The sequence below is a fragment of the Vulpes vulpes genome, chromosome X, assembly GCF_048418805.1.
Source record: "Vulpes vulpes isolate BD-2025 chromosome X, VulVul3, whole genome shotgun sequence".
NCBI classification, from domain to species: Eukaryota; Metazoa; Chordata; class Mammalia; order Carnivora; family Canidae; genus Vulpes; species Vulpes vulpes.
The window spans coordinates 88053545-88168457 of NC_132796.1; the positions used below are offsets into that span (position 1 = coordinate 88053545).

At 45.6% G+C, this 114913-nt stretch overlaps 1 protein-coding gene across 5 annotated transcripts; it reads right to left on the reverse strand.

The window, feature by feature from the left end:
• Window positions 1–5640: 5640 nt before the first annotated feature.
• Window positions 5641–63990, reverse strand: KIAA1210 (KIAA1210 ortholog). Of its 5 annotated transcripts, none has more exons than XM_072745027.1 (12): window positions 63805–63990; window positions 42759–42829; window positions 37048–37216; window positions 33361–33487; window positions 29231–29386; window positions 20482–20685; window positions 17726–17834; window positions 15243–16732; window positions 11813–15146; window positions 10739–10797; window positions 9315–9423; window positions 5641–7619 (listed from the first exon to the last, which is right to left on the reverse strand). In XM_072745027.1, the coding sequence occupies exons 1-12, from the start codon at window positions 63837–63839 to the stop codon at window positions 7447–7449; spliced, it is 6036 nt and encodes a 2011-aa protein (XP_072601128.1). In that variant the 5' UTR covers window positions 63840–63990; the 3' UTR covers window positions 5641–7446. The 5 variants fall into 5 exon arrangements, with proteins under 5 accessions (XP_072601128.1, XP_072601125.1, XP_072601129.1 ...); XM_072745024.1 differs by having other exon boundaries at window positions 10607–10797; XM_072745028.1 differs by lacking the exon at window positions 63805–63990 and adding an exon at window positions 45067–45130.
• Window positions 63991–114913: the final 50923 nt, after the last annotated feature.

Genomic DNA, 114913 nt, shown 5'->3' on the forward strand with positions numbered 1-114913 from the left:
AAATTTAACAATAAACAAGATGGACCTAACTAGAAGGGATCCGGCCCAACAGAGAACAGGGCCAGCAAATCCAGGTATGGGTATAGCTTTGCACATCACCAGACCATTCCCGGCATTTACCTGTTACTGACAGTCTTATTCTTTTTCAATTCTCCTAGTAAATTAAGAAGTTTGTTTAAGATCAGTTTAAAAATTCAGTTTTAGCTGCTCAGAACATTAATAGAATACTAATGTATCTAGTAACAGAAATCACAGTATATTCTGAAATATATTTCCATGGCTGCTCATTCGTTCTCGTGAGGTCTTTTGTCCTCTACCTGTGAGACTACTAACGAGCGGTAGATGTATCAGTAGCTGAGACCAGTATTTGTTTAGAGAACAGTTACTGGAAGCAGCAGCGCAAGTGGCTGGGCTGTGCACTAATTGGACATTCGTTACTTGGCCATGGAAATGTACTGCCTTGTGCTAACTAGGAGACGATGCCTTTGCCAATGTGATTACATACAAATAGCAAAAAGTCGAGAATTTCAAAGTAGGACCACATTTAATGATTAATACCTGATATTCAGGTGTAGATTTTTGTATTTTATGTGAAAGTCTAAAGCAAGTTAGTCATAGTATGGTGATTACTTATCACGGAATTGATAACGAAGTCTTGAGGTGTATCTTGTCTTTGAATTTATTTAAATGATTAACTTTTTTTTTTTTTTTTGCATTTCCACAGCTGTGTATTTCATTATCACAGCTTCTTTTTCATATGGTAGATATGGAAACCGAGGGTCTGGGAGAATAAGGGAGTAGCATTTGTGGAATGAGCATAGGCTTTTAAGGTGAAGAGATTTCCTTAAATCTCCGAATGGCCTCTCAAGGGTGGAGGGAAGCATTTATGGTGTTAGGCAAGAGGGAGACAAGGTTGGTAGGCTCACAAAATTGAAGCCATGGGTTGCACGAGCACCCTATACACAAGGGTACAGGTTACAAGAGGAAAATGTGTGGTACTCAACTTGAGATACAGCACACAAATGCAGCATGTACATAGGGCTATTTTCATAGGTTTAGAAAGTCACTGGTGCTGGTCAATGCTGTGGAACTGCTAATTTTCTCTCATTTCACCCTGCAGTTGGAAGAAATAGAAAGAAAATGAAGAAGCAAGAACCTGCTGTTCATTATTTTTAAGATTTTCTTTTCTTTTTTTTAGAAGCCCATGGGAATTTTATTAACACCAATTCGGCGTTCCAAACTGCATGAAAAGTGCTCTCTGATGAAATCTGACTCCTCTCTTACTTGTGACTGGTATATTTGACAGCATTTGTTCTGGTTAAAAATAAATTTGTTTTAAATTAATAAGATGGAACATAAGCAGATTTTATTTAGATAAATTATCCTGACTCAAATCTTTTTCCTCTGTGTTTTGATCCACTTCACCTTCACTGACACGTATCGCCCTCCACCATGCGGTGCGCCTACTTTAAATGATTTTATTACAGTCCAAAATAAATTAAAATGTTAAGTGTAAAACAATTTTTGTAAGGAGAGAGATGTAAGTCAAGCCTTTAGAGCTACACTGTCTACTACGTTAGTGATTAGCCATACGTGGCTACTGAAATATGGCTAGTCTAATTTGAAGTGTGCTGTTAAGTATAAAATATTACATTAAGTCACTGATGATTTTATACTGATTACATGTTAAAACAATAGTATAGGGCAGCCCCGGTGGCGCAGCGGTTTAGCACCACCTGCAGCCCAGGGTGTGATCCTGGAGACCCTGGGTCGAGTCCCACGTCAGGCTCTCTGCATGGAGCCTGCTTCTCCCTCTGCCTGTGTCTCTGCCTCTCTCTCTGTGTGTGTGTCTCTATGAATAAATAGATAAAATCTTTAAAAAAATAAAACAAGAGTATATTGAGTTAAAATATACTATTCAAATTCATTTTGCTGGGCAGCCCCCGTGGCGCAGCAGTTTAGCGCCGCCTGCAGCCTGGGGTCTGATCCTGGAGACCCGGGATCGAGTCCCACATCGGGCTCCCTGCATGGAGCCTGCTTCTCCTTCTGCCTGTGTCTCTGACTCTCATGAATGAATGAATAAAATAAATAAAATCTTAAAAAATTTCATTTTTCCTGTTTCTTCTTACTTTTGAATGTGGCCATTAGAAAATTTTAAATTACACATGTGACTTGCATTATATGTCTGTTAGACAGCACTGCTCTAGAGCAGGGTTTTGAAGGAAACCTCATGGATGGCTGAGCCAGCCCAGAGGCCAGATGGGGCGGCTGCACCTGGGCCCAGATGCTGATTAGAGCAGTGGTTCTGTAAGTTCAGTTCCCACAGCAGCAGCAGCAGCAGCAGCACCCAGGAATTCTTAGGCTCTACCCAAGACTTACTGAATCAGAAACTCAGAGGGGAGGCCCAGCACTGTGTTTTAACCAGCCCTTCAGGGGATTCAGATGCAGCTAAGGGTCTCAGAAGCACTGGTTAAGAGCCACAGGGAAAGAAGCCAAGACTCACCAATGGTAGAACCAGCCTCGATTTACTAGCTTGGGGGTCGCAGGTAAAGTGAAGAGGATGGCAAAGCCTGGGCTGGGGTGGGGGTGGGGAGAGGCCCAAGGGCTGAGACACAGAAGGGGCTCAGATCAGCAGAAAGCTGCACAAGGGGAAAAGCTGGTGCCACATGATCACCATGTGTTGATTGTGGATACAGATGTCTGGAGTAAAAAGCACGCATAGGAGAGACGCTTACACATGTAGCATGTGTGACAGTATGCGTGGAAAAGGTAAATAACTCCTTTAGGATGGTGGTTACTTCTTGGGGAAGCGAAGGGAGGGGAATCCTCTTGGAGAAGACTCCACAGTGGCTCAACTATATTTGTAATGTTACATTTCTTAAGCTGAGTGGTGGGTACGTAGATGTTGATAGGGTATTCTAATTCTGTGTAGATCTGAAATATTTCCTGATAAAAAAATGAAAAAAAATAGAGGAAAGAGAGAGAATGGGCTTAATTTCTAGACTCTAAGGGGGAAAGAAGGTACAGTTGTACCTGAGCAGTGGATCAGAGAAGAGGAAGGGCCAGAGGGGAAGGGGCTTGAGAAGAGAGGGTCTCATTTCTGCATTTAGTTAAGGCTCCCCTGGGGGTCCCCCTGGCACTGTCTTCTCTCATACTCTGTGCTAGCACATTTCAGATGCTCACTCACATTAGCATTATTGTTGAATTGATGTGAAATTCACTTAAAACCAACCACTTAAGGGCACCTGGGTGGCTCAGTGGTTGAGAGGCTGCCTTCAGCTCAGGTCGTGATCCCCAATCCTGGGATCGAGTCCCCGCATTGGGCTCCCCACAGGGAGCCTGCTTCTCCCTCTGCCATGTCTCTGCCTCTCTCTCTGAGTCTCTCATGAATAAATAAATAAAATCTTCTAAAAAAAAACAACCATTTAAGAGTGAGCGATTCACTGACATCACAATGTTGTGCAACCACCACCTCTTTAATTCCAAAACGTTTTCATCAGCCCCAAACTCTGTACCCATTAAGCAGCCACTCCCCATTTCCCCCTCTTCCAGCCCCTGGAAACCAGCAGTTTGTTTTCCAACTCTATGAATTTCCCTATTCGAAGGGAATCTGGATGGCTCAGTAGGTTAAGCCTCTGCCTTCAGCTCAGGTCATGATCCGGGGTCCTAGGATTGGTCCTAGGATCGAGCCCTGCATCAGGCTCACAACTTAGCAGGGAGCCTGCTTCTCCCTCTCCCACTGCTGCTCCCCCTGCTTGTGCTCTCTCATGCTCTCTCTCACTGTCAAGTAAGTAAAATCTTTTAAAAAAAAAAAAGTTTCCCTATTCTGGACATTTCATAGAAGTGAAATCATACAAATGTGAACTTTTGAGTCTGGCTTCTTTCACTTGGCATCATGTTTTTGAGATGCATCCATGTTGTAGCAGGTATCGGTACTTCATTCCTTTTTATGACTGAATAATATCTTAGTGTGTGTATGCACCACAATTTGTTTATCCTTCTGTTCGTAGACATTTACTTTGTCTCCGCCATCTGGCTGTGGTGAATAGTCTCGCTATGAACATGCCTGTTTGAGGATTTGTGCATTATTTATACATGTGTGTGGATCCCTCCTCCCCTCTTCCCTCACCCCCCAGGACGGTGAACTTCTGAATGATTGGGACTGTAAAACGTGTGATCTTTTTTCCCCCCAAACCTTAGGCACTGAGTTTTTCAGTTAGTAGATACTCCACACTCAGGCCTCTTAAAGTGAAGTAAACCAAACACTTTGACGATCCTTCTTTTTCTTTATCACTAGTGTTGATGTTTTACAATGTATTATGTGCTCCTTAAGGCTCCACCCATGTGGTGACACAGAGGCACAGACACCTGGTTATCATCACCTAAACCAGGCCAGGTCAACAGAGAGTTTTCCATACAGTGCGATTTGAGGGCCTTCAAACTGGTTCTGGTTGGTGTGTGTTGATGCTGTGCTCGTTGTACTATACTAGTGTTTTCAGACCCAAGCAAGAGGGACCCGCGTCCTGAGCTCCATGCTACAGAGGCCCCGCTTTGGTCCTCTTCCAGCCACCCCCTCCCTACAGGACCAGGATTCCAGCCCAGGGGAAGGAGGGGTGTGCCCCTGCTAGCCTGTGCTCCTGGTACGTGGCGTCCCAGAATAGTCCCAAGCCCCTGGCCAGGGCCTGCGTGCTCCTCTTGGTGCTGTCCTCGGCAGGGCTGGCTGCACTGTGGGGGGGGGGGGGGGGTGTGCACTCCCAGGCCTAAGGGGGAGGGGGTTTTGTGCCTGAAACAGGGAACAGGGCTGGTCTAGGACACGGGGTGAGGGGGCAGCTCTTCCTACGCCATCGGAGCAGGACATAGAAAAGTCTGAGAATTCTAAATCCTTTCAGGTCATTATGAACATACATACACTTGTCGTAGAAGGAGATAAACCATTTAATAAAACATGCTGATCTAGACATTTCAAAAATATACATATATGGTATGTGGATCCCCAAATGAACTCTTTTTCTGACCCCTCCAATTTTTATAAATGTTACGGCCAGTTCAGGTTAAGTATCTGGTCTATTAGCCCTTGCCCCTCTTCACTCCATGTTACACTTTATTACCTGGGCATAGTGAGGCCCCTGGCTTCTGAAAATATTTGTTCTTTTTAAATTTTTTTTTATTTATTCATGAGAGACACAGAGAGAGAGAGAGGCAGAGACATAGGCAGAGGGAGAAGCAGGCTCCATGCAGGGAGCCCAATGTGGGACTCCATCCCAGGTCTCCAGGATCAGGCCCTGAGCTTAAGGTGGCACTAAACTGCTGAGCCATCCGGGCTGCCCAAAAATACTCGTTCTAACAGCCAATCTTGCTTCTAGTCCCTAGTCCAGGCTGGAGGACAGCCATCAACCATTCAGCCCCCTCTACTCCCCACTGGTTCCTTTCTTTGCTCTCCAGGTGTTTATACAAAAAACCTCTCTTTAATACCACTTCCCTCTACAAATATCCACCTGGGGGGCCATCAGCATGGTCAGGGGCACCTTTGTCCTCTGCACAGTCTCATAGGAACATCTTGCTTCTCTGACAACCCTCAGGTCTGAGTTATCAATATCTTAGTCAACTTCCCTCCCCACATGACAAAGGCAGACTACGGAACAAGCTTTATTGACTTTATTTGCTTTGCAGATACATACTAAAAATCAAGAACGCTGAAGGAGGGTGAAAACTTGTTAGAATGCGCATCTAGGCATTAAAAACTTAACTTCTTAACTTAAAAACAGTTGTGTTAGCTGTGGAAAAGAAATTATTAATGAAGAGCTCTCAAAGTGAGAAAAAGCTAATGGGGGTTTGCTCTGAGGGAAGGGGGTAGGGGAGGTGTTACAACTAATTATGGGGATCACCTGGGTAAAGGGCATCTACCTAAATCAACTGTTCACTGTGGAAGTACAAAGGAAATCAAATCCAATCAATCAAAAACCCAGCATTATCAGAACGGCAAAGATACAGTATCAGGAAAAAAAATAGATGCTTTATAAAGAAAATGCAAAATCCAGCATATGATCGTACAATGTCACGTTAAAGCATCCCCAGCAAAACCAAGCACCACGGGTTCAAATTAGCTCTGGCACCTCACTGCCTCAGTGAATTTGTTTGCAGGAGGCAGCACCCCATTCAGAATTTAAAGGCACAGTTAGTTGTCTCGGCTTACATTTCTGTTTTAGCAAAGTGGCCCTGTAGTGACAGAAGCAGACACAGTGAAAGGTAGAGCAAGAAGACGCTTCTGGGTCTCCTAAGGAAATGAGCTAGGTATGTCCGGGCACCCAAAGGAAGCTCTCCGTTGGTGTTTGGTGTGTTTGCAGGATGAATTAGAAGGAGAGGACTTGCGAGAGTGGTTCATGGGGGACGGGATAGCCGGGGAGGTGGGGTGGGGACCTGTCTAGCCTAGTAACTTTCGTGAGGTGTGTAGCTCCAGGAATGAGGGCAGGGAGAAGCTAGGCTGATTTGAGCACCTAAGGCTTCTAGTTTGCAGAAAGTTAATTGTTCTCTGGTTTTGGGGTTGTGGTCTTGCTTTGGGTTGAAATCTTTTGAAACAGAGGCTGCTGAGGGAAAGAGACAAGAAACTGGGCATGTGGAGGTTCCCTGTTAAAGCTGCTAAAAAGGTTAAAGCTTGTTAAAAAAAAACAAGATATATATGGCATTCCAGTACATTTCTCAGCACCTAGAGAGTCACAGTGGCATTGGGGCAAGAGATCAAGCACTGATGAATTAGCCATCTAGGGGAGCCCTATAATCCCCAGGAAATGTTCAGCCTCATAGGGAGGTGCTTACTGCTGCCAGGCTGGTGGTGCAGGGCATGCTCAGAGAGGGCTTTCTGTAAGAGGCATTGGGGGGCTCTAGGGATACCAAGGTGGTGTCTCAAAAGGCAATGGCTAATCAGGGGACTAGCTGTGTGAAACTTTTCTTGAAGACCCAGAATTTTTACTTCCACCACCTCTTCTCAGGGCCTTCTGTGAAGCTTGAAGCAGCAACCAAAGAACTGAAGCATTTAACCAGGCTCATAAAACCTAAAAGCCAATCCTTGGGCCAAATCATCTGGCCATTTCCATTCAAATTAATTTATTTGATCAAGGGAAATGACCAACCCCTCTTAGTTACTCCCACAAAACGTTCTTGCTTTCTCTCTTCTAAAATTTATTCATTGTCCAAAGTTAAAGATTTCCCAGTTCTATGGCTGTGCATTTTCCAGTTTTTATAGAGTAGATGCTAGGTTGTCAGATGTTGGCAGTGACTGTACTAAAAGTTAGGCATTCATGGCATTTGTTACATTCAAATAATTGTTAGCTTTAGTTGAAGGGTCTTTTGGTTAATAAAAAGTGGTTATGGTAAATAAATCACTACATGGCATTAATGCAGCTATTGGCAATGATCATTTGAAATGCTGAAGCTCCGCCCAGGAGCTATTTATTGCATGATTTCTGCTATATGGCTCCAAGCTTTGGCTTTCTTCTTGGCCAGGGAGAACCAAACTGGCTCATCTGGCTGTGCTGGCTCTTGGAGCACAGCTGGGAGAGTTGAAGATCGCCTGGTTTCTTTTTCCACTGCAGGCCCTTGAACTATCTTCGGATCTTCAAATCCTATGAGAACCACAGAAGTAAGAAGCTCCAGAGACACTCGGGTATGTTAATGGGATATAGTAGAATTTTTCCTCCTTTCCGGTTTCCTCTGGCTTCCAAAAGTTAGTGCATGTGCACTGCTATGGGTGGTGTGTCGAAGGGATAAAATCGACATGGCTGTGGCCATGAGGGCCTGGGCATGGGAAGGCCTGAGAGAAAATACCTAGAGCTGGAACGGCCAAACTTTGGGTGGTTATTATTAGATTATCTTACATTTTTGAATTGAAACCATAGGGGAAACAGACAATATGTTATCTATTCAGTTTTTTACATTTCAAATCAGGTAATGTTATTTTTGTTTGGCTGATCCATGTCACAGGAAATGACTAATGACTTGGTAGATCTACCCAGTAAAAATCTGTGCTAAAGAACACCATACCACCTACTCTGACCAAGCAGACAACCGCCCCATCCCCCAGTTCTACTCCTTACTTCATGCTGCTTTATGGCTGACTGACTCAGTGGCTTAGACTCAACCAGTGTGCAGGCTACACATTAGAATCACCTAGGGCTCTCTCTCTCTTTCTTTTAAGCAACCAGACTTTTATTTGGTCAATTAGAATTGCAATTTTGGAGACACAGATTTGGGTACAAGCCTGACTGGTGTTATACAGCTAGAGCTTTTTAAAAAAATACCAATGACTAGGTGCACCTGGGTGGCTCATTTGGTTGAGCATCTGACTCTTAATTTCAGCTCAGGTCCTGATCTCAGGGTTGTGGGATCGAGCCCTGAATCAGACTCCATGAGCCTCCTTAAGATTCTCCCTCTCTCCCTCTTCCCCTCCCCTCCATCTCTAAAATAAATGAACAAATCTTTAAAAAATATATAAATGAACAAAAGTGCCAATGCCCACACTATTTCCTGAACTACTGGAATTAGTTAGCAATGGAGCTAACTAAAAAGCTCACCAGGCAATTCTAGCACACAGTTAAGAACCACTTGACAGGAGTACAGTGCCCATGAGATTATTAATAACTATCAGCAGGTCAGGTGCTACTATTTCATGGCCAGAAAATGGCTTCCTAAATTCCTAGTCTAATTTCTTCACGAAGGGGACTAAGGGAGAGGACAAAGATGATTCAATACATATCCATTCTCCCCTCCCCCTGCTCCAGTGGAAAAGAAAATCCCTCTGGGACACAACTCTACTATTGAGACCATGTTCTATCCCAGTCCAGTGTTTGCTGGACTTGGAGAAACAAGCCTTTTAAATAGTTAAAGGAAACAGTTGGACACCACTGGGCCTTTACAGTGGATTACTTTAAAGTGTCACTGGGGCTGTAGCAGGTAAGAAAGTACTGCTTTGCTGTAAACTGGAAAGTAGCTTGGTGCTTTCCTCTTGAATCTCAGCCACAGGACCATTCTACTGAGTGATCACAGCTCTGTGCCTATATCAGCTTCCTCCATGCAGCAGAAGACTAGGAGACCCTCTGAAAGTTACATACCGGACCCAGAGTAGTCCTAACAATTAGATTTTCCTGAAACAAGCTAATATCTGTACCTAATGGAAGAGCCACGGGAATCATGAGGCCGATTTGAGGTGTGGGAGGGGTAGGGAAAGACATGTTGTCTGAGATTGAAATTACTAAAGTTGCCCAATATGCTGCTAGGGCTCCTTCTCTGGGGGCGGGGGGTGGCGGGGGAGGTATTTTTACCTGCTTTGATGGACTTAATGGACAGCTTCTTCTGTGCCATCTTCTCCTGTTTATTGATAACAGAAGTAAAAATCTTTCTGGGTTGGTTTTCATTTGCAAGGCCAGCTCCCTTTAATACAAAAATGAAAACAAAAAGTTTGTTAAGTCCCAAGGTGGAAAAGAGCGAATTACTTATTCAGATTACCACATAGTGCAAGCGCTGTTCCCTGGCTATTATGAATTCAACATTAGTCAAAAGGAAAGAAAGAGAAAGACAAGGAAGGAAATAGCACTGTGAGGACCTTGGCTTAGAATTTAGGTTCACAAAACCTTAGCTAGGTCCAAGTTTACCACCTTTGAGATCTGGAAGGAAAGGTTGTCTAATCACACAAATAGCATACATAAATGGGCTAACAATTATTTAACTTGAGAACAATCCTTTCCCTAGCATGTTGCCAACACTTAACAACGAGCCAACATGTACTCCTTGCACTAGAAAGGGATGTAGCTACAAGTCTCTTCAGAATTGTATAGTGTTTAAGCTTTTCAAATGAACCTCTCCACAACTGGTATAAATTAATGAGTTTATATACACTAGTGCATATCTCTTCATATGTACATGTGATGTTTTCTTAGGTCAGTGTTCTGTCATTTTGACAAGAAGGGTTCTCATCCCAGTACCTCCAAAGACATCACAAATGGGACAATGAAAGCAAAACACCATCCCGTCATCTTTGGTACACATGTGGGAACATTTGTCTAGATCATCACGTAACTTTGCTTCTAACCTGCAGGGAGGTGCCACACCAAACCAAACCAATATGTAAAGCCCCAAATATCAAACATTACCTTTATAAGGTCAATCATTATGTATGACATAGAAAGGTGCCCAGAAATTAAATGTCAAATGAAAAATAGTACATATATTTTGATTCCATTTATACTGTCTTGAATGCATACATATATTCACAGGCATAAAATGCCTGTAAGGATAGTTACTCAATTCTCACCTCAGTGGTAACCTTGGGGGTTTTTCCCCCGTAACTTATTCCTCACTGCTCAATCAATTTCATGGAATCCTGCTCTAGAATATTTAGGACAGGATTTTATTTACAGAACCTTCTCATACTCATTACATTTCACAAACTCTTTCAGAGCAAAAGTAGGGCACATTATTGTATGTGTACCAGGCAAGACTCTTCCCCTGAAGGGCACCCCCCGCTCCACCGCCTTGATTAATGTACCCAAAGAGGTGGGACACTGCACACTTGACAAAATTCCAGGTACAAGCTTAGTCAACCAACTCTAGTAACCTTTTGGAGTGTTTTGTAGGCAGGTTCTACCCCTCTAGGCTCTTTGGCCTCAGCCCTGGCTCCAGCTTTGTTCTTGGTTTTTGCTTCTTTCTTAGGAACGTAAACCTGGGAACTCTTCTGCCTCTGCTTTACCATGGTTATCCAAGCTGGCTCCAAGGTGCCATAATCTGCCTGTCGACCAGGAGCCTTTCCTGAGAAAGGAAAGACAGGAGTTAGTACTGAAGTGGGGCAGACAGGGTCTTGAGCCAGGTGGGGGCCTAACCCACAATCATGTACCAGATGGGGTCCTTGTTAATTGCCAGATGAAATGAAATAGAGATCACATAGAAAAGGGGCCCCTTCTTTAATGCCATCCTCATAACCTGGCTAGGCAGGAGCTACTTGTGTAGATAAGAGGCTGTACCTCAAAGTTTGCATACTGTCCTCTTACTGGTCCCATTCCCTCCCTTGTCCATCCCTCTTCCTATCCCCAAATCAGGGTAGGACCATGGTTTCCAGGTGGCCTGGGGAAACTCTCAGGAGGCCAGAAGCTCAGGCTGTTGATGTCATCTCCAAGGAACATCCTATAGTATTTGGTATTTCATGGTCGCTCATGTGAGTGTGGGGCTACAGGGGCATGGCTGTAGGCATGAAGGCCAGGTGATGGTCAGCGTGAAGGCACAAAGGCTTTGAGGGAGATTAGTCCCCAAAAGATCACCTCACTCTGGATTCATAGACATTTTAGGTGCGTGAAGAAGCTATGGAAGTATAAACATTTATAGTAAAGTAAGATTTCAAGCTGAGAGGCTGAACATAGTGCTCTACTAATGAGTTGGCTTTTAAAAACCACATGCTGGTGTGGGGGGAGCATACTATGTATAAAGGTGTTTTGAGAAAAGTATAAAATTCCATCTAAATGCAAGGTGCAAAGAGGGTTGGGGGAGAAGGAATAGGGAGATAGTAATGTGTCCATCACAGAATGTGGATGGATGTCCATGGCGGATCTCCTTGGGAGAGGGAAGACTCAAAATTTAACCATCTCCAAATCCATTACTTGAGAATGGGGCACCATCCTGTTCATAATATCCACAATCCAGCCCTGTCAAAGCAACAACTAGCAGGCAAGGCTAGAAGAGACTCCACTCCCACCCACGCATTCAAGACTTTGATTTCTAGTTCTTTCCTCCACTTGGTACCTATGTGCCCTCTGGCAAGAGAAAGTCTCACCTGGGACCTTGTAAGCAGGTTGTTTCTTGATGAAGCATTCAGATTTTGGCCTGCTCTGTTGCTTCTCTGCAACTTCAAATGGGTAGGTGAGGTACTCTGCGGTGCCTAGGAGCCCCTGGGAAGCACTTCTGATTCGCTGTTCTTTACCTGCCGAAGATGAAACTGGGCCCAAGAAGAATGAAGAAAGCTTGGTAAGATCATCTGGTTTCTCCCTCTTGTACTTCTTCAAGGAAGGGACCTTTCTCAGACGAACTCCAAAAAGGTTTTCCACACTAGCCCTAGTGGTGGACACATTTGGATGGCTGTTATTTTGATTGCGGCCCTCAAGACCCTCCTCCTTAGAGACAGTGCCCCCCAAAGTGGGCGCCTGCTTGGCAGGAGCAGTAGTGAACTTCACTGGTTTGGTAGCAAAGGTCAGGATATTCTTGATGGGGTCTTCAGAGCCTTGTTTATGTTTCTTGGCTTTGTTTGGAGAAGCTGGGCCTTTTGGTTGTGACCAGCTGTCAGAACCGCCCTGAGAGATGGTTCCCTCAGTGGAGGCGGCCCACACTGGACCTGAACGACCCTGTGGCTGATATTCAGGGCCTGCAAAAGCCTGACGAGGGTGTCTGGGAGGCTGAGGCTCCTCAGACCTGCTCCGCTTTACAGGTACACTCACTGGACCTGTTGAGAAAAGCTGTGGCTGTAATTTGGCCCCCTCTTTGGCTTGGGGAGGGCCCCTGAAAGGCAGCTGCCCTTGAGAACTCTTCCGTTCTTCATGAGAGCTCTGAGAGATAGAGAAGGAGATCCCTTGCTGGTACTCCAGCTTTCCCAGTGCCTGGGAAAGGTGTCCGGGGGGCAGCTGATTCTTGGAATGGCCCCACTTCAAGGGGGCACTCTCTGGATGTGAGAGAACTTCTTTTGGGCCTTCAGGCTTCCCGGAGGGCTGTATAGGGCGTGGTGGCATAGGCAGTAGCTTCGAAGAAGTGCCTCCCTTGGTACTGGCATTCTCCAGCTCTGAGAAAGCTTGGTACTGGATTTTTGACCTCAGCAGAGGTTTGGAAGGTTGATTTGCAGGTGGAGGATTCCTAGGGCTTCTCCCCTCAGCAGTGGGCCTCTCTGAAAAGACCTGTTCTGCCATAAACTTCACAAATGACTGGGAAGGCTGCCTGGACACTGGAGCTTTCTTAGACTTGCCTCCTTCAGCAGCAGTGATCTCTAGACGTGAGGACAGCTCCTGAACCTTAGACCTCCCCAAGGGCTGGGGAGCTTGTTTGGAAGGCACTGACTTCCCTGAAATGGCTACCTGGGCAGCATTCTCAAAAGTTGATGACATTTGCTGGACTTTGTATCTGGTGGGAGGCTGGGAAGGCTGCCTGGAAGGCCCTCTCTCTGTAGAAGCAACCCCCTCAGTGGCAGCGCTTTTCAGAGCTGCAGGAGCCAGCTGCTTGCCCAGCGGTTTGGTCAGGGGCTGAGAAGACATTCTGAGAGGGGGTTGCTCAGTAGAACTGCTCCTCTGGGCCATGTAGCCCTCTGGAGCTGCCGAGGCTGGTTGCTTGCCCACTGGTTTGGTCGGGGGCTGAGAAGACATTCTGGGAGGGGGCTGCTCAGTAGAACTGCTCCTCTGGGCCACGGAGCCCTCTGGAGCTGCCGAGGCTGGTTGCTTGGCCACTGGTTTGGTCGCAGGCTGAGAAGACATTCTGGGAGGGGGCTGCTCAGTAGAACCACTCCTCTGGGCCATGGAGCCTTCTGGAGCTGCCCAGGACGGCTGCTGATTGCTCACTGATTTGGTCAGAGACTGAGAAGACATTCTGGAAGAGAGCTGCTCCATAGAACCGACCTTCTGGGCCACAGAGCTCTCTGGAACTGCCCAGGACACCTGCTGCTTGCTCACTGATTTGGTCAGGGTCTGAGAAGACATTCTGGAAGAGAGCTGCTCCATAGAACCCTCTGGAATTGCCCAGGACATCTGCTGCTTGCTCACTGATTTGATCAGGGTCTGAGAAGATATTCTTGGAGGCAGCTGCTCCATAGAACTGCCCTTCTGGGCCACAGAGCTCTCTGGAACTGTCCAGGACACCTGCTGCTTGCTCACTGATTTGGTCAGGGTCTGAGAAGATATTCTTGGAGGCAGCTGCTCCATAGAACTGCCCTTCTGGGCCACAGAGCTCTCTGGAACTGTCCAGGACACCTGCTGCTTGCTCACTGATTTGGTCAGGGTCTGAGAAGACATTCTGGAAGGGAGCTGCTCCATAGAACTGCCCTTCTGGGCCGTGGAGCCCTCTGGAACTGCCCAGGACGGCTGCTTGACTTTTGCGCTCCCTGGGGTCAGGGAAGCGCCTCTGGGAGGCTTTGGCTCCGCCGGAGAGCTCCGCTCTCGGGCAGCAAGGCTCCTCGATTCCCGGGAGGCGGCTCGGGCCGCCGCCCGCCTCTTCCGGGTCTGAGAAGGCCTCCTGGGAGGCAGTGGCTCCAGAGAAATGCCCCACTCCAGAGCGGCGCTCTCCAGACTCGCAGAGCTCTGCTGCTCCAATGGGGAGCTCTGCCAGGACTGCAAGACGCTCCTGGGAGACGCCGGCCCCGCGGGTTGGCTGCACGCGGCCGAAGCGCCTACTGTGTCCAGAGGAGGGAGCTGTGGCTGGAGTTTTGACCTCACCGAGGGCTGGGCCGGGAACCCGGACGGCAGCTCCACAGACGCGCCCTCCTCGGCGGCGTTGTCTGACTCTTGCTGGCCTTCAGGATTTGGCAAGGAGGGAGGAGCAGAATATTCCGGGAGCGGTGGCTCCATTGCAATGACCTTCTCGGTGGCGGCACCCTCCAGGCCGGAGAACACGTCCGGTTCCACCTTGGGGTGCACCAAGTGCTGCACAAGCACTTGCAGAGGCGGGGGCTCAGCAAAGGGCACGGCGCTTTCCGCGCTCGCGGGGACCTGCCCCTGGACTAGAAGCGGCGCCGGGTGCTGAGAAGCATGTCTGGGCAGCGGCAGCGGCTCCACCGCGACGTTCTCTTCGACCGGGGCGCTTTGCACGCTCAAGAACACTTGTTCCTCGACGGCTGGTCTCGGCAAGGCCCGGAACGGACCTCTGGGGGGCACCACCTCCACGGAAACGCTCCCCTCCACGACTGGGCGCTCTGGCCTCTTGGGGACGGCTTGCTCGGGTTTCAGCGGGGGCTGAGAAGGCTGTTTCGGGGGCAGCAGCTCCGCGGCCCTGCCCCCTACGGCAGTCGCCATTTCTGGACCTTTGGCGACTGGTTGCTCGATCCTAGGCTGCCCCATGGGCCTAGAGGAGACTCTGGGGGGCAGCGGCTCCAGAGAAATGCTGCAGTCCTCAGCCGGGCTCTCGCGGCCCCCGGGGGCCTGATGCTCGGCCTGGGGGCGCAGCCAGGACGGGACAACCTTCCCGGCCGGCGCCAGCTCCACCAGGCTGCTCCCGGGGGCCGGGGGGGCCCTGGCCGCCGCCGCCGCCGTCTCCGACGACACTTGCTGCTGAAGCTTGGGCCTCGAAAAGGACTGAGCGAGCCCCTCCACGGAAACGCCCCAGTCCTCGGGGGCGCTCTTTGAACCCGAGGGCATCTCCAGTACGTCTGTGGGCTTCCCGGAGGCCTGGGCAGGGGGCCTGGGGCGCATATCTTCCTCCGAGGTGCTCCAGTCGTCAGCGCTGTTGTACTTCGCGACGTAGCTGTTGGATTCGGCGGAGGAGGCCCAGTCTTCCGTCCGCCCCAAGGCCCGGGACACGCATCTGGGAGTCAGCTCCTCTGAAGCCCTCGAGTCCCCGGAGCTTTTGGAGACTGAGAAGACTTGTAGGTAATCTTCAGGCATCCCCAAGGACTGCAAGGGGTGCCTGAGAGCCAGGCGCCGCTCGGAGTCGCTCTCGCCCTCTGAGGGACTGTCCGAATCCGAGGATGCTTCTTGAACTTTGGGCATTGTCAGGATCAGGGAAGAATATCGCGGAGCCAGCGGCTGCTCCGGCCTGCTCAGTTCCACAGCCGAACTTTCTGACTCCGTGAAGAATTTCTGGTCATCATCTCTGGGCTTCGCCAAGGACTGGAATGAACGCCCGGGAAGCAGCTGCAGCTCAGACCCGCTGGCCTCCTCTGAGGAGCTCTCTGAACCCGAGGACGGCTCCTCAGCCTCGAGATCCGCCAAGACCCAGGAGAGGCTTCTGGGAGGCAGCCTCTCTGCAGACACGACCCCCTCGGCCTGAGTGCTCGTGGGACCCGAGATGCTGGCTGTAACGGCCCGCAGAATGCTTCCGGGAGACTTTTCTCTGCAGACCGCTGGAATATCTTGAACTGACTCCATTTTCAATTTGATGGCTTGCAAATCAAAGCTGAAAGCTTCCTCCCTTTCTGACTGGATATGAGAAGGATCCATAAACACTTGAGCCTCCATTGCAACTGAGAAGATGACATCTTCTTGGGTTGTGGAAAGAGAAGCTCTGGCCGCTGGCTTCTCGCCTTCAGGGCATGGCGATGGATCGCTGACCGTGGACTCTGCCGAGTCTTCCGGGGTGGCTGGTGAGGCCAAGCCTTTTCTGACTTTCAAATCGACACCGGCACCTCTCTTTCTGGTGGCATCTTTACCTGAAAGAAGCTCCTGAGGAGTAGGACTTTCTGCCTGTGGAGTCATGGGCTGCTCCAGAACTTGCTGCTCCAAAGACAGGTTCCAGAGAAGATGATCTCTGGCACTCTGATCGGCAGGTGGGGATCCCGCCCTATCACCGCTGCGGAGCCCTCGACTGGATTGTTTGAAGTTTCTTCCTCTGGGCACACACTCACTAGTTCCTGAAGCACTCAAACCTTTCTTTGCACCTCGTCTTCCATGTGCCGCCGAAAATGGGTAGCTCTGACTCCCAGCAGCATCTGCACTTGCGGCCTGATCTACTGTCTTCTTATCGTAAGTTTCAGTTTTCTTGCTCTGTTCCAGGCCTGAGACACCTGTACCTAAGAAAAATAAGGAAAGGAAAAATATACATGCCTTTCACTTCCTAAAATTCAAACATTCTGCCCTGGCCCAGCGGGTACCTATTCACTATTGAATTCCTCCTTACTGAGAAGTAGCCATTCAGAAGAAAGTGAGTGACCTGGTCACTATTAGCCTCTGCAGTTGGAAATTATTTTTGAAGATTTTTTTAAGATTTTATTTATTTATTCATGACAGACACACACACAGAGAGAGAGAGAGAGAGAGAGAGGCAGAGACACAGGCAGGTGTGTGAGCAGGCTCCATGCAGGGAGCCTGATGTGGGACTGGATCCCAAATCTCCAGGATCACGCCCTGGGCCGAAGGCAGACGCTAAACCGCTGAGCCACCTGGAAATTTTTAAATCAAAGTGAAATCTCAGTTTTATGAACTGATTACAAGGTCAGCTCATCAACAGCAAATCAGTAGTCAGATCCACCTTTACCTGTGAGACACATTGCAACTCAATTCCCCATCATCCAGTGATTATATGGAAAACCAAAGTAACTGCCCCCACAAACACAGAATTGGTCCTATCCTCTGTGTGTAAAAGGGACAACTATTAAAAATAAGTAAGAGAAAAATATTTAAAAGAAAGAAAATTTAATTTTCATTTCATTTTCTTCTCTCTCTGTGTGTGTTCAAGACAGTTTTGTGGTTTTGTTAGTTTTCATGGATTAGACAAGCTTATAAATAAGCAAGCTCAGAATACCTCTCTGGTTGGAAATTCACTTAGATAGGATAGAGATCCAGGTAGAATGTTTTACCTTAATCCCATGCAAGTGGTAATGGTATTAGGCAGGCAGTATAGATGGAGAAACCTGGACCACTTTGATATGCATCTTAAACTGAAAGCTCTTTGAGGACCAGGGGCAGACAGAAGCCTGGGTAAATCTCATATAGCTCCTCTCAAAAAGCACTGTGCAATTAAATTCATAAAACACATTTCTGAATGAGTGTGAGGCTGTGCCAACCTGGATTGTCTTTTTTCGGCTTCTTTCGGTCAGCTTCTTTTGGTTTGGTTGTACTCTTCTCTTCTTCAGAAACCAGTAGAAGCATTGACTCCTCTTGCTTTGGTTTTGCCTGAAAGAGGGAAAGAAAGAGCTTCAGACTGAAGTGCTTCCCACTCACCCCTCCATGGTTGCCAAAGAAAATAACATTAGGAAAAAAGTTCTTGATATCCAAATAGCTCTGCTGGGAACATAACAATAACCATAGAAATTATTTCCAATGGCATTAATTCCCTGGTGATCATTTCACCTACTAGATGTGATCATTTTACCTATTGGAAGTGATTCACCTAGATTGGAAGTTTCTGGTCTCTAAGTGATATGCTGCAGAGAACCCTCTGTGACACCCCGGAAACTGCTGAACCACACTACAAGGCCATCAATCCAAAAGTGGGGTTGTTGGGCCTGACGGCGATCATATTCTTAGCAACATTGGAATTCCCAAATTTGTTTCAGCAGATTTGGGAGCCAAACTCAAATCCCATTTGGCTTCTTTTCAGGGAATTTAATGAAAGCATGAATTAAGCCTTTCCAGCTCAAAAGAAGAAAGAGAATCAGGGTTTTGCTGGGAAAGTAGAGGGAAAATAATGAAGGGTTCAACCTTATGCTGAAAGAGTTGAAATTGATTTCATATAAACAAGGCTTGCATATGATTACAGTGCAGCTTTGGAAATGTCAGAGTAGCATTGCACTGAACGGCTACCAGAATTTGCCTCATGTGAGCCTTTCTGCCATGCATCTAAAAAGCAAATGTCCTCCTCTTTACGCTACTACTCAGGGTGCCTGTGCAAACATACTCAACTCAAAGTAGTTTACTTTTGCATGAATGAGGTTGAGATAGGCCTGGGTTCGAATTTCGGCTCCAGTATTTACTCACTGTGTGAGCCTCGCCAGGTTGTTCTCTAAATCTCTATGCCCACATCTATGTCTAAATCTCTATGCCCACCTCTATAAATTAGGGGTGAGGGGGAACCTAAGAAACTCCAAAGCAAGGAGCAAGTGGCAGCAGCCTCTGTGTCCAACATGATCCTGGACCCTTTCATATTCATCCATGTGTCAGGGAGAGTCACATGGAAGAAGACGTCCTGACCTTCTTAGAAAGTGATGCCCAGGCCTTTTCTTAATTAGGCTATGCTGAAGGAAGAGAGTCAGAGGCCCATACATCCTTTCCCTGAGCCAACATTCCCCATCTCCCAGGTTTGTGGTGAGACGTCCAGGTGATAATGCATATATAGTGTTTAGTGCATAGTAATTGGTCACCTTCTGCTTGACAGCCAACCAAGGAGATACTCTCAGGGCCACCAGAGGGCCCCCCAGACCTGCTGTCCCTGACTGTTCTTTCAATTCGTATTTTGTTCTCTTTCTTTTTTTAAAAAAAAAAATTATTTATTTTTAGAGAGAGAGCATACAAGTTGGGGGAGGGACTGAGGGAGAGGGAGAGAATCCCAAACAGACTTCCTGCTGAACTGGGAGCGTGACGCGGGGCTCAATCCCATGACCCCAAGATCTGACTTGAGCTGAAATCAAGAGTCAGATGCTTAATGAACTAAGCCATCTAATTTCTAAAGTTAAATTGAGGTGTCTAAGCTTGATGCACTGTGGGGTGAAAAGAGTACGGGGCTGGAGGTCAACACTGCGTTCTGGCCCTAGCTCTACTACCATCTGGGTGTGTGACCTTAGGCAACTATTTGTACTTTAATGTCCTCCCCTGTAAAATGCTTATAACTACAAAATCTTTGAGTGTCTTCCAGTTCTAATTTACAACCCTTTACTTATAGCCCAGAGTCACTGAAGAATTGAGTGTTTGACCAAAGTGAATCTTCCAGCTAACTGACACATGTTTTTAAACACCAACATCTTTTAGCAAATTAAAATTTACAACACCAATATCTTTTACCTTTTAGTAAAAATCTTTTCCAAAGGCACTATTTCCCTATCTTCTTAAACAGATATAAAACACAGATAAACTTTTCTTGATGACTTGGATAAATAAGGAACATGATCGATTACACTGGACTATGATATAGTGTGGCCCTGAGAGATTTAGATTTACTGAGGTGGGCATGGTTCTTGATCCCTCTACTAAATGGCCCCAGATCATTTCTGCCATCTTTCAGCTATCAACTGTCACTTCTCCTTGTTGTCAGATCTCTGAGTCTCGTGGCCATGTTTTTAACATAATTGGCTTGCCTAAATGTAGTTTTGCCTGCTAGAAAATCATGTGACACAACTTTGGGACATCTATGTGACAATGAGATTTCTAGGGGCATTAATAGCTGAATTCTGAATGCTTGGAGTTGCTGGAAGCCTTGCCTCCAAATGAGTTGAATGGGGCTGCAATTTGTAACTCATGGGTCTTACCTGATTAATAATTTCCTGATCTGGGCCATGGTTGAATGTCCTCTACAAAGAGGGCTGAATGAATTCCCAGACACTAAGCCAATAAGCAATTCCTGGGGTTTAAGCCACTGTTTCTGCTTTCTTCAGTCCATTTTATGTAAATACCACATGGATAGTACATCCTACCCACTAGATACAAGTTTGCTCACCTCTGGCGGGGTGAGGGGGTGTCAAACTTGGGATAGTGCCCTTGACTTTACCATCCTTACTTAGGGCATGGATCCCCTAAACCATACCACTCCCCAAGAAGCAGTTTGTGAAGGTTGGAACTCCTCTTTTACTATATGGGAGTTTGTTCTTAGGCCTCTTGAAGTACTTACACTGGTTTGAGGGTTCTTCTTTTTCTTTTGTTTCCGGGGGTTTAAAGCCATCTTGTGTCGAGCAGCTGAAGAATCCAAACAGCCCTTGGTGGTGGCTGGGGTGTTGAAACTCATGGGCAGGTGAGTGCTGCCAGGAGAGGCAATCATGGCAAACGTGGTCAAAGATTGTGAGCGGATCGGGCCAGGTAAGGGCTCAAAGGAGCTCTGGAGAGAGGGGGAGAAAAGGAATGAGTCATCTCCCTATGCTGCCACTGGTCTCAAAAGCTGGAAACTTGTCTGGCTGAAGAATTCCTAAAGAAAAAAATCCTTCTGGTCAATAGACTCCTTAGAGGCAAGGTGCACACTTCTGCTGGGTCCCTTGTAGGTGAAAACAAGAAAAGGGAAATGAATTCAGGTTGTGCCCCTGCTTAGAGAGGATTCAGGAGCTCCCCCTTTGCCCTTAGGACAGGAACTCAACCATTTAATGGAGTTCACAAGGTCAAAGGATTTGTGTTTTCCCTTGTCCTATACCCCTTTAATTAACAAGAGGGGCTGATTGGGGTGAGAGGCACAGTCTGTGTCAGGAAAACCAATCAGGGCTGTGGGGTTTCTCCATAGGAGGGCTGGGTAGAGGGGAGAAAATCAGGTTCAAAGAGGGCTTGTCTGTAAGCTGCATTTGCAGAAACAGCACACTACCTTTATTTACATTTACTGTTCAAGGGTGCCAGGCTGATGGGAGGACCTGAATACCCCCACCCCCAATGAGGTGGGGATGGAGCCTGTCACCTTGTCCTCATTATGGCTGGCTTCTACCTCTCTGAACTATCTGGTCCCTGGGGCTCCCAGCTGAGTTCCTCCTAGGAGCCTCAAACTACTCTCCTCTAGGCTTCTTGACATAGCATTTTCTACACCTCAAAAAGACACCCCAGAGCACCTCCTACTCCTGAGAAGCTCCCAATATTTGCGTCAGGAGAGCCCCTTGGAAGGCCAGGTGATAAGCCATCGCTCTCCTGCACACCAATGGAAAGTGAAACAATTGAGCAGGTGGACACAATCTTCATTTCTGTTTACTCACTAGCTCTTTCCAAACTAGCTTTACATAGCACTAGAGTCCCCTTTGGTATTTGCAGCTCTCACATCTCTTCATATTCCACCCACCCCCCACTACTTTATGTTGGTTCAGTGATAACCTTAGCTACTATCTTGGTTCCAAATATGGTTCTTTTATGGCCAGTGATTCCAATGCCTGGGGCACAACACAGTGCTAATGGGTCAGGCCAATGATAGATCCAGGTCACTGTTCTGTTTTTTATTCTAGGAAAAGGGGAAGGAATGGAATGCTAGTTATCTTTTGTGGGGTCAGTCACACAGAATTAAGAGTGGTTCTGGAAGCCTTTTCTAACTTGTTCATGCAACTCTCATCCATGAATTTATAGAACACCTCTTCTGGGTACTATATATTTGCTTGTGTGATCTGGTGGAGTTGTTAATTTAACATTCAGTGTACAGAGTAAGGTCTCTTGTTGTTCTGAAATGTGTTCATACTTCAGGGCAATCTTATAGTTCCGGTATTTGGGGACTACATGATAAGGTCCATACTCCCACTAACCTCACATGATCTATCTCCCTGTTACCTCTGTGACTATGCCTCCCATCACTTTCTGTTCCAGACATACTGCTGGTTTGCTGAACTTCAGACGTTCCATGTGTGCTCCTCCCTAAGGGCATGCTCTTCCTTCTGCTGGGCATGCTCTTCCCCCATGTACATGTGGCTGCCTCTCTCACTTCCTTCAAGTCCCAATACAAAAGCCACCTTCTCGGTGACATCCTCCCTGGCTAACCTATTTAAAATTGTATCCCTCCACCGTGACACTTCATCATCCCCTTCCTTTTTTTTTTTTTTTTTTTTAGATTTATTTATTTATTTATTCAGAGAGAGCGAAAGAGAGGCAGAGACACAGGCAGAGAGAGAAGCAGGCTCCATGCAGGGAGCCCAACGTGGAACTCGATCCTGGGTCTCCAAGATCACACCCCAGGCTGCAGGCGGCGCTAAACCGCTGCGCCACCGGGGCTGCCCCATCATCCCCTTCCTATGTTGTTTTTCTTTTCTCCTTGGCACTTTTATCACTAACATACTGTATATTTTGCTTATGTATCTTATTTATTGTCCACATCTCCCACTACACATATAAACTCCATGACGAAGAGTTTTCATTTGTTTTATTCACGACAGTATCCCTAACCCCTAGTACCGTGCTTGGTACATAGTAGTTGCTCAATAAACGTTTGCTGAACTGGCAAATTGATTATGCTAAATGTTTCCGCCAGATGTTTCCTTTCTGAGAAATTGCTTGGAGAAAGCCCCTCTGTTCTCTGTATCATTTCTTTCTGAGACCTCACTAGCTCCACCTGAAGGTAAATGGAAAAAGTCAAGGAGGTCTATGGATCCAGAAGCCCTAAAGGAACACCATGTAACTGGCTTCTCATGAAAACTAACTTATGATGCCTAGACAGCAAGTAAATGTACATTTAATTTAAATTTTTTTTCAATTTCTTTGGCATCCTAAACCTTATGGTGTAAGCACTATAGACAAAAGCACTGTTTAGTGAGACTCTATAGCATAACAACGAAATCAGGCTCAGCAAAATTCTGGCAACTTGTAGATTGAGTGTGTGCAGGTGAGAGCTTAGCCGTTCCCAGCAATAGCTTAAACCAAGAGTCCATCAAACTTAAAAATAGCCACTAGTCTTGCCATGCCTGATTGGCTCTCATTAAGAAATCTCTGGGTATTAGACCTAAACACAGACCCATAGCTATCTTCGAAACTGGGCTAAAAATAAGAGAGCAGAGCCATCAAGCATTATCCTCACCTGACTATGGCACTCAAGTTCAAGCATGTGATTCAAAATAGCCCTAAGGGAATCTCCGTTGTTGAGTTTAGAGTATGTCATCTGGCTATAGAGTATGTGTATATTTTACAACTTCCCTTAAACTCATAAGTGAATTAAATAAACAGTTAATAAAATCAATTATTCAAATAGACCCTCTGGAACTCGGGGCAGTGAAAATATGGTCTAGGATCTCCCAACTCCCAGCATCAGAGTCACCTGTAGTGAATACTGAAAAAAATACATTTCAAAAGACATAGCAAGACCTGTTGAATAAGACTATCATGGGAGGGGCCTTATAATAGGCTTAACAGGCTCTCCAAGTGAGTTTTCCGAGTTGTGAATCACTCCTAACTCTGGTGTGACAAAAGGCTCTCATTTTCAAACAGAAGCACAGCAAAATCAGGGGCGTCTGAGTGGTTCAGTGGTTGAGCATCTGCCTTTGGCTCAAGTCATGATCCCAGGGTCCTGGGATCGAGTCCTGCATTGGGCTCCCCACAGGGAGCCTGCTTCACCCTCTGTCTATGCTTCTGCCTCTCTCTGTGTGTCTCTCATGAATCAATAAATAAAATCTTTTAAAAAAAGAAACTAGAAATCAATAACAGAGGGAAAGCTGGGAAATTCGCAAATAGGTGGAAATTAAACAACACAGCCTTAAGCAACCAATAAATCAAAGAAGAAACCAAAAGGAAAGTTACAAAATACTTTGTCGTGAATAAAACCTAAACCACAACACGAAACAATTTATGTGATACAGTAACAGCAGTCCCTGGAAATTCACAGATATACATGCCTATGTTAACAAAAAAGAAAGATCACAAATCAATAACCTAACTCCCCACTGTGAGGAACTAGAAGAAGAGAAGACTAAACCCAAAGCTAGCAAAAGGAAGGAAATGGTAAAGATTAAGGTGGAGATAACAAAAAAGAGAATAGAGAAACCATAGAGGAAATCAATGAAACCAAAAATGGGTTCTTTGAAAAGTAAAACAAAATGGACAAATCTTTAGCGAGATTTACTAAGGCAAAAGGAAGGAAGATACAAATTACTAAAATCAGAAGTGAAAGAGGACAATCACTACTGACTTTAAAAAAAAAAACAAAAAGAACGATAAGATAATACTCTACATAAATGTATGTCAACAAATTAGATGACCTAGATGAAAGGGATATATTCCTAGACACACCCAAATTACCAAAATTGACCCAAGAAGAAAAAGAAAATCTGAATTGACTTGTAACAAGTAGAGATTGAATCAGTAATCAAAATTTCCCAACGACAACAAAGACCAGGACCAGATGGCCTCACAGATGAATTCTACCACACTTTTAAGGAATAATTAATACCAATCCTTACATATTTCAAAGACAAAGAAGAGGGAACACTTCCTTATTCTGCAAGGCCAGCATTGTCATGATTCCAAAGCCAGATAAAGGTATCATGAGAAAAGAACACTAGAGACCAATATCCCTCATAAAAACACATGCAAAAGTGCTAGCAAACCAAATCCAACAGCATATTAAGGCTATTGTATAGCATGACCAGTTGGGATTTACCCCAGGATTGCAAGGAGGTTTGCATATGAAAATCATCCGATGTAATACACTGTATTAATAAAATGAAGAAAAGGTAGCACGATCACCCCAACTGATGCAGAAAAGCATATGACAAAATCCAAGACCAATACCTTTTCATGCTAAAAACACCTAACAAAATATGGGTGGAAAGTATATATGAAAAAATCTATAGCTAACATCATAATCAATGGTGAAGGACTTAAATCCTTCCCCCTAAGATCAGGAATAAGACAAGGATGTTCACTCTTGCCACTTTTATTCAACATTCTACTGGACGTTCTAGGCAATTAAGCAAGGAAAAGAAACAAAAACACGCAAATTGGAAAGGAAGAGGTGAAACCAAATCTATTTACAAATGACTTGATCTTATATATAGGAAATTATATACTAATAGGAAATTATATACTATATTATATATATTATAGATAGATAGATTAGATAGATAGATAGATAGATGTAGTCAGTATAATTATAATGAATAGTCAGGTGAGGGGTTTCAAAGAGAAATGCAAACTTTAAAAAAGCAACCAAACAGAAATTCCTAAAATTGAAAACTACAGTGTTTGGGGAAAAAAATTCCCAGATAGATTTTACGTTCTTCATAAAAGCAGAAGAAAATACCAAGTGAATTTATACAGAGAAGTCAATAAAAAAGGTATAATATGAAAAAAGAAATTAAAAAATTAACAAAAAATAAATTCTAAAGAATCTCCATAAATCTACGAGAGCTAATAAATGAATTAATCAAAATTAAAAGATACAGGATCGACACACAGAAATTAGTTGAACTTTTATACATTGGGCATGAATAACCTAAAAAGGTAATTAAGAAAACACTTCCATTCACAATGGCATCAAAAAGAAATAAAAAGTTAGAAATAAGCTTAGCCAAAGAAATGCAAGATTTGTACACTATAAACTATAAAACATCCTGAAAGAAATTAAAGACCTAAATAAATGGACAGACATCCCATTCATGAATTGGAAGACTTAATGTTAAGATGGTGATCAACTCCCCAAAGTGATCTAAAAATTCAAAGCAATCCCTATCACAATCCCAATGTGCTTTTTAAAAAATATTTTTAAAGATTTTATTTACTTATTTGACAGAGTGAGAGAGTACACAAGCTGAGGGACGGACAGAAAAAGGAGAGGGAGAAGCAGACTCCCTACTGAGCTCCCCACGGAGCCTGACGTGGGGCTTGATCCCAGAACCCTGAGGTCAGGACCCTGAGATCAGGTGCCCTTCCCAATGTGCTTTTTAGAAGATATGGAAAAACTTATTGTAAAATTGATATGGAATTGCAAGGGACCCCAAAAAGCCTAAATGATCTTAAAGGGAAAAAAAGGAACAAAATAGGAAGATTCCCACTTCCTGATTTTGAACCTTACTACAAAACTAGATAAATCAAGACAGTGTAGTACTAGCATAAGGACAGACATAGAGATCAATGGAATAGAATTGAAAGTCCAGAAATAAATCCATTCATCTGTGGTTAACTGATTTGCAGCAAGCATGCCAAGAACATTAAATGAAAGAAATAAGTCTTTTCAACAAATGGTGCTGTGACAACTGGATAGCCACATGCAAAAAATGAAGTTAGATCCTATTTCATACCATATATAGAAAAGAACTCAAAATGGATCAAAGACCTAAATATAAGAGCTAAAACTCTTAGAAGAAAACACAGGGGTAAATCTTCATGATCTAAGATGGACAGTGGTTTCTTTGACATGACAGCAAAAGTACAAGTACTAAAAGAAAAAAATATCAATAAACTGGACTTCATCAAAATTAAATTAAAATTTTTTTAATGTTATTCTTTTGAGAGAGTTAAAAAAGACAACTCACAGAATGGGGGAAGTGTTTGCAAATCATATACCTGAAAAGGGTCTAGTATCCACAATATATAAAGAACTCTTAACAAGAGAAAAACCAAACACAATTTAAAAATGGGCAAAGGACTTGAATAGACATTTCTCCAAAGGAGATGTATAAATGGTCAATAAACACATTAAAAGATGCTTAACTAACATCATTAGCCACTAGGGAAATGCAAATCAAAACCACAATGAGATACCACTTCACAGCCACGAGAATAATTTTTTTTTTAAATAGGAAAATAACAAGTGTTGGTCAGCATTTGGAGATATCAGAAGACTTATACATCAGCAGGAGGGAATGTAAAGTGGTGTAGCTGCTGGGGAAAACAGTTTGGTGGTTCCTCAAAAGGTTAAATGTAGAATTACCATACGATCCAACAGTTCCACTCCTAGGTAAGCACACAAAAGATTTGAAAACAAGGGCAGCCCAGCTGGCTCAGCGGTTTAGCACCTGCCTTTGTCCCAGGGTGTGATCCTGGAGTCCCGGGATCGAGTCCCACATTGGGCTCCCTGCATGGAACCTGCTTCTCCCTCTGCCTGTGTCTCTGCCTCTCTCTCTGTCTTTCAAGAATAAATGAATAAAATCTTAGGGGAAAAAAAAGATTTGAAAACAAGTGTTCCAACAAAAACTTGTATTTGATTGTTCATAGCAGTACTATTCACAATAGTCGATAGGTAGATAGGACCCAAATGTCTATCAGTGGATGAATAGCTAAACATGGTAGATCCATACAGTGGAGTGTAATTCAGCCACAAAAAGGATTGAAATACTACAACATGGATGAACCTCAGAAACATTGTACTCAGTGAAAAAAGCATTTGCAAAAGGCCATATACTGTATGATTACATATATATAAAGTGTCCAGAATAGGCAAATCCAGAGACAGAAAGCAGATTGGTGTGGTTGCCAGGGGCTGAGAGGAGGGAGGAATGATGAGTGACTGCCTAATAAGTATGGGGCTTCTGTTTGGGGGAACCAAACCTATTCGGGAACTAGACAGCGGGGATGGTTGCATAGCATTGTGAAAGTATTTAATGCCACTGAATTGTATACTTTAACATGATAAATTTTGTTATGTATATTTTATCACAGTAGAAATGTTATGTAATTCAGTCTTCCTACCAATTCAGACTAATTTGTCTGATTTAGCATATTCTGCAGAAAATACATACAGTCTAGATCCATAAATCAGTGAACATCCTTACCCACCTAACACCTGCCTGTGCTTTAACTTTGTTCCTAACTTGACCGCTTTTTTTGTTGTTGTTGACACATCTAACTGAAGTCTGCTTCCCTCCATAGGATCTTCTAACATCAAAACAGTTTTGTGCTGACTGGCATATTATCATCATTATCAATTACCTTTCTGTTTACTTTTTAAGTCCCCAAGGTTAATTATTCTAAACTCCATTTCACTTTAAAAGTCCTTTTAAGAGCAGCCCCTGTGGCGCAGCGGTTTGGCGCAGCCTGGGGTGTGATCCTGGAGACCTGGGATCGAGTCCCACATCAGGCTCCCTGCATGGAGCCTGCTTCTCCCTCTGTCTGTGTCTCTGCCTCTCTCTCTCTCTGTGTCTATGAATAAATAAATAAAATCTTTAAAAAAATAAATAAATATCTCCTAATTATTAAAAAAAAAAAAGTCCTTTTAAGTTTGGGTTGCCTGGGTGGCTCAGGTGGTTGAGCATCTGACTCTTGGTTTCAGCTCAGGTCATGATCTCAGGGTTGTGGGATCAAGCCCAAGGTTGGGTCAGCACAAAGTTGGCTTGTCCCTCTTCCTCCCCTTCTGCCCCTCTGCTCTCTCTCCCAAATACATACATACATACATACATACATACATATATACATACATATATACATACATAAAATCTCTAAAATTCCTTTCAAGTTCAATAACAACCAATTAAATTAACCATACATTAATTTGAGAATGGAGGTACTGATATAGGCACAATCTACTAATTTTCCAATTGTATTGGATATTATTGGTTGACAAACCTACCTGTATAAAATGCACATACATGCCCTCTCATGTGTCAAATGATTTTTCATATAGGTGTGTATCTACTAAACAATACTACATGCCCTAACCTTTGAGATTTTGGCATTCACAAACATAGAGGCTTTACTTCCATAAAAATCTCCCTTGTTTTCTTCCTAAAATAACTGAAAATATCTTCAAACTATTATTGTTTTCTAAAATACCGTCTTCCATTGCTGACAAACAAAAGTGCTGATTTTTCGGTTTGTAGAATTGGACAGAAAATGTAAACCACCATGCAAATCAAAAGTCAAAAATGGCCGTGGCTTCCCCAGATGCCCCCCTAGTGCTAAGCCACAGTAGAAGGAGTGCAAGAGATTATGCCTCTGACCTGTGCTCCCCAACAAAACCTACCAATTAGGATGGGGCTAACACTCACCTTCTTCAATGTCAAGATATTGTGTGGTAAAGCTTTCCTCCGTGAGCTCTTAGGTGACTCTTCATCAACAGAGCTTACTTCAAAGTCATTAGAATTTGTGTCAGATTGGATTAGAGGTGGGCTGATGCTGGGTTGGCATGGGCGCCGTGTTGGGATCTGTCAAGGAGAGTATAAGGAAAAATTTAAAACTTGTGTGCTTTCCTCCAAATTATTGGTGTTTTCTTGTTGCTTAATGGATGGAGAGACTAAGTACCCAAAGTGAGAAAACAAGCCAAGAAAAGAATCTCCTACCTCCATGACTTCACTTCTTGTACCTATGCAAACCAGACCAATAGCCTTGGGTCATGCCCTGGATTGCTGCACACTTTTGCCAATCCCCAAACAGAAACAGAAATTTTGAATTGCTTAATTGATCAAAATCAGAATTCTGGTGTTATATCTCAACTAATGCTTACTATAAATCTTATTTCGGTCTGATCTTTGTTTTGGTTTTGGCCCTGTCTTTGGAAGTCTGGTTCTTGTGGAGGTTAAGTTTTAGGGTTAAGATCTAAGCTTTGCATCCAAACTATAACCCTTGCTCCTGTCATTCCAGGAATTGTCTGGATCATATCTTGACTCTATTGGTTGTTTATCTTAGTCCTGTCAAGATTGGTCTTCCATAATTATTAGAAAATCTACAGAACTAGCCCTGATCAGAACTGCTTTACTAGTTTTCCTAAGGGGATAAAAATTGATCATTTGGATTCTCCTTGGGCTTCAGCAGACTAATTTAGTTCATTCCAACTTGAACTTCATAGTACACTTGAATCTGAGGCACTGGTCTCTGCCATGGTCATTTCGATGTGGATCAGAATCTCTGATTTTATCTTTAACAAATGCCAGCTAAGCATCTACAGTGTGCCACAGCCCACTGTAAGCATTGGGCCTATAGCAATGACCCAAACAAAATCTTTGCTGTCATGGAACTGACATGCTTTCTTCTGTCATAGTCTCTGCTCCTGTTCAGGACAGATGGTCCTCAAATTCTCAAAGCCAAAGGAGCCCCAGTGAGGATTTTTCCAAGGTTCTGCCCCTGGAGCACTCCTGGCTAGAATCTAAGGTGCCCTCTTATTACTACCAGGCCCGCTAGGGGCTCTTGAGAAGAAGTCTCAAAGATTCACCAACCCCAAGTCCAATCCTAATAACAATAATGGCAATCATGACAACTAACTTTTACTGAGGGCTTTACTCTGCCTTAATCTGTATTCTTTCCTTCCTCTCACTAGCTTTGGGGTTAGTTTGCTCTCCTCTTTTAAGTTCCTTCAGGTGAAGAGGTAGGCAGTTACATTATTGATTTGATCTTTCTCCCTGTCAGGCAGGGAGCACTCTCGGTAGATGTATTTCATTTGAACTTTACAACAGTTCTTTGAAGCATCTGATCTTGTGATCCTCATCTTCCAGGTGGGGAAAACTGGGTCTGAATGAGGACGTGACTGGCCCTAATTCTCATGGTGGCAGAACAAGCATTTGAAAGGTCTGCTTGCCTTTATGGTCCATGTTCTTAACTATTGTGCACTCCTATCTCCTAACTATAAGGGCTCGGAAGGGGTGTCCCATGCTCAAGTTCAGGAAGTTTAAGGGCAAGAACCAGAAGAGATGATGTGCCTCCTTCCTTAAGAAGGGCCTCAGAGAGGGGCACCTGGGTGGTTCAGTGGTTGAGCATCTGCCTTTGGCTCAGGTCATGATCCTGTGATCCTGGGATCAAGTCCCACATCAGGTTCTCTGTGAGGAGCCTGCTTCTCCCTCTGCCTATGTCTCCGCCTCTTTCTGTGTGTCTCATGAATAAGTAAATAAAATCTTAAAAAGAGGGGGCCTCAGAGGGAGACCCAGGTCTGTGACTACGCAGCCTCAGTTCCTAAATTACTGAATTCAGTTTGATTCCACAAGAAGATGCTAACAATCTGCTAGTAAATCTTCTCATCTATTTTCCTCAAATAAAAGGAACATGAAATGTCTTGGAGAATAATCAAGGCACGCACATTCCTAACACTTCAGATAAGACGTCAGGTGAAAATCTGTCAAGGGATAAAATGCTGGTTCAGTCTCCGTATTTCTGACAGAACTGTACACTGGGAGTTCGTCTCCCACAATCTCCCAGTTGCTCTGAATGTCACAGAATCCATTATGACTCCTGCCCCTTCAAGGGACCCAGCCATTGGTCACTTCCATACTTTCTCAGCTTCTATGCAGCATGGGGTATCAGGACCCTCAACTTAATGCTCTCAATGACCCTGTCATGGAGGGTTGTCACCTTGGCACCAAAAGGAAGCTTCCCATGCAAAGGTGGATCTGGTGGTTGATGGCTCAGGTTCTGTTAACACCATACCCTGTCTTCAGCTCTGTTTCTCAGAAGAGGGACTGAGGGAACAGGCCAAAGATGTGAGGAGTGAGCCCAAACCAATCGTTTGAGAAAAATTGCCTTGGGACTATTGTTTGGCTTTTCCTAACCCCTTCATTATGAGAGGAAATGCCCCTAGAATTTTTACCTTGAATTTTCACACCTCCCCCTCTACCCCCAACAAATCACCTTTTTAGAGAAACAGCATGTCTCTGCTATGAGAGTCTCTCTGTCTGTTGCTGGGACTAAGAGAAGGAGAGAGGGAGGCATCCAGGAAGCAGAATTCCCCTTTCTGAATGTGAGAAACAACCGTGTAGCACTCAGTCATGCACATCTGGATTTGTGCCCCTGAGTGGTGAGGGAGTGCAGCCGTGGAGACAAGTAAAAGCTCGTGTTGAGGTTCAAGACTGAGGACAGGAAAGTTTGCAGAAGTGACCTTTGCTGCTGTGGTGCAAGAGGGCAACAGTCTGCTGACCCAGGGTCTGCTATACAACCATAAGATGGGCACCATTGGCGACCATCTTGGTGTTTGCTTCTCTACCTTCCACGGTTAATGTAGCCAGCAGAGCTGCCACATACAGTACAGAAACCAGAACGGGAGATATAGAGTCTTGAGCAGACATGTCAGAAATAAGCCCCAGTCACCTTTTGCCAAATGCGAAAGTAGAAAACGGGCTCCTCCTGGTATGGCCTTCTCAGTCACACAGGGATATTTGGGTATCATCCTACCCCCAAGTTGAGAGAAGGATAAAGGTAGCTGCTGAGGGTTATGTCCCTGGCAATATTTCCAGCTCCCCCTGGAACATCTCTAGATCAGAGCCCCAGAAGAGTCTAACTGAGCAATGGTTAGGATTATCAGGAGGTAAGAGGCTGTTCTATGCATAGGCTACATCTGATGAAGACTAAAGGTATATCCTTCTCCCTGTTGAGGCAGATACAAAGAAACTGAATATCTTAAAGCCTGGGGTACTAGAAAAACTGGGATACTAGAAAGACCATGGGTTTTGAGGTCAACGCATCTGGGTCAGATTACCACTTACTACCTGGGTGAGATTGAGCAATTTCTTTAACCTCTCTGAGTCTTTTATTCTATCCTCACAAACAACCGTTTGAGGTAGATATTAATATTAATATTAATATTATACAGTGGGTATAATATTAATATACACTGGAAAGGAAGGCTCAGAGAGGTTAAGCAATCAGCCCAAGATCACACAGCCAGCAAGTAGCACGAGAATTCAAGCATAGGTCTATCTGTTTGACTCAGCTGCCAAACTTTGCACAATTCCACTCTATTACCTCAGGGACCTTGGAGCCTCCAACCCAGATTCCACTTTTGGGCACATATTGGGGCATAGCCTCAAACATAAGTCCAGAAACAGCTCCATGCACATTACTAGTTCCAGTTCTAGGCAGAGTTCGGGAAACCTGAGATTGCTGTTGAAGAAAGAAAAAACACGGCAGTTGGAATGCCTGCACATTGACAGTGGGATGTCACCGTCTTAATACTTAAAGCATTCTTGAGGTGCGTCAAGAAAAGTGAATATGGTTATGCCAGACAACACTGTGTGCTGGGCACTAGGTAAGCACACCATATATTTATACACTCTCCATTCTTTGCAATAACTCCGTGGGGTAGAATCAGCTGAGAAACAAGGCCAAATTCCTCACTCCTTGCTTTTTTGGCAGATTAGGACTAGGGAATGGAAGAGGAGTAGTCAAATTAGGCACTGATGCTTGAGTTCACTATTACCTGTAGAGGTCTGCCTCTCTTGGGCTCTGGAGAGGGGCAGAGTTGATGGGTTGATCTTTCAGGCTCAGGTTCCAACATGAAGATGCTGTCATGGGACAGGGATTTGCTACCCATGTTGCTCTTGATCCTGAACAGGAAGGAAAAGGTCTGTAAAAGCAGCCCAAGGGCCATAGGAACTGAAGACACGTGTATATGCATAGTATGACATATCACAGTTACCTCAGAAAGAGGGCAAGGATGTGCATGTGTGGACATAGAAAGTTTTCCATAAGATATTGAGTCAAAAAATAAAGAATAGTATGGTCTCATTTAATATATACACCTACGGGCGCCTGGGTGGCTCAGTCCATTAAGCATCTGCCTTTGGTTCAGGTCATGATCCCGGGATCCTGGGATCGAGGCCTGTGTCAGGGGGGTCCCCACTCAGCAGGGAGCCTGCCTCTGCCCTTCCCCTCTTCCCACTCATGCTCTCTCTTTCTCAAATAAATAAATAAATAAATAACGCTTATTACACACATACATAGTTTATGTTCATAGAAAAAAAATCCAGAAGGATATCCACCAAATAATTAGTGGTAGATCCCCCTGAGGAATGGCACTGGGGGCAGGAGTAGGAAATACTTTAATTTCCTACTTTATGTACTTCTGTATGATTTTGATTTTTAAATTATCAACACATATCTTTGTTATATGATAGTTTTGAGATACAGTTTACATACCATCCAATTCACCCATTTATTTTTTAAAGATTTTATTTATTTATTCATGAGACACACAGAGAGAGAGAGAGAGAGAGAGAGAGAGAGGCAGAGACACAGGCAGAGGGAGAAGCAGGCTCCACGCAGGGAGCCTGATGTGGGACTCGATCCCGGGACTCCAGGATCACGCCTGGAGCCAAAGGCAGACGCTAAACCACTGAGCCACCCAGGGATTCCCTAATTCACCCATTAAAAGTCTACAATTCAATAGTGACAACCCCGTGGAATGAGAGGGAAGACCCTGAGTCTTTCTGTTATTAAGGTAAGAGTTGTCAAAGATCTTTCACACTCAAATTTCTCTCTAGTGTTTTTGTTTTGATTTAAAATATCAAACATCTGCCCAGATCCTGGAGGCTCTCATTCACTAGATCGTTTCTTCTTTCACATGAGGGTTCCGTGATACATCTGTCTGATTTTCAAATCCATCTTATGCACCTACTCTACCTCACCCCCACCCTCATCTTGCTAAACCCAGATGGAAATACCCTCTGATTGGGAATGAAGACAGGTTGATGACAAGTGCTAAGATAAATCAGGGTAAAGTTAGAAACAAATAAAAGGCTAAAGGCAAAAAGACTCCTTTTGGAATGTGGGAAGATATTTTACCTTTTAAAAATTTCACCCAAAGACATCAGAAAAAAACTAAAAACTAATACCTCTTATGAAATGGATGTAAAAATCTTCAATAAAATACTAGTCATCTGAATCCAGCAACATAAGGAATTATACACTATTACCAGGTAGAACTTGCAAGAAATGTAAGGTTTTCTAATATATGAAAATCAATTAATGTAGTACACCATATCAGCAAAATAAAAGCAAAAACCATGTAGTTATTTCAACAGATACAGAAAAAGCATTTGTAAAGTCCTAATACATAATAAATACACTCAACCTTGGCAGAGGACATCTGTGAGAAACTCTCAGCTAATGTCATATTTAATGATGGAAGACTGAATGTTTTCTCCCTCATCAGGAACAAGACAAGGATGTCTGCTCTTGCCACTTCTATTTAACATTGTCCTGGGGGTTGCAGCCAGAGCAATTAGGTAAGAAAATTAAATAAAAGACATCCGTATTGGACAAGAAGTGAAATTATCTCTAATCACAGATGACACAACCTCATGTATAAAACTCCTAAGGAATCCAATAAAAACTACTGGAACCAATAAGTGAGTTCAGCAAGGTTGCAGGATAAAAGACCAATATACGACAATCAATTGTATTTCTGTATCCTTGCAATGAGCAATCCTAAAATGAAATGACAACCACTTCCAATTTTCATTTACAATAACATCAGTAAGAATAAAACACTTAGGAATACATTTAATGAAAAGTGTGTAAAAATTATACTCTGGTCACTCTAAAACCCTAATGAAATAAATTAAAGAAGGAAACCTAAGGAAATGAAAAAGCAACCTATGCTCATGGTTTGGGACACCTAATCTTGTCAAGAGGGCAATAAAGTCTGCAAACTGATCTACAGATTTCAGGTGATCACTATTGAAATTCTGGCTGCCTTTTTGTTATTCTTTTGCAGAAGTGGACAAGATTATCTTTAAACTCATAGAGAGGGATCCCTGGGTGGCGCAGCGGTTTGGCGCCTGCCTTTGGCCCAGGGCGCGATCCTGGAGACCCGGGATCGAATCCCACGTCGGGCTCCCGGTGCATGGAGCCTGCTTCTCCCTCTGCCTGTGTCTCTGCCTCTCTCTCTCTCTCTCTCTCTCTCTCTCTCTCTGTATGACTATCATAAATAAATAATAATAAAAAAAATTTAAACTCATAGAGAAATGTAAGGGGTTACATACTGATAAACTTGAAAAGGAAGAACAACATTGGAGAACTCACACTTGCCAATTTCAAAACTTACTGCAAAGCCACCTTCATCAAGATAGTGAGTACTGGCATGAGGATAAACATATAGATTTGTCGCTATTTGTAGAGATGACACAGAGTAGACCCAAAATCCCCTCTCCTTGCCCCCCCCCCAAGTTTATAGCAGGGCTAGTCTTAGCCTCACTTAGAGCTATAAGGTTGTGGTCTATACAATGGCATCATTTGTAACGTGTGAAACAAGCCCCTGTGTCCATAACCATCTCCTGCTGAGATTCCTCACGTTCAATGCACTAATTAAGGTCCTTAAGGAAACCTAGGTGTTAGCAGTCAGGGAGTAGTATAACAAGTATAACACGTTTACTAAGCGTCCCCTTTCCAGCAAGCAAAGCCTTGAGGGAACAGGTAACAGCACGGGTGAGCTCTATGGGCAGCCCAAATAAGTCTGGCAAGTTGGGCCCAAGTGGAACTCTGTAGGCGGGGATCTGATGGATACAGGAACAGCTGGGGGTACTGGACGTTCAGAGACGGAAGGGGGGCATCACAGATGAAAATCTGAATAGGGGTGGCTGAGAAAGAGGCTCCCCCATTCTGGCACCAGTTCCAGCATTTTCCATACCCCCTCTGTCTCCTGTGATGGAGGGAGAAATGGATTTGGGGTTCTTGGTTTGTTTGCTTGTTTCTTTGTCTTTACATTAACACAAGTGATTTAAAGCTTTGGCCTCCACCCAGCTAGAGGCTTCTGTCTCTGAGATTTTAATCACGCATTAAGAGATGTAGCTCCCTGCCCCACCCCCACCAACCCCGCTGGGGAAATCACAGACCTATAGTCTGAGGGCCAGGCAGGCAAACCAGGCCCAGTTTCCCAAATGAGGTAGGCTGTCTTTACTTGAAACAGAGGCCTCCAGCTCCTCACTAGTGGTAGGCCCCATGTGGCTGTGATGGGAAACGCTGCCCTCATCTACTGGTACCCAGTGCTCTGGGGGTCAGGGGTGTGCAGCTGCCCAACCTACTGAGCTATGCACCCCAGACCACAAGCATACGTGTGAGCACAGAAAAGGCCCCCTGGCAGTGGCTGTAGCCCCCCTGAGCTTACCTGGGTTCAGTTCGCTGACCCTCTCGAACTGGCTCCAGAGAAGAGATGTTAATACTGCTGCTGGACAAGCTTGGTTTTAGCCTCCTCCCTCCCTGGGCATCTTCAGACTCTTTTTTCTTCTTCTTGCCAAAAAAGTTCTTGAAGGCTTTAAATTTGGATTTCTTCTTTCCTGGAAGTCAGGGAACAAAAGCAAAGCAGAGTATGACAGCGGAAGGGAAGGTGGAGAGGAAACGGGGCCTTTGTGACAGGAACAAGGACTGTGATCCCCGATGCCCTGCAGGCTTGGCCCTCGCCGCCACCCCCCAAGCCCACAACACCATCCATTTGGCCTGTTCCCTTCTTCACAACTCATTATGACAAAGTGTCTGAGTTTCTGGGGTGAGCAGAAGCTCAGGCCCAGCTCGTGGTCTTCGGAGGGGCCTCTCTTCATGCCCAACCCACCAGGCATCCACCTGCCTCTCCACTCCAACGCACACCTCTTTCCTGACCTAAGAAGTTCATTCATGTGCAGCAATTACTGAACCCCACAGAATCACTGGAGACTACCCCCTGACTTCCCTCTGGTGGCTGGGATCACTGTTGTCCAGTTGGGGAGCCAAGCTTCCACAGGGGAAAAAAAACCCTGGGGACCCCAGAGTTCTAGGTGGGAGCTGGTACCACCCACCTTGGGTGCTGAAAGGACACACACCTGAGGGGTGAGTGCTGTCAGGGCAGTGCGGTGAGGGAAGCCATCCTCGAGGAGGGAACTTAGGAGCAAGGGAGAGGGCTGGGAAGAAAGGGCCACCAGGTAAAGAAGCTGCCTGTGCAAAAGTCATGACAGAATCAGATACCACAGGGTTTTGCAAGGAGTGCATGCGTGCATGCGTGCGTGTGTGTGCTATGTGCGCTGTATGTGTTCTTCAATTATTGCCGGCTGGTTTGGATTATCTACAGGGCTACTGCCCTCTGCACATGCAAATAATTGAAAGTTTGTTCTATCTACATTAACTACCGGGGCAGCAGTGAGGAATGGGACCTTGAGATGCTCCTAAGGCTCTATTTGGCTTTTGTGAATTTCCTAACAAGCACACATATCTTTACTGGGGCTCAGCAGAAGATGGGCAAGGGGAGGGGAGTCGGTGCTGCATTCCTCAAAGAGAAGGAATCAGCTCTTACTGCTTTTACATGCAGTAATTCACCAGCGTAGGTGTCTCATCCAAATTCTCAACAGTCTGGTCTCTGGAAGGCCTCCTGCCAGCAAAACAGGGCTGCACAGGCAAGGTAGTTGCCAATGAGGCTGCCACTAGAAAAGTTTAGTGGGATAATGGAAAGTACCACCCAAGAGTCAGAACACTCTGGAATCCTTGGCTTGCCTCTGCTATCAATTAGCTTTGTGACTCTGGGTACATCACTCAACCTCTCTGGAACTCAGCAGGGAAGTAAAGGGATCCCAATAATCAGCATCTTCCAAAGTGTGTTCAGAGGGTGGTCATAGGTCTATTGCATGGATCTGCAGGCCAGTCATTCTGAGAAATGCTGAGTTAGACAAAGTTTAGGACTCTGCTTTCCAACAAGACTTTTCTGGAACTTCAACATGCCTATATGTATGGTGAAGCCCTAAGATACTGGGCACAATAACTGTCTCCCAAATGCATGCAAGCAGAATGTCTGGCAAAACACACTTTGAGAAATGCTACAGTAGGGTTCTTCTAGCTCTGAAATCCTATGGCCTGTTTGTATACTGATTCCTAAAAAGCCTACCTATTAGAAAGGTTTCTAACGTTCAAGGCCTGCCTTCAGTCCAGTGTCCCACCAACCTCAATAATCAATCCTTTTCTCTCTACACACCTGAAACTTGACTGTTGGCCCTTCAAGTTTTACATCTGAATGCTCTCTAGTCTGTTCATCCATCCATCCATCCATCCATCCATCCATCCAACAAATGTTTAAGACCAAGCACTTACTATGTTTTGGGCATCAATGAGAAAGGAATAAGATACAGTTCTGTGTCTTAGCTACCCACCCCTACATCAAGGCTGTAGGCAGGCCCTCTTTAGCATTCTCATTAGCAACCAGCACAGTGAAAGGCATGCGATAGCACCCCAGAAACCACTGAGCCCATTGAGGAGTGCAGAATACCAACACGACTGTCAATTCCCTTAAATTGAGGTCACTGAGCAGTCATCACTAAGCATCGTATAATTTAAACACTAGCCCTTGTCAGGATTGACATAAATTGTAAAAAATGTAAGTAAAGAGTTTAGCATAGGATCTGGTGTGGTGCAAGTGCTAATAAATGTGAGCTAGTACTAGGGAATCAATAATTATTTCTTTAAAAAAAAGTTTTTTACATAAGCTCTACACCCAGCGTGGGGCTTGAACTCACAACCCTGAGATCAAGAGTTGCATGCTCTACTGACTGGGTCAGCCAGGTATCCCAATAATTACTTGTTTATTATGCCAGATTCAATTCTACCTGTAGAATCGATCTATCACTTCTATCTATAGATAAGGGGAAGCAGCCCCACATCTACCATTCAATAGTAAATTGCATGCATGTGCAATATGCATGATTAGAAGCAGAAGCCGGCATGGGGTGGGACAATGCAAGACCAGAGGACTGTTTGCTTGATAATCACCACTTAACTCATTGCAGTTGGGATGGCTTGGGCAATTTCTCATCTACTAGGATGTATCTAAATAGGGTCACAATTGGGACCAACTTACCAGTCCTACCTACCAGTAGAAAGAATAAAACATGAAGATACAGCAGGAAACCGAGTTTCCTTCTGTAATTTTTTTTCAGGAAAAAATTCAACTAATTTCTATAATAATAAATCATTTAGAATGATGCTTGGGATGCTCGAAAATGACTGTGCATTCCTCTACTATACTAACTACTGAAATAAGTTCTTTGCTGGAAAAAGATTTACCATCTGGACCCCTGGGGAGAAATGCCCTTCTCTGTGGTATCTGCCTATTTCTCTGGTGTAAAAGGCCCCCCATTTTCACCCACAAGGAGTAAGAGTTACAGATTCTCGACGGGTGGTCTCCTCCTGGCCTTCTGAAAGAGGAACAACTTTATGCTCAGTGTGTTTAGAAACACAGTGATTGTTGCCCCTCTTTGCTTCAAAATCCCAGACTAGAAGGGAGGAGGGCAAACCTGCTTCTCATAAACTGGCAAAGGCAGAGAGGTGAGAATCAGCAGCTGGTAGCTGCACTTGTGACACAATCTAGAAACACTTAATAATTGAATAAAAACACTTTTAGGGATGCCTGGGTGGCTCAGTGGTTGAGCATCTGCCTTCGGCTCAGGGCGTGATCCTGGGATCTGGGATCGAGTCCCACATTGGGCACCTTGCAGGGGGCCTGCTTCTCCCTCTGCCGGTGTCTCTGCCTCTCTCTGTGTGTCTCTCATGAATAAATAAATAAAATCTTTAAAAAGAAAACACTTTTAAAACTCTCCAGGCTGTAAAACTGAACGTAGCAAATGTAATCATTGTACAGGCAGACAAAAATTATTATGCACTGACACTCTTTCACGTTCCTAGGTTAGCAAAATGATTAGTGACTTCAGAACTGTAACAGGTGCTAAAATTTACTTACGTGTGTATTTCAATCCCACCCTGACTCCCGCGAATTTCCATTTTGCTGGGCAAAAACCACAACATATTTTCCTACAAGCATCAAAAATACCTTCAGTAATATGAGTCTCTTTCAACCATGGGCACTAGAAAGAAAACAATGTTTCCATTCAGTCCTGCGGGGGGGCTCTGAGGATGGGGGTGCGAGCGCTTTGTTGGCAGAGCTGGGGGTACGCCGAGAGCCAGTGACCACCACACTCGGAAGGTTGGTGGCTCACTGACCTAGGACGGTGACTTGGAAGCTGGACACTGCCTTACCGAATAACCCATTACCACACATCCAATCTCAGCTGCAAGGGTCCAAGTCTTTGGCGTCTTTTGGCTTGGGAGACCCCTCCAGCACCAACCACATCGGACCCCACGTGTGGAGACCAGCCCTAGGAAATAGATACAAATCCAGGAACTGTCCACACACTATGTCTTTTGAAACCATAATGAAATCTGGGATGGCTGCCATATATTCAAGTGTATGAATTAATCTCTCAAGCTTTCTTTTGTAAAGGGGTGCCTGGCAGCTGAGACCCCTGCACAGGCTGGTTTTCAAAGCTGCTGAAGTGCCAAAGGGTAGATAGACCTAGGTAGCAGGTGAGTGTTGAAACGTCTGTATCCAGCAATGTTCATGTAGGGTTGCCTCTACACAGGGTAACTCATGCCCTGTCAGGTACAGCAGTGGAGGTCAGTGAGCTGCCAGCTGTCTGAACTTCTCCTACAATAAAGCCATTGGTTGCACTATGGATTCCAAAACAGGCAGTAGCTTTCTACATCCTCATCCAACGAGGGCTGTGTGTCACATTCCAGAAAATAGCTCCCAGAAGGCAGGTTTTTACCCCCCAGAGAAGAAAACACCATTAACTCCAATGAAGAAATCATTGCTTCTGGGTTATATATGTGCTTATCCACCAAGCATACAGGCAGCCCACCTGGGTTGACCTTAGTGGGCTTTAAAAGTGCATCACATAATGGTACCTTGTTGCCTCATATCGCTGCTTGGGAAGAAAACATTTCTACCTTAGCCTTTCTTTCCATCTACCTCTGAACAGCCATGTTATTCTCTGGCTAGCAATGACTAGTTCTCAAAACACACCCAAATGTCTGGTCTTTTAAAAAACAAAACCTTGGGAACAGAGAAAAGGCATTTCCTTATCTCCACTCTTTATCAAGATGCACCGCATTGCCACCTTCTTTTGTAGGCATCTGTCTAGCTCATATCCAAAAAGATAGGTCAGTTGGTAATTGGGACTGTCTTGGTGTAGAGGCCTATCATTCATTTATTTATTCGTTCATTGATTAAATATTTGGGGGTACCGAAGGACTCTCTCTGAGACCCAATTAATCAATGGTGACGCAGACATGAAGACCCAAGCCCTGCCCTCAACCTGATCTATGCATCAGGTTCGGCATCTCCTGCCCCACATCATCAGTGAAATCAGGCCTCTAGGAAACCATAGGAAGGTTCCATTCTGTTCTTCCAGACCACGTCCTCCACATCACACACTACATCCACAAAAATTGAAGAACAAGCCAGTGAACTGTTACATTTCATTCTGTCTTTAATCAATGTCTTATTTTATGTCCAATGGTTCCTTTGGCAGGGGTGTGGTGTCAGTGAAGCTTATCATTGTCTAGTGACTTTTACCTCCCTCATGGTCGCGTATCCCTCATAGGTGGTTCCTCAAATGAAGGAATGGACACACATCTGAGTAAGTTTTACAGAAGAAGTTTTGTAAATTGAGTCCTACTTAGCCAAAGCCTGTGGAGGCATCTTTTGTTTGTATTCTCCCTTTATTCCTCAAATTACAAATTTAGCTGTTGGTTAAATCTGGATCACTAGCTACAGTATGACCTCAGTTGAATCTCTCAGACATGGTCTACTCTCATTTTTTTTCCGGATTAAGCAGAAATATTTCTCATACCTTAGTATGCAGAACCTGGTAACCATCCCAAAAGAAGATTGCAAGGCCTCAGATAAACCTCTTCTGATATCAGAGTTGGACCCAAAAAGTTTGCTTGTGACTTGGTTTTTTCTTAGGAGTTAAATATAGTAAACAAATCTAGTTCTAGTTTACAAGATATTACTGGGCTACTTACCATCCTCACTGGCCTCCAGAACCTCCAGACTTCCAGAAACTTCACTTAGTGATTCAGCCATACTAGTATCACTAAAAGATTGAGTGAAAAAGCAAAAGATCATTATTTGATATCCAGGGCACAACACACTAGTTTTACCCTACCCCTTATTCTTCCATTAGATTCTTAAACCATTCAAGGAAAACCAGACAAAGAGAATTGCCATTAGGGAAAATTACCCTTCCTTAAAAGATCATAATTTGAAATTATGATCAGGCAAATACATAGACACAGCAAGTGTCTTGCTTGGGGTTGGGGAAATGGGTTTGTTTGTGAATAATACATCTAGAAATACTACTTGCAACAAATATAGATATAAGGACCAACCTTCTTAATTTGTCAAGAGCACGTATAAATCAACAAGAGACAAATGACTCCGTGTAAAAGAGGATAAAGGATACAATTGGCAGTGTATGGAAAAAGAAATACCAATAGTTAATAACCACATGAAGAGAGACCCTGTCCCACTCCTAATGAAGGAAATGTAAATCAAAAGATCAGGTTAATATTTCCACCTATCAGATTGTCAAAAAAGTTTGACATTCTAATTCTAATGATGTTCCATTGCCGACAAGGATAAGAAACATAAACACTCCCATACACTATGGAGTGTAAACTGCTCTGTGAAGAACAGTTTCGCAGAATCAAGAGTCCTTAAAATGCACATACCTTTTGATCCAGTATCATTGCTGCTAGAACTTTACACTATAGATATATTCACACTTGTACACAGAAACATACATGCAAAAATTTTTATCACCGCATTGTTTTAAAATAACCAAAAATGGGAAACAATCCAAATAGCCATCAAAAGGCTAATTCTCCTATGACTCTTATCCTATGTCATGGGAGAATCATCTGTCCTTGTGCTTTTCTCCATCAGTACAGATCATCGATTGAGCATCAACTGTAAATTTTCCATTTAATCTAGCCTTCTAGCAAAAGCTAGGGTCAACAGGCCTAGGGAAACGTGTCTGTGGATAATCCAATATTTATAAATCAATGCTGACATTTTTATGGGAGTTTGTGTGGGGCCAGGAGGAGGACCTGATCAGTACCCTAACCCAGAGAAAGCCTGCTCTATATTCATACACAGCTTGGAAGCTGTAGAAAGGCGGGCAGAGATGGGCCTCATAAGAGCTCCCCCTAGGGTCTTGATCTGACTGAAGTACCATCATGCAGCAGGGTTAAGTAGGTTCTGGAGCCTCCCTCCCCACCCCAGATCTGCTCTGCTCCCAGACATAGTTAAACTGCCATTGCTATTTCGTGGATGGACTCCAGGCCCGTGTGGTCCAGCCCTCCAGCCATAAGCCCCTGATACATCTCCAGAGGTAAAGAGGGATGCCTGTAGGCTCTAAGGTGGCTTCAGACCCTCTTAGCAAGAAGTCCTATGATTTCCTACAGTGTGTGTTCTTTCTTACCGTGATGAGTAATAAACACAACTCGTTTGACGACGGGTGTGATCCTGGTGGACTTTGGCTGAAAGGTATTGACATTTCGTTCAAGTCACTCAAGTTCTATGAGCTAGCATCACAATTCTGCGTGAAAATTACTTAATCCCAAGCCCACACAATCCTCACTAATGGTCACACGCATGCACACACACAAAAGTTCTACCTGGAGATTTGGGAGGAGCAAAGGGATAGTAAAGTTCAGAGGCCCCTCAGAAATTCCAAGGGAGGATAGGAGAATTCCTTGGGCCAGGAGCAATTCACATCACGGGTGAGATCCTGGGCCACCTTCATAAACATGGCAGCACTCCCACCCCCAATACTAAGGAAGGCTTTTTCGACACTGGGGAAATAAACTGTCTCTGAGCTTTGGAGAAGTCCGTAGAAAGGGAGTCTGCCTTCCAAAATACCGGGCCACAGTAGGCTAATATTGTCTTTAACCCATCCAACACTGTCAGGGCTAGAAGAAAGGTAAGCAACAGTCAAAGAGAAAAATACAGAAGCCAACAGGGAGAACAAAGAGGACATCTTGGCAGCATCTGAATCCCTTAGGGCACTTACTAGAATCACTCAAGTTGACTAATTCTTGAGTGTAGACTGTCTCCGATTCTGCAAGGCACACCTGCCTCATCCTCCCAAGCAAATCCAAAATGCCTTGAAGACGGCCCCACCATCAGCTGCGCTGTCTCCCTGTCTCCATCAACCAACCGAAAACCACAGGGAAATACACACACCTCCTCTTGATTTGAAATTCTCTTACCACTCCACGTCTCCGCATCTCTTTCAAGCAGAGCTTACAAGAGGCATGTCATCCATACCTACTATCCTTCTGTCTTCGCTTATTCTCCTGGGCTCGCTCTCTTCGGGCTCCAGACCCAAAGTGCCTACAAAGCCCTCGACCAAACTGACTCTTGTTAAATGAGGCCACGGGTGCTTTGATTTCCCTGTGACATCAGCCACTCCCTCCTTATTTGAATAACTTCATTGCTCTGACTTTTTGAACATTGCACTCCCCTCATTTTCTTCCGACCTCATTGGCTGTTCCTCCTCAAACTCCTTCGCTTGGATCTTTCACCTCTCCCTGGATCCGAAATATTGTTGCTCCTAAAGGCACTGTCCTTGGCCCTCTGTATCTATCCCTGCTTCCTCAGCCGGGGCCCTTCAGTAGATACATGACCATAAGCCACAACAGCAAGCCATTGTGTAGCTTGCTTCTAGTAGCCCCATTTAAAAAAGCAAAAAGAAATCAGTGAGGTTGGGTAGAGCCGAAACATTATCCTATTTTATTTAACTCAACAGGACCAAAACAGGAGCCTTTCAATGTGTAATCATTACAAAACGAATATCAAGGGGACATTTGACATTTTTTCACGTTAAGTCTTTGACACCGGGTTTGCATTTCACACATACAGCACATCTCAATTAGAGCTGGCCAATTTCAAGGGCTCAGGGTCACGTGTGGCTAGTGGCTACCACGTCCTAAGTGATCTCATTCAGACTGGAAGTACCATCTATATACTGGACTCCATGGCATCTCTCTCTAGCCTGGATGTCTCCTCTGTACTCCAGAGCCCTATAACCAACTGCCTGGTCAACACCTCCAACTAACTGTGCATGGAACTCTTGCTTTGCCTCATACCCATCCTCCGCAGTTTTCCCTAGCTCTGAAAAATTTCAGATTGAAATTTAGGAGCTCTTGATTCCTCTCTTTCCATTGTATGTATGCCACATCTAATCTGACAGTAAATCCTATGAGTCCTCTTTGCACATATTTCTATAATTCGACCATCTCTGTCCTCGTCTGAGCTGTCATTGTCTTGTTGCTGCATCACAGCAATGATCTAGCTTGTGTCCCGGCTTCCATTTTTGCCTCCCTATTCTCCACACGGTGGCCAAATCAGTCACATGTACCCCCTGCTCAAAACCCCCTAGTGGCTTGCCACCATGCTCAGAGCAAAGTCCCAGCTCCTTACACCTGGGACCTTATGTGATCTGACCCTAAGCCTCCTGACTGCCAATTCTGCTCCCTCCCCCCACCCTTTCTCCCTCTGCTACAGCCTCATTGACCTTCTCACCAATCCCCAACACCAGGCCCTTTCAATCTCAGGATCTTTGCACTTGCTGCTCCCTTTGCCCAGAGGGCTCTTCCCCAGCTAGCTACATGGTTGACTCTTTTGTAGCTTTAAGGTCAGCTCAGTTGTTTGCTCCCAGAGAAGACCTCCATGACCACCCTAGTTAGAGCTCCCAGTCTCTTTCCATCACATGACCCTTTCTGAACATCTTTATAGCCCTCAGTGCTACTTGAAATTATATTTTATATTAATTTACTTGTTTTTCATCTGTCTTCTCTGCTGGAGTGTAAATTCCATAAGGTCGAGGGCCTTGTGTATTTTGTACATCACTGGATCTCCCAGCCCCTAAAATGGTACCTAGCACACAGCAGGCACTCAATAAATGATTGCTGCCCGAATGCCTAAATTCAATAAAAGAAGGGGAGGGAATGTAAGAGCCACCGTTATGGTCAGAAATTTCTTAGAAGTAGAGGCATGCTGTTGGAGGCAGAGGAACATTTGGCCTGGGGGAGGGACCCCCTGATTCCCACCTTTTTGAGGCCTCACTTCACTCCTAGCCAGGTGGGCCCCACTCGTAGGTTATTCGCCATCCAGAACCAAGCACATTTGGGTCCCCCCTGTCCTCGGTGTAGAGAATCCACTCCTAGGTGTCCCAGCCACCAGCACCCTAGTAGAGAGCCCCACTACACTAGGCTGGACCCAGAACCTCACGGAGGAGGCTTCAGGAATGGGCACCTTGCCTCCTCCTACTCTCCCACTGGCAAAACTTCTTTTCGGTTGCCCCCCCCCCGCCCCGGACTAACTTTATTGACCAGAACTTGGCTTCTCATAGGGACGACATTGTATTTCTTTCACATGTCTCATTGTAGCTAATAGAAATCTAAAGTGACCTTGTTCCTTTGTTACAGCAGGGCTCTCTCAGAGTGGCCTTTCGACCACCTCATCTGGCCTCTACTTTTGTGTATATTTAGCAAAAACTCTTTGTCAGCTCACTGATATCTCAAAAAAGTCACAATGTTTGGTCTCAAATACCAGCTTGAGTCGGACCCTCCCCTGCTTAAACTAGTTTATCAACTTCCCACTTCTGGCAGGATGGGAGGCAAGTTCTTGACATCCAAGGCCCTCTGCAACCTGGTCTCCCCTGCTCCCCTCCAGTGAACCAGAAGTCCACCCCCACTCATACCCTCATGGCCAGAATTACCAGTCATTCCTCAAACACACCATGTTCTCTTACGTTTAGTGCTCTGTGTGGGCTGTCCACTTGGCCTAGAACATCAACCCCCTGATCCCCACATCCTTAAAATCCTACATGTTCCTCAAGATCCAGCTCAAAGGTCACCACCCATGCCCCACGCCCTCGGACCTTTGCACATGCCTCTGTCATAGCTGATATCACCTTGAAGATAGGGACCACATCTTGCCTATCTGGATGTCACCAGCACCTAGCACAGTACCAGGCACACAGAAGGTGCTTGCTGCAATTTTTTATGGTTGGATGAACGCAGGAGTGGGGAGTAGGGGAGGAACTGCAGTGACAAATAGGAAATCGGTGGGAAACATGGTCCCCTTTTTTAAACACATGGAGACAATATGAGACAGGCTTTCAGTAAAAATCCCCTCCGCACAAAATCCATGAAAAAGCTGGCAAGCTGAGTAGGGAAAGAGGAGGTAATGTATGTTTTTATCCTGTAAATAAGAGGCATTCAGAAGCACTTCCAGAGAGCATAAAGTCATGTAATAATGGTCATCAGGAAGCCTGGCCCAGCAGAGGCATAAAGTTCCATTATGGGTCAGCATTTCAAGGCTTGCTTGCTCTCTCTCGGCCAACCCTAGACACATAGGCCTCACAGCTGCCTTCTGCTTTTCAAAATATCTGACTTGAGGGCTGAACAAGGGGGCAAAAGACAAACAACACGAGAATAAGGTCTGTCTTCTGAGGCTGTTGAAATGTCTTAACCACAGCCAGGTTCAGGTTCAAGGATTCAGAAGATTTTGCTTGACAGCTTAGCTGCCTTCCCAAAGTGGGGAATGCTAATGGAAAGCAGCTGGCCTCCGTTTTTAGAAAATAATCTGATAGGCCAAGGTGCTTTTTCATAGAGTCTGTAGTGGGAAGAATTCTAAGCGTGCCTATCCTGCAAATCCCCTCCCCTTGAGTATGGGTGGGCCTAGCCTAATCAGGTAAGCTCTCTTTAAAAGCATGTCCAGAGGTTGGATACAGAAGTCAGAGAGATTTGAAGCCACGGCAGATAATCTCTTGTTGGGCTTGAAGGAACCACCTGCTGTGTCGTGGTGAGTAAGGACCACATGTCAGGGAATGGCAGGTGGCCTCCAGTATAGGCAAACAAGCCTTAGTTGACAGCCAGCCAGAAAGTGGGGACCTCAGTCCACCTTCACAATCTCAGAAACCTGAATGCAGCCTCCAACCAGTCCATTTGGAAGAAAACCTTGAGCCTCAGATGAGCCCCCAGCCACAGCTGATCCGCTGAGTGCAGCCTTGCGAGAGCCCAAGCTCCTGCCTCATGGACACTGAGAGGGAGGAAATCTATACTGTGTGAGACACCGAAATGTTACTGGCTACAGAGCAATAGAAAATGAACACGAGCCCAAGGGGCGCCAGTTCTAGTTGAGGAAGAAGGCAGAAATGGGATAGGGTTTGGAGTCATGTCAGCTGAAACCCAGAACTTGGTAAATAGCCCTTGAGGGGATTATTGTTCCCTTTCCCCAGCCAGGGTAGTTCTAGAACTTCTGGCTTATGCTCTCAGGAGCAGAGTTGAGCCCCCTCGTGGCATCCTGGGTGGAGGAAAACAATCTTGGCAGTCATTCATCCTGGTCTGAGAGTCCTTGGGTAGACAGCTGCCCAAAGCAGAAAGTGCCGCATGGCTTGGGGGCCACCTTATGTGAAGTGACATCTTCAGTGACTTCCGCAAAGCCACGCCCCTGAATGCCCATGGGTGTCAGGAGGAAGGCATGCAAGAGGGATAGACGGTCACTTCTCTACACTCCACAGCCTCACCTGTGGGTGTCTGACCGCCAGAACCATCCAGCAGATGCCTCAGCACACTCTAGGGAAAGCAAAGAACCTGGCCTAAAAGCTGCTTTCTGCCATTTCTCCAGTGGCCTCGAAGCCTAGCTGATGAGGAGTCCCATTCTGTCTTGTCAGCCCACATATACTATGATAAAGTCTCTGTTCTTGCTGTCAAGGGCGATTAATATTACTCAATTAAGAGGCACCTGGGTGGCTCAGTGGTTGAGCATCTGCCTTTGGCTCATGTCGTGATCTCAGGGTCTTAGGATCAAGTCCCACATCAGGCTCCCCACGGGGAGCCTGCTTCTCGCTCTGCCTATGTCTCTGCTTCTCTGTGTGTGTGTGTCTCATGAATACATAAATAAAATCTTAAAAAATATTACCCAATTAATACAATAACAAAACTGCAGAGCCCCTACTCTGTGCCAGGCAAGCACTGTGAAAACTGATTTAAGGGGTGTCGGGGTGACTCAATCGATTGGGCATCTACCTTTGGCTCAGGTCATGATCCCAGGGTCCTGGGATTGAGCCCCATGTCGGACTCCCTGCTCAGTGGGGAGTCTGCTTCTCCCTCTGCCTCTGACACTCCTCCTGCTCCATCTCTCTCACCCTCTCTCTCAAATAAATAAATAAAATCTAAAAGCAAAAGAAAAACCCCTGGTTTTACATGCATTCTTCACTGAACCCTCACAAAAGCCCTATGAGGTGGGCATTATTGTTTTCATCCCCATTTCCCAGCTGAGGAAACTGAGTCTCACTGAAATGAGGTAAGCTGCATAAGGTTGCACACGTAGTATATAACAGACCTAGAACTCACATCCAGTTCTGGAGGATTTCAGAGCCAATGATTCTACAACTACAGTCTACAGTCAGCAAAATCTGGTGAGCATTAAATGCCCATCCTCTCCTGCCCCCAAAGAATCTCACATACTGGCCTATGACAGGATGGGCAAAATAGGACAACTAGCCAGGTCACTCTCAGCCCCTACCATCTTTGACAAGATTCATTGGCCATTTTAACAATGAAGAATCTTGCCCCAAATGGCTCACTAGACACACATATTGCAATGAGCCATCACATGGTATTAAAGGGGACAGGTCATCACATGGGCCCCTGGGGCGGCCAGGCTGAGGTAGGGTACCAGCTGGGGAAGCAAGAAGCATGTGGACCCTGGGGGGCTCAAGGTAGAGCCAGAATTGAGTCAAGGGGCCCTGAGGATGGAATTCATACCTTTGGGTGTGTGTCGGGTGCCAAGAGCTCTGGTCCCCAGCTCTCTGCCTGAGCTCAAGTGTACCCCAAGCAGAGTGTGTCTGTGGCTTTTGATTGTATGAGATATTTGTTGAGGTTGCTGTTATTATAGCTCCTAGCAGTCAATAATCCATCAGTTTGGAGGTGGAGGGTTGTGTGAAAAATCTCCAAGGCGGGAGGAAGGGCAAAAGGAGAAAGAGGGTGGTGGTGCTGGTGAGGACATGAGTTCTATATGGCTGGTTGGACTCTGTGGGCCACAACATGGATGCTTCCTGACCTTTGAATTTGAAACACCCTTAGAAGAGGAGACATGGGGATTCATCTTCTGGCAGAGGAGGTAGAAGAGATAAAGGAGGGAGAAAATCCAGCCACTGGAATGTTGCCCCCATGCCAAGCCACACTATCCTGTCTTTTACAAAGGCAACTTGTAGCTTTTTAGTTTCATCTTAAGCCCGCGGGGTGGGGGTTGAGGCAGGCAATCTCAGTTTTACCTCCTGGTTATGATAAATAGCCCTCAGCCTCCCAGTTCCCAGAACAGAGGTCCCAGAGTGCACTGTGCCTTAACATGGAGGGGATGGATGGGCAAGGCAGGAGGTGGGGGGACGCTGCCTGCAAAGGGCACGTGCCCCTTAAAATAATGCATACAAATCTGAGAGCCCTGGCCATTCTTGGTCAAGGTGATATTGAGAGCCTAAGGCCCCAGATTTCCTTAACTCTTAACCCCACAGACATCCCTGCAGGCAGGCAGAGACCCAAAGGTTCCCTGATCCACAAATCTCTCCCCTTCCCCTATCCATGGCACTGTTCCTCTCTTTCCATGTGGCCTTGGATACCCATCATTGGAATCACTCCCTCTGAATCAGGCAACAAAGTCAGAACAGTCTTTCCCAAGGCCTCTCCTAGTCAGAGAGCTAAGATCCCTCTTGGCTACCCCAAGGTCTTTATGCAGACCTACTACAGGCTCAGACCTGCAATGACAAAATATGGCAGTTAACACTTGCTGGACAGCTAATGTGGGCATGCATCATCTCATTTGATCCTCGGAACAATCCTATGAGGTTGGTACCATTTATTCTTGGTCCTCCCCATTCTGTAGATGAGGGAGCCCAAAAGGCTAAGTAACAGCCTAGGGTCACACACAAGTCCACAGGCAAGGTGAGAGAGTCTGATTCCAGGGCCCATAGGTGCTACATAAAATGACCCGTGCTGGCAAGAAATAAGCCCACGTGAAGAGCTCGAGGGCAGTATTTGATTAGGAATCAGAAGGCTTGGGTCCTAATTTTGCCCTTCCAACAGATTATTTTTGGGGCCTGGCCACAAAGTCATACCTCTTCCATACTGGGCCTCAGTTCCCACATTTGTCACATCAGGAGGTGAGACTAAATTATCCTGTGTTCTCTTATGGCATTTTATGACAAGGACCCAAAAGCTAAACTCTAGGGTATTGACTGCATATAGAAGGGGTCTGTAGGCCCCAGGAGTCTTGGAACAGGAAGCCAGAATGTGCGTGGCTTGTACGTGCAATACGGGGGAGGGGGGGGGCAAAGGGCGGAAAGGATGCCAGGGGCCAAGATTAGGCCAGAGAAGTGTGTCCAAAATACATCACCAAGCCAAGCCAGAGAGCTAAGATCTCCAAGTAAAAGAACAAGGAAAGGGGAGAGTGATGGGGAAGAGCAGGTGGAAGAATCGGGGAATGGGAGGCGTGTGACCACAGAAAGTTCTAGAGGGTGATTTTGTGGGCAGCTCCATTTAAAGCAGTACAAGGGACAAAGAGGGACCTAGCCGCACAGGCTGGAGTAATCATGAAAGGCCTGATAGATGAGGCCCACGTCAAAATCGGCCATCTGCTGGGCAGAAACATTTACTGACAGCTTAAGCACTGAGGCACTTACTTAAAAGTCAGCGTAGGTGAGTCAGGGTGGGGGTGGGGACAGAGAAGGCAGATGATAGCCACAGACCCTGGGTGATGGGGAAGAGCCCAAGAACTCTGGCCCCCAAGGATATGCTGGGGGGCAATGGGGCACGGGTGGGGCTGGCCTCCCTTCCATCCCTCTTCTCTTGGCTCTGGTCTGGTCTCACACCTGACTCTCATACCTCTTTGGTGGTCCAGGGCCTGGAAAAGAAGCCAGAAGCTCCTGGAACAATCCTGACAGGCCACAGGAAGGAGGCTGTAGGCCCAGGGGACACAGGACAACTGATTTGGAAAAATGGAGCGCTAGACCAGAGAAAGAGGGACCTCCAGAAGGAGGGCCTGGAGCCAGGCCAGGCTAGAAGGCAACTAGCCTAGGGAGAAGAGAAAGATGGCCAAGGGCAGAACGAAGATTCCCGGTACCCTTCTCCTATGTTCGCTGCTGACCACAGAAGCAGAAAGGATCCCCAAGCGCAGTCTCTGTCAAGCATTCTCACCCCCACTCACACTCTCACTCAGCCCAGGCCACTCTCTGGCAGAGAAAGGAGTTGGATTGCCACTTGGAAGAAGTAAGTGGTGGGTGCCGAGCTCTTCCCAGTGGGATCACCAGCTCAGAGGAAAAGAAGAGTGGCAGGGAGAACTTACAGAGTAGAAGTCTACCAGGCTTCCTTAAACTTTAGTCAGAATGGCCTGGGAGAAGAAGAAAAGGACACACTGGGAGGAGTGCTTCAGTGAGGGTGGGAGGTACCGACACTTTCCCCCCACATCCTCCCCCCATGGATACTTGAGAGTGACAGGGAAGTATACAGCTGGCGTCCAAGGAATAAAGGAGATAGTGTATGAAAAAGAGCCCAGTACAAAGAAAGGGCTCACTGACTAGTGGGATTTTTGAAACAACTACGGCAGACAGGGACGAGGGCATGAGAAATGGGTTGGAGGTGGAAGTCTACATCTTGTCTACCAAACACGGACTCATGGGTGAGGGGACTCTGATTCCTCAATGGTGGCAGGCCCAGAGATCTGCTTGTTTGAGAGGCTCCCGGGCAATCCTGAGGTAGAGGGGCCAGGCACCCCACTTGGAAGAAATCCTGCTATGAATCTTGTTGGACAGTGGGCATGGCCAGGACAGAAAAGCTGGAGTGGGAAGCCATAAGAAGTAGATGGCAGGGCCCGATGGCATAGAAAAAACAACCCAAGTGATATCTAGAGAGAACTGTGACTGTGAAGGAAGGTATTTTGTTTTTCTAATAAACATCTCAAAAATTTGAGCCTCCGATGAGGCCCACAGCAACTTTTGGAGAGTTGACCTCCCAGTTCTGCTATTAATTAGCCGTGAGGCCTGATCACGCCAAATGCCTTCTCTGGGCCTGTTTCCTCACCTAAGAACTAAGGAATCCAATTAGACTTGGAGTCTAGGATTCCTTTTAGCCTGGGCATTCTAGGATTTTATGATTCACTGAGACAATCTACCCAGATTCCCAGTTCATCCCCAGAAAGGCCAGAGAGGCCCACCACAAGCCCTGCTTGCATTGGCCAAGAGGGGACCATCCTTCAGAGCAGACCCTTCAGAAGCCTGTCGATATTTTCAGCAAACTCTCCTACTTGCAGATTGTTTAGAAACCTAAGCTGGGTTTTTTTTCCATTTTAAAAATGCAGAGGCTGTGGAAAACAGTATGAAGTTTCCTTAAAAAAATAACAATAGGATTACCATATGATCTAGTAGTTCCATTACTGGAATATTACTGGTATTTACCCACATAAAACAAAAACGCTAATTTGTAAAGCTGTATGCACCCCTATGTTTATTGCAGCATTATTTATAATAGCCAAGATATGGGGACAGCCCAAGTGTCCATCAATAGATGAATGGATAAACATGTGATATATCGATCGATCGATATATAATGGAATATTAGCCATCAAAAAAATGAAATCTTGCCATATGCAATAGCATGGATGGACCTAAAAGATATAATGCCGAGTGAAATAAGTCAGTCAGAGAAAGACAAATACCACATGACTTCACTCATATGTAGGATTTAAGGAACAAAGCAAACAAATAAACAAAGAAAAAAACGAAACCAAGAAAATCAGGCTATTAAATACAGAGAACAAACTGGTGGTTGCCAGAGGGGAGGTGGTGGGGAAGTAGATAAAGGGGATTCAGAGTACACTTGTCATGATAATCCCTGAGTAATATACAGAATTGTGCAATCACTATATTATACCCCTGAAATTGACAAAACACTGTATGTTAATTATACTTTGACTTAAAAAAATAACAAAATAATTGCACAGGGTTGCAGGAGATTTGACTTAAGCTTCCCCACTTATTCTTTCTTCCCCTTTAAAAAATATTTTTAAGACCTTTCAAATCATGAATCCATCACTATTAGGGAGCTAACTACCTCATCCCAAAGAGCTTCCTGCTTCCTCCAAGTCTGAAAGAGTGAACACAGGCCTTCTCAGCATGAAATAAGGTCTTGGATCTTTGACATTTGGCTTCTGGAGCCATAGGCACAGAAGAAACCAACACTCCTCACACATCAAAGAAAAATTAGTTTCTTCAAAAACAGGTGATGGAGGTTTAGTGGGAATCTCCCCTCACTTCATTCCTTTAGAGGGCTTCTAGAGAGTTTAGTGGGAATCTCCCCTCACTTCATTCCTTTAGAGGGCTTCTAGAGACCCCCTCTAAGTATCACACATGAATAGTGAACTAACACAGAAACCTCTGTCCATGTGCTTTATGCAAACTCAGGGGGATCAGACTTCCTCTGCCTTCTCTTCTGAGCTCTGCTGAACATGTGGAGAGGCAGATGTGCCTGGACTCCCAACCCCATGGACATCAGATGAGTCCCCCTTTGACTTACTTTTCTCCCCATTTTTCCAGAACACTTGGGCCTAGGGAAAGGAGAGATCAAAGCAGCAAGATCTGAAGCAGGGTGGGGAAGTAACATGACCCACAGCTTATAGGATGGGCTGGTCTTTGGCCTTTGAGGTCCACGGGACAGAAAATAAGAGAAATGACCTTGTTGGTATAAAAATGCAACATGGCTTCAGCAATCCTTAGTAGCAGTCTTCTGTGAGATACAGTGCCTACCAGTTGTTGCTCTTTCCTTATCCATATCTAGATGTTCTCATGCCCTGTATCTCTTCTTTTTCTCCCCTCTTGTTTCCATTCCTTGTTTTGAACATCTCCCTTATATGCTATAGCGGACAAATGAATTAAATTGTTATAATCTTGCTGTGTTTGTAACAACGGATACAGCTTCAAGTGTTCAAATTAGATGAATAAAATGTTTTATGTTTCTACTTTCAGAAAAAATTTCAAGTCAGCTGCTTTAACAATATGGAACCCTTTGTTAATTTTTTCCCCCGTTTAGCCTTGGCCCTAATAGATGAAACTCTTCCTCTCCTTTTCAGCCTCTGTGTCTTTTAAGGATAGAAACTCAAACTAATGAAGAGCTACATCCTATGTGACCCAGGACAAGTCATATAATTTACTCGTGCCTCAGTTTCTTTATCCATGAAACGAATCTGCCTGCAGACAGAATGTGGTACATGGAGGCAGGAGGTAGGATGGAGGTATGGAGGTCACAATATCATGTCTTTCTGTGGTGCTCTTGATTCTGTGACCCAGTAGTGTCTGAGCTGACATTCCTTTATTGCTGAAAGAGAAATCTGGCACCTTGTTTTTCTGGAGAGGAAGCATAACATGGTTGCAAAAGGGTTAAGCTATGGAGCTGGACAAATCCAGGTTTGGATCTTGGCTCTTGCTTAAGATCAGAAAAGAAAAAGGGTCCTGGTGTTGCAGGCAGTTGATGAAATAGCTCATAGAATGCTCTGGGCGTGTGGCATAACACATAGTAAGCCCTCAGGACGTGTTGGCTATTCTCATCATCATTCTCACCCCATGGTGTTGAGGACCTAGGTCCCCTGTTCTTCCTTTCTGCTCTCCCAAAAGTAAGGAATAAAACTTTCTGCCATTAGCCATACTGTCTCCGGTGGCCCCCTGGTGGCCTGCTGCGTAAAATGTCCATCTGCATTGAGGGCTGGGGCCCATGGCTACATGAGCGAAAGCCAGCAGGATCCAACCTGTGCCCTTTGCTCATTAGGATCCTCCAGCCACAGATATGGCTTGAGTTTAAATTCCTGATGACTGGGAAACCCACTGTCCCCAGAAAGCCTCTCTCTGGGCACACGGAGCATGATGACTTCTTTCAGGGTGCTCCCCAGTTCAGGCAAGGCTGCCCAGGCTCCTCATGAACACTGTAGTTGTAACTAACTCAGAGGCCTTTGCTTTATCCTTTGTCCTCCTCTGTCCCTAAATGGTTTGGACTGCTCTTCTGGGCTTGGCAAGGCTCCTGGCTCCTGGCAAAGAGACTCCTGTCCCCCTTTCCTCCTCTCAAGAAAGACCTAAACAGCTTTCCCACACCAACAGCCAATACCTTCATTGCCATTTCCATCCCAGAGGAAGAGAAGTGGGATTCTGACTAATTAAGTGGCTAAAAGTTGCTCGTCAGGTGGTGAGGGAACTCATGTTTACTGAGGGCTTAGCCACGTGCCCATCTTACCTGACTTACTGCTGGTGATAACCCTTGGAGGTAGGAATCGTTATACCCATTTTATAGAGGAGACAAGTAAGGGTCAGGCGGGCTTAAGGCCTTCATTCACCCAGGCCATACAGCTAGTAAGTAACACCGGGAGGATTCAAACCCATGTCTGACCCCAAGGCGTCATGCACCTTCCACTATATGGTGCCCATGATTTTCAGCATGTGTGCCTCTCAGGCCAGACACTGTGCTGGGTGGCCGAGCCCTTGGAAGACATGGCCTTGATGGCATACCGTGAGCTGCTGTGAGGCCCTCCCGGGCCCCTCGGGCCAGATGCCTTGCTCCTTCATTAGCAGCCTGGGAGCCAGCCTGCCCCTACACTGCTCTGATTCCCCAACTCCAAATGCAGAGCTTCCATACATCCTTCAAGTGGTCCTGGATTCTCCCGGCACACGTTTGGCTGGGCGACAGAGGGAGAAGGACCTGACATTGTGAAGAGCTCCTGGTTTCCCGCTGTTCTCCAATACAACTGTCCCGGTTCGGGAACTCTCATCTCGAATGTACGATAGTTCCACCAAAGCAGAACTTCTGTGCCGAATCTAAACAAAAGCACCCCTGCGTGCAAACTCAACATAAGCCTTGAGCTTATGGAGGGCTTTGTCGTCTTCAAACCACTCTCAGAGCCATTTGGCCCTCCCAGCAATTCTGTGGTATTGACAGCAAAGGAAGTAGCATTGCTGTGCTTATTATTTTTATTATTCCCATTTTACAGATGAGGAAAGCAAAGCCCAAAGAGGCACGCCTGTGGCCGTGCAGTGAGGACCAAGAGTCAGGGCTCTGCCTGGGAGGTGGCCTTTCAAAAATATTGCAGAGGAGGTCTTGTTTAGAAGCCCTGCAGAAGCCCCACTTACATGACGATAATTACTATACTGACCACAGATCCCTGGCAATAATAATAATAATAATAATAATAATAATAATAATAATCTTTTGAATGCTTACTGCTCTAGGCAACGCATTACATACTTTATAGCTCATGAATTATTGGATTGGATATTCATAATTTTCCAAGGAGGAGGTCCCGTTATTACCATCATTTTACAGATGAGGATACTGAGGCTCAGAAGGCTTAGGTGACTCAAGACTGTCAAGCTAGACAGTGGTGGTCCAAGAACACAGACCTAAGACTCTCTGGTCCCAGAGCCACACTCCACTAGGGCCGCCGTGCTGCTAAAGTTGAGTCTAGTATGGAAACCACTCAGCACATGTGGCTATTTCAGTCTAAATTTATTTTAGTGAAATAAAATAAAAATTCAGTTACCCGGTCATGCTAGCCACACGGCAAATGCTCATTAGCTACACATGGCTGGTGGTTCTCATTACTGGACAGAACAGATAGAGAACACCCCAGAAACTTCCATCACCACAGAAGCTTCTATTGGATAATGCTGGTCTAAACACTTAGGGTGCTCCTCTTCGGACATCTACTTTGGTAAAATGTTATTAGTTTCAGGCAGGGCTTCTCAATCTTGACACTACTGACATTTGGGACTGAAAAATTCTTTGTTGCGGGTTGGGGGGGGTGGGGGGTGGAGGGGGGGTGGAGAGGTGGTAAGGGGAAGGAGGTGGCTTTTCCTGAGCACTGCGGGATTTTTAGCGGCATCCCTAGCCTCTACCCACTAGATGTCAGTAACACACCTTCCCCCTAGTTGTCACAGCTAAGTGTCTCCAGACATTGCCATACGTCCCCTGGGGAGCAAAAATCACTTCCCACGTCTCTGCTGAGAATCTCTGGGTTAAGGTTAGCAATGTATTTAAAATAATAAGTGAAGTAAATGGCCAATCTTTCACTACCTTAACTTGGCCTTCTGAAAACAAGCTGTTTCACCCAAATTCATTTCTCCTACTGAATCATGATTTATAGCAATTTTCATTGAATGTGTGGCTTTAATAGCTATCGGAGATTTCATGAAAAGAATAAAGGCACTTAAAGCAGCAGCACATGAGTGAAGATGCCAAGAGGGGATTACTGTAATGTACTGTATGATTAGTTCCTCAAATTTCCTAGCCACCAACAATAACTATGAGTTTATAAAGGAAAGATACAAAAAAAAGGAAAAATACAAAATGGATTATTTTTTAAAAGCTAGAAGAATGTTAAAGGAGAAAATCAATTAGGAAATGACAGGAGAAGCCATATGGCATGCTACATTTGGCTACTGATCTCCAAAAATAACAAACAACAGAAATTGTGCCACTTGAGAAATTAGCAAAAGAATCCCCCAAATGCTAAAGTTGGCCCAACAGAAAACAGGCTTTCAAAGGCTTCAAATGAAACTAGTATAAATATTCTCATATAAAATGCTGAAATTTTGGTTACTGATGAAATAATGTATGTTTCCACATTTTAAATATATTCCTAAGGAAATGAAACCTACCTGCAGCAAATGGAACACTCAGGATGCTGCTAGAGACCAAATATAACCCACCAACTATGTCTCCAGAGAAATCTCCAAAAGCTTTTTTTAAAGATTTATTTATTAATTTGAGATAGAGATCATGAGCAGGGGGCTAGGGGTAAGGACAAGCAGACTCCCTACTGAGCAGGGACCCCGATGCAGGGCTCGATGCAGGGCTCAATTCCAGAACCTTGAGATCATGACCTCAGCTGAAAGCAGATGCTTAGCAGACTGAGCCACCCAGGAGCCCCTACAAAAGCTTTAAGCTTTTAAAACCATCTCCTCCTAATGAATTTTTACAGAGTTAACAAGTTTAGCTATCTTACAAATAGTCCAAAAAGGCAAACTTTTGGTAAACTGGTAGATATGTCAGGTAGTTTATTCAAGAAAGGTCCCCGGGTGAGGCTGGGGACCTGGGACAGTGCCACCCCATGGTGGGCACCTGCTACTCCACCAGCTCTCCTATGGCTCTCATGAATGGAAAGTGCCTCCGGTAGATGTCACGGGTAAATGCAGGTTAGCAAAATGCAATACCCAATCGGGGTCCCTTGCCAGGGAACTGGACTTAAGAGCTTTTCTTCTAAAACTAGAAGGAGGAGGAGGAGGAGGAGGAGGAGGAGGAGGAGGAGAAAAGAAAAAAGAAAGAAAAACACTGGGAAGAAGAGAAAACGAGAAGGAAGCAAAGTGTCACAGGGATCTCTAATGACCTTCTCAAGTGCTTAATTGCAGTGAGGAGTGGAAGGTGGGAAGGTGGGTCTGAGCTGGGAGGCTGAGTAGTAGCAGCTACACATTTATGGTGCTTTTAGGTAGCTTATGTTTGCCTTCCCCAGCTGGAAGCTCACATGGGGCCTGGCTTTGCATTCAGGAGAACAGGCTACTGATCAAACCTATGAGGTGAGACCTCTTCCAACATCTGGGTGTCAGGAGCCTCTGCAGGATGAAGAAGGAATGCACGGGTCCCCTGAATACCTGCAACTAGAACTCCTAAAAAGTCAGTATTTGTGGCCTCTGGTCTCCAATAGCAGTCCATACTGCTTCTGGGAAAGGGAGACATCAGGACACATAATTCAAGACTACTAGTATGTTCTCCTTTCTACCCATAAGCATATTCACTAATCCCTTGATAAATTCCAGTCCCCTGCTGTCATACCGCATCTGTGAAAATAACAGGACTTGATAGCTAGTGACCTCAAACAACTATAGAACTATATCTACAATAACCAGTTCAGAACTCTAACACCAGAACTGGTCCCTGAGTGGCTGGAGTAGAGCAAGGTATCAATGAGGCTGGTGGCAGGGAGTCAAGGCCTACAAGGGTATGGGTGGCTCTGAATATATACCCATTTCCACAACGGGCCAAACACCTCAAACATCTCCAACCCATAAAATAAACGCACGCACCTATAGATAAAATCTACACTGCAAGTGTGAGCTGGAGAGGAACTGAGCTAAGCCTGGGTTTCCACCCTGCATTTCAACTCCCAAGGCCTGCCTCCCGGGGTTCCTTGAAAGGGTACAACCCTCCCTATATGGCCAAGCTATGATTCTGGGAAACCCTCTTGTTGGGCAGGGGGGTGTTGGGAGGATGGAGGGTGGGAGAGAATCAGAGTCTTCCGGGGCAGGCAGTGAACGAGCAGCACGATTGCCCTGACTTGCAGCAGGCCTGGGAAAAGCTCACAGAAGAGGACCCTGACGCCACATCCGGTAACTGAGAGGCTGTATCTTGTACTTCTTTGAAGAAATTTAGAAAACTTAAGATGATTCAGTAAATGTAAGGTGTTTTCTCCATTCACCTCAAATTCCACTCTCGCTTGCCCTTTCTGTCTCATTCCCCCGGGCTCTCCCATTTCGGGTCCCGGCTCCTCCATTCTCCTTTACATTCTCTCTGACTGAGCTTCTACAGAACTCCCACCCCACCTCTGGCAAACTGCTGTTTACTGGGTGCTCCATAAGAAGGCAAGCTTCTCGAGGGTATCTTGGTTCAGTCGACAACATGCATTACACAAACACTCGTGCCAGGCACCATGCTCTCTTGGCTCCAGGCAAGGAAAGCACGCATTTCCCCCTGGAAGGTGTTGAGCACAAAGCTTGCTCCAGAGCAGGTACACAACACTTTTCAATGACCTACCTATACCTGTTAGGTCCTTCAAGGGACTTTAAGCCACTTACTAATAGAGGCTTGGGGCTCCTTAATCTCCTCAAATACCTCCTTATCACTTCTCCCATTCCTTCAGCCTATATTCAATAAATGGTCAGATGAGCTCAGGCCTTCAACTGTGGCTACAGGAATAGCCATCGGCCCTCTGAGTGTGTCTTCTCCACCCCAAAGATCTCAGACTGCCCCGGATCCCCGGCCCCCCCACCCCCCACCCCCACCATGGAAGACAGACATCAGGATGAAGGGCCCAGAGAAAGGCCCCCTCTATTATCTGCAAGCAGGAGAATCTAACATAAAGGGGGCAGCACTGTACACCAGGGAAGAAGGGCAGGACACTCACCTGGGAGTGATAACATTATCATTGTCACCTCCCATGGCAGCAGTGTTATCACCCTTGCCTCCCAAGGCCTCCACACCAACCTCTCTGCAATCTGGTGGCTATAAGGAATTACGCAGAGAAAGCCCTGGATGGTTTCCATCCAAGGTGGTGGAGGGCAAGATACTCAGGGGAACCCTGGAGTGGGGTTTTCAAAGAGCTGCCAGGACACTTCACAGGCCCAGACTCCAGGCCCACTCATTCACCATCAAGAGCAGGAGCGGGCTGCGGTGTCAGTTTCCCAGCAGCAGCAGAAGGGACGGTGGATCTCCCCACACCTCCCTGCCCTAACCACCTCCTGTCAGCACTCCAAAGGGAGCCCCAGCGGAAATCACATGGAAGGCCACTTGGGGCCTTGAAGGCCAGAGGCTAATCAGTGCTTTTCCGTGGGGGGAGAGGGGGCAGGTGCTGCTGGAGGTCTACAGTGAGAGTGAGGTGAATTTCTGGCTGTGATTCCAGATTGTGACGGCCTCACAGAAGAAACTAGAAAAATAATCCTATATACTCGCAGACCCATTAATGAGTCATCGGCCTGGATCCATTTTGCTGAGGATCTTCTTATTGTCACTGCCGGCAATAGGCACACATGACATCCCAAGGCACCCCCATAGGTGCACAGGGACAGTAAAGGACTCGGTGCTGACCTTCCACCCCTGCCCAGTAACTAGGAGCACACAGTTCCTAGGGCTGACACCAACTTTAGAAAATTAAGGCAACTCAGAAATGTTAGATTTTCTCCACTCATCCAAATTCTGCTCTTTCGTCCCTCTTGTCCTCCTTTGTCCTCTTCCTCTCTCTTCTTCTTTGTCTCTCTCTCTCCATCTCTGTCTTTGTCCTGTGTGTCTCACTCCTTGCTCGCTGCCCCCCCCCGCATCTCCGCACCCCCAGTATCTGTATTGGCAGCCCCACTGGCTGCTGACTATGTATGTTTTTTACCTAGGTAGGTTTTGACCACATCAAAACGCTTGGCGTCACTGAAACCCATTCATTATTTCACCGAACAATTACTGCGAAGGTGACTTCAGTGGTGCTCTTAGTCCACGAAATTTAGCCTTGTAAAATCCAGGGCTGTGCGGTGCTTTATTTTCAGAGGACATGGGCTAGGTTTAGCGACAAGGGCACATCGGAACCTGTAGCTCTGCCTTCGTCTCTCTGTCTCTCTCCTGGCCCGCCTGTGATAGGAACATCCTGGTGGTGCAGCTGTCCCTTCTCGGACCCTCCAGCCACTCCTCGCACGCTCCAGCGTCCCCCGCCCGGGAGAGGGAGGTGGGGCGGCGCGCTGCGCGTGGAAGGAGTCCCCGGGAATAGCGGGACTCCCGGGCCATCTCCGCCCCTCGCCGCCTCTGCCCTACCGTGCGGCGCTCCTAGCCTCTGCGAGGAGACCAATCAATGACCTCAGCGGCCCCGGCGGGACGTCCCGCCTCCTCGGCCCGGCCCCGCGCCTCCCCACGGGGACGCAGGTGAGCCAGGTGTGGCCGGCCTCAGGGGACAGAGAGTCCGCCGCGCCCACGCTTCCCCCCACCGCCACCCCAAGCAGGCCGGCGCCGCTTTCCCACGCCCACCTGCCGGAGACCACCGACGCGTGCTGCCCCCAAGCGGAGGGTTCGAGCCCCGGCCCCGGCCGGCTCCGCGCGGGCCGGGTGGGCGGCGAGCACCAGGTCTGGGAGCAGAGACCCCCCGCGGCGGCGACCTAGAGCTCCGCCGCCCTCGGCTGCGGGGAGCCTAGTCGGAGCCCTGCCTGCGCCCGCCACTTACTCTGGAGCCCTCAGGCAGCTGTAGAAGCCAGCCATGGTGCTTCGGAAGCGCCACCCTGCCCAAGGGCGAGCGCAGCGGGCAAGCGGACCGGACAGCTCTGCAGCCGGGCGGGCACACGCATGCAGCCCACGTCTGCGGGCCGATGCACTAATCCAGATAAAGTTTCTGCTCCGAGACCTCTTGTTGTCTTCTGAATCGGGTCCAAAAAGGGCCGGGCTTGTTCCTTACAAGGCCAGGAACTGTTAACTCCCCTTTTTTACCCTCTGCCTCCGACTTCACACGACCACAGCATCCTTGGTGCAAAATACCAGATGCTCTGTCTTAGGCTGTCTGTATCCCCGCAAGGCTAACAAGTGTGCGGGGCGGGATCTTTAGGAGGGGAAGCCCTCGGGGCTTAGCCGAGACCTTTACCTGGGCAGGGAGGAACACTCAACAGCTTTGGGAAGGTAATGTGAGTAAGTCACTTTCTGGCATTTTAGCTTCTGCAGGCTAGAGGATGGGGGGGGGGGCAGAGGGGAGAAGAGAGAAGAGAGGAGAGGAGAGGAGAGGAGAGGAGAGGAGAGGAGAGGAGAGGAAAAAGAAGCACGAATGTCCTTAAAGTTGTGAAATTTCAATGCCCTTCAGATTGAGGTTCCCAGCAAAGACTGTGCATACACAGTGGATCCCTATTATAACATGGTTTACATTACATGGATTCAGATATACTGCTGATCAGATTGTGTCTGCAGAAAACCCGAAAAGAACTAGAGAAAGAGCAAAAGTGCCACCTAATGTTTGCTGCCTGAAAGACCCAGTAGGGGCATCTTTCCCAACCCCAGTTCAGTTCACTAAAAAGGCATCCCTTCCCTAGCATCTGAAATTTGGAGGCAATATTTGATTTTGCAATATTTTGCAATTGTTTTGATTTTTGAAGGGTCTGGTGACAGTGTGAAAAGCAAGGCAAATGTGGATGCGGGCTTTGGCTTTTTTTTTTTTTATGATAGTCACAGAGAGAGAGAGAGAGAGAGGCAGAGACACTGGCAGAGGGAGAAGCAGGCTCCATGCACCGGGATGCCCGACGTGGGACTCGATCCCCGGTCTCCAGGATCGCGCCCCGGGCCAAAGGCAGGCGCCAAACCAATGCACCACCCAGGGATCCCTGGGCTTCGGCTTTTTAAAATTACTGTGAAAAATCAAGGGTTTTTTTAAAAGTCAAGATTTCTCCTGTGTGTGCATTCAGCAGGGATCATTAAACACTGCAGGACTGAGCCTAACCTGATGGCCTTTTTAAATCTGACTACCTTGGATTAGAAAGAAGAAGAAAACCAGGTCCCAGCCCCTCAGGGGGGTCTTAGCCAGTCTGTAGCAGGGGACCTTCTTTTCCCTTCAGTCTGCAATAGGCAACACCCTGCTTCTGAAATTTCACTGGGGGAGTAGACTGGGCTCTCTGGAGCAGGGCAGTGCATGGGCCCCTCTCTTCATAAGTTGGTGGGGTGAAGGGGGAGCATAACTGTCCAAGGACTAGATTTACACTGTACGTGCTGAATCCTCACCTGTGGCTAAGACTTCTGGCAAGAATTCCTTTCTAGCTAGAATTTATGATCAGTTCTCTATGATTCATATGTGGCTTACACACTTAGTGGATTTTCTGCAATTATGGTTTAATCAAAGCATGAATGCTGTCTACCCTAGTTGTCATGTCAGTGGATGGTTAGGAAAGACCAATTTTATTATTTTTACTATTGTTATTATTAGGAAAGACCAGTTTTAATACTGGCCAAAGAATAAGCTAATTAGGAAGGCAAATTCGTACTATTCTCCTCTCACTCAAATAGAACACACTGAAAACCACAGAATTCTGGTTGTTTTTTTTTTTTTTTTTTTTTTTTTTTTTTTTTTACTACACATACTTTGTGATCATTTGGCCAATTACTTTCTTCCATTGCTATGAAGAATCAGGAGTGGAGGGTCCACAGAAAATTCATCCTGGAATTCCCAGACTTCACTGATGGTTCCTTCTCCTGAACTCTGGCATCGCTTGTGGTCAGGGCTCTGGAACCAGAGCTGGGTTCAAATGCTGCCTAAGTTTCTGCCATGTGATAGCTGAATCAGGATTTTGTGAGAAAATGTTCTTTGAAGGTCCATGCTGAAGTATTTAGAGGTGAAGTGTAATACTGTCTGCAATTTATGCTCAAGTAGGTCAGGGGGAAGAAATGGGTAGGGATGTGTTTGTGTGGAGAGAGAGAGACAGAGAATGGAATGATGGGGCACATGCAGTAAGATGCTGACACTCGGTGGCTGTTAGGTGAGCCTATATGGGACTTCATTTTACTCTTCTTTCAACTTCCCTGTAGTTTGGAAGTATTTTCAAAATTAGAAGTGGGGGATAAAATTTTAGTTCTGCCTGCCCTGATCAACTGTGTTAGCAGCAAATTACTCCTTGTAAATTTGAACTCCCTCGGCTTGAAAATGGATGTATGAAGAACCTCCCTTGTAGGATTGTTTATGGGGATTTAATTGAATGAACGAATGTCATGCCTTTAACATGGTGCCTGTCCCTGAGGAAGGCCTCCATAACTACTAGAAATTGCTATTATCATGCCATTGCCACTTAACATGTGATTATATACTGTCTCTTACTGTCCTCTCGTGTTTCACACACAGGTATCCTATATCCTGCACTCTGATTTTAAGCCTCCAGAGGGCAAACTACATTACTTCCACATTTTCTTGTCTCTACCATAGAAGCTGGCTGGGCACGGTGTAAATCAGAGCTAGTGAACAGTGCACTTTGTTGAGTTAACTCTGATGTCACTGTTCTGTGAAATCTGTGCTCCTGTGGCATTGCCTTGAAAATAATCGCGTGCCCAAGGGCCAGCGTTACTGATGACAGATGGGTAGAAGAGAATGTTTGCATCACACGGAAGGTGGGTGCTGGGTGAGAAGGCGGACTACCAAGGCAATTACTGGGGAATCAGTTTCGTAAATTCTTCAGATTGAAGATAATATATACCTTCATGCACAGCCAGACTTTTGGAAAGAGCGCCCACCTTTTTTAAATCCCAGGAGGGCTTCTGTTCCACTGCTTGGCTCGCAGGATGAGGACGACCTCTACTAAGCAAGTTGAGCGCATCCTTGGGATTCCAGGCCAACAAAATAGATTTCCAGGAGTGGCAAGGTATAGCTACTCCCTCCCAACACAGGAGAGAGCACAGACACTGTGAGTGACCACACCCCCGCCCCAGTTCTTGGATAAATGCCTCCACCGCTTGCAGAAGGAATGTGATCTTCCTGGCTCCAACCATTGATTCCAGTGAGTCTCAAACATGCAGGATAAATTCAACTGAAACCTTCAAGACCAACTTCAAAAATCCTGCCAGGGCCTTTAAACATCTGGGTCTTGAAAAAAATCTCTGCAAGCACTGGAGCCTGAAATGGAGAACGGTGAGACTTCTTCACTCCTGAGCAGATGTAAACCATTCCAGAAGGTTCTTCTCAGTCCCTGTTTCTCTCTCCTCCCTTTCCTTTTGGCTTCTGTCTCCTTCCTTCTTCTTTCCATCTCCCCTCGGTCCTAGCTCCTGGGGCGCGCTGAACCAATTCCCTTCCTGCTAAAGGCTGGCAAAGAAGGACTGGGCTCAGGGGTTAGAAATGAGAGAGACAAAGCAGTTTAGTGTCTGTATCCATGTGACCCTGCTGATTGCAGCATCCCAGATGGAGGGACATCTCACGAAGCCTGAGAGGATAAGCTAGAGAACTGGCTTATGGCTTCCACAGAGCCATTCATGCAGACTTCTCAGCATGCCTTCAGAATATCTGCCCTCACAACACCCTGGGGAGTCCACAGGCCAGTGGGATTCAGGAATGAAAGACCAGTAGAGCCAGGATCATCTCTAAGGAGCTGGACTGGGGAAAACTATGCTCAGGTGGGGCAGGGGCCTCTCCCCAACCCCCAACATTTATAAACATGCCAAGTCTGATGTAAATTGGCATTCAGGGGGGAAGAGGTAGGAATGGGGAGGGGGAACCTGGTAAAATACTATGGAGGGGCTGGAAGGATAAAAGGCCGAATGCTTACGTAGCAGGCATTTGGTAAGACTAGTTCCCAGTCCTGTCTACTTCCTCCACATCCCCCTCCCCCTCCATCAGGTAGTTTTCAGAGTCATTAAGTATCTCCTTCTGCCTGGACACCTTGGATCAGGGAGGAGAGGGTACAACCAGGAAAGTTACCATCACTTGCTACGCTCTAGGTTGGTCCTTGCAGTGGGGAAGAGCAACCAGATTTGGAGGAAGTCTGTGTCATATAGAATGTTTAGAATGTAGTTTTATTACTCTCAGGCTATATATCCAATAACACAAACTTGGCTCCAGGTGTGGACCTGACTAAACAGACAAGAGAAGAGTTTGTAAATAGACGTCGTGGAATGTTTCTAAATGCACACCCATCCATCCACCAGCCTGTTAGATTGGCCCGTTTCGGATTTTTTCCCTTTCTCAAGTGGAAACTGGAGCTCAGATGAGGCCATTGATGTTGGGAGTGAAGGTGCAAGGATGTGAAAGGTCCTTGACAGTTCCTTGCTGGATGCATTCATTTCCTTTCCCCTGGCCAGGGGAAAGCTCCGCAATGATCCCCTCCCTCAAGAGCCTGGGGGTGGGACAGAGCTCAGGAAGGAGGAGGAACCCACGTTCTTTTCCCTCATCTCCAGTGACAGCCAAACTAATGATCTCCAACCTGCAAATCACCAGGAAAGAGAAAGCACATACATTTATCACTCACACTTCACTTAGCCCAGAGCTTGGAGGTGTGAGGCAGTGGGAGCCCCACAGCTGCCATCTCCTGGTCAGAGACCCTGCCAAGCATCACTTCCCCTAAGGGCAGCACCATCCAAAGCCTGCATGCTCCCCTCCATCTAACCATCAGCCCAAGGAGCACAGGCTCAGCCAGGAATGCCACCTCCACTGGAGGAGGGAGACTCACTTGGTAAATGGTTTTTTTTTACCACCTAGCCAGACACAGAACCTGTTCTGGATTCCTCACCCAAGCAGCTGAGAGGGAAGCGACCTCCCTGGGCTGGAATCAGTGATTCACACTAGCCTACCCAAACAGCCTCCTGCTGTCATTTTATTTCCTCCATTACTTAACATCCTGAAGAGGGAGTTCCTAGTCCTTCCTCCCAGGCCTTTGGCATCCTGAGTTGAATGACGAGTCAGTGGGACAAGTAAAGGCATGTAGCCAGGGCAGCTGGCCTCTAACTCCCCAAAAAAGAAAAAAAAATGGTTAAAAAATTCTAATGGCACCCAAAGGCATAAAATAATGAAAGATGAAAGCCCCTCTCCAACCTTCATCTCCCAAAGTCCATACCCTACTTTTTGGGTTCCTTTCAGGAAAGAAAAAAGTTGAATGTGTAAACATATATGTGTGCGTGTATGTGTGTGCATGTGTGTATACATATTTGGGGTTTTTATTTATTTACAAAAACAAAAAGCTGAGTGCAGTAAGTCAATCAGAGAAGGACAAACAGTGTATGTCCTCATTCATTTGGGGAATATAAATAATAGTGAAAGGGAATATAAAGGAAGGGAGAAGAAATGTGTGGGAAATATCAGGAAGGGAGACAGAACATAAAGACTCCTAACTCTGGGAAACGAACTAGGGGTGGTGGAAGGGGAGGAGGGTGGGGATTGGGGGGGATGGGTGACGGGCACTGAGGGGGACACTTGACGGGATGAGCACTGGGTGTTATTCTGTATGTTGGTAAATTGAACACCAATAAAAATTAATTTATTTAAAATAAATAAATAAATAAAATCTTTAAAAAGATTACTTAAAAAAAACAAAAATGAAACAAACAAATCATGCTCTACACTGCTCTTGTATTTGCTTTTGTTCTACCTAGCTATCTTGACAATCTCTTCCTCCCAGGCCAAAAAAGTGTCCCTTATTCTTTACTAACTGTACATCAACAGACTCTCAAATGATCCTGGGGAATGAAAATTTGAGACCCTCTACACTGGCCTCACTCTCACACTCACCACCAGAGTCTCTGTCCTGTTTCTCAGCACTTCAGATGAATAAGTTCTGGGGATGGAATGTACAGTATGATGACTATAGTTAACAAGACTGTATTCTATACTCGAAAGCTGTTAAGAGAGTAAATTTTACATACCTTCACCACAAAAAAAATATAATTATGTGATGTGATGAATGTGTTAACTAACTTTATTGTGGCAATCATTTATATTTATATCTATATCTATTCCTATATCTATATACATTTATATATATATATATATATATATATATATATATATATATATTGAAGTCACCACTCCATCCTAACAAGTTAAACCTGAACAGACTGAACAAAATCAACAACAACTCCTCTTGGATTTATAAGAGAGGGGAGGACTTAAGACAAACCGTTGCCCCCAAGCTTGGAGAGACAGACAAGCAAATTCTGGGAGACACGACTTCCCAAAGCTAAGATTCACTAGCAGAAATTGCCACAGGAAAGGGTGCCTGAGTGAAAAAGTAAAATCTGAACTGTAACTAACAAAATGATGGAGTCTCAATGTGGCCAACTCTGAGAGTTAAAAACTAGCCAGGCCAAGTAAGGAAAAGAAAGAAAGGACACAAATTATTCACATCAGAAATGAAAGAAGGGAAATCACTACCAATCCTATGAACATTAAAAAGGTACTAAAGGAATACTATGGACAACTCTAAACCCACAAATTTGATAACCTAGATGAAGTGGACCAATTCCTTGAAAGCCACAATTTGCCAAATTCACACAAGAAATAGACTATTTATTTATTTATCTGAGTTCAATTTGCCAACATATAGCATAACACCCAGTGCCCATCCTGTCAAGTGCCCCCCTCAGTGCCCGTGACCCAGTCACCCCAACCCCCCGCCCGCCTCCCTTTCCACCACCCCTGGTTCGTTTCCCAGAGTTAGGAGTCTCTCATGTTCAGTCATCCTCACTGATATTTCCCACTCATTTTCTCTCCAAGAAATAGACAATTTAGGGGCACCTGGGTGACTCAGTCAGTTAAACGTCTGTCTGCCTTCAGCTCAGGTCATGATCCCCGGATCCTGAGATCAAGCCCCATGTTGAGAGTCTGCTTATCCCTCTGGCTTATTCTCTCTCTCTCTCTCTCTCTCTCTCTCTTTCTCTCTCTCTCTCTAATAAATAAAATATTTTTTTAAAAAAAGAAATAGACTGTTTAAATAAGCCTGTATCTATTACAGAAATTCACTATTTAAATTACTTATTTACATAATAACCTTCCAAAACAGAAAGCAATGGGCCTAGATGGGTTCACTGACGAATTCTACCAAGCATTTAAGTAAGAAATTATACTATTCCTCTACAATCTCTATCAAAATATGAAGACAGAGGGACTATTTCTTAACTCATTCTATGAGGTCAGCATTATCCTAATACCAAAACCCAACAAATTACAAGAAAACTACAGAACAATATCTCTCAAGAACATAGATGTAAAAATCCTCAACAAAATATTATCAATTGAATAACACACTGAGAAGTCAACATTCTATAACCCAGAACCCAGAAGAGGGGCTTCACCTGACCATACTGGTACCCCGATCTTGAAGCTCCAGCCTCCAGAACTGTGAGAAATGTTTGGGGTTCATCAGCCACTCGCATGGCATTTTGTTATAGCAGCCCAAATGAACTAAGGCAGAGGCCAATCTGAAAAGGCTACATGTAATGTACAATTCCAACTAGGTAACATTCTGGAAAAGCCAAAAGTGTGGAAACAGTATAAAGATCAGTGGTTGTGGGACACCTGGGTGGCTCAGTGTTTGAGCGTGTCTGCCTTCTGCTCAGGGCGTGATCCTGGAGTCCCGGGATCAAGTCCCACGTCGGGCTCCCTGCATGGAGCCTGCTTCTCCCTCTGCCTGTGTCTCTGTGTCTCTCTCTGTGTCTGTCACTCATGAATAAATAAAATCTTTAAAGAAGACAAAAAAAAATCAGTGGTTATGAGGATTTAGGCAGGGGACGGATGAATAGGCAGGGCACAGTGAATTTTTAAGGCAATGAAAGTCCTCTATATGACAGTATAATGATGGATACATGTCATTATACATTTGTCCAAATTCATAGAATGTCCAACACCAAGAGTGAACCCTCAGGTAAACTATGGACTTTGGGTGCTGATGATGTGTCAGTGTGGGTTCATCAGTTGTGACAAATGTACCACTCTGATGGGGGATGTTGATAATCCGGGAAGCTATGCAGGTGTGGGGACAGGGAGGATATAGGAAATCTCTGTACCTTCCTCTTAATCTTGCTATGAGCCTAACACTGCTCTAAAAAAACTGAAGTCTTTATAAAAGTTAATTTAAGTAAGTGGGAAAAAAAGTCACCGGGAGGCATGGCATGGAGGAATGAAAACAATTGATTTGCTATAAAGTTGTTCTGAATGGTTTCAGCCCCAGCTGAAAAATGTCTTAGAGTCTCCTTCATGCACATCCCTCTTAATTCGGGGGTGCTCATTCCTGAGTCTCAATAGACTGAGCAGAGCTCCAGGAGCCCCGATCTCCCCCCCCCCCCCCCCCCCCCGCACAGGAAATTGCTTTGTGATGCAGGACAGTGACAGGCACATAGGGGTTAATCAAAGTCAAAGAATGCAAACTTTGTTAGGGTTGGTGTTAAAAATCTCCAGCATCCTAGTATCTTAAGCCTGTGGGAAATTACATATATTTTTAAGAACCTTAGGAAATTGTTTTCATTCTTTTTAATTCTGATAATGGACATTGCAACCACTGCAATAGATTTTTTCCATTTGGAGACAATTTTTTCACTCCTTCATTTTGAGAGGAGTGCATCTACAAGTGGACAATAGCCAGACCATATATGACAGTAGAACTCTGACCCATGCCTCTACAGCAGCCAACAGGGAAGTCAAACTCCAATCTCTCAGTGATCACCCCCAGATTGCTTCCCTATTTTTAAAAAAGACTTTATTCATTTATACACAAGAGACCAGAGAGAAATGAGGCAGAGACACAGGCAGAGGGAGAAGCAGGCTCCATGCAGGGAGCCTGATGTGGGACTCGATCCCGGGACTCCAGGATCACGCCCTGAGCCGAAGGCAGGCACTAAACCGCTGAGCCACCCAGGGATCAAAGATTCCCTATTTTTTGCCACTATCCATCCCTCTCCTAATTCAGGAATAGCCAGAGGAAGCCAAATAGGCTTCACCAACCAATCATATAGGAGTCCTTGCTTCTAGATAGCCCACCGCCAACTTCCCCATGCCAAAGGCCTCCAATCAGATTCCACTTGAAGTCTTCCATCCTTTCACTGTGAAGCTTTCCCAATCCCCCACCTGCCTTTGAGTCTCTGCCAAAGCCAAGTGATGGTGGCTGCTTCTCTTGTATAGAAAACTCAAAGTCAATAGCCTCTTCTGGTTCTCATTTGGGTCAGCTTCATTTGTTCCCTCAATGCCATAGCACATAGCCAGCTGCCCACTCCAGCATGCTCCCTGCCATTGGCCAGGGCTTCCCAGAATGTCTATACTGGCACACCTGAACTGTCCCCAACTGCATTGTGATACTGCACTTTGATGGTTAAGTTGCACACACACACACACACACACACACACACACACACACCGAGGAGGGCATTTTGGCAGCTTGGTAGCTTGATATAGTGATAAAAATATTGATATTGAAACCAGATACTGTAGCACTTATTAGCTACATGACCTTAGGCATGTTACTTACCCTCCCTGGGCCTCAATTTCCACATCTCTTAGGTGGAAGCAATAATGTCCTTAGGCCCTCTTTCACAGAGTAGTTGCATCTCCTGGGAGAGGCAGTGTTGACTTAGAGAGGGATCTAAATGCTGGGGTCCTGACCCTCAGAGCAATGGTCCTAGCCAAGAGCCCACTGCTGACCAGTGGGCTAAAAAGCAAACAATAATCTGCAAAGCTTCCATGTGGGAACCATGAGTCAGGCTCTGGTCCAGGTCATGGAGAGGTTAACACACCTGGCTTTTCCTGCCCATTTGGCCTGCTGGCTGGGGAAGGGATAGGCTCCTCTGATGAGTGTACAAAAGATTTATTAAAGAATGAAGGAAAAGATCCAAGGATCTTTGCGTTTTATTTCTGACTTGGCCATCAACTGGGGCTTTTGGCAAGCCACTTGAGGTTCCTGGGTCTCAGTTTTCACATCTGTAAAATAGTAACAATAGCCCCTGCCCCTCCCAGCTGACTGGATTATGATGAAGATCTGAGGGAATAATGTGTATGTGACTGTGTTTAATTTTCTAAGCATTATATAGATGTAAGGAAGTATTTTAGGGGACAAACACTTACAATGGGGTCCTGGCAGAGGGACGCCAAATGAGAAGGGGCATGTCTTCTCACGTTCTTCATGTCTTGTGGCTGGGCTCCAAAGCCCGCAGTCCACACCAAGGGCTCTGTCCCTTAAAAAAGACTCTCTCTGAATCCCCATGAACCTTGTGTGCCAAGAAGTGGCTTATCTGTGTCAGCGAAGCTTCACTGTTCTCTGAATATGCCCAGAAATGAAAACCATCTCTTTTCCCTTTATGCATTTCACAGCTTACAAGCCTGCCTCACACCATGGCTCCTTCCAAGAGCAGAGTAAAGGAGACAGCCCAGTGGAATGGGTCAGTGCATGAATTGTAAAACCAGGCTACTTGGTAGCATCACAGCTCTGGCACCTGCTAGAGGTGTAGCCTTAGGCAAGTCACATATTCTCCTAACCCAGTTTCCTCATTTGTAAAATAAGGACGCAAATAAAATGGCACCTACTTCACAGTATTGGTGGGAAGATTAATTAAGTAATATGTGTACACACTTAGAATAGCACCTAACGCTTAGCAAGCGCTTTATGAATGTTATTGTTATCATTGCGCAGCGCAGGGTGTGTTATCCCCATTTTAGCCGATTGTAGAACTAGGACCATAGCTGGGACCCTTGTTCTAAGAAGAGTCATTCTATGAAAATGAGTGCACCCATGGAATGGAAGAAAGTATTTGTAAACCATATATTTTATAAGGAATTGATATCTAGAATATATAAAGAACTCAACAACAAAAACCAAACAACCCAATTTTTAAAAAGGGCAAAGGACTTGAATAGATGTTTCTCCAAAGAATATATGCAAAAGAACAACATGCACCCAAAAAGGATGTTCAACATCACTCATCGCTAGAGAAATGTAAATCAAAACAGCAATGAGATACCACCTCATACCCATTAGGATAGCTACTATAAAAAAAAAAATACACAAAACAGGGGCACCTAGGGGGCTTCAGCTCAGATCATGGTCACAGGGTTATGAGATCAAGCCTCACATCAGGCTTTGTGCTCAGCAGAGAATCTGCTGTGAGAGATTCTATCTTCCTTTCCCTCTGCCTCTCCCCTGACCTCCCTAAAATAAATAAATAAACATTTCAGGGGGGAAAAAACCCAGAAAGCAATAAGTTGGCAAAGATGTGGGGAAATTGGAACCCTTGCGCACCATGTATAGGAATGTAAAATGGTGCGACCACTATGGAAAACAGTATAGAGGGTACTCGAAAATAAAAACAAAAATAGACCCACTACATGATCCAGCAATCCCATTTCTGGATATACCCAAAAGAATTGAAAACAGGGACTTGAGAAGAGATTTGTACACCCGTGTTTAAAGTAGCATTATTTGCAACAGTCAAAAGGTGGAAACAATCCAAATGTCCATCAACATAATGGATAAACAAAATGTGGTGTATACATATGATGGAATATTAGCCTTAAAAAGGAAAGAAAAAAAGAAAAAAGAAAAAAAAGAAAAAGGAAAGAAATTCTGACACATACTACAACACAGATGAACCTTCAGGACATCATGCTGAGTGAAATGAGCCGGTCACAAAAAGACAAATTCCGTGATATTCTGCTTATGAGAGGTACCTAGAACAATCAAACTAATAGAGACAGAAATTAGAATTTGGTTACCAGGGGCTGGGGACAGGAGAATAGGGAGCTATGGTTTAATGGGCACTGAGTTTCAGTTTTGTAAGATGAAAGTCATGTGGGATGGATGGTGGTGATGGTAGCCCAACAATGTGAATGTACTTAATGCCCCTGAACTCTACACCTAACAATGGCTAAGGTCGGGGCACCTGGGCAGCAGCTGACTCTTGATTTTGGCTCAGGTCATGATCTCAGGATTGTGGGATGGAGCCCTGCCTGTGTCAGGCTCCACGCTGGCCTTGGAGCCTGCTTAAGATTCTCTCTCTCCCCTCCCCCTCTCCTTCTGCCCCCTTCCCCCAACCTAGCTCACAAGCATACGTGCTCTCTCTCTTAAAAAAAAAAAAAAGAAAAGTTAAGGTGAAGGGACATCGGGCTGGCTTAGTCAGTGGAGCAGTAGGTGATCTCAGGGTTGTAAATTCAAGCCCCACACTGGGTATAGAGATTACTTAAAAATAAAATCTTTTTAAAAACGGTTAAGGGGGTAGTCTTTATATTATGTATATTTTACCACAATTTTTAAAAATAAAAAAATAGATGAGTGCAGTGGCTGGAGGGGAGATAGAGACCTTGGCTAGACTATAAAAGGGAGGTGCCAATTGGGCAAGTGCCGTAAAAGAATAGTGCCAGACCCACAGTTCCTAGTGTGCGGTAGATCTTGCCCATGGTCTTGTTGGGCTCTTCCTAGCCTAAAGATCTCTGCTCCATTTCAAGAGGACTTTTCCCCTTGGAACCCAAGATGGTAGCAAATGAGATTTATTTACATATGAATATACCCACATATGCTCAGAGTAAGAAACTGCCCCACCAGCAGGCTGACATTTTAAAAAAGAACTTGACCAAGAACTTCTAGTGGCTCTTAATATAAAGATCAAATTCCTTAAAAAAAAAAAAATCAAATTCTTAGCAAGTGGCCTTCAAGGCTTTTAAGGCCCCACAATGTTTGGCCTTGGAGGCCTGCTGACTGCAGCTTCAGCTCTCACCGGGCTTCCCCTCCATCCTCTCTCTGCTCCAACAGACTGGCCTTCTTACAGAGACTCAACCATCTCTGACTTAGGATGGTTCAACTTACGATTTTTTTTACTTTAGGATGGAGTGAAAGCAATACACACTCAGTAGAAATAGTATTTCAAATTTTGATTTTTGATCTTTTCCTGGGCTAGTGATAATGCTCTATGAGACTCTGTCATGGTGCTCGGCAGGGCAGTAAGCCCCAGCAACCAGTCAGCCATCCAATCGCAAGGGTCAACAACCTTTCTGCACCTGTACAACCATTCTACTTTTCACTTTCAGTACAGTAGTCAATAAATTACTGAGATACTCAGCATTTTATTATAAAGTAGGCTTTATGTTGGATGGCTTTGCCCACCTGCAGGCTAATATAAGTGTTTTTAGTACATTTAAGGTAAGCTAGGTTAAGCTCCGATGTTCTATAGGTTAGGTGGAGCAAATGCATTTTCAACTTACGTTGGGTTTATTGGGAGGTGACCTCATTGTAAGGTAAGGAAGATCTATACTGTCCTCTTTGCCTGAAATACCCTTCCCTCCACTCTTTGCCTGGTTAAAGTCCATTCATCCCTCAGGTCTCAGCAAAAACCTCAAACCTCAAGGAAGTCCTCTTTGATTCCCTGACAAGTAAGAATGCCCCTATTATGTGGTCTCGTAGCATATATCTCCCCCTTGTAGAACTTTTTGCAAGTGCATTTTAACATTCATTCCTGTGGTTATGTGCTTAATATCTGACTTGCTGACTAGATGATAAGTTGCATGAGGGCTGGGGCCATGTGTGGTTTTGCTCATCACTATGACCAGCACAGTACCTGGCCATAGCTGAGAGCTTAACAAACATTTGTTGCATAAGTGAAAGAACAGGATGAAATATTTACAAAAATTAAAATAGGATAAAGTCATGTTTCCAAAGTATAGATTTTTTATCTTAAGAATCTCAAATAAAAGGAGTGAGGTGTTTCCCTGGATCTTAAGGTTCCTCAAAACCCCCCTCTCTTAAAAGGACTACACTCTGATTAGGTAGGACAGGTTCATGGAAACTAAATGCAGGGGCACCTAAGTGGCTCAGTGGCTGAATGTCTGCCTTTGGCTCAGGTCGGGATCCCAGGGTCCTAGGATCGAGTCTCGCATCAGGCTCCTCACAAGGGAGTCTGCTTCTCCCTCTGCCTATGTCTCTGCCTCTCTCTGTGCATTTTTCATAAATAAATTAAATTAAATTAAGTAAATCCACTTCCTCCTTCCATATCCTTACTCGCCCTCCTCCACCCTATGGCCCTCAGGTATCACCTCCCCATATATCAGGGGTGCATTCCACTAATGTCCATCCAGAATGAGACAACCCCTGAGCCCAGTAAGCAGAAAGCAGGATCCAGAATCAGTGTAGCCACAGCAAGAAGACAACATTTCCTTTGAGCTGCCCACTCAGGGCTGAGAGCTAAACACCAAGGATGGATGGATGGAAGGAAAAAAGCACCCAGAATACCCACTCTGGAGTCAAGGAATACACATCCTCTGCTATCCACACAGCCCCTAAGCCCTGCCTAACAGAAGGCAGGTGGAACTGCTGGCAGATTCCAAATGCGAGTCCAAAAGAGAAGATTTTTCCTCCACAACTTGGCACCCCTGTCCATCTGCAAAGATAAATACAGATCTAGCAGAAAGGGTTGCCTTCTTATTTATGAGGACTCCATGAGAAGGTAGTCTGGAAACCAAGTGAATTGGGATTCCAACCCCCACATCTTGATGTCTGTGGAGCAACATTTTTGTGGGAGGAGATGGGAAGTAGATTAATTTTTGACACCATGTAAAAAACTGGTATTTCCTGACCAAACACCAGGGCAGCCAGAAGTTTATGAATGAAGACTCTATGGTTCCTTTGTCCTAAAATATGTAAGTTGTTGAGATAAAGAAGCTTTAGTTCCTTATCGGAAATATTCAGAGCTGGGTAAATAGAATCCACGAGCATGTTCCACTCACAGTGTGGCTTCAGCATGGGCAGGCCAATGACATGTTCACTGTCAGCCTGGACTGCAGAGGCACATGACAAAAACAAGCCACACACTGTCACCAGAGCTGAGGGAAGCCCATGGAGTAGATGGAAGTCAAAACAAAACTTCCTAGACTTTGCTGAGGTGTATTCTGAACAAACTGTTTTTGTGTCTGCTCCTGGTCTGATTCTTCCCTGCATGAGACCCCTTAGCACCCCCAGGACCTTGCTCATCTTCTTCCCACTTCTCCCGTCCAGAGTGAGAACACTGGCTGGTGGGTCTTGAACTCTAACCCAATAAGGTCCCCACTCTGATCTTGCTATGTTTCTTCATCTAGGAAATGAGAAGTTTGGGCCAGAATCTAGTAACCAGATGCTTTCCATGGTCCCTTCAACCTACAATGACTTCTAAGTTCTCCTGATAGTAATCTAGCATGCCTCTCCCCATCTGCCTGTCCCTTCCTTCTAGATGGGGAGAGAGCTAATACTCATCTCCTCCAGGGAGCCTGCCTTACTAAGAATTCCACCCAACCCTAGCCCCAGAGTGCATAATCGCATTCATTTCATGTTTTTCTTTGGGTAGGTAGGTCCTTGAGTACAGGAACTATGCTTTCTGTTCTTTTATCTCACACCCCACCCTCAACATGTAGTGTGGTTTTCCTTTAAAACTGATACACAATCTTGGCTATTGATTGACTAGCTGACTAATCAGGTGGTTACATACTGAAGATGAAAGAAAACTAGAAGACCTTCTGAAAGAAAAAGAATACCAATTACAATTAAACAGCCTTCCTAAGCAGGCCAAGCACAGTGAAGAATGATTCTGGAGTCAGATAGATGCAAGTTTGAGACCCAGCTCTACTGAGTGCTAATGGGGTTCCTGAGCAAGTCACTCATATTCTGTGAGCCTCACAGTTTTCTCATCTATAAAAGTAAGCATAGTAATAGCACTACCTTGAGCTGTGACCACGTTTCGGTGAGATCATGCATGAGAAGTTCTCAGCATGCTGTCAAGCTAATAGGAAATTCTTCAAGCTGTTAGTTCCTTAGTGATGATGATGGTGGTGGCAACATCAACTCATCCCGGGAGGTCAGTCCTCACAGCAGAATGTCCGTAGGCTTCTTGGTCCACTGTTACTTCCTTTCCATTCCTAAAAAAGAATACGACTGAGGGGGCACTTGGGTGATCCAGTCAGTTAAGTATCCAACTCTTGATCTCCACTCAGGTCACGGTCTCAGGGTCGTGAGAGTGGGCCCTGTGTTGAGCCCCACCTTAGGCATGGGGCCTGGTTATGATTCTCCTTCTCCCCTTATCCCTCCCACACCCCCATGTGCATGCACACTCTCTCTCTCTCTCTCTCTCTCTCCTATCTCAAAAAAAAAAAAGGTTCAAGTGACTTCTAGAATCTTTAACAAATATCTGGTTGCCTTCTGGAATATCCACACTTGGAAGCAAAGAGTCAGCAAGTGATGTTCTGAAATCCCCTAATTGCCCTCATGATTTAAGGAAATGTCTTATGAGAGGAATATGTGATGTATTATGAAGGGCAGATATGGGGGTGTCGGAAAGGACAAAGTATACAACCTTGGATATCACCAATATCTGCTCTTAGTAGTGTATTAAGAGTGCAAAGGACAAAACTAGACACATAAATCAATGGAACAGAATAGAGAGCCCAGAAATAAACTCATGATTATATGGTCAGTCTTTGACAAAGAAGACAAGATTATGCAATGGGAAAAAGTCTTTTCAACAAATGGTGCTGGGAAAACTGGACAGCCACATGCAAAAGAATGAAACTGGACCACTTTCTTTCACCATACACAAAAATAAACTCAAAATGGATTAAGAACCTAAATGTGAGACCTGAAACCATAAAAATCCTAGAAGAGATCACAGATAGTAATTTCTCTGACATCAGCCAAAACTTCTTTCTAGATATGCCTCCTGAGGCAAGGGAAACAAAAGCAAAAATAAACTATTGGGACTATATCTAAATAAAAAGCTTCTGCACAGCAATGGAAATAATCAACAAAACTAAAAGACAGCCTACTGAATGAGAGAAGATATTTGCAAATGACATATCCGATAAAAGGCTAGTATCCAAAATATATAAAGAACTTATACAATTCAACACAAATAATAATCCAATTAAAAATAGGCAGAAGATATGAGCAGACTTTTCTCCAAAGACATACAGATGGTGAACAGACATGAGAAAAAATGTTCAACATCACCCATTATCATCAGGGAAATCGTCACCCATCAGTGAAATGTAAATCAAAACCTCACACCTGTCAAAATGACTAAAATAAAAAACACAAGAAACAAGTGTTGGCAAGGATATGGAGAAAAAAGAAACCCTCTTGCACTGTTGGTGGGATTGCAAATGGGTGCAGCTGCTGTGGAAAACAGTATGGAGGTTCCTCAAAAAATTAAAAATAGAATTACCATATAATCCAGTTTTTTAATTTTTTTAATATTTATTTACTTATGATAGTCATAGAGAGAGAGAGAGGCAGAGACACAGGCAGAGGGAGAAGCAGGCTCCATGCACCAGGAGCCCAATGTGGGATTCGATCCCGGGTCACGCCCTGGGCCAAAGGCAGGCGCCAAACTGCTGCGCCACCCAGGGATCCCACCATATAATCCAGTTAATTACACTACTGGGTATTTACTCAAAGAATACAAAAACATGAATTCAAAAAGATATATGCACCTCTATGTTTATTGCAGCATTATTTACAATAGCCAAATTATGGAAGCAGCCCGTGTCCATTAAAAGATGAATGGATAATGAAAATGTGGTACAGGGGGCCCTAGGTGGTTCAGTCAGTTAAGTGTCTGACTTTTGATTTTGGTTCAGATCATGATCTCAGGGTTGTGAGATTGAGCCCCACATTGGGCTCTGCACTCAGCAGGGAGTCTGCTGGAGACTCCTTTTCTCTCTACCTCCCTCTGCCCTGCCTCCACTTGTCCTCTCTCTCTCTTTCTGAAATAAATATTTTTTAAAAAATATTCTCTCTTCTTCTACCCATCCCTTCCCTGCTTGCTTGCTCTCTCTCTCTCTCTCTCTTTCTCTCTCTCTCTCTCCTCTCTTAAAAAAGGATGTGGTACATATATGCAATGGAATATTATTCAGCCATAAAAAAGAATGAAATCTTGCCATTTGCAACAACATAGATGGAGCTAGAGAGTATAATGCTAAGTGAAATAAGTCAGTCAGAGAAAGACAAATACTGTAGATCTCACTCATATGTGGAATTTAAGAAACAAAACAAATGAACAAAGGAAAAAAGAGACAAGCCAAAAAAACCCCATAGAACAGACTCTTAACTACAGAAAACAAACTTACCAGAGATGAGGTTGGGGGGGGGGGATGGTTGAAATAAATGAAAGGGATTAAGAGTACACTTGTTGAAATGAGCACTGAGTAATCTATGGAACTGTGGAATCACTATATTGTACATCTGAAACTAATATAATACTATGTGTGAACTATACTGGAATTAAGTTTTTTTTTAAAAAAAGAAAGGCACAAAGGAAGAATGCATAAGAATAGAATTCACACAGCATGCCTCAGAAACACCTTTACACTGGGCCTCTCTTTTGTTATCCAGCTGCCCACTGGGTATCTCTGGATATTTGCCCACTGGATGTCCCATGGGTACTTCAAATTCCACTTGTCCAATCCTGAACCCACTTTCTCTCCTTAAGCCACAATCTCCTAAACTTCCCCCTCCCATTCAATTTTCCAAGGCAAGAACTGGGAAGTCATCGTCAGCTCTACCTTCTCCTTCCACCTTCCACTGTCAACTAATCCACAAACCATGTAGATCTGAACTCCTGAAGAGCTCTCCAATCCACCTGTAGCTCACCCTCTCCATTGCTGTGCCCAATTCACCAACTTTCCTTAGCCCTGAGAAATAGTCTTCTCAATAGAGCCTTTGCTATGATTCAACTCAATCCATCCCCACCATCTACAAAACCACCAGAGGGAACATTCTGAAATTCAAATCTGCCCAAGTCAATTCCTGCTTTCAAAGCATCTCTCTTCTCTCCAGGGCCCTCAGGGTAAAGTGTAATAATTTGATAGGACACAAGCAATGACCCCAGCTAAATGGTACCCATCATTCCCTCTTCCCCTGGAGGCCTCAGCGGACAGAACTGCCCTACTCCATTATTGGCATGCCATACTATTTTACACTTCTATTCCACCTCTACTCAGAAAGTACTCTTCTCTTCCTCCCCCAACCTGGTGAGTCAAACCTACCTATTCTCCGAGGCCTTCCCTGTCTCCTCCCCACAACTACGGCCTTTCTTTTGCACACTTAATGTTTCATCTAAGGCCTTGAACACACCTGTCACATTAAGATTGTCTTGAACACACCTGTCACATTAAGATTGTCTTGAACACACCCGTCACATTGAGATTGTCTCCTCAAACTGAGGCCTCTCCGAGTCAGGGACAATATCTCATTCATCTTTGTATCTTTAGCATTCAACACAGACCTAGCCCAAAGTAGGCATTCAATAAAGGTTCGTGTAATGAATTCATGGCTTCACTAAGTCTCTATTCACAATAACAATAGGTCAGTGCCTAATGAGGGTTCCCAGACTTTGGCAGGGACAGGATCTAAGAAGTTTCAGGAGACTTGAGCTCAGGCCTTGGCTGGTATTCAGTGTGACTCCTTATCTTCAGTTCAACTTCTCCATTCCATGCCGCAGATAAGAAGCTCAAAGAGAACTAGAGAAGCAGCACACGGCCTTGAGCCTTGGCCATAGAATTCTTCCACTGTCTCCAAATCCTCCCCCCATTCCTGGAGGCCTAGTTTGGAGCTTATGTGTAAAAAAAGGGGGAAAAAAAGAGCATTCTCAACCCAGCCCAGCAAGGGATTTCTCTAACTCTGAACTCCTGGAAGGTTATTTGTCCTCACATGTCCAATCTCCATCATAGACAAGCTTGTTGGCTTAGTTTAGTTGGATTCCCAGGAAATCTCAAAGTGTTACAGCAGGAAGAGCCCTTGGAGAGCATCTGGTCTATCTCACAGTGTCAAGGACCCTGGGGCTGGGAGGGAGAAATGACTTGCCATAGATTACAAGTCTCCTGGGAGGTGTGATCAAATAGATTCCTGGACTCCTGGGTTCCTGCCTTGACCCATGAAACCAGAACAAGGGTCTGGAGGGTATCAGTTGAGGAGACTGAGCTGCCCTATGCTACATCTGTGCTGTGTCGCCTTTACTGGCTCACCAGAGGCTATTGGATGGCAGAGGCTTTCTCCTTAGCTTTCTGTGTCTCCCCTAGCATCCAAGACAGTTGTGCCCTATCAAGTTTTCTTCAATCATTAGCCTCGGGGCTGCTTCCCCCATGAGAAAACTCAAATGAACAAAGAAACCCGACCTGTGGTTAGTCTATTGGAGGGCAACCAGGAAGAGGCAGCTTTGGCAGCACTCCTCAAATGCTGCTTTCTGACTGATTTTCCCAGTGCCGAGAACATCCCTGACCAAAATCGTTTCAGGCTAGAAGACTATTTTCCTAGAAAAATAAAGATGCAATTACTTGAACCCCCCTTGAACATTCTTCTTAACTCTCTTTTTGGGAGAAAAATGAACATTCTAACACACACACACACTCTCACACTCGAATGCACACAAATGAATGATTACCTCGACATTTCCTGGAGTCACAATCTTATACTCTGTTGGTGTGTATCCCCAGCCTAGGCAGTGATCCCAGATAGTCAGGAAGCATACCACACAAAGGCCCATGGCAGTCACAGGCTGAGCTCATGAAGGCAAGAAGGTGGCCTCTGACCCTTTGGTAACTCTTCCAACAAAGAGGATGACAAAATATGCTTTCTGCTTGAGCCTCAGTTTCCCAGAAATTCCCAATTAGCCCCTTCCCCCAAGATTCTGACCAGTCAGGGTTTCCCTCTGCTAAGAAGGCCAGAGATACCTCAGGTCTTGCTCCCACTGGCTCCACTGACCCTGCAGCCAGAGACCTCTGGGAAGAAAAGTGGCCTACATCCTTGTCAATCCTCAGAGAACAGACACAAGACCAGCCTCAGCCAGGTCTCAAAGTTCCTTCCATGGCTGAAAGGCCACTGCCTTGTCCCTGGATCTTTGAGCACAGTTGGACAGGGAGGAGCACGGGCTAGAAGAAGGTAGAAGAATGAAGAGTTGTTCCCTCACTCATTTTGCTGATCATCCATTTGCAGTGACCTAGATAGCAAGTGCCCTCTGGAACCTGTGACTACTCATTTGCATCCACAGCTCATCCTGTCACCCTTCTGGGGGTGGAGGTGACCAGGTAAGCTCCACTGAGCAGGAGGCCCTGAGGTGAGACAATTAGCTGAAGTCCACCCAAAAAAGTATGAGCTGTCTCCTGGGAGACCAGAAGGTCTACATCAGGAAGTGGGGTGGGGGTAGGCCATGTTTGATTAATTTCCAAGGGCTAGTGCAGAGCCAGCAACAAGTGGTAAGACCTGAAAAGCCCAATACCAGGTAGACACCTGATGGAGGCAGAATCCAAAAACAAGAGTGGAGGCAGAATCCAAAAACAAGAGTGGCAACAAGGTGAGAACATCCAATTACCTTGAGAAGGGCTGGGGTATGTATTGAGGCATAGCCATAGGCCTCAGGGTTCATGCGCAGATCGTCCTAGGTTGAAGCCAGGGGGACCCAGATAGATGCTACAGTTTTCTGGTGGGGCCTAGACAGGGCCTTGTCCTCAGGAGATTTGAAGTCTAGCAGAGCTTGTCCCTCATATGAAGAAATCCAGACCTAGCCCTGGTGCTTCCCGGCTCTGGGTCCCCAAAGACCACCACAGTTTTGTAGCTAGAAAAGGTCAGTGGGTTACAGTGAGCCCTGGGGTATGTGAGAGGATGCTAGTGTCGCTGCTCCCTGCTCCCCTGAGAGCTGGACATAAGCTTCGAGTTATCTTCCTTACAAGTGAGGTTTGTCCACATTTTCTTATGGAGTCTTCACTGTGGCTGAGGAAACATACTTGCCAAATCAGGCTGGCTTTGCTATCAAGTGTTTCTAGATGGAGGCACCGTGTTCCTAACAGCCAAGATAACAAAACCACCAGTGCCCAGAAGGCACCTAGGAAAAGAAACATTCCAGTTTCACCCTGGCCCATGCAGCCTGATAATTCGACCTGAGCCCATCAATGTTCGCATCATTCCTGTCAGTGGGAGTTAGCTCAGAAGACCCATGAATCCGATAAACGTTCTGATACTTTTTAAATCTCTTCAATTGTGTAAGAAAGACAATAAACCCTTATAATCCTGAGGGAGATAAAGAGAGCCCTCCCAAGGTCTTTTTAACAAGGACTACCATCCAGCTGAGTATTATTCTTCATGCAGGGTGCTATGCGTGTGCTTCACATATATTATCTGCTCTAATTCTTCCAACAACCCTAGGGCAGAGGTGTTATACATAAGCAGGCCCACTTCACAGAGAGGTTAAAAGACTCGTGCACGGCCACACAGCTAATATGAAGCAGAGCCACGCTTCAGACCCAGGGCTGTGGAACTCGGAGACCCATGCTCTTAGCCACTGTGCCTGCATTTCTCAAAGCAGAAGCTTATCCTCAGGAGCAGATTTCTAGGCCTCACCTCAGCTGCATCGACTCAGCATCCTGAAGGGTGGGCCCAGCAATCCCAATGCTTAACTGCAAGCACACCGGATGTGTGGAGGGAGCAGGTGGGCTGTGTTCTGACACCCAGACCCTGGTTGACACTCTGCTGCCTCCTGAGTTTGGCACAGGGTGCAGTCCAGAATGCTAAAGCCTTCATGTCAGGCCGGATGCTACCCAGCAATCTTCCCTGCCCATCTGCCTAGCCCTGGTGCCTCTCGGCACTGGGAGGGTACTAATCCAGTACTGGTCATCGAAAACCAGGGCTTTTTCAGCTGGGCCCTTTACCTAAACCACAGGCTCAAAGCCTGTATGGAATCATATACCCTTCTAAGAATTTGTTGAAAACTCTGGATTTTCCTCTTCTTTCCTCCAAGAAACATATGCACAGAGGCCTGCACTCCCTTGCTGGCCTGCTCACAATATGCTCACACACACAAACACACACCCTTTTGCATATTTTCAGGGAATACATAGTTCATCTCAAGCTCCTGTATGAACTGCCTGTCCACTCAGCCCAAGAACCTCACATCACGGAAGTTCTGACCTAGAAATCTGGACACAGACAAGGCCCTATGGTTGTTTTTTCTACCCCCTCTGTTAGAGATACACACTGGAGTATGATAGGCACAATGATGTGTTGTCTGTGATTTGTTATAAAATACTCACAGTTGGGCAACCCGGGTGGCTCAGCGGTTTAAGCGCCACCTTCAGCCCAGGGCCTGATCCTGGAGACCCGGGATCGAGTCCCACATCAGGCTCCCTCTGCCTGTGTCTCTGCTTCTCTCTCTCTCTCTCTCTCTCTGTGTGTGTGTGTGTGTGTGTGTGCGTGTGATGAATAAATAAATAAAATCTTTTTAAAAAATAAAATAAGATACTCCCAGTTATGTGGAGGTGAGAAGTACAGGGAGCAGCAGGACAGATACAAGATGGACCATGAGTTGTTCATTGTTGAAGGTGAGAGATGGGTATATGGGAACTCATTCTACTGTTCTCTCTACTTTTGTATATGTTTTTAAATGTCCATAATAAAAAGCTATAGACAATTAGGTTGAATTACCTGTTATGTGGATTATGTCTCAATAAAGCTGGGTTTTTTAAAAGATTTTTTTATTTGAGAGAGAGAAATGAATGGGGGGAGGAGCAGAGGAAGAGGGAAAAGCAGACTCCTTACTGAGCAGGGAGCCCCACTTGGGACTCGATCCCAGGACCCTGAGATCATGACCTGAGCCAAACATAGACACTTTTAACTGACTGAGCCACCCAGGCACCCCTAAAGTTATTCTTTTTTTATATATATATATTAACTTCCTGTTCTGGACCTGTATGAATCTGCCAATGGACACACTAAAGGCCAAGAGAGAATCATTTACTTCAAGGGACTGCTGTTCCTTAAAGTCACAGCAACTGTTATCAGAACCTCTTGGTCTCACTAAGATGGCAGGAACCACTTCCAGCAGGCCTCACTGGAGGGTTGAGAAGACTAGTTGCCATATATGAAGGGCCACAAGCAAGAGGCCTAATCAACTCTAATAATAGGCATTACTCTGCTGAAAATGAGCCCAATAATGATAATTATCATTTACCATCCATTTTCAGAGCACTTCACTGAGAGTAACCAGTACCCACTCTCAAGAGGCCAAAAAATGTAGCAGGCATCCCAGCAACAAGCCTACTTCCCTGCTGTGTAAAGTTTGGGATAAGAAAGAAGTTTCCAGAATGGATTTTAAGAGGAACAGTTCTTAAAGCCAGCAACTGGTGATGAGTTTTATTGACAAGACACACATAGAATAAACACTGACAGGTGTTCTAGAGAGGAGGCTATGGGGGTGGGGGGTCAGGAGTGACATCAGTGCTTATAGGCAGACATCTGCAGAGCCCCTTCATCCTCCTTCATGGGGTGAAGCCTAAAGAGGCCTTCTCTCATGCACCCCCAAAATAGTGTCTCTCCCACTTGGGAAGTGACCGATCCCACAGCAATCTGCAGAGTTGCCCTAACCACCCCTTCCCTTTTGACAGCATGTGTGCCTCTGCCTCTGGAGATCCTTTGTAAAATAGAGATGACAGTGGTCCCTACCTCAGAGGGTGGACGTGAAGCTTAACAGATTATCCAGGTAAAGCCCTCAGAACAGGGCCTGGGCACAAGAGGGAGCCCTTGGCAAATGTTGGTAATTCTCATTAATGGTGTTGTTTTGGGATGGCTGCAACACCAGTGGAGACATTCTTTGGATAGAGCAGAGCTATAGTCCCTCTGAAATGCATTTTCCTTAAATTCCATCCAGAAGGCCCCAGGCTGGAGGGGAAATAACCCAGAGGACCTGCTCTCTCCAAACTTCACCCTGGCCAGCCGTTCGCTTGCCAACACTACAAGTCTGGCGACCTGAACTCTGATGGGTGCCATGGGACAGCCACTCACAGCCAAGTGGCAATTGTTCCCTCACTTGAATTCTCCAGCTGGTAAGTCCTGACACAAGCCACAAATGAAGCGATGGCCCCCTCTCCTGAAACCTACTCCTTCTCTATTCTCTTGCTTCAGTCAGTTTTGTTTTTAATAACTTTGATTATTTCTTTAAACCCTTTTTCCTATTCAGAAGGGCATTAAGGCATTTTTTTAACCAACTGACCCTCTGAAGATGCTCCCACTACAGTACAGCTGTTCTTCCACACTGGAAGGGAAGCCCTGTGATCTGCTCTCAGACACATACACCTGCTTCTTTTCTTTTTTTTTAAGATTTTATTTGTTCATGAGAGACTCAGAGAGAGAGGCAGAGACATAGGCAGAGGGAGAAGCAGGCTCCCTGTGGAGAGTATAATGCAGGACTCGATCCGAGGACCCCGGGATCATGCCCTGAGCCAAAGGCAGACCCTCAACCACTGAGCCACCCCGGCATCTCAACAAGGGTGACATTTTAACAAACAAGACCATAAGAAACCTCCACAACTCTTAGGAAATAAGCACCATGGAACATTTGATTTTCCCCTGAATAGAATCTTGAGTGTCTCTTGGATGAATTTTTTTAAGATTATATTTATTTATTTGAGAGAGAGGGAGAGCACAAGTGCACATACATGAGCTGGGGAAGGACAGAGGAGAGGGACAAGCAGACTCCTTGAGCTCAGCAAGCCCGACGCAGGGCTTGATCCCCCTACCCTGAGATCATGACCTGAGCCAAAATCAAGAGTCACATGCCCAACTGACTGAGCCACCCAAGCACCCTGCTCTTGGATGAATTTTTAAAAATCAAACAAACCTTTATTTAGTGGATGTAACAAAAACCATAAGGAGAGAGGAACCAGCCAGCTCAAGGTCAGTCTAGCTACATGACAAAAGGGCTCCCACTGCCATTGGTCACAGCCACATTCCTCTAGGACCCTGGGGATCACATCTGCAAAGAGTCACAGGCTTTGGGGGCCTGGTAAGCACAGGTCAACAGATGACAAATTGTGTGTGGTCCAGAGCCCAAAGAGCCTGTTAACATCTCTCCAACAATAGCCCTTCTGGGTAACACTGGCCTCATTGTTCTCCTGGTGGCCTTGTTCTGCCCAGGACCCAGGGTTTTAGGGACAGGCTCTGGCTGTCTTCGATGTAAGGCTTGCTTGTGAAAAGCCACAAATGGGAAATGGTGGCATCTGCACTCCCGGCCATACTGACAGACGGCACTACGGCAGGGGCACTCAGCGCCTCTACCATCTGATGGCTGCAGGAGCAAAGCAGTGAGCCCAAGGAGCCACGCTCTGCCACCAACTTACTGCCCACCATGTATACCAATGCCTACGGATCCTCTTTTATATCCCTGCCTCTCTACCCCAGCCAGATGCCAGATGCCAAAGAGATAGTTACACTGTGGAGCAGAACCAGGAACCCACATGTTAGCAAAGCAGCTTGTTCCTCTGGGCAATCTGGATCCAGCTATAAATGTGGGGGGTCACAAGGGAGGGCACAAATATGGCCAAGAAAGGCAGCAAAGTCCACTCTTCCTCCGGCCCATGAGATCTGTATGCTTCACGTGTCACTGCAATGAATTTCAAAACAACTATTCTAGACTGGCTTTACTCGGACTCCCCAATCTCTATGGCTAACTGCAGTCCATGCAATGAGATCACACCGGTTTTTGTTATGAGTGTGATTCCGGAGCAGATTGCAATGGCATAAGTGTGCTATAATTAGCTCTGAAACTGAGATGTAAAAATATTTCAATTGCTAGACCCAAACCTCAATGAATGGAAACCATCTTGGCCAGCAACTTCAAATAGCCAGCAAAATTGTCCTGGCTTGCCCACACCCCTTAGAGGGAAATGAGCCAAATCACAAGAGAGTGGGGAATATTTTAAAGTGGGGAATGTTTGGAGCACATTGGAATTCAGCCCAGTCTCCTCCCTCTCTACCTCTGGTCCTTGGCCATGATCCTTGAACTTTAGTGGCATCAGAATCACTTGTTTAACAAGTGAAGGTCACTCAACTGGATAGTTGGCTAATATTCAGGGAACACCTATTATGAACCCCTAGAGATCCAACAGTGAACAACACAGAGGCCCTGTCCATGGGAAGCTGATAATCTTTTTTATTTTAAAGATCTTATTTATTTATTTGACAGAGAGAGAGAGAGAGCACGAGCAAGGGGAGCGGTGGGCAGAAGGAGAGGAAGAAGTAGACTCCCTGCTGAGCAGGGAGCCCAATGTGGGGCTCGATCCCAGGATCCCGAGATCATGACCTGAACTGAAGGCAGACACTGAACTATCTGAGCCACCCAGGCACCCCAAAAAGCTGTATTTTTAACAAAAGCCCCTCTAGGTGATTCTGAGCTGTAGACCCAACTCAGAACCCCCAGACTACACTGTCATTCAGAAGCCTGACCCCAGGGCCTGCAATGTCACCGCACTCAGCAGGCCTGTGCAAAGCATTGTTCACTGAGAAGGAAAGGATTCCCTAAAATAATTCCACTGGAAAGTTCTTTGGGAGAAGGGACTCTGGCCATTCCATACCCATGGTGCCTAGAACTGGGCCTGGTACACAGTGATATTTGGTGGATGAAATGAATGAGTAGCAACTGGCACCCAGAGCTTGAGGTCTGCAAGTCCCTTTCAGTGAGCCAGAATTTTTCTTAAACAAAAATGTCATAAACACAGAGTTAAAAAGCTTCTTCCTCCTGCCCAATAGTCACTGAGGAATGCTTTGTGAGAAACTCCCACTTTCTGAGTGGCCACATCCAGTGTAGTGTGTCTGCCTCTGGAGGTAGGGGCTTAGTCTCACCAGGGGCCCCTGGGGGCTCAGAGAAAGGATTGGTTGAAGGTGCTGCGCTCACACTTGGAACCCGCTGCAGGCCAGGGCCACAGCCACTGGGCTCCCTAGAAGGCCCATGTGTGAATCCCTTGGTGCCAGGTGCCACCTAGAGGCTGCTGGGAGTACGACTGACTCTCTCAAGAACCCCGGCCAAGGCTGCTGTGGGGGCCTCCCCAAGCCTTCTGAAGCCTCAGCATGATCCAGTTGGGAACATCAGGTTGAGGCCATGCATGGGGGCCTCCCACCTGCCCCTCTGTGCATCCCTATCCCTCTCAGTACCTCTTACCTCAGGCAGCCGGGACCATTGGGGTGACTTAAGCTGGACTCATGACGGCCCCTGGCCCAGGGGCAGGCCCATCATACCTAGGCAGGGTTGTGAATTCATATCCCATATATCTTCCTCTCCCTCCTGCCTCCTTTCCCAAACAAAACCTTCCTGTGGAGACTTCCCGCTTCTAGGAAGATGGAGTAGATATCCTCCCCCCACCACCGTCGCCTGCCCCCTGTAAAAGACCCCATAAAGAGGACCAGGAGACAAGCTCGTAGCTGGGAGAACATATTTACAAACCACATATCCAACATGGGACAAGTATCTAAACTATATAAAGAACACTCAAACCCAACTGCAGAAAAACAAACAATCCAATTAAGAAACAGCCAAATAACATGAACAGATGGTTCAGCCAAGAGGACATACAGATGGTCTAGAAGTACTAAAAACATGTTCAATATCACTAGCCATGAGGGAAATGAAAATTAAAACCACAACACGATACCTATGAGACAGGTTAAAACAAACAACAAAATGGGGCACCTGGCTGGCTCCGCCCATAGAGCATGCAACTCTTGATCTTGGGGTCGTGAGTTCGAGCCCCAGGCTGGGGATAGAGGTAGAGTTTACTTTTTAAAAAAATAGTGGGGATCCCCAGGTGGCTCAGTGGCTGAGCACCTGCCTTCAGCCCAGGGCATGATCCTGGAGTCCCGGGATTGAGTCCCACATCGGGTTCCCTGCATGGAGCCTGCTTCTCCCTCTGCCTGTGTCTCTGCCAATCTCTCTCTTTCTCTGTGTGTGTCTCTCATGGATAAATAAATAAATAACCTTTTAAAAACAAATAAAACAAAATAAATAGCAACAACACCAAATACTTGTGAGGATTTAGAGAAATTGAATCTTTCATGTTGCCAGTGGGGTTGTAAAAGGGCACTGGCACTCTGAAAAGCAGTTTGGCAGCTTCTTCAAAAGGCAAACACGTGGGGTGCCTAGGGGGCACAGTCGGTTAAGCGTTGGACTCTTGATTTCAGCTCAGGTGATGATGTTGGGGTAACAGGAGAGAGCCCCACGTCGGGCTCCACACTGGCCATGGAGCCGGCTTGGGATTCTCTCTCTCCCTCTGCCTCTGCCCTTCCCCCTTCACACATGCATGCATCCTCTCTCTCTCTCTGAAAAAAAAGGTAAACCTGCAACTACCATATGATCCACCAATTATACTCTCAGGCACACATCCCAGAGTAATGAAAGCTTATGTCCACACAAACACCTGTACACAAATGTTCGTAGCAGCTTTGTTCATAATAGCCCAAAGCCTGAATGGGCCCAGATGTCCTCTTGCAGGTTAAGCAAACAGTGTGATGCACCCACAGCATGGAAAACCACTCAGCAACAAAAAGGAATCAAGACTTGATACATTTAACAGCCTGGATGAACTTCCAGACAACTCTGTTGAGTGAAAAAAGCCAAAGGTTACGTACTCTGATTTCATTCAGATAACCTTCTTGAAATGACAAAATTAGAAAAATGGAGAACAGGTTAGGGCTTCTCAGAGTTGAGGAGGGGGTAGGGTGGGAGGACAGGGAGTACGGCTGTAAAAGGGCAACAGGAAGGATTCGTGCAGCGATGGAAATGTTCTGTACCTTGACTGCACTAATGCCCACACCCTGGTTGTGATAGGGGGTGTCCTGCAAGACACCACCATTGGGAAAACCTGGATAAAGGGTTCATGAGCTCTCTCTGTACTGCTTCTTACAACTGCGTAGGAACCTAGAGCAAAATAAGAAGGTTCATTCCCAAGGAAAAGACCTGGGGCACCTGGGTGGCTCAATTGGTTGGGCACCTGCCTTCAGCTTGGGTCATGATCCTGGGGTCCTGGGATCAAGCCCCACATCAGGCTCCCTGCTCAGTGGGGAGCCCGCTTCTCCTTCTCCCTCTGCTGCTCCCCCTGCTCACGCTCTTTCTCTCACTAATAAATTCTTGTTTAAAAATTCTCCAAAGATCACTTTTAAAAAAGAAAAAGAAAAGACTTTTCTGTTCATCTTGGGCCCTCCTACAGTAATCCATGCAGAGGTGCTAGTGGGTAGTAAAGGCACTAATGTCACCCACACTTCCTACCTACCTCAGCAGAGATTTCCTGTGATCACAAGAGGGCGGCTTTTTGTGGAAGAAATTGCCTTGAATTTAAAATCAGGATCCCAGGTGCCCAGGTGGCTCAGTTGGTTAAGCGGCTGCCTTCAGCTCAGGTGGTAATACCAGGGTCCTGGGATCAAGTTCCACATCGGGTTTTCTGCTCATTGGGGAGCCTGCTTCTCCCTCTCCCTCTGCTGCTCCCCCTGCTTGTGTTCTCTCTCTCTCTCTCTCTCTCTCTCTCTCTGTCAAATAAATAAAGTCATTTAAAAATAAATAAAAATAAAATCAGGTTTCCTTGAGGCCTGGTCTTAATAGGCTTTGTGACCTCAGAAAAATTACTTGGCCTCTGGGAGATTCCATCTCATCCCTGTGAACACACCCTAATGATCAAATGAAAAAATGAAAACACTTAGTAAATCCTAAAGAGGTACACCAAAGAAGGTCTTTTTTTCCTTGTCTTCCTCCTTCCCTGTCCTTATGACTTCCAGTTAGAGGAAGAGAGTAGGTCTAGAGGAGTCTTACCTCTTCCTGTACTCCCAGGGAGGTGCTTGCGAGGTGCTTGTGAATGCTGATAATTGCAGAATGTTTAAAGCCAGGAGTTGGCTCTAATGGGGAGAAGGAAGGTTCAGCCCCACAGAAGAACACAGGCCTTGGCTGTGTCTTCGGCTAAGACTTTGAAGAGCCCTTGGTAGCATCCTATGTCCCTGCCCTGGAAATAGTTTCACTCAGAGACATCGTGGGACAGAGAGGCAGGGCCTATGGCACAGCCCAGCTGCCAGTTTGGGGGACCAGAGGGGACTGGAGAGAAGAAAAGCTTCTCACTGGGACCAAGAGCTTTCCTATTACCACTTTTACTCCTCAGCACGCTCGTGAGGCAGGCAGAATGAGGAGCATTCCCCAGTTCTCTGTTTGCAAACTCTGACGGGAGGACAGGGCCAAGGCCTGCCCAGGGCTCCTTCGGTGAATGAGTCAGTGGCACAGCTGGGGCCAGACTCCCGAGCCAGAGATTTTCCACAGCAGGGATGGTGTCCAAATGGAAAAACTAAGACCAAGAAAATGCAGCTCTTCCCTGGCCCAACCTGGAGCCTCTCCTGAGGGAATTTCAGCCAGGCCTCACGTGGCCTTTCCACCCAGCTTCCTTTCTGAGGGAGCTGCTCTCGCAGCAGGCCTGGCAGGGTGCTGTCCTGGGAGCCCACTCCCCTCCCTGAGGCCTCTGAGCTTTCAGTGACCTATTTAAAGACGGAGAAACCAGTCTGGGGTTTGAGTCTCTCCGGGTGCCCCTCACAGGTGGCTCCCAGGGCTGTCCGGGGCACCTCTTCCTGCTTATCCCCAGTGGGGACAGTGGAGGGCATGGTAGAGAGGGCACTATTCTTCTTACCTCTCCTCGAAAGCCCAGAGTATCCTTGGAAACTCACTCAGAGACTGGAGAGAACCAGTCAGGGCCTTTCTGGAAGGTAGGCTGAGGAGGGGATAGCAGTCCCACACACACACCCTCCCCAGTCTGGATGCCTACCCCAAGGGCCCCTTCTCCCCACGGCCACCCCCATGTCTCTGAGAAGACAGACATGTGAACACTGTCAAGCTGCTCTGGACTCCGGTGAGTACTGGAAGCCATTTGCTTGGATCCATTCGCCCATAAGCAGGTTGCCAACTTGGAAAGGATAGAGTGTTGGGGGGCGGGGGGGCAGCAGGGAAGGTTTGAATGTGGGAGTCGGAGGAAGTGGGGTTGCAGTGAGGACTTTAGAGCGAGCCCTGGCACGCCTGGGTGGTTCAGTGGGTGGTGAAGTGGCTGCCTTGGGCTCAGGACATCATCCCGGGGTCCTGGGATCAAGACCTGAGTCTGGCTCCCTGCTTCTCCCTCTGCCTCCTGCTCATTCTCCCTCTCAAATAAGTAAAATCTTAAAAAAAAAAAAAAAAAAAAACCCTTACTGAACACTCTTTCTGTGTCTGGCCCCATGCTGGGTCCCCCTGGGACGGGGGTGGGGGGGGTGGGGGGGGCACTGCTCCCACCCTCAGGTTGCTCATTCTGGGACAAAGGGGCCAGAGCTCCCAGGGAAGACACGAGGCAGGCAGCATGAGAACAAGCACATATGCTCGGGCCAGCCAGTCTTGGCTTCCAGGCAATTCGCAGGACCTTTGGCGGCTTGCCCAACCATTCACTTGTTTGTTCATTGGCTCATTAACTGTTCCTTCACTTCATAAATATTTATGAAGCGCCCATCCTGTGCTGGGCACTAGAAGTACAGGGGTGGACAGGGCAGGCTCTGTGCCTTGTGGAGCTGACAGCCTAAGAGGGGGAGATGGGGGGGCAGGGGGCTCCTTTAGATAGGGCAGTTAGAGGAGGCCTCTCAGGACCACGAGGCCACACCCTACTTCTTAAAGATCCACAGATGCTTGCTAGTGAGCTCTGCCAAACCTGAAATCGAAGTGTCCTGTAGAAACTGCCAACATTTTGTAGACATATAAGACTTAAAAATGGGTCCCTAGCACCTCATAAAAACCTTCTCCCTTTGCAGGGCCTCTCACTCGTAGAGGAAGGTTTGAAGAGGGAGGAAAGAAGCGGGTGAGGTTGCAGCGGGGCCCCTTGAACACCCGGCAGCCACGGAGCCCTCTTGGCACTCAGTAATCCCTTCCTCCTAAGAGCTCCAAAAGTCCCTCCCTGTCTTTTAAAGTCACAGTAACTTATGACCAGTCGGTGCTCCTTCTCTTCATTCGTGTACTCAGCAGGAATCCATTGCACAGCCGCCAAGAGCTGACACTTCTCCGGCAGCCGGAGACCCAAGGGTCAACTAGACAGCCCCGGGCGCTTACAGGCTGATCAGTGGAAGCACTGGGGATGAATTGATTTCATGCATAACTAATTAAATCCAAGGATGCTAAATACTTTGAAAAAGACTAAGAGGAAGTCCCTCATTCAAGGCAGGGGTCAGGGAAGGCTTTCCTGAGGAGGTGAAACCCCAAGGATGAGTGGAGGAAGTGGGGTCTTGCAGAGGATGCCGCACAAGGGGGCCCAGAGGCCACATGGCATGGTGCTTTCAACAAACAGAAAGCATGCCAGGGTTTGGGGCTGAGAAAAGTCAGGAAGGGGAGGCTCAGTATGAATTTAGGGGGCACCTGGGTGGCTCAGTCGGTTAAGTGTCTCCCTTGGACTCAGGTCATGATCCGGGGTCTTGGGATAGAGCCCTGCATCTGGCTCCCTGCCCAAAGGGGAGTCTGCCTCTCTCTCCCTCTGCCCCCCACCCCTGCTTGTGCTCTTTCACCCTCTCAAATAAATAAATAAATAAATTTTAAATACATGACTTCTGGGAGATAGGTAAGGAGGGGCCAAATGGGCAGGGCCTCAGGCCCCCCCAGAAGCATTCAGGTTGCAGCCTAAGAACTCTGAGGAGCCACTGAAGGCCTTCCAGCAGGGGATAGAATCAGGTTTGCATTGGCTTTGGGGGCCAGCCAAGAGTGGACATGGGGAGACAGTTGAAAAGCTACTTGCAGTCATTCAGATGGGAGATGAAGACGGAAGCCTCTGTCTGTGCGCAGTGGGGGAAGATAGAGGCTGGTAGAAGAGTCTGGACCATGTTTTGAATACCTACTATGTGCTGGGGACTATGCATACATTTTCTCTCATTTTCACAACAAATCTCAAGAAAGGGTGCTATTTTTAGCACCTCTTTAAAGGTGTAGAAACAGCCTCAGAGAGGCCAAGAAACTTGGTATAACCAGGTTAGGAACCCAGGTCTTGGGACACCTGGGTGGCCCAGTGGTTGAGCATCTGCCTTTGGCTCAGGTTGTGATCCCGGGGTCCTGAGATTGAGTCCCATATCAGGCTCCCCACAGGAAGCCTGCTTCTCCCTCTGCCTATATCTCTGCCTCTCTCTATGTGTCTCTCATGAATAAATAAAGTCTTTTTTTTTTTTTGAAAAAAAAAAGGAACCCAGGTCTTGTCTGGACCAAAAGGACTGTCTTGAAAGAGACTAATCCAATTACAGACTCATCCAATGGAGGGGTCAGGGAAGGCTTTCTAGAGGAATTGTCCAAAGGACTGTTCTCCAGACACTCTTTCCATCTTCGAGAGTCAAATAACACACACTTACCCATAGCTCTTGGGCTCCCAGTTCCCTGGTGACAGTCTGTAAGATGTAGGTCAGCTAATGAGCCAAGGGATGATGGGGACCCTTATTTGGTCACAGGTTTGGTTTGATACCTCTTGCTCCATCAACCTGGGTATCCCCAGCCTTCAGTTAAACTAGGGAGCCTAAAATCTGAATGGTATCATTTTAGGGTGCCTACCCCTCCCTTCATTTGCTAAGCCAGAACTTCCATCCTTCCTTTAGTGTAGGGCCTCCTTTCTTCTGTGTAGGGTAGGGACCAGCTAGGTACCCTCAGCTGCCAAAATGCAATACGCACCCCTGCCCCCATCGCCCCCAGAAGGACCACATGCTGTAGTGTTCTCACAGTGAATCCCAAGTAGGAAGAAGCTCCTGATGTATGTGGAGATAAAGGCAGGTGGGCAAGTTGCAAGGGACAAAGACCATGGGCTGAGGGCAAAGCTAGAAGGATGGTGATGGTGTGATTGTGAAGGCACTGCCTTTGTGGATGTTCCAGAGGGGAAGATCAGTGTTTTCTAAAGTAACCAGAGAGTAGTCTTAAGGTCTTTATGCAAAGAAAACCAATGAAGGAAAAGCAGGGCACTGATGAAAGGACGGGTGGGAAGAACATGAAGTTAATGGTAGTTAACGCCGGTATGGGAATATGGATAAATATATACATACATATGTGTATGTAATAGATAATTAACATACAGAATAAAATACACTATAATATATTGAGAAAGAGAAAAGCATCCCCTGCCATCCAGGAGCTGGCCTGCCGATATCAGGCCTTGGTGTGGGGAGCCGCTGGCCCTGTACTCACAGCTGGCCTCTGTGTTCTCCTGTTGAACATAAACAATTTCACAAACAGCAACATCAGACAAAGCCACTTGGTGACAGTGATGGGCCAAGGCGAAAGCAAGACCACTCCTTTTTAAAAAATTATTTATTTATTTGACACACATAGAAAGAGAGCACAAGCAGGGGGAGTAGCAGAGAGAAAGGGAGAAGCAGACTCCCCCATGAGCAGGGAGCCTGATGTGCAGCTCGATCCCAGGACCCTGGGATCATGACCTGAGCCCAGGGAGATGCTTAACCAACTGAGCCACCCAGGTGCCCCAAAAGCAAGATCCCTCCTTAATGATGTCTGAACCAGGACAAAACGTGAAGGTTGTCCAAACCACAGAAATGACCAAACATCCCCCTCTCCTGGCAAAGATGGGTGCTGCTGCTGCTTCACCAATTCTCATCTGCCCTCCTTCAAGATAAAATTTATTGAAATATCCAAATATAAAAGTGGTCCTGTTTCCTAATAGTATCTGATCTAGAGCAACCCCTGGGGTCTTTAAACCCTCCCCAAGTGACAGTACACAGCCCAGCTCCTCTAACTGCTTTCTAACACCCTCTTCCTGAGATGGCCATGGTTCTCCATAGTGTGCATTATTCCCCACTGCTGAAGAGTATTGTGTGAGCTATGTGTGCGTGTGCATGCCCACGCATGTGTGCACTAGTTAAAAATATATAAATGTAGATATAAATATATCTCGTGCACATATAACTTTTCCTACATGAGTTGGTCTTAGTTTTAAACTCTTCACTTAACATTAAAATGACACCTTGACTGGACTTCTGAAAAACTGAGCAAAATCTCATTAATTGAAAAAGCCAGGGATCCCTGGGTGGCGCAGTGGTTTGGCGCCTGCCTTTGGCCCAGGGCGCGATCCTGGAGACCCGGGATCAAATCCCATATCAGGCTCCCGGTGCATGGAGCCTGCTTCTCCCTCCGCCTGTGTCTCTGCCTCTCTCTCTCTCTCTGTGACTATCATAAATAAATAAAAAATTAAAAAAAAAATTTAAAAAAAAAATTGAAAAAGCCATAATCTACACTACACAAGGAGTATAGGCAGTGGAAGTTTACCCTTGCCCTAACTATAAAAAAGGGAGTAAGCTATGAAATTAATCACCCGAATAAAAATGGCTTCAATTAGTTCAGAAACAGTGTCATTTGCACGCTAATTATGTGCTAATTACTCTACCTTATCTATTCATTAATAAAAGTCATGTACCTGGCTCTGTCCGCAGAGCAGGTGCCGCTTAATCTTGGGGTCATGAGTTTGAGCCCCAAGTTAGGTATAAAGATCACTTCTAAAAATTTAAACTTGGGGATTCCTGGGTGGCTCAGCGGTTTAGCGCCTGCCTTCAGCCCAGGGCATGATCCTGGAGTCCCAGGATCGAGTCCCATGTCAGGCTCCCAGCATGGAGCCTGCTTCTCTCTCTACCTCTGTGTCTCTCTTGAATAAATAAATAAAATCTTTTTTTAAAATTTAAACTAAAAATAAAATCATTTTTAAAAAGTCAAGAGAACCTCTACTTAGTTTCATCCTGTTTTGCATTAGCTGGAGTTACTGTTTTACTTGAAAATAACTTCATTGTAAACAGTCTGTGAATGGGACTATCAGAAGTGACCTTTACCTACTAATTATTCAAAAACTGAGACCAACAACCCACTGCATAGCTTGAAGGTTGTCCAGTTCATTCCTGGGGCAAAGGCATGTGAGTCCATATGGCAATTCAGGCCATTTTGGGAAACAGGTAATTTGATATCTCTTCCACATCCAGGCAGTTCTGAGCCCCGTGTATCATGCCTCTCTAATCCAGGGTTTCTCAAGCTAGAATTCTTGACATTGGGGCTGGATGATTGAAGGTTGGGGAGACTCTCCCATGCGTTATGGATGTTTATCAGTATCCCTGCCCTTTACCAGCAAGTGGCCAGTAGCACACCTCCCCACACCCCCAGACAAAGACCAAAAAGATGTCCAGCCTTTGCAAATGTCCCTGGGTGGCAAAATCCTCCAGCTCAGAATCACTGTTCTAAGACCACAGTTTTACTAAATGGCTGGCACTTATTTCTTTAGTCTCACCAACCCACTCAAAATAGATAGTGGACAGTCATCTGGAGTCCTGCCCCTAAGTTTATTGTTGCCTCCACCGAGGCAAAAACACCACATAACTCTAAGGCACAACTGGGGGAATGAGGCTCAGAACAAATTCCCAGGCAGCCTACTGCAATGGAGGAGGCTTTCCAGATGTCACTAGCCCCTTGGCCTTGGAGGGATTTCCAGAAGGGCCCATTGCTCAAGTCCCTTTGCCCTACAGTTCTTTGAGCACCCCTTGCCTCCTGGCTAAGTGTTAAGTGCCAGGTACCTACTCTGTGTTGGCCCTGGGTTAAAGAGATGGCTAAAGCAAACAAGTAATAGACAACCTCAGTGCAGTTTGGCTAAAGATCTGAGAGAGGAAAGCCCAGGGAGACCATGGAATCCCGAAAAAGGCCACCTGCTCCAGCCCAGGTCCCAGAGAAGGTGACATGTGAGCTAAGTCCTGAAAAAAGAATAGGAATTTGTAAGGCAAAGGCCAGAGAGGGGACTAGACCCGAGGGATGGGATAGCATGGCCTCTGTTTGGAAGATGGTGGTAACCCCAAGTTGTTACCCATTTCCCCAGCGTTAAAAGGGAAGAGAAAAAATGAGGGCAGAGTAGTAAGCAGAGACCTGCTAATGAAGGGTCTTGCATGCCCAGCTAGGAAAGGCATTCTTTGTCCTGATGGGTTGTAAGTCTTGAAACATCCCCAGAAACACTGGAGGGGCAGGCAGCTGTGAAAATTCAGATTTCCCGCTTCTGTTCCCAAAGATGCTGATTCACTTGGGGCCCAGCCATCTATATTTTCTTCTTTAGACTGTTGACATGATGAATTACATTGATAAATTTTCTTTTTCTTTTTTTAAATTTTATTTATTTATTCATGAGAGACACAGAGAGAGAGGCAGAGACATAGGCAGAGGGAGAAACAGGCTCCATGCAGGGAGCTCAATGTGGGACTCGATCCCTGGACCCCGGGATCATGCCTGGAGCTGAAGGCAGATGCTCAACCGCTGACCCACCCAGGCATCCCCATTTTTTTTGAGAGAGAGAGAGAGAAAGAAATAGTGAGCTGGGGGGGCGGGCAGAGGGAGAGGGAGAGAGGAATCTCAAGCAGGGTCCATACTCAACATGGAGCCCAACATGGGGCTTGATCTCCCAACCCTGAGATTACGTCCTGAGCTAAAACCAAGAGTTGGATGCTTAACTGACTGAGCCCCTGGGGGGGCCTTGATGTTCAAATATAGAATCTGCCAGACATTAAAATATTGGATAGTCCCACTTAGTTGTAGCATATTATTCTTTTTATATGTTGCTGAATTCTATTTGCCAGTTCATTGTTGAGGATTTCTGAATCTATATTCATGAGGGATATTGGTCTGTAATTTGAATGATGTTTGGACCATCTTTCTCTGGTTTTGGTATCAGGCTGATGCTAGCCTCATAAAATAAGCAGAGAAGTATTTCTTCCTCCTCTATTTTCTGAAAGAAATTATGTAGAACTGGTGTTATTCTTTTGAATGTTTGGTAGAATTCACCAATGAGGCCATGTGGGCCTGTGCTTTTCTTTAGAGAATGTTTTGAATTACTCATTCAATCTCTTCAATAATTATAGAACTATTTGGGTTATCTAGTTCTTTTTTAAAGATTTTATTTATTTATTTGAGAGAGGGAGACAGAGGTAGCAAAAGAAAGCATGAGCAGGAAGGAGAGGGAGAAACAGGATCCCCACTGAGCAAGGAACCTGACATGAGGCTCGATCCCAGAACCCTGAGATTATGACCTGAGCCAAAGTCAGACACTTAACCAAATGAGACACCCAGGCACCCCTATCTAGTTCTTCTTGACTGCATTTTAATAGTTAATTGTGATTTTCAAGGACTTGGAACTTTTCATCTGAATTGTCGAATTTATGTGCGCAGTTGTTGGAGGTGTTCCCTAATTATTCCTTTGACATTTGCAGTCTCTATATAGATATTTGCAATTTCATTCCAGATCGTAATGATTTGTGTCTTCTTCCTTTTTTCTTTGTCAGTCTTGCTAGAGGTCTATCATTTTCACTGATCTTTTCAAAGCAACTACTTTTGGTTTTCATTGCTTTTTTTTCTTTTTCTTTTTCTTTTTTCAATGGCATTGATCTCTGATCTTTATTTCTTCCTGGCTTCTGATTACTTTATGTTTATTTTCCTCCTCTTTTTGTAGTTTCTTGAGGTGGAAGATTAGATTATTGATTTGAGGCTTTTCTTACATAAGCATTTGATGGCTATCAGTTTCCCTCTCAGCACTGTTTTAGCTGCATCCCAGAAATTTTGACATAGTGTACTTCCATTTTCATTCAGTTCAAAATATTTTCCCATTTCCCTTGGATCTTCCTCTTTGACCCATAAATTGCTCAGGCATTGTTCAGTTTCCAAGTATTTAGAGATTTTCCTCATATCCTTCTGGTATTGATTTCTAGTGTAATTCCATTGTAGTCAGAGAACATACTCTGTATGATTTCAATGCTTTTAAATTTATTGAGTTTTGTTTTATAACCCAGAACATGCTCCCTTTTGGTGAATGTTCTTTGTACGCTTGAAAAAAATATGTATTTTGCTGGAATGGATGGAGTGTTCTAGAAATGTCAGTTAGACCTAGTTGGTCCAGTAATGTTATTGAGTTCTTCTCCACCCTTGCTGATTTTGTGTCAAGCGCCTACATTTTTAACCAAATTTGGGGAAATGAAGTGCAGCCTTCACATGAGACCCACTGCTTTAGGGACCAAACAGGGAATGGTAAAAACCTGATTTAAAGGGCACCAGGGGGATGTCTGGGTGGCTCAGCGGTTAAGCATCTGCCTTCTGGCCCAGGGTGCGATCCCGGAGTACTGGGATAGAGTCCCACATCTGGCCTCCTGCATGGAGCCTGCTTCTCCCTCTGCCTATGTCTCTGCTTCTCTTTCTGTATGTCTCTCATAATAAATAAATAAAATATTTAAAAAAATAAAGGGCACCAGGTGGGATGACTGGTGGCTCAGTCAGTTAAACATCCAACTTTTGGTTTTGACTCAGGTCATGATCTCATGGTCATGAGATGGAGCCCCAAGTGGGGCTCCACACTCAATGGGGAGTCTGCTTAAAGATTCTCTCCCTCTGTCCCTTCCTCCACTCAGAAGCACACTTGATCTCTCTCGTGCTCTCTCTAAAATAAATAAGTAAATATTAAAAAAAAAAAAAAAAAACATCTAAAAAGTCAAGGGCACCAGGAAAAAAGGACTCCCTGACCGCAAATCTTTCCTGCTCGGGTACAGAATGTGAAGGTTTTTGCTGATCTAAAGCTCTATGTTCCCTGGGACAAAACACCTAGGATCAGATATGTTTAAGTCTTTTCCACCCACAGAGTTGAGACTGGTTGACCTGAAAAAGAATTTTGATTGGGGGGACGCCTGGGTGGCTCAGCGATTGAGCATCTGCCTTTGGTTCAGGTCATGATCCCAGAGTTCTGGGTTCAAACCCCACATTGGGCTCTGGGGAACCCACTTCTCCCTCTGCCTGTCTCTGCCTCTGTGTGTGTGTGTGTCTCTCATGAATAAATAAATACATCTTTAAGAAAAAGAATTTTGATTGGGACAAAACTAGTAAGGGCTGCAATTTTGTCCTAGCATTTACTGTTTCTTTGCTCCAACCCCAGGAGCACACTGCCCTCACCTCTTGTCTAAGCATGAGCCCCACAAACCCCCAGCCCCACACTCCCTGCTGTAGTTTTCCCTGGGAACAGTGAGGTGGAAATGAAAGTGTAAGGAATTGAGAGGCACATGGAGAAGTGCAAGTTTTTGAGAAGTGCAAGTTTTAACCATATTTTCCCACTCCTCCTCTCCCATGCTCCTAAAGTATGGCTGGAGAACAGATATGGACTCCCAAGGGGGCCAGGTACAGAAAGAAGAGGGAGACACCAGAAGAGAAAGCAGTCAAAGGTGGTGGTTCTTAACTATCAATGGGTCTCAGAGTCTTTTGAGAATTTGATAACATAGTTCGAGGAAAAAAATGCCCTTGGGAATCACATGGGTGGTTCAGTCGGTTAAGTGTCTGACTCTTGATTTCAGCTTAGGTCATGACCTCAGGGTCCTGAGATCAAGCCCTGCATGGGGCTCTGGGCTCTGCACTCCTTGGAAGTTTGCTTGAGAATCTCTCTCTCCTTCTGCCCTCCCCCTCCATGCTTTCTCTCTCTCTCTCTCTCTCTCTCTCTCTCTCTCTCTCAAATAAAAAATAATTTTTTAAATGCCCTTAGGATGGATTCACAGTTATGCCCTCAGTTTTGGAGTGTTTGCAACCCTCTGAGGAGTATTCCTTGGGCCCCACCCTAAGAATCTCTGGGTTACAGAAAGTGGCAAACTGTGTGTCCCTTTCTGCCCCTTCAGATGACAGGAAGCCTCCTTTATCTCTGTCGCTCAAAGCATCCCCTCCATCTTCTTGAGTGGCCAAGATTTCTTATTGCTATATCCAATGGCAAAAGACAATAAGAATCTAAAGGGACCCCCAAATAGCCAAAACAATCTTGGAAAAGAAAAGCAAAGCTGGAAGACACATTTCTTGATTTCAAAACTTATTACAAAGCTATAGTAATTAAAACAGTGTGGCACTGACATAAAGACAGACATATAGAGCAATGGAGTAGAATAGGAAGTTCAGAAATAAACCCTTAATATACAAGGTCAAATTATTCTTGGCAAGAGTGACAAAACCATTCAGTGGGAGAAAGAATGGATTTTTCAACAAATGGTGCTGGGAAATTGGTTATTCACACACAAAAGAATGAAGTTTGGCCCCTTACCTAATGGCATATACAAAAATTAACTCAAAACAGATCAAGGACCTAAATGCAAGACCTAAAATAAAACTCTTAGAAGAAAACATAGGAAAAAAGCTTTATGACATGGATTTGGCAATGAATTCTTGGATATGACACCAAACACATCAGCAACAACAACAAAAATTAGACAAATTGGACTTCATGAAGATTTTTAAATATTGTACATCAAAAGACATGATCAGCAAAGTAAAAAGCCAAAATGGGAGAAAATATTTGAAAATCATGTATCTGATAAGAGATTAATATCCAGAATATATTGAGAGCTCCTAAAGGTCAACAACAACAAACCCATTCAAAAATGGGGCAAGGGCCCCTGGCTGGCTTAGTCGGTGAAACGTGCTACTCTTGATCTCAAGGTTGTGAGTTCAAGCCCCACATTGGGTGTGGAGCCTACATAAAACAGAGTGGGGACAAAGGACTTGACTAGCCATTTCTCAAAAAAAAAAGACATACATACAAATGGTCAACAAATACATGAAAAGATGTTCACTCATCATTAGAAAAATGAAAATCAAAACCACATTGAGATACCACTTCACATCCATTAGGATGACTACTACCCCTCTCAAAAAAAAAAAAAAAAAACAGAAAACAAATTTTGGCAAGGATGTGGAGAAACTGAAGTCCCTATTCATGGTTGGTGGGAACATGAAATGGTGCAGCCACTGTGTCAAATAATACAGCGGTTCCTCAAAAAATTAAAATAGAACTACCATAGGATCCAGTAATTCCACTTCTGGTATATACCTAAAAGAATCGAAAGCAGAGCCTCGAAGAGATATTTGTACACCCATGTTCAAGAGTATTTTTCATAATACCTAAAATGTAGAAACAACCTAAGTGACCACCGATAGATGAATGAATAGGAATGATGCAGTGTGTCCATAAAATGGAATATTATTCAGACTTAAAAAGGAAATTCTTTTTTAAAAAAAATATTTTATTTATTTATTCATGAGAGACACAGAGCAGAGACTCTAGGCAGAGGTAGAAGCAGTTCCCTGTGGGGAGCCCAATGCAGGACTCAATCCCAGGACCCAAGGATCACCCCCTGAGCCAAAGGCAGATGCTCAACCACTGAGCCCTGGAACCAGGTGTCTCTAAAAAGGAAATTCTGCACTGTGCCACAACATGGATAAACTGTGAGGACATTATGCTAAGTGAAATAAGCCAGTCATAAAAAAGACAAAGACTTTATGATTCCATTCATAAAGTGGTACTTAGACTAATCAAATTCATAAAGACAGAAAATAGAATGGTGGTGGCCAGGGGCTGCGGGGAGGGGAGAATGGGAAGTAATTGTTGAATGAGTACATAGTTTCAGTTTTACATTATGAAAAGAGTCTTGAGAATGGATGGTGGAAATGATTGCACAACAATGTCAATGTATTTAACACCACTGAACTATGCACTTAAAATAGTTAAGGTGGTAAGTTTTGTGTTAAGTGTACTTTACCACAATTTTTAAAAGATTTATTTGTTTGTTTGTTTGTTTGTTTGTTTGTTTATTGAGACAGAGAGAGAGAACATGAGCAGGGTGATTGAGAGAGAAAAAGAGAATCTCAAGCAGACTCCATGCCCAGCACAGAGCCCAATGCAGGGCTTCATCCCATGATCCCAAGATTATGACCTGAGCCAATCTCATTTGGAAGCTTAACCAACTGAGCCACCCAGGCGCCACAATTTTTTTTAAAAGACAACAAGCTGAGACACTAAGGCCATAGCACCAGCTACTCACCTAGCCCTTCATCCCCAGAGATGATTGTTCCTTAATTTCGCATCCTTCAGCCCACATTGAATCTCATTGATTCATGCTTCTGGGCATTTGGGCTGTTTCCAGGATGCAAATGTCACTGATATTCTGGGTATCACGATGTCTAGAGACAGGCTATGATCACTAGGCTCTCTTCTATGGCTATGTCTATGTGCAAAGTCAGATATAAGGAGTAAGAAATGGGTGAAAGGGTGCTGCAGACTTGAAGTTGGTTGCAGCACTGAAGGAACAGAAAACTTATATGTGGCTTGGGGAGTAAGGGGAGAAAAAGAGGATTTGGTGGGGGCACTGAATTCCTGTTCAGGTAACTTCTATTTACCCCACAGGGGCAACAGAGTGGGCCCTGAGATCAAAATGCATCTTGCATCATTTTATGATGTCATTTACTTTATAGCCGTTAACTGACTTCTCTCACTCTTTCTCAACCAAGAACATCCTTTGCTGCATCAGGCCAGGGGAACACAAAACTTGACTTGGCTCTCCTGCTCTACCTCATCTGTCAACCCAATGAGCATTTTCTCTAGAACACTCCAAGGACAGTGGCTAAGAGATATGGAGAGCCTCATCTGCATTATCTCTTCCCTTTACCATGTCCACATTATCCAATAACTGCTGTCTCAGACATGAGGCTTCTCCTGCTCCGACCCAAACCAATATAAATAGTTGTACCCAGGTAGCTCTAGCTCCTGAGGCTGGAGATGACCTCTGGAGGTAAGAGATGAATCCATCTTCCTGAAGATTCACTGGATATTGAATCAGATTCCTGCCCGTGTATGTGTATTTCTACCACATGCTGACTTCCATGCTCTCGTGGCTCCAAAGGATAAAGACTGTGGTCAAATCAGGGGAAGCAGTTGGATACTGTGGTGCCCTGCAAAGTTAGGGACACACACCTTGCACCTCAGGGTACTGGCTTCAGATACTGGAGCCAGATGAGGCACAATGGGTTCCATTTTGCAGAGTAGTAGATGAAACCTTCTCAGGACAAGAGCTAAAAACCATACCATCCTATATCTCACTCAGCTGTGCAGGCTTTTCTTTGGAAAAAAAATGTTTACTTTTAGGGCACCTGTATAGCTCAGTCGGTTAAGCATCTGCCTTCAGCTCAGGTCCTGATCCCAGGGTCCAGGGATGGAGCCCGGCATCAGGCTGGGCTCCCTGCTCAGTGAGGAGTCTGCTTGTCCCTCTCCCTCTATACCTCTGCTCATGTTCTCTGTCTCTCAAGTAAATAAATAAAATCTTTTTTTAAAAAAAGTTCACTTTTCACTTACTTTTGAAATGGTCAAGGTATTTCCATGGTTCAAAACGCAAAATGTGGGTGCCTGGGTGGCTCAGTTGGTTAAGTGGCTGCCTTCAGCTCAGGTAATGATCCCAGGGTTCTGGGACTGAGCCTCACATCAGGCTCGCTGCTCGATGGTCAGCCTGCTTCTCCCTCTCCACTGCTTGTCTCTCACATGTGCACTGTCTCTCTCAAATAAATAAATAAAATCTAAAAAACAAAACAAACTCAAAATGTACAAAAAGGCATGCAGGGAAAGCCTCCTTCCCACCTCTGCTCCCCCTCAGGCTCTCTCACAGGAGACAGGCACTCATAGCTGTTTCTTCTATGCCCTTTCATGGACACTTTGTTTCATTCTTTATTACCTCATCTCCAAGTTTTAATTGGCGATTTTTGGTGGTTGTTGTTTTCAGCATTTCCACAGAAGTGCTTGCTCTTCACTTGCCATCAGAGATCACAGAACAAGTCTTTGCGAATACAAAACTTGATATTGCCCAGACTGCATTTTAAGCAATTCGATCTTATTCCACAAGAACGAATACTTCGCACCCTGCTCTGGGCCCTGGGAGGGACCCCTAGATGAATAAAGCCTTTGTCATTGCCCTGAGGGCACTTCTTTTTCAGTTGGGGACCCAAGACTCCCCATCCGAAACAAATGGCTAAAGCAGATGGAGGTGTGTTGGGGATTCATGGGATGGTTTATGGAAAGACACAAATGGTGGGAGAAGTGTGACCTCAGTACTGTTGGTCTTCAGTAACCTGGTTATTAAATGTCACTGGAGTCCACAGATCAAGGCTCCAATGCCTGCTCTGCCGCCTGATGAATTTCCTTCACCTCTCCGAGGCCAGTGCCTTCCTGTCACATGAAGACAAGCAACTTCTACCATCAGCTTGTGGTGAGGAGTAAGCGACATGATGAAGATGCCGCTCCCACCATAAGATGGTACCCACAGTGGGTTGCTTGTATTTTTTTCATAGGGAAACCACATCAAACTTGGGCCCAGGGTGGAGGGTGAGTATGAGGGGGTATTGTGAGAGTGTGTGTATGTGAGTGAGTGTGTATGTGTGACGGAGTGAGGAGGGAGTGTTTGTGTGAGGGGATGTGGGGGGTGTGAGAGTGTGTGTGTGTGCGCGAGCGCGCACATGAGTGGGGGGAGTGTGTGTGTGCGAGTGGGGGTGTGTGCATGAGTGGGGGTGTTGTGAGATTTTGTGTATGCGCAAGTGGGTGTGTGAGGGGGTGTTGTGAGAGTGTGCATGTGTGAGGGGAGTAGGGAGTGTTGGGGGGTGAGTGTATGAATGTGGGGGATGGGGAGGTGTGTGTAGATGTGTCTATGGTGGAAGCTAGTGGTACTGACAGGTTTATGAGCTCTAAGTGGGAGCAGGGAGGAGATAGAGACTGACCAGAAGGGGGCATCACCGACTCGTGGAAGCTGATACTAAATCCATCCGGTTGAGCTTCCCAGTTGACAGCTAGGGTGGGAAATGGCGGGGGGCGGGGAGGGGGGGGTCTTTGACAGTTTGTGGGCACGATCAAGACATGCTAAAAGTAATGCTTGACGGGATTCATACAGGAGCAGCGGGGAGGCTGATGTGGAAAGAGACAGGATGAGAGGCACGGAGAATAGTAAGAACTGCATCAAGGTGACCTTGGTGGGTACAGAGGAAAGGGATGAGATCCAGGTGACCACAGGGCCCCTAGCCAGGGGAACTGAGGCTATGACACTGCCTACAGGAGGACAAGCAAGCGGGGTTCCGTTTGGAGAGGGAAATAGTGGTACGTGCCAGCTGTGTCCTTGGGACAGCAAGACACCTAAGGGAAGCAAAACATCCTACTGAATGAAGTAGGCAGCTTGATTCTGCTTCCTATAAATGGAAGGAAAGCAACGGAAAAGGTTCTATACATATCCTTAGGGACTAGGGACATAGGGCAGATCGCACTGGGCCAGTTCCCTGGTTTTCTGATCTTCCAATGTTTTCAACAACAACAAAAAATCTGTGTAAAAGGAGAGAAGGAGAACCAGAATGTGGCTTTAGATCTTGACTTGGGATTAGGGACTATCTGGATTGTCATGACCATGAGGATGAACGGGATGCTTTAGCCATCAGCCGTACCTTGGGGTTGTGATCCTTTGTACTGTCTGGTAAATGAGGTTTTGAGCAGCTCAGTGTGCCTCATAGTGTGAGCAGAGTGAGGGACAGACCCGGGGCTGCACCCTGCCTGGCAGTGGAGGCAGATTTGGAAGGTCTCGGCTACTCCATACTACTTAGTAAGCACTGGCTCTTGGGCCACCATCAGGATCCCACCATCCCAGGTCTCCTTGGACTGGAGGAGAGATGACCTTCATGATAACAACTCTTCAGGTCTTCATCACCCTGGGTACATTCTTAACTCCCTTGTCGTGACCCGAGTGGCATCTTAGCTTGGTGCTTGTTGCCGAGAAGATGACATTGACAAAAGTGCTCAGAGGGTAATAGAAAGGACTCATTACTGGGCTATGACCTAGAAATTAGAGGGGTCACATACTGTCTGATTCCATTTGTATGAAATGTCCAGAAAATCAAGTCCATAGAGATGGGAAGCAGATTGGTATTTGCCAGGGCTGGGGTAGGAGAGGAGGAAATGAAGAGTGACTGCTATGGGTACAGGGTTTCCCTATGGAGTGATGACATGTTCCAGAATTAGATAATGCTGATAGCCAAATAACTCTGTGAATATACTAAAAAAGCCACTGAATGACACACTTCAAAGGAATGAACTTTATGAGATGTGAATTACATCTCAATAAAGCCATTATTTAAGAAAACGATCAAGTAGATTTCCGCATCCGTGTCTCATGTGAAACCCACAAATATATATACCCACTGAGGGGTAGCTGCCTTTTTTCACTGACAGATCACAATTTTTAAAAATGCTTTACTAAAATATAGTTGATGTACAATGTTGTATTAGTTTAGGTGTACAACATAATGATTCCACAATCCTGTACATTACTATATGCTCACCATGCCAAGTATAGCCACCATCTGTCACCATAGTACGCTATCGCCATATTATTGACTGTATTCCCTATACTGCAATTTTCATCTCCATGACTTATTTATTTTATAAATGGGAGACTATATCTCTTAATCTTCTTCACCTATTGCTCATAAGAGTTGGTGTGACTATTAATACTCAGCAATTGCATTTATGGTATCTAAAATGTCCTTTGCTAAAACTCAGAAACCCTGGGGGGGGGGAGGTAGGGTGGTGGAGGGCTGTTTTCTCTGATGATGAGGCTGCTGGGTTAAAAAAAAGAAAAGGCCTCAAAAAAAACCCACCAAAACAAAACCAAAAGCCCAACAAACCCCATGAAAGTGATTCATGCTTATGTTTCAGATAACCCAAGCTTTCAATGGCTTTGGCAGTACTGTGGAGGGATCTTCACATCAGAATGAACTATGTTCATCCCTTTCCCTGAGATTCTAGGCATGAACATGTCTTCCCTCAACAGCTGGCTGACCTTTGATTCCCCTCCCCATTTTGAACGTGCTGCTCTGAAATGTTTTCAATGCACCACCCTGCACACATCCGCATTCACGTTGCAATGAACACTTCCCCTTGGAACTATATGGAACTTGGTTCAACAAATGTTTGTTGAGTGTCCATCATGCACAAGGCACAATAAGAAGGACAAGAGAACTCATCTGGCTATCTTCTCCCCCTTGGTTTGCATAATTGCTCTCCGGAGCAGTGCTTACTGGGTGCCAATACTCTGGTGAGAAGGGAAAGGTGTGATGAACACGTGCCCAAATTCGCCTTCCCTCCTGTCCCAGGCTAGCTCTGCTGCTGGGTCAGGCAAAGAGCCCTGAAATGCCTCTGTGGGATAGTTTATGCTCATGCTTGGCCACTCTCATGCCTTGATTTTAATTTATACCCAGGAGATGTGCCTTGCCAATCATTTTGACACTGCTGTCAATACTGGGGGGTCTGCCCCCAAGAGCCCAAAGAACCAATGCTGGGCTGTATGTGCACAGTCTCAAAGCCTAGGCATGGCTCTGCCAGAAATTCTACATGTGGCCTTGGCAAAATCAAGCTCCCCTCCTTTCTGGTACATTTCCTTTGAAAATGAGGGAGAGGCACATGACGAATTGTCATCTAAGGGTCTTTCTAGCTTGGCCATTTTATGGCTTTATAGAACCATAGTTAATGAGGTGTATCAACCTACAGCAGCCAGGAGGGGGTTAATGCTGAGACCAGGATTGAGAATAAATGGGATGATTCCAGAGGCCAAGAAAAAGGGGGCAGGAAGCAAGAAGGTGTGGCTGGTTCAGTTTCAAGTTTATATAGGCTGATTTCCACGGAGAAAGAAGCCAGTGATTTGAAGGGTATTTATGTTTGCCCTGGATCAAAAAGCAAGCCAAGAGAAACGGAGGTTATTTTGGTGACTGGTTAGGAGCTTTCCTTAAGTTCATAATGCTTAAAGTAATTCCAGGAGGATGGACCTTACAAATTGTCTGCATTTGGGAATGTTGGGAACAGAACGACTCCTTTGCCCCCATCAAATACCTCTTTTCCCAGCTTACCATTACAAAACCAAACCAAAACAAAATAAAAAGCCCACACACAATCAATAGATCTCAACAATCAGATTAACATGAATGCGGGAAGGGCTTGTGTACCAGGCTCTGTGCTGAGAACTTTATTTCCATTCAATAGCTCATTTTATTCTCCTGACAATTCTATGACGTAGGAGCTATCACTATGCCTTTCCTACAGATGGGGAAACTGAGGCACCTCATCTGTGCTCAGCACTCTTCCAGGAACTATGAGTGATAAGAAGCAGTAGGGGTGTGGGCCAGCATGTTCCATAACATCGACAGTGGTTCTCTTAACAAAAATTATGTTGATAGTCTAGGATAAAGTCACTGAGAGGATTTAGAAGACCTGAAGAAGATTTAGAAATGGTTTGCTAGTGGGATCCCTGGGTGGTGCAGCGGTTTGGCGCCTGCCTTTGGCCCAGGGCACGATCCTGGAGACTCGGGATCGAATCCCACGTCAGGCTCCCGGTCCATGGAGCCTGCTTCTCCCTCTGGCTGTGTCTCTGCCTCTCTCTCTCTCTCACTGTGTGCCTATCATAAATAAATAAAATAAATTAAAAAAAAAAAAAGAAATGGTTTGCTAGTGATGTTTCCATCTTCTAGCTTAAGGACAAATTTCCCATTTTTATACTATCCCAGGCAAGGAGAACCATAACTTGTCTCTCTCAGTTTTTGTAAGAGATCGACTATGCTTTTAGCAGTTTTATTGTGCTTCCTACAATTACCACGTTTCACTTTCTGGAAAGCAAAAGGGTGGCCTGTGACCTCCTGTCTCCATGCCACCTCAATGCCAGGGTTTACATTGTGAAATAAGAATTTTGCTTTGCAAAATGAAGAAGTGGATACCTTCCCTGGGAAGAGAGATTTATTTCCAAAAATGGAAGGAAGAAGACAAGTCAACATCCCCCACCCCTGTCTCCTACACTGATCCCAGCCCCAAGCAGGGTCAAGAGCAGAGTGCCCATTCCTCAAACACATTGTGTTCTTTCTACTTCTGTGCTTTTGGACAGGCTATTCTTGAGGTTTCTCATTCTCTTCCCCCTCTCCACAGACAAATTGAAAATTCAGCTGAGATACAGCTCAAACACTTGTGAACCCCACTGCCCATGCACCCCATTCTCCCACTTCCAGCAGATCGGATTTCTTTCCCTTTACCCTATAAGCCAGGAAAGGACTAGGGTATGGCAAGGTATGATCAATGTGACACAGCAGACTACCCAGCTAGGCCCATCTCTTCAACGTCCCCTCCCCAAACACACACACACACACACACACACGCATAGCACACATGTGTGTGCACATCTTACAGAGACTATTGTGGT

Coding starts and splice junctions, on each gene's coding strand:
- KIAA1210 (XM_072745024.1), bottom strand. CDS start 63,839: ATGGCTGGCTTCTACAGCTGCCTGAGGGCTCCAGA. Junction 37,217..42,758: donor TCTGGAGGCCAGTGAGGATG/GTAAGTAGCCCA, acceptor CCTGACTTCCAG/GAAAGAAGAAATCCAAATTT. Junction 7,620..9,314: donor CATTAAGTCCATCAAAGCAG/GTAAAAATACCT, acceptor TGGTTCTCATAG/GATTTGAAGATCCGAAGATA.